The sequence below is a fragment of the Alosa alosa genome, chromosome 20 (genome assembly GCF_017589495.1).
Source record: "Alosa alosa isolate M-15738 ecotype Scorff River chromosome 20, AALO_Geno_1.1, whole genome shotgun sequence".
In the NCBI taxonomy this organism is placed as follows: Eukaryota; Metazoa; Chordata; class Actinopteri; order Clupeiformes; family Clupeidae; genus Alosa; species Alosa alosa.
The window spans coordinates 19,289,545-19,430,152 of NC_063208.1; the positions used below are offsets into that span (position 1 = coordinate 19,289,545).

Consider the following 140,608-nt stretch of genomic DNA (forward strand, 5'->3'; position numbering starts at 1 on the left):
GCATCTCTCCTCCTGCCGTGTCCTTCTCCACCGCAGGCTCCGGATGACAACACCAGAGATGCACCCTGACCCCCCCGCAGAGAGGCGAGCACCGCGTCGATCTGCGTGGAACTAGCTGTTCGCTTCACGTGTCACTGCACCCAGCAATCTCAAGGCAAATCAGCATCTCCTGTCTCTTCATAAGCATATTTTTCACTCCAAATGTGCTGAGGAGCAGCACAATCAGTGCAAAAGGTGCATCAAGGTGACACGTCCAGCGCACAGACTATATGGTACTGATTACAGAAGCTACTTTGCCTCGTTTGGAACAGCTGTTAAAGCTTTAATGATATCCATATCAAAGTTGTTTGCCGGTCACTGTATTTTCACATAGGTCACCTTTCCCCATCTATAGTGGTTGTGGCTAGTAGACATGATTATGATACGACTATACACCACCTCAGTCACTAATATTAAAACCGGCTTACTATTTATGACCGCCGCTAGCGAAGCGGTCATATAATGATTGTCAAAGTTTTTTTTTTTTTTCTTTTTTTCGTCATCTACTTCCTGAATTTTTGGTCAACGATACCCGGGACACCGAAACACCAGTGCACATGAAATTTGGTGGGTATGTAGCCCCACTAGACTTTTACGGAATATTTTCGTTTCGTCCCCGGGGGCCACTCCCCCCCCCCCGTGCTGGGCTAAATAACTACCTGAACTGGCACTGAGGATGAAGAATCTTTTATGGTATGTTGGTCTCAAGGGCCCACATCAACCTGGCCCATAATCACTCATTTGTGATTTGCACCCATGAAAATGCAATATCATTCTGCTTTAATCGCCCCTATCTTCAGTTAAGATGTTCAGAACTGCACCAAATTTTATGTGTATGATTGACCTGGCATTCTCTGGGGGTATGCCAAGTTTCGTAGAATTTCATCCATGGGGGGGTCTAAAGAGATTTAGGTTATGTGTACATTTAGTGACTGTACACTCATTGGCCTGTAGATGGCGGTGCACACATATACTGCACACACACACAGGTACGCACATACTATCGGTATTAGATCGGCCGATACATAATTACAAATTCAGTAGGATTAAAAGAAAGCCAAATATTCATCATCATCATGGCTGCATTTCCAGTATTGGCGATAAGCAGTCGTTTGTCCACTAGATGGCGCATCGTTGCAGTGAGACGTAATTTTGTTGGAAGTTAAAAGTTGGTAGGAAAAACAATGGATGCAATGGACAATGGAAGGATAGGACGATGTTCACATGAAATGTAATTCCCATTTCTTCTTGAAGCCGAAATAAATCTGAGAATGTTTATCGGACATGCTTGGTTTTTACTGCAGGTACGTTAATCTTATAATATCAATAAGGACCTAGGTAGAATAATGTTACCGTTAGCTTTGGTTGAGTGATGGAGGCCAATTTGATTGCATTTGTAGAAAACTATAAATGCGGTTATACCAAGCAAATTGATAGCAGCACTGTAATTGTATCTTTCGACTGTCATTTGTTGCAAGTGCTTCAAAAATCATTCTGTGCAATGGAAGATTTACCAACGTTACACCGGTCTGATACAGTTTTGCCTATACATGCGTGAGACGCGGAGACGCCTGTTTATTTGTTTGAAGTGCGTGCAGGGTGTGAGAGGGGAATCGATGTGATTTGATTCCAGCTTGCTAGTTGTAGTCTGTAAGATTAAAAAACACGTGTGTGTGAAGTAGGCTATCCAAACAATTACACCTTCATTTCATTATGGCTGCTTTAGCAACACACCTAATCTACTGTGTAGTGGGTCCCATTTAGAAGTGGCTACTTCATTCGCGCTTTCCTTGACTCATGGAGCTGCGTGAATTTTATTACAACTTTTCGCACGATATGGCAGTTTAAGTCCGCTTGATACTGTAAGGCATAAGCCATTGGATTCCAAAGGAGATTTTATTTGTGTCGCCAGCATAGCCTATTGACAATTTATGTTGTAAATAGGCCTACCTTATAGGCCTACCTGTAGCTTAGGGAAGCTAACAGCTTTCTATTAGGATCTAGTTTGTTAGTTGCAGTTTTGTCATAACTCCCTGATGCATTTTTGCATTTAGAATAACCAAAGCGTGGATGGAAAATAAACAATATCGGGCGCTTATGGGCTAGGCTGGGTGAACCCAGCCTGATCTGCCCGCTATTTATTTTTTGATTTCTTAAAAGATTGAGCTTGGTCTGGTGAAAGCCAGACAAGCCATGGACCTCAGTTACACAATGCAAGGGAACATGAATCATCCTATATTTGCACGAACAACAACGGACAATAGCTCTTCAACTTTGGTCCGTTAAAATGTGTATGAACAGTCTAGCGACGCATTTCATCAAGGCCCATTTGGTTATTTGCACCACTGGTTAGATGTAAAACAGCATTTCGTTTCAGACTACTGTTACTTAATTTGTGCATTGACAATAAAGTATCACATGAACTAAAGATGACTAAAATCTTATGCAGAAGAAGAAACATTCACAAAAAATCCATCTATCCAAAAATGACCTTTGTTTTTGATAGCTGTTGAAACGGCATGGAACTGACAGAGATGTTTTTGTTTATTAATAAATAAATAAATAAATAAATAAATAAATAAACAAAAATATAACATTATGCTGATACCTTTTGCTTTTCCCAAATACAATGTAGCCTACAGGTGTAAGTGACCTTTCATCAATCCAGTTGCAATGGATGAACTGTGATGAACTGCCCTACTTGTGATTGTTTAGAGATTTTAAAGGTTTTATAACAATGCTACAACTTCTTTGGCTATTCTACAATCTATTCACCTTTTCAGCCAGTAGGCTACTTTCTGTGCAGCCGCTTTTACACACACAGGCATGCCAAACAAGCATACACAAAAGTTTCAAGAGTGGGGGATGGAGTAAAAGATGGAGACAAATTGATTAGTGGGATTTATTTTTGCGGAAAGGATGTACAGGACTGAGCGGCGGTCATATTTTGTACCGCTATGCGGTGCATCTAGTATTTTATTACATCTCAAATGCATCATCTCATGCATGAATCTCCACAAAGCCATTTCTTATGATGATGAACATTTGAGTTTGTGATCCTATCTATTGGAGATACATGTGCAGTGGGTGTATTTATGTAGCCTATGTATGGTGTGTCTCATTGTGATTGGAATGAGACGAGATGTTGGGGTGGGGGGTAATCTTTATTTGAAGGATATTTCAAAATCATAACAATATTCAAGTAATACAAGATACTGTACAGGAAGAGGGATCTTTTGTGTGTCTGGACCATGACCATACAATGTCTGAGTGTAACAACTGTCTAAATAAAAAACAAGGCCTAATCAAAAACAAAGACTTCCGATGCTACAGCCTAACCCATCTATAAAAAAACACAACATTCATTTATTCGATACTTGTAAAGGGAAACAGTGGCTGCTCTGCCTCTATTTTATATAAAAACAAACCCTATCATCAATTTGAAACATAGAAATCAGATACATGTCAATGGAAGCAACCTTTGTCTGTTAGTGTTTTTGAAAAGAAAAAATATTTATCCACTCTTTCACTATAATTAGATCAATCAATTAAATCCTTGTATTAACTTGTGGGGGAACCTGTCTAAAAAAAAGACAGAACAGCTATATTGAGTAAAAATGACTGTTTTTACATCAAAACTCAACTTACAGCATTCATCTTGTAAAAACTATGTTTCTGTAATGCCCTTCAGTCTTTTCAGATTAGTTAGTAGGTCACGCTATCATGTAGTAACTCAGAATCATTGTACAAACTAACAGCTATGTACATTAAGAAAATCCTCATAAATTCACTATCACAATGGCTTCAAGTCCTAACATGAGGTCAGACCTTCGCTTCCTCCATGATGAGGTCAGTGTTGGTCCAGTATAGTCCAGTAAACTAAACGCTAACACTGAAAACAAACTCAAAAAAAGGTTTATTAATGAATTGATCCCTGGGACATAGTCAAAAATCAAAACCTTTCGTTTAAAATAACACTCAAAACCCTTTTCATTAGTGCGAGATCATTTCAGATTCCACCACACAACATACCAACGGATGGAGTTACGACACCAGCGTTAGGTAATTCTGAACGAAATTCGGAATGCTTTTACAATCTAGCCAGAGTATATGGTAGTCTTGCTACGTGCGTATAGTATGTAATTGGAGATACTACATATTAACATCAAAGATCAACCAAAATGTTCCACAGATGGACCGAACCTTTGTTAATGAAAATGCAGACTCATTCTCACGAGTCTTGAAACGCATTAGGAATTTCTTTCACGCATTAACAATTAATGCAGGACTTCGTACACACTGGAGTGTAAATTAATTGTTCAAAGAAACCTTCACATGGCCATGGACCGAATGGACTGATCTGAGAAGTACACTCTTATACAGGTTGACTACAAAAGGAGGAAAATGACTAAAGTACAGTCAAGTAACAGCCAGTGTGTGTATCAAAACGTTTAACATTTCTCCGCTTGTTCTCAAGCAGTGTTTTAAGAGTACAGGCTTTGGAATCGTGTTTTACTAATAGAATAATCCTGAGGTTTACAAAGGAGGAAGTCACTAGCTTGTCTTCCCACGCTAGCAAATCTACTCACTCACGCTATGGCTACCATTCGTTTGTTTGTTTGTTTTTTTAAGCTGGGAGTCAACAGTAAGCACTCCAATATTCAAAAAAGTCTACAGATCCACAGTCTTCAAGTCAGAGTCTCTGTAATTCACATCACATGAATTTCCATACACAGGACTCTCCAATCCACCACTATTTTAGCTGTGAATTTAGTTTAGCTGTGAATTGAGTTCTTCATTGTTCTCAAGTATTACATATCCTAGGTAATGGGGAGGGGAGGGTGGGGAATGGTGTGTTTGTTGTGAAAACACCATCAAATCAAATCAGTGAAAGTCAAACAGGAAGAGCATTCACTCAATCCTCTTGTCAGCAGTCCATTCGGCTAGAAGAACCAGTGTGAATCACATCAGTGTCTTTAAGTGTTTGGGAGACATCTTCAAATGTGTAGGTTTTGACTGACATCCAGGAAACACCAGCATAAGAGTTTAGATCTGAAAGGGGAAGGGCAAGGAAGAAGTCTCTCCCATTGGGTGTGTGAAGGCCGCCTCAGCCCAGACCTTCAGAGAGGCCCTCCGAATCGGCAGCCTCTGCCTCCAGGTGGTCCTGGGCAGTGGCGGGTCCGTGGGCGGCGGCGTCCTCCTCGGGCTGAGCCTCCTGTCGAAGCCGGCCTTCGGAGTAGCTGGTGTTGTCGAAAGTCACGCGGTGCACCGTCTGAACGTGTGTCTTCAAGTTCCCCTTCTGCGAGGCGCTGTAGGGGCAGTAGCGGCAGCGGAACGGCCTCTCACCTGCCGCACGCACACACACACACACACACACACACACACACACACACACACACACACACACACACACACACACACACACGATAGACACAAAGACACACACGCATATGCACATTCACATTCATGCAAATAGACAAGGGCAAGAAGAGGTCAGCACCGAGAGAAGTAGAAAGGGAAGGGTGTGTGTGTCTCTGTGTGTGTGTGTGTGTGGGTGGGTGGGTGGTTGGATGTGTGTGGGTGTGTGGTGGGTTGGTTGGTGGAGGTCTGGTTGTCAAAGTCTGAACCTTTCTTTTCTCTTTTTTTCTGTTCATTTTTATGAAGGGGAGAAAACACAGACAGGTTGGGGAGAGCCAGAAGGGGCGGCGGCCATGATTGAAGGGATGATGACAAGCCATATGGAGACAGTTGCCTGTTTACCCAGAGGGGGTGTCAGCCTTTTGTTTTTCATTGTGTTCATTGTGTGTGTGTGTGTGTGTGTGTGTGTGTGTGTGTTTTATTCTGTCAGTTGCTTGTACAAAACGGAGAGGAGTAGCAGGAGACAGGAGTATCACTGTCTCCATTTCCCCCCCGAGTCGCCGAGACGTCACCTGCCAAAAGGATGCCCACCACGGCTGGGCCCATCAGCTCAGCGCGGAGGTGAGCCTGACAATCACACACACACACACACACACACACACACACCCTTATGCATACACAACCACACACACACACACACACACACACACACACACACACACCCCTTATGCATACACAACCACACACACACACACACACACACACAGAAAAACACTAACATATGCACGTAGTTACAAGCTTATGTACCCATACATGCACACAAACACACACACACACACACACACACACACACACACACACACACACACACACACACACACACACACACACACACACACACACACACACACAACACACTCCTCACATGTCCCTGTTTCCTAGCACTCAATGAAATAACTGTGAGTCCCACATTCTGCTTAATTAGACAGTACAGTCGTCTTCTTTGGCGATAGGCAAAAAAAAAAAAAAAAAAAGCACACCTGAACAAAACAAATGAGGCTGCCATTCAATTGCACCGCATTATTATTTTTTGAAAAATGAATGAATTACCGAGCCAGGAGATAATTGTCATTTCCAAACCGCCGGAATAAGGGAAGGATTATCATAAATCACTGTGGCGGGGGAAAAAAAGCAAGACGGACGCAATTAATCACGGGCCAGCCGTGTAGCCCGCCGCAGCTGGGCTGTGGCGAGGGCCCCGCTGCACCAGCGTCCCCTCCAAGGGGCCAGCAACGTTTGTCCTCCCTGGGGGTGCAAGCGCAAAGCAGGCTCTCACTCCTCACTCGGTAAAAATAAAAAAATAAAAAGATAGAAGGGAAAAAAACAACCCACCAAATCACATTAAAGGCTGATTGTCAGAGAGTGACGGCGTAGCTGGTGCATATTTTAATTTGACCTTCCCAACGCATCTGATTATAAGTGGCCTACGTGTAATATGCAAAGAGGCCATTAAGAATAGCCTTCTAAGTAGGGCTCGGGTGGTTTGCGGAGATACAATCCAAATGTCCCTCTGGGTGTGTGTGTGGACGATGGCTCACTTTCAAGTTCACTTTATCCAAGAGAGAATTTGTGACAATAGTATTACGTAATGAAACTGTCGGGTGTGTGTGTGTGTGTGTGTGTGTGTGTGTGTGTGTGTGTGTGTGTGTGGGGTGTGTAGGGGGTTGGGGGGTCAGTTGGTGAGGCATGGCAGAGAGAGATGCATGATGGGAAATGAGGGTTTTCGGTACAAACACAAAAGAGATGAAAAAAGATGTTCACAGCACACATATCACACAAAAAAAAAATGTTCAATAAAAAAACAAGTGGCAAACGGTGACACGTACTTGGACGAGGGGTTTCTGTCTGCTCCTCCGTTGGACTCTAACAGCACTGTGGGAGGACAAAGGCGCCCTGTTACAAAAGAGCATCACAGACACCACTGCTCCTTACCAACCAGTTTCCCTACTGAACACTGACCTGAAGTGACTTAACGTACATCTTCCATATGTAAGTCAAACGTTCAGCTGCTTCCATGATTAGCGCTCGCAAAGCAACAAGGACAGGCTAAAGGAAGGCTGTGTCAAAGCACTCGGCCATCAGAGGCCACCGACACCTCCGACTCTCGCCGGCATTAGCTGCGCCATGCTAACAGATTAGCGTCGGCAGTTAGCGCCGACGTGGCAGCCAGTGAGCTGAACCCACCAATTTAACATGACACGCGGAGTTAGCGCGTATGCTAATGGGGGGCTCGGGGCACCTGCCCAGTTTCATTTGGACATTCAGGCTGAAGAAAGGCAATCACCGACGACGTTGATTATAACTCTGAGCAGCGCGAGAAAAAATGGGGTGGTGGTGGTGGGGGCTCCCTCTGAATAATGTACTTGCTTGGCCTCTTGTCACTTGGGATCATGCCAGCTTCCACGCGCAACCTTCACACACGTTGGCGTTGAAAGAACTTACTTATCGCACTTGTCTGTTTGTCTAAGAGCGGGGCCGCTTGATGGTCCCTCGCTGGCTCGTTTAGGCAATTACTTACGGCACATGCTGTAATTAGCATCTATTAGTTCCATTCCTGGATGACTGTCATTGTCTATTGACTTGTGATGATAAACCATTAAGAGTGGGGGAGGGAAATGTAAGCATTTTGTTTGTTCAGTGTCAGAAAACTGTACCAATGGTGTCTTCCAGGCATGATGAGCGTGATGAGCCATTGTGCCAGATTGGCAGCCAGCAGGGTCATTTGTATGCAGAATTACATCACTGACATCTGATAAATAAATTATATGAGTCTGAACAGGTCATAATAACAAAAAGCAAACACAAATAGTGGATGGCTTGACAATGGTTTAACTCTTTACAAATCAAAGTCATGCACAGGTGTTTGCTTTAGTGAGGTTATTTATAGGATGTGTATGAAGGCTATCACAAATGGAGCACATCTTTGTTAGTATTTTGTTTGGATGTCAATGCCAGCCTATGACTGAGTAGGCGATTGTGCTATTGTACTGTATGTACAAGAGTGTGTCTGAGTGTGAATGGCTATGCGTGTGTCTGTAGTCTGTGTGAGCATGGCTCTCTGAGCGTGTGTGTGTGTGTGTGTGTGTGTGTGTGTGTTGGCGCTTACCTGTGTGGGATCTCATGTGGGTGCGATAGTGGCTGGGTTGGCTGAAGCTCTTCCCACACACAGGGCAAACATACTTCATCTGCTGCAACAGGGACCTTGCCACTCCTACAGTTAGCAAAGACACACAGTACAGTAAATTCACATGCAAGCACTCAAAGCATGTCTGTGTTCGGGAGCCACAACAAAATGAGAGAAAATCAACAGAATTGGAGTTCAGAATTAGACTTAAAAAAGTTAGCATTAATAATTGCATCAGTATCCATTCTTTGTTATTACATGTTACAGCTTGAAGGCATGATATGAACTGTTGACACACAATCATGGCATTTAGGACACGACCACAGAAACTGTATAAATGATCAGATGAGCAAAGCTCATTTCCTCTTCTTTACTTCTTTTGTCTGTCCTTTTTCTCTGCCTTCCTGTGTGTGTGACTCTTCTTACATACAGTATGTTTTCATACAGTATGTCATTCTATGCCCTCTTTTCCACAGTATGTTTTCATACAGTATGTCATTCTATGCCCTCTTTTCCACAGTATGTTTTCATACAGTATGTCATTCTATGCCCTCTTTTCCACAGTATGTTTTCATACAGTATGTTATTCTATGCCCTCTTTTCCACAGTGCACTAAAATATGAATGTGTTTAGATTTGTAACATCAATTGAAAAACGGATCAGACAGATCTAAAAAGGCACCAGATTTAAAAGATGTGTTTAAATCTGACTGAATTACTAAAATCACCTCTGTTGATGGAAAAGGACAATCAAGTGTCATCACTTGAAGATGAACAATGAACAAAAGTTCATCATGAATATTAGTGTTACAGAAAAGAATACATGCATATCAAGCACTATGCGAAAGCACAACATTCATTTTTTTGTGAAAAACTTGGACTGAAACTCCATTGCAAAGGCAAATATATATAATAAATACAGTAGTATGCCCTCAACCTTCCTGCTTTCTTCATTTACATGACATTTAAGATGATATTCATGTAAACAATGCAGGGATGCAACAATCTCAAACAGCCTGTTTGCAAACAGCTACCTGCATTCAAATGTCAGGTGTAAACAAAGACTCCCCTATTTCTCCCCTTCCTCTGTCTACAACCGCCCCCCTCCCCCTCCATCCACTCGCTCTCCTACCCCCACTCTCTGAGCAGACACCAGTCCTCGCTCTGCCAACGACATGTGGAGGGGAGCAGGAAACAGAGGACAGCAGCCAAAATGTGACCATGGCCGAATGTTATCCCTGTAATGTGCTGGATGGGTGTAGAGGAGTTAGGCATGGGGTGTGTGTGTGTGTGTGTGTGGGGGGGGGGGGGGGCTGCAGGAGGTGTGGGGTGGGGTTGACTGACCTGCTCATCGTTGTTGACCCCCCCCAGCAACCAGGCTGGTCAGAAAAAGTCTGACATGACAGTGACTTTGAGTGTCGGAGGCACCAGACATGACACCTGACCCCTACTGGTCCGCCTTGGTAAACACGCCCCCCCCGCCCCCCCATCCCTCCCACCCCCTCTCTTCATTGGCATGCGACGGCTATGTGCCGCATATGCTAGCACGGAAACGGCAGATGGCACTGAAAAATAACAGGCTACCGGGCGGCGGCGCAGGAAAAAGGTCACTTGATTGCATGTGACTAACGGGGGAGCGTGACGCTTCAGGGGAATGACAGTGTGGACCTGAGCACAAGTCAGGTCTCGTAATGTGCCGAGGCCCCAGCGAGACAGGAGCGACAGGGGAGAAAGATAATGCTGCTTTCTTCTGAAGAGGAAAAAAAATCAAGGGAAATTGCTTTTTTTTCAAAATACAAAAAAGTACCCCTCCCCCGCACGCACCCCCTTATGCCTATAGCTGCCCTTGAACCTGACCCCTTTTACCCTGTCTTAAGAGAGAGCTAGGGAGAGAGAGAGGGAGAGTTTTCATCTTTGACAAAAGGCTGTACATACACTGACCTGCACTTCATTCTGTTCACCTAATTGCTCCCCGATCTTATATGCTTCCAATGATTACATACATAAATGAAGTAGTACATGTGAACAAAAAGGATCAACAATATTTTAAGATGCCTACTACACACACTTGCCAAACTGAAGAGAGAGCAGTGTTTGAATACAGGTGTTCTGCCCCAATGGAACTGTAGGAAGTAAACCAAAGCAAGGCCCCATCTAACACTCGTGGACTTGTCCAAGCGAGCCTAGCAGCACAATGCCACCTTCACTCACCCGCTTGATCCAGCATGGCGGTGGTGCCAAGGCCCCAGTGGTGGTAAAGGGCAGCCAGCTCAGTTGGGCTGCAGTTCTTCAGGAAGCTCAGGACGTCCAGCTGAGAGGCGTCTCCTGGGTAACCACCGAGGGTGTCTGGTGCCCTCCCGGACGAGTTCTGGAGGGATGAGTCCGCTGCCGAGGTCGGTGCCGTGGCCGGAGAGTCGTCCCTGCACTGCGTGGAGGGGGCCTTGCCCTGATCCTCATGCCCGTGCTGGCTGGCCAGGACAAAGTGCAGGCCCTCTTGGGGCAGAAGGCTGCTGGCAGCAGCCCTGCTTGATGTCTTTGGGCTGGGCGCGTGGGCCGAGGGCTTCTTGGGGGTCCCTGAGGGGTTGGAGGCTGCAGAAGCATCAGCGGGTCGCTTTCGGCTACCGGTGCTGCCACTCGTTTTGGGTTTGGAAGAAGGAGTGGACGCTGATGTGGAGGTGGAGGATGATGAGGAGGCTTTGTGGGGGTGTCCCCTGCTCCGGGAGGGGCTGGATTCACTAGTGCTGGTGCGGTCAGTCTTGGACCCGCTGGCCGCAGCAGGGCTCTGGGGCTGCGGGGGCTGGGTGCGCGGCTTGCGGGTCTCGGTCAGCGCCGGGCAGTCCTTGCCCTCCAGGAAAGGTGGTGGTCCGGTGCGCCGGCGGAACTCCAGGGTCGAGCGCGGGCCCTTGAAGCCGTTCCGCAGAGCCCACTTGGGGGCCAGCGTGCTGCTGCTGTTCACCTTGTGCGCCACACGCTGATGGATCCACAGCACTTCCGGGTAGAGCGTGCTGTGGGTGCAGAATGGGCATCGATGCCGGACCAGGCCGTCCGGCTGCTTGACGGGGTCCAGGACCGAGGAGCCCTCAGTGCTCTCCCCAGCCAGGATGAGGCTGGCAGCGCCAGGCTCGCTACTGTCGCTTTGCGATGCTGACCCCTGCTGGTGGGACGAGGAAGAGCCTGCGCTGTGCTTGAAGGCTGAGTGCCGATCACTCGATGGCTTTTTGTCTGCTGAAAGAAAAAGAAAAACAAGTGTTAATACTAGTTTCTTTTCACAAACTATATTGGGCAGATGATACATTTTATATTCCCTGCCTAATGTGTAAGGTATTCCTGAAGCAGGTATCCCTTTAGACTGGTCATTCTTCTGGTATTACTAAATAAAACCAATAAACCCAAAACTAAGACTTTATTACAGTAATAGAATGCATTTTAAGGTTGATTACACATTCCAAATATATCAACAAAAAAATTCAATATCACACACATTTTAGAATTAGTGCCACACACTATTAAAAATACTGATAGTGGTGAGAACATCCTTTGGTCACTAGATGGCAGATATGTAACATTTTTCCAGAGCTTCCGCAACATTTGTGAATTTACTTACTGTCTTGCAGTCTTAATTTCAAATCTAATACACACAGACCAAAACAAATACAAAAAAAAGAATTCAACTTTCGTGAAACAACAAATAAATAATACAAAAGTTGATCATTCATTCAGTCATGATTATTATGGCTCTCTTGGTCTGTTTTCTGATATCACTCAGCATCAGATGACACAGTGTGTGCAGTGTACTCATCTCGTCCCCTACTTCTCTGCCTTCCCTGTCATTAAGAGACTGCAGTCACAGAACTGGCTTTGGTTGTGTAATATCTAGTCAGCTTTGACACCAACAGTAGCACTAAACATATGCAATGACAAAAGATTATGGCCACCCTGTGGTGAGAGAAATCCATCCCTTTAGTCAAGATACCTATATCTGCTAAGCCTCACAGTTAGCAGACACATTTTGTGGACTGTTCTAGTTCTAGTTATTTTGTGTCTTGGATTCTGGTCTCGGTATAGCTGCACTGAAATCCGTTTACAATGACAGAAGCTTATGGCGAGCATGTGGTGAGAGAAATTCATCCCTTTAGTCAAGACACCTGCATGTGCTAAGCCTCACAGTTAGCAGGCACAAGAGTTAGGCTACCAAGAAAAGGCTAGCATACACAAACTGCAGCACCAATCAATCTATGATCCATGATCTGTAATGGGACATATAAATGTGTACAATGATTTTAAACATTTCCAGATTAAAGATTTAACATGTTGCTCTGCTTATGCAACCATTGTATTGTTTTCCTTAGTACTGGCAACCATATGACCATAAGGCCACATGTGACAGCCAAGAGATCCCAAGTTGATAACACTGTGAACTCTAAACTTCCATGATCTAATGACTTTACATTACATTACATTACATTTTACATTACATTTGGCTGACGCATTTTTAGCCAAAGCGACTAACAACATGGTAAACAGTTTAAGTTTTAAAGCAACTCTACTTCAGTGTTTAGAGTCTGTTTGCTATTTTGGTTTTGTTCAAATATATATTTTCCATGCACGTGGAATTACAACAGAAACAAGATCTCATCAAAGAAGACAACTTTGTTATTTACGTAACTGATTTCCTTCTTTGGCCACTTGCCAGCTCTGGCCAGTTTGGATCACATGATCACAACAGTAAACCAGCGCAGCAAGTGAGGACGGTGAGCTATGGAGCTCTCTGGTAAGCCCCGCCACAGCCATATGTAAGGGTGGAGGATGAAGAATGACGGCTGGTGGAGCTAGTTTTGTCAAGGGAGGCAAAGGAATTTGAGAGAAGCCAGAGGAGAATGGAGAGAGAGCTTGGGGGATGGGGGATCAGTGGTGAACAAAGGGCCATGACACCAGAGGAACCTACGAGAGGAAAACATTTGGGGGTGGGGGAGTGGATAGCGATGGCCAGGATGGGATGGGATGGAATACAAAAATTACTGGTGGAGAAATTGAAAGCTGATACACAGTTGTGGCTTCCAGTAGTAAAGGGTCTGTATAGGTTTAGAAGGGGAAGAGATAAGGAGTTGGAGACATGAGGTATGAAAACGTGACGCCAGGCTAGGAGAGTATTGTTTTCAGTGGCCGAAAACTGTGATGAAGGCTTGGGTTGTTCTTTCTGATCTTGGACCAGGAGCCATACTACCCTGAAGGAAATGCTGAAGAGCGTAGCTGAATAAACTCTTAAAACCAACCAGTGACTTGAAACACCTGCAGGGGTAATAAGAAACCAAAGAGGGCTATCAGTGTGCTGTGCTTTATTCACGTCCATTTGTGTTTCCCAGAACCAGACAGATGTACCTACGGAGAGAGCCAGCTAATTAGGACAGATTTGGTAAGGCCAGTGGGGTGGGGGGGGGGCAGGGGGCAGGGGGAGGGAGGAGAATCAGTGAGTGGAACAGCAACAACATTAGGAGCATTTGGACACAGCTCAAGAGATCACAATGGTCATCTGCAGTCTGAACTAGCCTACTTCAGTAGACAAGTACAAAGTAAAAAGACACATGGAGATAGGTATATTCAAAGAGACAGAGGTGGAGGGAACAGCAACTGGCTACGTAAATAATAAATCAATTGGTGAATAAATGTATTCTACTGATGTTGAAGTAGAAAAAATGTCATATGGCAAATACCACATACAGAGTCAGGACTACAGTGCATGAAAATACAGTTTACATAATATACATCTCCACAAGGTGTCTCCCTCATCCATGATTTCAACCTAAATGCAAAGTTGAATCCCTATTTTTGGAGGAGGGCTGCATATGTCAATATGTTTTGTGTATGTACCACAATGACCGTCTGAAAACAAATGCAGCCAATGCCTACAAAGCTGATTGGTTGTATTACTTGCATTGTTCCATCTTCAGGGTCACAACTGAAAATTAAAGTAATGTCTAGGGGATGAGTTTGGCCTTCGTTAAGACCAGTGTAGGATTGTACACAGTTTTTGGAGTGTGTATGAATGGGTCCATTCAACTCACAGCTAGTATTTCCAGGAGCATAATGTCTTATTATGGCTAACCCATCACTCTTAATGTCTACTACTTTTGTCCCTAGCCTCTCCTTCATCTGCTAACAACTAATGTGGACGACCATCAACTTGTCAATGTAAAGAACCCTATCTAGATCCTGATATAAGGATTAAAAAATGCAAAAACAGATGCCAAGTGTCCCTCATACTATTTGTAAATATTTACTGAATGGGCTTTAATAAAATATGTAACTCAATGCTTCATTTACATCAATATCTAGGCTTAACACAACAGATAAAACATATCTATTATCCATAACTAATCCCAAACCGAAGTGTCTTTTCTCTACAATAATCCACCACCTCAAACCCACTGACCCGAAAACCGCAAAATCTGATTGGCCACCATCTTCTATAAAGCCAAATCAGGCAAACACAGCACTTAGTCCTTACAATCAACTCCCTTCATTATGCGGTTATCTGTGTCTTATAGAATATCCAACTCTCAATTTTGGCATAATGAAGACATCTGTGTATATGTCTAGGGTACTGCACGGCAATTAACTAGCAAAGAGCATCCCATAATAATAGAGATGAGTAATGGGTAAACATCAATACACAAAACCTTAAGCCTTCAATCCTGTCACATTATGTGATACTCAATAGAAAATATTTCCGGATTGTAGGCGCAACCAAATTATTTGAATAATTATTTCAATGTCTTCAGTCATTCTTTCTGCCAACTCTGTGATAAGAACAGACATACTGTGTGCTGTGCACACATAATACAATCCTCACACTAATCCTAACCCCAACCTAAGCCTAAAAAGCCTAAAATAATAGATATGATAATGTTAGAATTACGAAAGGTAAACACCTATGACAAAATCTCTTCTGTCATAATATAATAGCTCAAAAGGTTGAGAATATTTCCCCACTTAAGGCACAACCAAATAAGCATGGAAAATCTGTCTTCAGTCATTTTCTCTGCCAACTCAGTGTTAAGAACACACATAATACAGGCCTCACACTAATCCTAACCCTAACCTAAATCTTTAGAAATTAGAATCACTTATGTATGAAGTTTAACTGTATCAAGCAATTAATAGCAACAGCTGTTTATCAAAGCAACGATTATTTGGTTGAATTTTGGAATTATGTTATCCACTTCTTGACATACAAAAAGCCTACCTGAGTCTTTGGTTTGTCCAGCCGGCTTCTGATCCCTAAACGCAGCGTTTGTTAAGAAAGAGAGTGCTGCTGCGTCCCTGAATATTGGGGCGGATGACTCCATCCCAGCTCCGAAACCGCTGCCCCCTCCGTGCCGTATCAGCATGTGGATGACCATCTGCTGCTGCGAGCGGAAACCTTTGCCGCACTCCAGGCACTCAGAGGTCTTGTTCTGGGAAGGCCGGCGACTGTTTGTGGTGGTTGGGCGGTATTCCGAGTCGGAATGGCTCTCTGGGCTAACGTCTCCGGAGGAGCCATGTTCGTTTTCCTCCGCCCCAGTGGCGCCGTTATTTGACGTTCGTTTTTTCTTGGCAGCGCTCGGAGTGTTCGAAGTGCTCGGAGCGACAAGCTGTTGCTTCTTCCGCTTCTCCTGCTTTAGGAGGACGTACTCACCCTTCTCCCGGTCGTAGGCCACGTCGGCATCCGCCAGCCTCTCCTCCCAGCCCAGGCTGTGCTCGGAGGCCTCCACCACCCTGCCCCTGGTGGCCAGCTGCCAGGCTTGGTAGCTGCTTATTGGGTCGAGCTCGGGGATTCGGCTCACTTGGGACTCCTCTGGAGGTTTCTCTGTGGAGCCTGCTTCTCTGAGGTTCAGGAACTCCAGGAAAGCTTTCTTCGACGTGGGAGTCTTGGAGTCGCTAGTGTTGTTCGGCAGAGGCTCGTTTTCTTTCTCTGCGTCACGACGGCCACCACTGACGCGCTCGTGGACCTGCTCGTGCAACCACAAGCTCTGGCGGTCCTGGAAGAAGTTGCCGCATTTGGCGCAAAGTTCGTAGAGACACACGTCGTTCACCAGCGCCGTCTCGTCCTGGGCCACCCCGTTGATGGTCGCCGGGACTTCGGGGTTTCCCGCCTTGGGCTTGGCCCGGATGACGTGCGTCTTCATGTGGCTGCGCAGGAACCATGGCTCGCGGAAACGCCGGCCGCAGATCCGGCAGCCGTGGTCGAGGGGGCCCTGGTGCTTCTTCATGTGCGACTTGAGGAACCAGGCCTGGGTGAAGACCTGGTCGCACTGCCCGCAGGGGTACTCCCCCGCTGGAGGGAGATCCCCGTCCGCTGGGGCCCCCTCGTCTGGGGAGCCCTCCCCACTGGCAAGGGCATCCGAGGGGAGGTGTACCTTCTCCTCGTGGCTGAGCAGCTGCTCCTTGCTGGAGGCCTTGAAGCCGCACAGCTGGCAGGCGAGCGGAGCCTCCTCCTCGGGAGGCACGGCCGAGCCCCGGTCCTGCTCCGTCTGGCTGCGGAGTGTCCTCTGTCGCAGAGGGCAGGGATTCCCCTCACTCCTATCCTTCCTCCCCGGTCCCTTCCTCTGGGACTTGACAGCGTCCTTCTCTCCTCCTCCGCCGTTGACCACTCGGTTGCATGCCGAGGTGCTTTCCGTGGGGCTGGAGCAACCCTCCTGCTCCTCCGGCACCCCTCCTTCCTTCTCCTCCTCCTCGCCTTCCATCACCTCCTCCTCTTTCTTCTTCACCTCCTCCTCCCGCTGCCCTTCCTTCTCTTCCTGTTCTTGGATCTCCATGGAGGTCTGACCCAAGCTGCTCTCAAGCTTGACCGCGTCCGTCGAGCCCTTCACAGGCTTGTCCTTGGCGTGTTTCAGCATGTGCTTGGTGAGGGCGCTAAGGAAAGGGAACGTTCGGCCGCAGAGGTCACAGGCGTGCGTCGAGGGCTTGGCCTGGCTATCGTTGGTCGTCAGGTGTCCTTCCACCTCCATTGTCGGTCTCCCACACGTGTGCCTTAAAGTTTTTCGCTATCTGTTGTGTGCGGTGGTGTGTCCCTGCCACACCTCTGTCATACGGATCTGCGTGAGGTTCTGTCGCCGTGGGAGGACGTCATGACTGGCCGCTGGGTCTCGAAGGTGCTGCTTTTGGGCGTCTGGGAGGCGCTGCTTCTGGTTTGCAGTGTGAGGGCCACTCCCCGAGAGTTGTCATATCACTATGGTGTCTATGGTGTCTACTTCATTCTGTTACCTGAAGGGGATACAAGACATCAGAAAACAAATGTGAGCATTGGATTCATGTGAGCAGTAATGCATGGGGTTTAGAAGGTACAGGTGATGGATGCTTGATAAGGCTTAAATTCATTAATTCATTTTACACAGTTTTATTCAAAACGATATCTATGTGTGGTAGAAAGCAATCCTGTAATACAGTTAACAATAAAAAAGTACATGATAGTTACTGGAAATAAAAGATGTAACTACAACTACTAGCAAATATTGAAACTTCCATGACCAATCAGCAGTGATGTGAAAAATGTCACAGACCAATCTCCAATTGCTGAATGATAACAGGAAAACACATAATTAAAGTGCAAGTTTAAAGTGCAATAATATTTTTGCCCAATTAACTTACAAAGAGTTTGCCATATTTCTACACGCATATAATACACTATACAGTGTTTCACACAGCAATCCTGGATACAGTAACTTTACTCCTACGTGAGATTCACTATGGCATTGCACCATATCATGTCTTACAGAGAGAGTCAGTGTATTGTCTCAATGGCATTCAGAAGCAGGATTCAGACTGAACCCACTCTCTAGGTTATGAAACTGCTTCCGTAACATTCATTTATATAAGCCAGTGCCCTTCAAGGGCAAGTCTTTTCAGTGAGAAGTAAGCTCCATGCTGCTGCACTTCATTCAGATAAAGACATGTATGGAACCATACCGTATCTAGAGAGGGGAAGCTTTTGATATCTACTCAAAACAGTCAAAACAACAGGGACTTATCAAGCAATTACTTTTGAGGTGAACTTCAACAGACGTCATTGATGCCCGAAGGACGTACTGTATGTATTATTGTAACAGATGGCATTATTGAACTATATAAAACAACAAAGAATCCCATGTGAAACAAAGCACACCGTACAGTGTATCCACAGAGTCATATCACAGAGTCCTGAACCAAAATAGAGAGCACACACCCCTGGAATCAGGATATCCTGGAATTTTGTCTTGTTTTCCATCACTTCAACACATTCCAAACCTGGGTGATTTTTTAAGTTGCAATCATCTTTAACCTCTAGGTTTTCTGCAAATTACAGTAATGCATTTATTTATAAATATGTATATTTTGAAGTGTTATTGTGTATTTGTAAACAAGTGTGTGTGTGTGGGTGTGTGGGTGTTCGCTCATGCACAGTTGATATGTGTATTTTGGGCATAATCATTATAGTAGGTGTGTACCGGAGGTGCTTGTGCATAATTATTGTGGCAAATGTACTGCCTGCATGAGTGCTGTGTGTGTGTGTGTGTGTTTGTGTGTGTGCACATTCCTGTATGTGTGTTTGTGTTTGTGACTGTGTGTGTATGTGTGTGTGCGTGTGCTCATCATTGTTGTTGTGCAAGTTTTGTGTATGACAGAATGCATTTGTGTGTGTGTGTGTGTGTGTGTGTGTGTGTGTGTGTGTGTGTGTGTGTGTGTGTGTGTGTGTGTGTGTGAATCTGTCTTAAAGACAGTGGTGCCAGGCGCAGGCCAACTCCAGTCCCTTGTAGAGAGTGAGCGATGGCCGTCTGCTCCACAGCCTAAATTGAGTGTGTGTGGTGAGGCATGAAGAATGGATGCATTTAGTACCAGAGTGGAAAGAGAGAGAGAGAGAGAGAGAGAGAGAGAGAGAGAAAGCAATGGGCCTTAGGGCTGAGTCCTATCACAGCAATCAATATTCCATTATGAACCTCCAACATTTCATGAGATATGCACAAAGAGGACCTCGACAGGCCGCTCCCACAACCTTCACAGAGAAACACAGGGAAAAAGAGAGAGAGAGCTGGACTGGACAACCGCACGGTACATCGCCTCTACTACAGAATACAGGGCGGCTTATGTAGGACAAGCTGTTCACAGTGAGGGAAGGGGGGGGCAGGGAGAGGTAATCATTGATTTGATACTAAAAGAAGGAAATGTAAAAAAAGGAATGTGCTAAACTGGTGATAAAATAGTGAACTGTACTATATTTACTCTATCTGCTTTGTTTATTTTCTTCTTGAGACAACAAACATGGCAGTCAAGTAGCATTTGTGTGTACGTTTTTGAAAGTGTGTTTCATCCCATTTAACTCGAAGAATCCACTGTAATGGCACTTGAAGTGAAGACAAACAGCAACTTCCCACTGTCTCCTGTCCCACTTTCTTCCCTTATTGTTAAGGATGTCTCAAACAGACAGACACACACACACACACACACACACACACACACACACACATACACACACACACTACACACTAGACACACGCGTCAGGAGTAAGGGCTTCATCACTGGAGCAGGCTTGTTCTCGGCAGGGCTTACCTCAGCGCTGCTGACCTAGTTATCCGCAGACAGTTAAGCTCATCTTGGGCGAGCATCATGCAGGATGCACTGCGAGCGATCTGTGGGTGGGCCGGCCCAAAAACTACACGTCCCAGTCACCCCCAGCCTAGGCCAGCGCCCACCCCGATGAGCTCACGCACAACAGTGCTCACGTTGTTGTGAGTGATTAGATGTATCATGACTGCTTGTCCCCATGATAAACACCAGTTGTTTGCACACAGGATTCCCAACAGTCAGTTATATTTATAACAATGACAGGCTAATTTGCACCCATATGTAATGGGATAGTTCATGTTACCAATCACTCATTTTTTCCCCCTTGTTTCACGGCAGTGGTGTTGGGACATGTAGCATTGAGACAAATAAGCGATGGGTACATAATCAATGCTAACATGCTGAACTGGCCAATACACAATTAGGCATTTCCCATAAGGCAGTTTATACAAGCTGGCTCTCATTTGCACAGAATGTGAGAACTTATGTGATACATTCAAAACTATGATGAGATGTAGGATGATTATCTAAAAGTTCCTCTGCCAGTACCCACCCCCAACACACACACACACACACACACACACACACACACACACACACACACACACACACACACACACACACACACACACTCCCCACTTCAAAAAATCTGCATTGTGTGCCTTGCACAACAGCTGTCACAATAACTCACGTCCATACCTACTCAAATCACCAGGGGGTCGTGGGAGGTCATTGTTGGAGAGGGGAGTCTGCCTAGGCTGTGTCCCAGCCTGAAGCCTGTCTGGGCTTTTGAGACACTGCGGGGTGGGGGTTGGGATTGGGGCACAGACACCACCCACAAAAGGCCAGTCCACGGCTGGTTGAGGACCTCAAATCATGCCGTAGTCACGTTGCGAAGAAAGACTACTCCCATGCTCCCGAGAGCCATCAACAAAGTGTCTGCCATTAAGTAGATTTCACACAACACTGGGACATCACCACACATGAAAAAACAATCTCCAGAGGTTTAAAACTAAGAATTACAGAATAGCTTATACATTGTTGAGAAAGTTTATAAAGTGCACATCCACTTCAAAAGTATTTTTTTTTTCAAAACTCAAAACGTTTTCTTTCTCTGGTATGCTGTCTGCACCAAGAGAACTGAATATGACAGGAAGTGATGTCACAGAAGCTTCCAAATTTGGGCTGATATGGTACAGCACAGCATTGGCACCTAACAAAACTGCAAGACAGCAACTGAGAGTGTAAGCAATCATCAGTAAAAAACAACAACTACCAGATAATGTGAGGCTGAGGAGAATATAAACCACCATACTGAGGGTGGAGTTAGCTAAGCTGATTTACCAAATCTGACAGAAAACCACCACTGGCAGGAGATGTTCTAGGAGCTTTTCCCTGTTCTCTGATCAGACTTTTAAGTGAGTTGATTAATACTATCCGCCATTACACCTTACCCTTGTGCATAACGACGCAATTTGAAATATCCGAGTGAAACACTGTGCAAACCAATTATGGGGGACATCACACCTTGTAAGTTTGAAGTTGAATCCATATCATGTCTGATTTCCTGTCAATGTCAATGTTACACACAGGTCATCATTCAAGCCTTATGAAATGGGTGGACAGTGCATATGTAATTGTGCCCTCGGGCTGTTTGCGTGTGTGTGTATGTGTGTGTGTGTATGTGAAAGAGAAAGAGAGAGAGAGACTGAAATCTGAGATCTATAAGAAGAAGCAAGCCGCCTGTAAAAAAGCAATGAATACAGATGAACTGGCAAGACACCAAATCTTTAAATGAGGGATTCCAGCAGGGTATTAAAAAACATAATTCAAAGTAGACTACCCAGGACCAAGAGCGAAGGGAAGCAAAATATTGTCCCATGGAGAGAGTGAGGTGATTTGTAGAGGTCAAGACAAGGGAGCAATGTGAGACGAGCAAGGTTGGGTGGATTCCGAGAGTTCACAGGCATAGATTAACTTTATTTTGTGACAAAAGAAGATTATTGTCTTGGGGCGTTTTTTTTTCCACCCTCCTCAAAATATCTTCTGACTCCCAATGTCATTGGCTACATAGAGAAACCGGGAGGGGCCAGGGCATGTCGCACCTGATTGGCTCCCGGATGAATGGGGCAGAGAAGAGATCTGCAGCATAGCAGTCATCGTTGGAAAAAAAAGAAAAGAACGGAGAGAGAACAAAAAACGTGCTGCTGAATGTGTGCTAGCTCAGGAGATTAAGTAAACGGCTGTGGCACACACAGCTGGCTAATGGGTACCTAGCCAGAATCATACATAACATTCAATGGTCCCAATAGCAGGCCCATGCGCTGTACTGGAAGCTACACATCACTTTGAAGTGTCTATAATTTGCCCTCACTTAAATGGTCCTACAAATGGGACTTATTGTTTAGTGTTTTTGAAGTGTTTTTTTTTTTTTTTTTTTTTTTTAAATCACCTCCAAGATCTAGGTCAGTAAAGGAATTCTATCCAAGCAAATACTCAAATTAAAACTTAATCCTCCTCTCCACTGGATGTGTAAGTATGTTATGTGAATAGCTACCTGTTCTGACAAAATCATTTTGGTCAGAAAACAAAACTAGAGTGGTGTGTGATTTATCTAAGAAGGAGGAGGGATAAATGCTGTCTGATGCTACTTGTTCAAATATTCAGATTAAAAAAAACACTGACGACAACTGGAAGAGCTTTCTCCCTGACACACACAGAGACATTCATGAACACACAGATTAACAAGCAAATGACGACATCACTAAACACACTCTCTCTCTCCTACACACACACTCACACACACACACACACACACACACACACACACACAAACACACACACACAGACATCCGCAACACACACCCCAGAGGCAGAGCTCTATTCTTCCGCAGCCTCTTCCTTTCTTTAGCAGATGAATAGCCATGTCCAGTCAGCTGTCCGCACATTCATTCAACCTGACGGCCGGACAAGCTCAGCACAAACGCCCTCGCGCTCTGGACTCTGCTAGTGCTGAGAGCTGCGCCAGTGTGTGTGTGTGTGTGTGTGTGTGTGTGTGTGTAAGTGTATGTGTGTGTGTGTGTGTGTGTGTGTGTGTGTGTGTGTGAAGGGGCTATGTGCATGTGTGCACATATGTGTATCTCACATTATGCTGTCTATGAAGCCATGAATAGAAACAAGAATCTGTATGCTCTATGTGCATGTTTCTTTGAGTGTTTGTGAGTTTGTAGCTGTGTGTGTGTTTGTGTGTGTGTGTGAGAGAGAGGGAAAGAGAGAGAGAGAGAGAGAGAGAGAGAGAGAGAGAGATGGGGTGGTAGTAGTAGTAGTAGTTTCCTGTTTTGGCATATGCTGCTGATGATTCAAAGTAAAACAAGCAGCTGACTTCTGTCAAATCAGCCAAAACAGAACTCACAAAAAAACAGAACCCTCAATTCACATGCATGACCCCAAAAAAACATGAAATGGTTTACATGATGAAAACCTTTCCTCTATAGTCACTCACTGCCACTAAACTACACACAGAAGCACTGTTTGAATAACACTGGAACCTTTAGCCAACCAAAAGGCTGTCATCGGGCTGTCATCGGTCTGGGTGTGTTAGGACAAGTTACAACTCCGAGTCTGGTGTCCCCCAGCTTAGCCATGAGGGGTCTCTGTCCTCAGCCACACACTAAGAGCAGAGAGGATCGTTTCTTCAGGGACAATGTGATCCAGACTCTGCTAACAGGCACTGACATCTTTCTGACAAGTTATTAACAGACATTCACGGGCCAAAGTCTTTGGCTAAGATGTCAGTCCATGAAGAGGCGTAATTCATAATCAGTGAACAAATGTGACCATGCTTATTTGACATTTATGCTTTAACATGCATGGTAAAGATAACTCAAACTTGACCCCTCTTAAAGCCAAATAGGGTTAGCCACCACCAACCAATGAACGTTTCATATAGTGATTTATTTTTGCTTTGTGTTTTGTGTCTTACTAAAAATATCTCTGCAACTGCACCCAGATAGGCTTTTGTAACAATTTAACAGTCTAGAGAGACACTGGACCCCAGAGTTGTATTAGCAGTATGCTGATGCATAGGCATACTCACTACCATTGTATTTACCAACCCCTGAAATGAAAATCTGACTGAATCTTACTATTACATACTGGTTTGTGGTTGGTGAGTAAGAAGGTTCGTTATTCAACACTGCACGCATTTTGCATACACACCTCTGAAAACTGGTGTTTAGGACACAAAGTGTAAGGAATGTCCTTCAATGAGACAAAGATTACAGTTCCCCGCCAGTTATACGCTAACCTTCAACCTCTTTTCCTCTCTCTATTTCTCTCTTTCTCTGCTCTCTCCCTCTCTCTTCCTCTCCCCTCTGTGTCAACCCTTAACTCCATTGCACAACGCCTAAGTAAGGATTACACTGTGTTCTGCGTCACTTTGAGCTACGGCGTAGATGTTTGGCTCCTGGAGCTCTGGTCATCAGGCTCCAGTCAAAAGCTAATCTTGGTAATGGCCTCTTGCATACATCTGGACAGGCAGTGGGCATTGATTACAGTAATGATTGTGGTGACACTGGAGACAGACCAGAATACTCTGACCAGAAAAAAAATTGTTTATCAGTCATTCCCTTTAATTAAATAATCAATGTATAATACTGTGTAGGCTAAGTTCTGATTGTTCCATGCCTTATTGCTCTTGGTTTACTCAAATCAAAATCTTTGGATCGAAAGCTCCAGTGTGATTATCCGATTGAGCTTAACCATTTCAAGCAATCTTGCTCAAATGTCCACAACCTGTTTGAATCTTTTACATACTACAGTGAAAATGTTTTGTTTTCTAATGTCTAACCCACTATCATTGCCAGTGCTGCTAGCTCCCTCATCTCCCACTGCAGCCAAGCATCCTCTATCCTGGGGTCTTCTCTTCACAGCATGCTCGCTTGCCAGAGGCATGAACTCCTCTGCTCAACGCTTGTCCTTCAACTCTCCAATCACAAATCCTACTTCACCAGACATGCAAACTACTGCTACCCAAGCAACACATTTTAAATTCCATTGCGCTCCCATTATCTCAGATGTCCGTTGAAGTTTATTACTACGTAATACAATATCATCGTTCCTCAATTGACAATGTACACATTTTACCGTTTTAAACAATAAAAATGCCCCTTGACCTGTGTTTTACATAAATAAATAAATAACACTAATATACCGTCATCCATGTATTAGCCAAATTTATTTTGCACACAAGGCATAATGGAATACGTTAGTTAGGAAGCACCTACAGATGGTCAGCCATGTTTTAATAATGACCCATCTGATTGATGTGGAGACAGAGATAGTGTGTGCACTGTGCAGTGATAGCTAATCTTTCCTCCTCATTCTGACTGAGGAAGAGCAGAAGCACACACATGGCGGCCTTCAATTACTCCTCTGATAACAGGCTAAATGATTGAATGGCTATGTCAGCTAAGACCTTGCTTTCTTTGACATCAATAAAAACAGACATTATTGACAAATCCTTGCTGTGGTTGTCTGATGAGGTCTATCGGAGGCCATATTACGTAAAAGGTATTAGCTCTTTCTGCCCTTTTCCATAAACTTAGAGAGAGCACTGAAACGCCACCTATCTACTTAGTGAACAAAATCACATTTACGTAAATCATTCACCTTTCCAACCTCTTCTCCTTCCACATCATCATCTGTTCTATAATCTATATGTTACAAGATTGCCTGCTGTCGACACAAAGACTATGAGGCTCACAGGACTGTCTTTACAGGTTTGTTTTAATTGCGTCATCATGGCACTAAGGAAATGTGACAATTGCAATTCTTTCATGTCTGAATATGGGCTTTGGCCCCGAAAAATCACATGAAAGCAAAATTTGGTGTGCAGGCTCTATGCCTATTTTACAGACTTTTGCTCTGTCCAGCACTTAGATTTTACCTGTTTCACTGGTGTGTGCCCCTGGTTGACTTTTACAACTGCATAATCTAACATACAATGTTGTACAGGAAATGATGACCTCTCAACACTATAAGGTAATATGAGCATCTACTGCTATGACCAGTGTTATCTGTGGTGGCGTTAAAACTGGACTGGAGAGTGGAAGAGAGAGATTTATAGGGAATCTGACAGCACTGACTGCAGAGAGAGAGAGAGAGAGAGAGAGAGAAATAGAGACACACCACCACCAGAAGAATACCTTATGTAAGACATGAACAAGCCACTGCAGTGTGTGTGTGTGTGTGAGTGTGTGTGTGTGTCTGTGTGTGAGTGTGTGTGTGTGTGTGTGTGTGTGTGTGAGAGAGAGTGTGTGTGTGTGTGTGTGTGTGTGTGTGTGAGTGTGTGTGTGTGTGTGTGTGACTGGTGGCAATGTGACATAACACCGGTGCGGTCCTCAGGACAGGGAGTGACACATCCACTCTCCCTTTAATGCACACTAATGCTAATGCTGCTGCTCTCTCTCTCTCTCTCTCTCTCTCTCTCTCTTTCTCTCTTTCTCTTAAACACACTCACTCACACATACACACAGATATATAGAGAGACATGGACGGCAGAAAACCAAAACATAAAACCCAACCAAAACCAAAACCAAACCTTCATCAGGTTACTGCACACCAGACTGCACAAAAACATGTTTGCTTGATTACTGTTTAACTTTACTACTATTTTTACCATGCTTGATTAATATTCCTGAACAGTCATTTGCTTATTCTGGCTTACCACTCCTGCCGCTGTTGCCTGGATGAGAGATGGCACCAAGACCATGTCGATTTGGTGGGTATGGTGCGGGTGCATAATCTGGTTGCATTAAGTTGCTCTCTAAAAAAAGCACTCTCAACGGATAGGATTAGCATGGTAAGGTCAGTCCAGACGCTCTCTCTCTCCGTCTCCATCTCTTTCTCCCTCTCTCTCTTTCCACAACTGCTACAGTCAGAAAAGACAGATTGCCTCACAGCCGAGCAACATAATGTGATGTTCAGAGTCTTGCTCCAGGACTCGCTCAGGTGTTTACTTCAAAGAAAGGAAAAAATGTAGATAGAAAGATAGATAGATAGATAGATCGATAGATATATAGATAGATAAATAGATAGATAGAGATGGATGACTGGAGAATATAGTTAGCTGTTTTTGTTGTAACTGATAGGTAACAGACAACTGATTACATAAATTGAGAAAGCAATGTTCCCTCTTATTTCTCCAACACAGAACCCCATATCTCACTTAGAACAGGGCGGCAGCCGTGGCCTACTGGTTAGCACTTCGGACCTGTAACCGGAGGGTTGCCAAACCCCGACCAGTAGGCACGGCTGAAGTGCCCTTGAGCAAGGCACCTAACCCCTCACTTCTTCCCGAGCGCCGCTGTTGATGCAGGCAGCTCACTGCACTGGGATTAGTGTGTGCTTCCCCTCACTGTGTGTACACTGTGTGCTGTGTGTGTTTCACTAATTCACAGATTGGGATAAATGCAGAGACCAAATTTCCCTCACGGGATCAAAAGAGTATATATACTATAATATACTACTATACTAACTGTCATCGATGTCTGCAGCACAGTTTTTGGAGTCTTCTGGGCCTGCCCTGTTTCAGCACTGCAAATCGATACACTACATCTACCATACCATAACATTTGGGTAATGTATCACAACAACAATGTGTCACACCATTACAATGACTATAAGTAGCAAAAAAAAGTAACTTCTACCTCATGTATACTGTACATGTGTTCACTGGACACTGTTGTAAATAGCCTACAGGTCTACTACAGCACAGCATCGACAATGACTACATTAGTGTTCACAAGGCATGTGTGTGGAGGCAGTTTGCACTGATCTTCATCACTGTCCTCCTCTGCTGTGCACACTCGTTCCCTCTCTGCAGCTGATCTCCTCCTCCTCCTCCTCCTCCAGCCTCCCCTAGGACTGCTATCATGGCTGTGCCTGCGTGACTGACTGACTGACTGATTCACAGATGTTCGACCCTTCCTCTCTCCCTCTCTCTTATGTTCTCTCGGATGCTTTGACTCTCCTCCAGCAAATTGCATGGATCACTTATAAGGGTCAAAAAAAGGTCTTGCACATTCAAAGCAAAATGTTAATAGATTATTGCTGTCCTTTCCTGCCTCGTATCCTGCACATCTGCAAGAACACAATAATAATGCATGCACATATAAGATAGAGATAGATAAATAGATAGATACTTTATTTGTCCCGAGTGAAATGTAGGAATTTAGGGATTTAGCAATAATGTGTTCTCGAAGGCATATGGGTAAATCTCTGATTCCTTCTGATTCCACCTCAGGATTGACACTTCTCTCTCATCTTCTCAATGCAAAGGCAGTGATAACTGGCGATCCCCATAAGCACTGGGTTTAGTATCACCCAAGTATCAATGGACTCTGAGCGAGAGACAGAGGCATTTGTTCACTTCCTCATACAGGACGAGATTAGTCGCCCATAATCCAACTGATTTGTGCAGCAAACAGCCAGCTGGACAGACCTCAAATCCCAGGGGCTCCACAGCACAGCCAGAGCAAGGCAGGCTGTGTTTTATTTTAGTCAAGGATAGGTCAGGGATGATTCTAACCTTGTCTTGTAGCTAAAGCTGAGTGGAAATAGCAGATCTCATCCCAAAGGGACGAAAATGTTTTACCTAAATATGCACATTATTCGTAAACAAACAGCATTGTTATTACTGTGTATTGTACTGAAAGTCCACTTTCTATGTGTGTATGTGTGTGTGTGTGTGTGTGTGTGTGTGCTTATGGGTTACTGTAAATCACTGGTGTGTAATGGCTCGAAAAGAAATCAAACATCCGCCTCAAGGACATGTTTTATACTGGCCTCTCCCTTTCTGTGTGCAGATCACCCCCTTACATCCCATTGTTACACCACAGTGGCTGCTCTATAAACAGGAAGCCAAACATCACATCAGAGCCAAGACTTCCTGTTGTTCCAGGAACAGTCGGGAAAACACACTCCAGGACGAATAAATCTCTGCCCAGTACTGACCTGGATCAGATTTAACTGGCAACCCCACCCCCATTCCGCTACTCCGCCGCTACACACTCATTGGGCAAGGTCTTTGCTCAGAGTGGAAAATGATACTGGTACGACAGCAGAGTGTGATACAGAAAACTGGATGGTTGCATGTCCTCAATGTCATGATATACCAGTGCAGATTAACTCAAAAACCCATAATACATTTCCTAATAGGGAGTGCTCTACATTTATGGTTGTAAAAAGCCAGGATTTGGTGATTTTGAATAGTTGAATAGACTCTCTCAAGCTGAATGTTTCCATTTCTGACACAACGTCCTGGTTTGACACAATTAGATGTCAACTGAATGCTAGTATCACTTTACCCTCTAAAATGTGCACGGATACATAAATAAATCAAATCAGTTACTGAAAGAAAAGAATGATTTTAAGCACAAAAAAATCATTAATTTGCAGCGGTTCCATCTGAGATGCTGAATCACTGTCCTGCCATGACAGTGGGTCTGAATCATGTTGGCATCTCTTCTGAAACGCAATGAATCGCACCGTGGCATGTTCATCAATCCCCAAACTTCTCATCGACGCTCGTTTGATCTTCATTCTGTCTTGTTCAGACAATGTCTCCCCCCACTGCGTAGGATAAGCCTGAAGGGCATATGCATCATGTCAAATATGAGGGAGTGGCACGGCTGCCAACACCACGCCAGGCTAAAACAGACTCCTCTGCCCACTCTGCCTGGTGAGCGCCCACTGCCCACTGCCCGAGTGCCAGCTGACCAGCGCCAAGCTCACAGCACTAGACACCAGCCTGTGTGGGCACAAAACAGCTGACACTCTCACTCTCCCTCCCATCTCCTCTCTCCTCTCCCTCTACACAGCGTGCAGTCTTTTACCCAGACATATGCACCATATCAGCCTTACACAGGCATACCTACACAAGCACATGCAACGGGGAATGCATTTTTACAGCTCGCTTTGATTCAACTGGCTGTATTGAATAGCAGAGAGCTTCACAGGAAGAACTGTGGGGCTTTTTTTTTATCCACCTTGCAATGATCAAGGCTTCTAAGATACCACTGAGGAGCAGCAGGGCCAGATGGCAGAAGACTCAGTGTTCTAGAGAAATGTGCTGATGAATGAAGTCCAATATTTCAACACAGAGTTCCAATGTCCCCATCCTCTCCTCATCTATTGTCCCATTAGCTGAGAATAATGTGCTGCATCGTACAACCACCCCCCCCAACCACACACACACACACACACACATATAAAAGCTACAGAGTCACTAAAGGCCTTTTGGGGGTGTTGTGTTGAAATACACATGGAGGTGAGTGATCTGCTGGATTCTTGCCAGTAATGCTTCCCATCTATAGTGAGGGAAGATGTTGCTAATTTGGTCCCTGCATGAGATTCATGATTCTGATGTTAGACATCAACTTCAATAGTTATGACCCAGATCATTCAAAACACTGTGCTAGTCTGTGACCTTGTAAAGAACCACAAAGGGGGAGACAAAAGATCTTCAAACTTCCATCACATTATTTTGATAACGTTGATAATCTCTACCTTTATTTTAAAGCTGGTGAATAACAGCTATTCATTTTCCTATATTTCATACATAGCTATAACAGTAACTGTCCCAATTCCTTATCTGTCTGCTGAAAACCACTGGCATTCATCTTCTGTTGTTAATGATAAATGGCAATCTTGTTCAATTACATTTGTCCCCTAACTCTCATAGCTATTTTTTGTCGACGGAGAGGTTCCAATTCCTCTACTAATATGCAGCCATTAGTTCCACCAGTTTACCCCTTGTGTATCACTTATTCTCTTCAGATAAGTTATCCAGGAATAACACAAGCTCTCGCCTATGTGTCGAGTCAGTGTGGTACCATGTACCATGTGTCACGCTCTGACAACCAGTACAGGTAGCATATAATGGTGATGACTAATGACGAGAGTTGAATATGGCAATGTCCCGTCTAACAACGTTAGCACACGTTTCTCTCCTCTGTGAGAAGTGTGTGATAAACGATGTCTTCTTCAGTTACACTCGTTTACCTCCGCTCGTTCTGTGACCGGTTCGAGCTGTCAAGCTGTATGCTGCTAATTGAATGCAACCAGTCTTAAAAAGCAACAGATGTGCGGAGGGAAAACCTTTTGTTTTGGCGCACCCTAACCTCAGGGCCACATGACCCAAAGATCTTAGAGGCGCAGGCAGAGCAGGCATGTTTTTAAAAAGCAGCTTAAAACATAAATAATCTCAGCCCCCATCTGTTTATATTGTACACATTTAGCATAAGTGATTTTTAATTTGGATTTCATTGATTTTCAGTATTCTAATAGTCCTATTGTTCTTATTGTATGTATAAAGAATATATATATATATATATATATATATATATATATATATATATGTTTACTTATGGTTGTTGCTCTTATTCATATTGACCTACACTTAATTAATTTTATATCTATATTGAATCATCACTGATACCTCTACATCCTTGCACTTTCTGCAGTTAGTAATACAGTAATTGCATTGTCATATAATATCTGGGTTATCATGTTTCTTAAGAATTTGGTGACTTAATTCAATTGTATTCATGTGTACATAGTAACAGACCTGCACCTGTCCCATTTTCTATGTTACAGGGAAGCTTTAGTAGAAACTTTGCATTTAATGCAATTAAATTGTGAGCGCAAAATGGACAGATCCCGTGAAGAGAGAAGACAGGCAAGGACAACTACTCCACCTGTAATCTGTTAACAGAATCCACACCCCACACAGCCCAAACCAATGAAACCACTCACTGACCAAACCAATCAGGCTCCACCAAACAGCTGACCAGGAACACCACTACCCAGCCCAAAGTCTGTCGGAGCAAGATCTGTCCACCCCTTCCATTTTTCGCCTCCATCCCTTCCTCAACCCTTATTCCTCCTTAATCCGACTGATTAAATCATTTTTCTTTGGCCCTAATTTTGCCCCTAATTCCTCTGCCGACTGGGGGCCCTGGGTGCACTCTTCATCGATTGCCATTCTGAGCAGATTACCCTAATAGCAGGATTATCTTTCCCATGTTGGCCACACGTGGAGTGTGCCCCCCCCCAAATCAACCCCCAGAGTAACACAGCCAAGGGACTGTGTCAGACCCATAAGAGGGCAAAAATGGTGAAGAACAAGGACATATTGTTCCAGGCATGTGTGGCGTCTGTGCTTGAGATGGAACGCTGCCACTTATGATAAGTCTGTCTTAATTGGCTAAAATCAATAAAATAAACACTGGTAAAACCTTTAGGGAAGGGGGTGGTTCTTTAGAAAGCACAACACTAGAGTGTCTACATGCCACCTCCAGGTTTATGATACTCTTTAGTGACTAAACTCCATTACTTTAGGCAGTCTATAATGGACATGTTAGCTTTATGTAGCTAAAAGCTACTTTAGGGGTGCATTGAGAACTTGCACTGTGTGAAAGCCTGTGTGAAAGACAGACGTCTGAGTGAGTACAGCAAGGATGACCTCCATCCAGGACACAGGTAAAGTCAGTGATCACACTAGATGTCAATCATCTAGTATTACAATTGAACTGGAGTTAACCACAACACGAGTGAACTAGTAGCTTATGGAGTTAACTGGTGAAATATGCAGCTGGATAATGACAGACTTTTTAGAATGAAAAGTTAATCTATTGTGACAGAGCCATTACCCTCCCTTATCTAGTGTTGTTAAACTATCAGTACTTTGGTTATCTTACAAAATCTCTGACTCAATTAAATCACTGAGCAAGCCACAGAGGAGGACCAAGGGAATACATTGATGTTAAAATAATGAGAACAAGCAGGCGAGCAAGCAGGTGATCCTAAACTTCCGTTTTACTACAAACACAAATGTTGTACAATATATTGAATTGGTGAGAAAGGATCAGCAACCGGGAATGACTTGCACTCCTCTAGCCTTGATAAACAGATGTTTTATATCTTACAGAATATAATTTCCGAAAACAAAAAAAGACATTTAAATATTTTGTGTTGTGTCAAAATATAAGCACACTACTTGATTTCCTGGTGCCTCATCTTCTACTGTAACTTCTAACAGCAACAGTAGGTGGCCTTCCTCTGAGACTGGTAGCAAACTGGTAAACTGGTAATTAATGAATTCATTAACAACTGGTTAAGACTGTTACAGGTTATTTATATTTTAATCAACTTTAGCCGGCTGAACCATCTTCTACCTGCACTGTTTAACCCATGATTGGAAAACAAGTCTTCGGGGAAAATAGCAGTGGACCCAATAGCTTGAGGACAACAAAGATATTAAAATATTAAACTTGCAGATGTAAGATTTTTGTTGGTCCAGATGGAAGGGACTGAGAGCCCATTTAGCCGGTGGCAACAAAAAAAGGAATTCCAGTAATCTGCTGTTGATCCTTCACAATGGCACCCTTGTAGCCATTGTTGGAGGCTAATCACCAGTGCAACTCTATGAGTGCTCACAGATAGGAAGATGGGGAATGAGCAATTCAGTTAAAAATGTTTTGCTTTGACTCAACAAACCAAACTGCACATGGTTCCATATTCAAGCAGATGAAATTTGCAGAACAAACTGCTTAGGCAGAAAGCCAATCCCTGTTGAAAGACTAACACTCTATCAGCTGTTGATTGCACTGCCTGCAACTGTTGTCTTCAACAGTGTGCACATTTGTTTTAAGAAGTTACCTGTTACTGCTGTCTGTCAAGACTAGCCTTCTTCCTAGAGCAGTTTTTAAAACATCATATTGTTTATGGTTCAGCAGCTGCTAGTTTCGCCTTTCTTCTGGGGTTAAAACAAATTGGTTATCCTAGACCCAGTCAGATTATCTAAGTGTAGGCTACTGAGGCTTTATAAATGCAGACAACACAGTACTCACATACACTTTCTTGATGGTGATGGAAGTGAATTTTAACTGAGCAAGCTTTATACAAACAACCAAGCATATTCACCAAGTAATGGCTCCTCCTGCCTTAATGGACAATGTGCCAAGGACAGTCTCCCATGCTAAAAGTGTCCATTACCATATCAGAAGATGAGTATTTTATTTCACCATGGCTTCCTAAAGAGATTGCCCAGTGTTAAAGCACTGTTTCACAAAGGATGTTGTCAGCAACAGTGGCGAAATATATCCTAAGACACTATGTAGAGGCACTTGTAGGCTGTGCCTATAGGCTACTTTTAACGAAGCTCCTTAAAAATATCACAGATTAAACAGCTTTCTGGGACTTGTGAGTCGATATCCGCATCAATCATATTTAGAGCAGAACAAAAAACGACTCGTAATGACCAGAAACTCACTGATTGACACTTTGATAAATAAACAAAAAATATATCTTGCATTGGATGTTGTGTGTTCTATGTGCATCAATAAGAACGTGTGAGATTTTGCTGTAATTACGCACTACTCACTGGTCAGTAGTCTACCTGGACAAAAACGCGGCATGCGAACAATGTCATGAGAAGATGCACGGAGGCACAAATATAATTAGAAGCACCGCTTCAGAGGTTGCCACTTCTAAAGCTAAATCTATAACGTAGGCTATGAAGCTTAATCTAAGCTCACGCAACAACTATAAAGTGCCTTACCGTCATGCTTCGTAAAGTATCCGCGAGAGAAAAAATAGGGTCTTCGTTTTAGTCTTACAGCTGCTATGCAATCCCCCTCTGTCTCTCAATCTTCAAATCTCCGCTTGTTTCGTCCCTCGTCGCGCAAATTACTGGTGTGCTTGCTTCTTTAGCCCTGTGTGGCGAAGGTTTTTGGGTCCTACTATTGGATTGAACCGTTATAGGCTAGTTCCAGCCAGTGAGAACGCTGTCTACTCGATCTCGTTTGGACCATCTCCAACAGGACACAGGCTGCCTTGATATCAGCAAATACGATCTGACAAGCAAGGGAGCACAAGAGAGGGAAACTTAGCAAAACAGAAAAAGTATGGATCAAGCCCCGCCCTGAGACAAGAATAGATGCCCCAGTGAGACATCAACCTTACAAATGATCGATTAAAAATGGATCTGGACGATTTGTCCCGAATAACCAGGGGTGAGTTAGAGTCACACTAGATGTAGGCCTATTCAATAAAACAAAGATCAACAACAAACACAATTAATTCAGCTTTAAAACGAAATGTAACCTAACATTAGGCTACTGACCTATCAACCTCTCATTATTATATAACAGCCTGTAGTGTGTCGACCACGTAGGCTGCAGTGGCTTATCTGCCAGTCTAACACTTTGAATTTGTTTACTTGTGTCATTTGGGGTTAGCTATATAAACATCCATCCAAACTCAACTGCACAGTGAGTTAGGGTACTTGTGGACAGAGGCAGAAAGGGGGATAACCCTCTTTGATGCGGTGTTGTACACTCCAGAGACTTGGCTACTTTTCTGTCGTAGCCTATTTAGGGATGGAAATTTGCCTGTGCCATCAGAAGGAAGCGTAGTGTGTTAAATTGTAACATGCGGCAATTTCAGATTCAAACTAGTTAGTCTAAATTGCCACAATTAGTTACTCGTTAATTTAAAAAAAGAGAAAGATATCGTTCGTTCGGTCAGCGGCCCATGGCTGATAGTTTACCCGCTATCAAACAAATCAATGCTGTCTCAGACTTCCTGTCTGTCTCAAAACACGCAGGTCCTCGGATGATGTAAAAGTCCATTGTTATTTTATTTCACAGGAGGCTCGCTGAACCATGAAAGAAAAATCACCATTACATTTTAACTCAGGAATCAGGATGTCCTGTTATCAATGCCCCCTAATATTCGGATATAATATTTCAAGCCCCAAAACTGACATATTTAATTGGCTGTAATGATAACTTAACATGACATATTGAACCAACTTACCGGCCAGCAGCAGCTGTTTTGTAGAAATGACTGTGGGCTGTCAGTGCCATTCGCTTTACCAAAAGCGTCTTAGCCTCAGTTCAATTTAATCACTCTCGTTGCCGAGTAGGCTAACCTTGTTGCGGTCTTTCCTCCTTTTTTCTGTGAGGTATTTCAATGAAGTTGCTTAAGGAACTCCACACTATAAAGTGACGAGTCTGAACTCTGGATTGCTTATGAATTACCACTATTTGGCGCAAAGGACCGAACAGGTGAACCAATAAATTAGGTCTGCTCGAATCCCTAATTTTTAAAGCTGCCTGTTGCTGTCTCCATTCTCTCTGTCTCTCCCGTCCGTTCCCTCTGGACGTGAAACAAGGTCTATTTTTAGCGTAAGCTGCTAGTAAGGAGACTGCTTTAGATAACCAAACAAAGATTGTTATTGTCTGTTGATTTATGCAGCCTTATAGCACAGGGCCCTATTTTGGTTGATTGGGCAGCCACATAAAGTATCACCATAGTATGGCAGAGGCTTAGGTTAAATAGGCTATTGCTAAATTACTCATGTTACTTTGATATCATAGGCATGTAGGCTATTAGACCAGGGTACTTCTGTAGTTGAAAGAATAGAAGCAGTGCTTGAGGCAGATGCACCTATGTTATTTACATCATAAGCTTCAATCTGAAACATGGCACTTTTCTGTTCTTACAGATATAGTCCTAAACATAGCCTAAACATTGGCTGAAAATAGCTCCACAATAATTTAATATATCCACAGTAGGCTGGCCACAGGTAGTACCATCTCACAGTAGTTCACAGAATTCTCTCATGATGAGTATGCAGTGCACAGCATGCAAATTAAGCTAATATTTAATCAAAATGTGGTGGTGGTTGAAATCATTAAAAAGCTTCTCATGCAAGCAGGTTCTGTTTGACATTTTGTTGCGATCACATAGAGCACATGCTGAACACAACCCTCCCTTGTCAATTAAGTGTAGAAATCATATTTCCCCAGCGACATATCATCCATCAAATCAGACCCTCACTTTTATCTCACAGCCTGTCATTGCCTGTAATTAGCACTAGGACAGGATGCAAACTTCATTAGGCACTCTAAGAGGAGCAAAACATGTTTGCAGCATTGTCTAAATGGTTCCTAATTTATTTGCACTGTCAGGAGACAGTGAAAAGCTGGCCTGTGTTGTTGGTGGATGTGTCGTCATCATTGGTTAGGTCTCTGGCTGTTTAAGCCATGCAGGGCTTAACAACTCAGAGGTGGTAAGTTATGCAAGCACTGTGCATTCACAATCACATTCCAAAGAGCACTATTCATAGTAGGAAATTATGTATTGCTATATGTGGCCCAAATGATTATTGGATTACTGGATGTGCAACACAAACCATCTCTCTAGACCTTTGTAAACTGAAGCTGTTTCCTGCAGCTCCAAACCTCCAAACCAAAGGAATTCAGAGTGTTCACACAAGCTCCTGTCCAACATTTACTGCTTGGACGTACCATTCCGAGCAGCAGCTGATAACATTGATTACCTCATAAGGTTCTTCAGCCATCTGCTGCCGAGATAACTAGGATGTCTTGCCCTACAGGGGCAAGTTAAACATATTTTGGCTTTGATTGGAACAATCTGCATGCTTTCCATAAATTATATAAATGTTCTTACACTGAAATCTGGGAAGTTCATAACACAGCATAAAGTAGTTTGCCTTCGAGTAGCTGCCTTGGGTAGAAACTAATCAATGAAACCTCGGTTAATAGGTGGGGTTACTTTTTTAAACAATAACTGAGTGATAGAAAGAGTCACACAATCCCTTGGAACCATCATTTGGTTGTGAATTATAGAAAATTCATGACCACTAGCTGTGACAAAAGACACTGCAGGAGAATTTTCAGATTGCTGATTTCTGGTCTTGTGTGTCAATCTTGCTCAACATATTCTCTTCACTCAGTGGTGTCCCCTGTTGGTGGGAGACACTACTTGAATGGATTTAGGTGCCAGTCACTGTGGCCTATGCCATTATGATGAAGTATTTTTGCATAACCTATAGGTGTCTTAAATAAAATACATCATTAGCCCATCTCAGACTTGTCGCATCATTTCCAAACTCATAACATAAAGGCGTTGATAAGAGTATGTTCCAAATATTTATTTCAAGTTAAGCAGACCATTAGGTATTGGTTGAAGTTGTAACACTATGAAATGTACAGAATAATATAGACACTGCGATAACTAATTTTGCATTTTTGTATGCTGCATCGCTAGCACCATGTTTATGACAGATTTGACACCAACATATATAACAATTTAGATTTTTAACACTACTCAACTTGTTCAAAACGACTACATGCACAGATACATGGAAATTAAAAACCGAACAACAGCCACAGGACAGAATAATAATAATAATAATAATAATAATATAATAATAATAATAACAATAATACATGCAAGGATAAATAGATAATCTTAAAAATTGCAAAAAGAACCTCAGAGATGTATGCTGTCACTCTTCACCAACACAAAACCTTTTCTTTCATCGTCATGAACCTCTCGACAACTTTCATTTACTTTCCCCTTCTCTGGCTTTTTGGTGCCACCATTCAACTCACAGATTTTTACTTCCAAATGGAAACACTAATAAAGAGTAGTTAGGCAATGTAAAACAATTCCACGTCCCATATAGAGGTGCTATATAGCTACTGTAGGTCTGAAGTGGTTATGTGAATTAAATTGACGGAATTCAACTGAAACATTTAAACCATCTGACCATGTTTGATGGTGGTTTAATGGTGTGGTTGAATTCCTACAGATAACCTGTACATTTTAAACGTGTACAGACGCCATTTAGTGCACTGTGCAGGCTTTTGTATCAGCAGTTCAATGAAAGGGCACATTTCATGCAGTGTTATTCGGAACACTCTATATGGATAGGGATTTAAGTATTGCAATTAGGCACGATACATTTCAATTTGTTAAGTAAAAAGAATGGCAAATTCTAGATTTTAAAGAAACTCACTGCTCTCTCCTTGTATTTTTAAAGAAAGCCCACACAAGCCCTTATACAAAAAGAACTTTTTGAAGACCACATTCACACGCACACACACAAAGACACAGAGACACCCACAAACAAAAATCAAGATCCTCCAGATTGAGCAGGTTCTGCAGAGTGAGGCATATTCACACATATCAACAGTCACTTCACATACTTAGTCTGGGAAGAATTTTAAATGAGATATATTAGCTACTCATATTGGCATCTATGTATGTATGGTGATCAGATTCCAGGTGTGGCCTTACTGAGTTGTTCTAAAATAAGATGAAGGGTCAACCAGATGATTCTAAAGCCTTCCACAGTTGTCAGTTTAGTGATGGAATAATTAAAATGGACTGCTAGGCTGTAGGCTAATGCTGACCTGAAAGGTATTCAGTAGATTTTTCCTTATTTTTGCATTTCAATACTTTAAACATCACTAATCTATCACAGCAAACTTGGAGGCCTTTTGTGAAAATAAATATACGGTTACACCTTATGAATGAATGAAGTGATACTAGAAGTGTACCTCTAGCATGGACAAACAGCTGCATTTGTTTTCTTGTCACTCAGTAATACACACATGTGAATTAACTGCTTAGATTGTGTCCTACAGAAGCAATGGTGGCAGGCGTTAGTCTGTTAATCTGTTCAAAACTTGAGTCAGTCAAACAGCCGTCTCCTTTCTCCTCCTCCTTCTTCTTCTTCTTCTCTTCATCATCGTCATACTCTTCACCGCCTCTGCACTCTCTCACACGTTCGTCCGTGTTCCTGTCGTTCACTGGGGGCTCAGAAGATGGTGCTCCAGCGTTTGGGGAGCGGGATCGGCTCTCTCCCTGCAGGTGAAGCAACGTACTCAGTCTCACTCACAGAGAGATAGTGGGGGTGGGGGTGCATTCAGCTCACTTAAGACACTCAAATAAGCACTTAGATGGAACTCATGTAATTCATGTCTTGTTTGAATTCCCACGTAGGAGTCCAGAGTAAAGAGAGAGCACATAAAAGAGATTTCAGACATGAGGGGAAAGGAAAGATGTTATATTGCACTCTTATATAAGGATTGTCATACTGTCAGTTATGAGGGATGTTTTACTCATTTCCATTTTGGCAATTTGTGTGCAAAGTGTCAAGCTCTTCGCTAGCCCTTCAAGTTCTTCTCTGAGTGAGACAGGTAACTATATGAGATTTTAGAGAAGAAAACTGATTGTTATTGTCAGCTTATGTCCATAGTAATGTTGTAACACCTGTAAATGTAGAAGTAGGTTAAGAAAGCACCACTGATTTAAAGCAGCTGCAGGAAATGGCTTTAACCACAATAATGGTGTTATAAAATGGCATGAAATGTGCAGAATCACTATTTCAATATATTTTCACCAATGGATAATACAATATGATTTACTAGTTTATTTTGCTCACCAATTAGCACTATTGGCAACATAGTTAGATATTAACCTGTGAGACAGTAGTACTAGGCTAGTGCTGTCTTTGATAATTATGTCTTTGGTGAGAGATTACACGGATTAGATTCAATTTATACTATAAATACACCATTTCTGAAGTAGAGTGATTCAGTTATGCACTGATATTGCAAAAATTCTGACGCATGATTCGTGTCAGGATTTGTGAAGTTACATGTTACAAGTCACAGAGAATGGGTAAAGTTATACAATGGCAATGCCCATCACCACAGCCAAGACCCAGGTAGGACTAGCGGAGACTGCCAGATGGCCAGCAGTGTGAACTAAGGGCAGGGCTTTGGGGTCCCATGGCCTGACAGCCTGTAAGTCTCACCAGGTTGAAGATTCGGGAGAGTGTGTTGCTCTGGTCTCGGCGTCGTCTGCGTGGCGATCGTAGGCTCTCTGCAGCACGTGACGTCGAGGACTTAGGGCCCCCCTGAAGAAATAGCCCCTTATCAGAACCCAAACTGTGTGTGAGTGTGTGTGTGTGTGTGTGTGTGTGTGTGTGTGTGTGTGTGTGTGTGCATAAATACTAATGTGCTTGTCCAGAATGGACTACATTTCCAAGCAAAAAACAAAAGGATTATTCAATAAAGTCAAATAATTTTGGATGATTTATCATCTTTTACAGTGGATGGTGGAAGTTTGTGTTGTAATTACATGTAATAGCATGTAAACAAGCAGACCTCACCCATACCCAACTATTTGATTTAGTAAATTGAACAGAGTTCAACAAAAAGAATAAGTTTCTGCTATAATGACCAAGGCAGAACATTCAATGCTGTTACAATAGTTCTCATCTGGTTAACCAGCAATAGAAATAATGCAATATCACAATTGTATACTATATCAATATTTTTGTTTTCCCTAATCCAAAACAACATCTAGAATTCTATTTAATTATAAAATAAATTACTATAGTACCATGAGAACATCCATTTTTTTTTGGTCATTGTTCATGTATTACTTTTTACATTGTTCATGTATTATGTATGTGCTACTGAAATGACTGCATTGAGAGTTGACAATCAATGCTGGATTGGAATCTGTATTATTATGATCAAAGAGGGAAGAGAGGAAGACCTCTTCTCCAATGGGACTGTTAATGCATGCAGGTAAAACAGACCAAGTTTGTACATAGCTCAAGGGTAGCTATGTCCAGCCACAAGAAGATGATGGTGATTAGGACAGAGATACATCAGTCAACATTAAGGACTCCATTTCAACACAAGACACCGACACACTAAACAAACAACAAACTGAGGGGTTACCCATGTAATTAACACATAGGCCCTCACTATTTAATAATGCTTTCTCATTTCTAATGTGGTCAAGGACCATTTTAGCTTGCAGCATTTGTCAATCTAGCATCCTTGACCACTTTCAGTGTGTCTGAGACATATGTTCTTACTGTTGAAATGAAGTCTGACGGACCAAGGAGAGGAGGCTGTTAGGGTGTAGGGAGGGAGGGACAGAGGAGTCAGGAACCCCTAAGAGAGAAAATGCTTTACCGGGTGCGGTGCATAAAAAGTTCCGCTGTGTCAAAGCCATCCAGAAGCACACACTCGTTCTGGACCGCCGTGCCAGAAAAAAAGACAGACAACTGTTCTGGTTTCATAGTATCAGGGCTTCAATTCCAGGGGGGCAATTTCTTAGCTAGCTGTGACAACAAAGCAGTGAAGTTCAATGGGATGTCTGCCATCTATATCTTATATGTATTCAACTTTTTGTAGCAAATGCTGGTGATGTATTCCTAAGGCAACATCCTACCATGAATATTCTAACATGATACCTAATGGATAGGGATGATATTTCTGGCAATAGCACACTATTTTTTCAAGTGTCACTATTGAACATTAATGTATGTTCTCTTTGGGGAAAAAACTGAGTCACAATCATACTAAGTCTCCTGTTGAGAAGATGCATTGATATATACTGATATCGGACTATATGCAAATTCAAATTTGCTAACAGGTTTGTCTGGGTTCATCTAGGCTAATAATTCCCCTAACCTGGTTGAGTAGAACAAGAGAAATCAGATGGAGATGGCACACAAGCAGTGAATAAGACAGGAGGGGAAGCAACATCAAAGGTCATTAAAGGAGAAGACAACACCATCATTAGAGACAAGACAAAGAGGCAGGGGGTCTTGTCAGAAACCGGTCACACTCAGGGCTGTGAATGGAATAAGGTTTTTAGTCCAAATCACACTTGACATACCAAACTCAGGAACTCTCTCCACTAAGGAGAAAAGAGATAAGAACATGATGCGTCAAGTCACCTCAGCAATGAAGAACTGCAATGAAGAACTGAGCCATGAAGTTTAACAGGATGAAGCTCACAGGATTACACCACCATATCTTTGACAGGATTCTGCCTAAATCTTGGTTCAATGCTAGAACCATTTTTGTGTGTGAGAGCCGACCTTCAACAGTATAGTCTACTACTTTTTAGTCAGATGCACATTTTTTGTCCACCTATCAAACATCCATGAAAAAAAGTTTAACAAATGGATGAATACAACACCCTGCAGGATTGAACACAGCTGGAAGGATCATTGGTGCTATCCCCTTGACAGGACATTTATGCACCTCACCCATAGCGAGTAGATGCAAGTCACCCCGCTCAGTGCCTTTTAACATCTTGGTTCAATTGGCACGCCCAACATCTAGAACCATTTTTGTGTGGGATGCTGAACTCTCTCCCTCCTCTCCCCCTCCACCCTCAGCTACATAACATCCTGGACATTGGACCCACAATTCAACAGTATAGTCTAACTTGTACACTTTTTTGTTGTCCTAGTTGTTGTCCTGAAACACAACACTTCTGCTGCACAAATCTATGCCACTTTTTTTATTACTTAGGTCATTTTTATAGTATTTTTTACAGTAACTAGTTTTTTATTGACCTATGCTTTTCAACAAAATTTTGCTGCTCTTATTTTTTCATTATTATTATATGTCCCTCTTATTTACTTATTTACTTACCTTTTTTGTTTTACTTGAACTGTTTTAAAATTGGTCAAATATGTCTTGTCTTCACATCATAGTGAGAAACACTCTTTGTATGTCTGGAAATGTGAAGAAATTGACAATAAAGTAATTTGAAACTTTGAAAAATGATCAGATAAAAAAAGTTATGTTCTTAATAGGCTGCTCACCTTTAGACGCATGCTTTAGACTTATCACAGAGAGAATCACAATTTGAGTGTGCATATTATGCAGTACTCTCTGATTGGTGGCCATGTTAAACTATCAAATGGTGCCAATTTTTGTTTGGGGAAATGTTTCAAAATGTAGAAGGTGCAATTCTTAAGAAAAGTGGAAAGATTGTGTCCACTGGTATTATTGTACATTATTAAAATCACACAACATTACAAAAATGTAAAACACCCAGAGCAACCAGATGACTGGAACACATGTATCCCGAGATCTCTATATTTCAGTCCAGCCATTTCAGCTAGCTAGCGTGGAGAAAAATATATTTTTACATTCTAATTATTTAATTAGAAATCTACAAACCACACCTTTTAATCAGTGACATTATATCACAATTGGATGTTGGCTGCTCTTCAATGTCAACAGTGTATGAGTATTTGTGAGGGACACATTACTTACCCTTGACCTTGGACGGGGGGATGAAGACACCTAAAAAGAGAAACAAATCCATGAAATACCATCTAACAACATCATCCTCAATCTCTCACTTCTCATTTGTTCATGTTCACAAGCTAGAGTAGGGTGCAAATACACATATCATGCTTAAAACTAAAGTAACTGAATATGACTTTGAGGTCTACTGATACTGGGTCATTATGTAATATATATTAAATGTATATCCTTATTCATTTATATATTAAATTAGTCAAATATTTATATCATATACTCATTACACAGTAAAACATGTATGCCCTTTTAAGCCATTTTAGCAGCATCAGTAAACACAGAAATCATTGGATTTATTGTACAGAGTACATGGTATAGGTTCACTCACAAAGCTCCTGAAAAAGTGTACCACCACATTTTCATCTCCACGGCGACGAGATGAGGAGTGCTGAGGCCTCTGGGGTGAGGATGACAGGTGACCACGGAAAGATCCCTTAAAGTAAAATAGTATCACTTAAAACCCCTAAAAGGTAAGATTGTCTTGCGTACAGACTCCTAGAAGACATGCCAATGTCACATTATGCTCCTGTAAAACATGTAGATTAATTTCAGTCACAGTTGCATGGTTATACACATTATGAGCACTTCACTCTATGTCAATAAATGTAATGATTACACTTTTTTAAAAAAACGTTTAAGGGTAGGTGGTCATTTAAAGACACAGTATGCCCCATGAGTAGTTGTCACATAATCTCATCATGGCAAAGCTTCTGAACAAAGTTTACAATTTAGTCAATACATCTATGTGCATTTGGTTATAGTTGGACATCCACTAACACTAATGGCGCCCCCTAGTGCTCATGCCATAAAAAGTCATGGATAGAGAGGCAATGAGGGAGAATTTTTTGAGTGGGAAGCTAGGTGTAGGTTCATGGGTGGGGTTCTTCCATAGAAAGAAGATTTATTCGGAAGCTGCAGCACCCACTTGCATTTTTGATGACGTGCACAGAAACTCAGCACCCACCAGAGGTGATCATGAGATCATCGGTTGCATCTCACTGCAAAATGATGAGGATTCTTCAATTTACACTACATGTTGCAGTTATAGGGAAAACAAACTATCTTAACTCATATGATGATGATAGGGAAAAGGATGTTTTAAAGGGGTCATCCTCAGTATGTATATTAAAATATCTGAAAATAGTTTACATTCTTTTGTACACATTAGCTATATGCATTGACCATTACTCTAGTTATAGGACTCAAGGTTTCATGAAGCTTTGCAGAATTATGGTAGTTAGCAGTTTTGTTCCTTTTAAATCAGCACTTCATCTGCATTCATTAAAAAAAAGGGACTATTTAAAGCACCACTTAGAGGACAATCACTTTTGTTATACATGGTCAAAAACACAAATAGAGCAGATAAATGCATCCACACTCATTACACTATCTATGTCATTCTCCAGTCCTCACATAAACCCCTTGGCCCTGTGGCAACAGGTTGGGCAAACAGCCCAGCACTGTGGACGAGGCTCTCCCTATGCTGTCATGTCTTACCCTAGAGGGGACCCTCCCAATGTCTCAGATGTCACATACACCCATCAATGCTCCTCATGGACACCAAGTCCATTGGCAAACAAGTGCAAGCATTGATGCTAGATATGACCTCCATGTTGATCATAGTCCAAGTGACGCATATAGTCCAGCATTAGTTCTGTTTGCTGTTCTCCCATCCCAAAATAAACCTATGAATCTAGACAACAATAGGGTAGTGTGGAAGTAAAGGTACTGCTATGTTTTGGCCACAACCATGAACACAACTAGTTTGACACACTAGTGGGCTTCATAGGCTGGTCCTAAGTTTGCTCACATAGGAAATTCCCAAAAGAGAAATTCCTAAAGAGAAATTAAGATGTATGTAGCATGCGTGAAATATGTACATACTCTTTGCAAGGCTCTCTCTTTCTCATCCATGACATATTGTTGAGCATGATAAGGTCAACTATGCAGAATAGTTGAATTATAACAAAGCTTAAAATAACCAATAAACTGAGTTGAGTTTATTCTGTTCCTGTCACTGAAACATGATTGATGTGTGTGCTCGTAGCCACTCTCCTCTCTGTAATGCATAACTTTCCTCCCACACGCTAAAACATTTTTGCACATGACACACTGGTTCTACCAACAGAGAAATAATGGATTGATAATACACCCACAGCCTACAACAATTATTCTGCACATACAAATCATGTCTAAAAATGTCCTTTCAAAGAGATACACCACTACTTTTCAAGCATTTACCAAAAGCTTTAGGAGTAATGTAATGCTTTATTGCTTGCTTTATTAGGTGGAAAACAAATAGCTGGCACCTTATTCAGTTTACACCAAATGTGGGGTTTTCTCTAACCAAGTAGTTACCCTACCCAGTTACTCCAGCTGGCTTTGATGTCTGATATGGCAGCTACTCTGACAAACACTCCAGGGAAGGTCTGACAGACCTAAACATCACTGTATTAAATAAATCTGATGCCGTTCCTTAAGTGAGCAGTATTGCGCTATTTTTGTATCAATGTAGCAAGTACAATATACATGCCATGGAAAGTTTTGTTCATTATAATCTAACAGAGCTTCTCTTTTCCCTGACCCCAGGGCAACCACAGATCACCAGTCCACATCCACCATGTCCTCATTTTATGTCTCTCTCTACACATTTTGATTAAGTCACTAAAACGGGTGTCATCATCCACTTAGTGACACACTGAACACACTGGAGGGACACATTGGGCTGATGACGTTTAAAAGAGGTTAGCTCATCTATTTTGACTGCGACATGAACTCATAGTTCATGTACAATAGCTTTTCTGCCATGTCTGCATTACCACACACAGGCCAATTAAGGCACAGCCGTCCACTGTCTCAAACAGAAATGCATGTGGCTTTTAAAATGGCATGTCACTTTGCATGTCGTCCACACACAAGGCAGCAATTATTCCTTTTTTGGTTGTATAAGGCATTTTGAACTCATAAGAACCTTTCTTGAAATTCAGCCAATTTAAAACTTAAATGAGTGCAATTATAGCATCCTCGGAATCTTTTTTCAGAATTTAAATAATACATACTTTAAACTCAGTTAATGCATTGCTAATGCATTGCAAATATGGAGTAGCATATGAATACCATCCTCTCCACATAACACAAAGACCCTTTGAGACTCACCTTGCCTCTTTTCTTCTTGTCTATTCCAAAGAATTTGCCAATCTGGTCCAGGAGCCCGGGAGCCTTCTTTTTCCTGCCCAGTCCGAAGGCACTCTGACCTGAGGTGCTTGCAGTGGCCATGCTGACTTTGTTTCTCTGGCTTGGATGGCTACAGGTCTTCTAACAGCTGGAGTTACTTGGAGCCCTGAGTACGATCCACACTACCACACCAGTCCTGCCTATAAATCCTCCACAGTCCTCTGTCGCTTCAACTTCAACTCACCCAGGGCTGAGAGTTGGTCTTTGAAGATATGCCCCCCCATCACCCCCCGTCTCCCCCAACACACACACACCCCACAGTTGCAAAGCATCATGGGAGATGAGGTGGGTCCACGGGGCTACATCAGTAGTGGGCGTGGCCCTATTGTGCCAAGCAGTCTTTGGACCCTCCGTGCCTGTGACCTCTCGAGTCTGTCACTGCCGTCCGTTGAGGGGAAGCCATTGTTCGATGGGTCTGCATCTGCTTCAAATAAACAAGGCCTGTCTATGCACAAGAACCTGGCCACAATGCAAAACAGTCCCATGGCACAAAAGAGCCATTGTTAACGGATGGTTTCTACCTATTTCACAAAAAGATTACATTTTGATATGTCTTATAGATGTTTCATGCTTTAAATTCAGTACAAAGTCAATTCCTTTGAGTATATAAAAGAATATATGGACCTATACAGTGCAGATATATGATGCGTTGAATACAGAGAGATTCTGTCATGGGGTTGTCCAAAAATGACAATGGCCGAGGTCTTTCAAGGTCACAATCTATTTAATTAATACATTTATTTTGAATTGAGGAAGACTTATAACAGTCATTATTTATCAAACTATTACTACTATTATTGCTTTGTGACAATATCCTCAAATACAATGTTATGCCACTGAAAGAAAATTGTGATGTTTAAAAATTAACGTGAAGGCTTTTTGAAAGGGGACCAGTGGGAACAAAGAACAAAGTGACTTCTGTGGTGTGTTATGTTGCATGAAGTCTAATAGCATAGCATACAAATATTTTCAACTCAGTTGGCTTTTGTAGTGTGGTTATTTTGGCCTGTTGCTCGAATATGAACGGAGTTCCCCCTGAAAGATGGATTCCATTTGTCGAAAGCAAACCTGAGGGCCACAAATGAGTCATTTCCTGATGTATCTCAGAATCGTCTTTTGCGAATAACTGACATGAAAAATAATACCCCAACATGTGAAAGGGAAGTTATTTAGACTTCTTCCAGGTCTTGCAATGGAGTCAATTATTCTCTATTGCCATTATGATCTGAAACAAAAGTTTATAAGGTTTTGTAATAGGCGGAGTGACTGAGACACCCATTTAAAACAGATTTTTTATTAAGAATTTTATGTCAACTTGCAACTTAAAAAAAGATGGATTTTCAGTATTGTTGTTTGTTTATCAGTCTACTTCTTGTTGCAGGACTTGGGCTCCAGTGACAATTCAGGTAATTACTGGTAAGTCCTCCAGTGTTGCATGAAATGGCATCCTGAAATACTGGAGACCCAATTTAGGTCAATAGCTACCTGCCAATGACAGAAAAGTCACCTTAAGTCCACCAGTACTGTATGTTTGCACTGATTAAATGTATCCACAAGAGCATGGGCAATCTATCCTTTGCTTGCTTTCCTTTTTGCATGGGTATGCCTCAGCGGATGCATTCATTACATGTGCCATACCATATGGCAGCATGGGCGAACCCCAACAACTGCGGTTCATTCTGAAGCCCGTTGCTGGAATCCGGGCCGTTGTTTGTCCATCACGCCGCATCCACAGAGGCTGGTCTGTCAGCCCTGCCGTGCCTCTGGTGTGCGCCCACTGGCAGCGCGGAGATAGCCGGCAGGAATGCAGGGAGTAGGCAGGTCACACTGTTCGTGCCCTTGTGCTCAGAAGACGCGGGGCTTTGTTGTCTTGGCAGGGGTCAAGGAGGAGCACAGCGAAAGACAATGGCAGCCATGGAGCTAAGCTGTATAGCCCCCCACTTTGAGAGGCATGCAGCGTTTGGGCCAAATCACCCACACTGCAGCTGGAAGCGATTCTTCTAGCAATTGTAGCAATGGGAGAGTCACAGTGCAAGGTAGAGGGCTATGTTATTCTGCATGATGGGTCAATGTACAAGAACTTTACTTGGTTGGCATGACCTCTCCATTGCCTTCCTCCTCAAAAACAGCCAAAGTTACAAAAAAAGAGTGCTTCCAAACAAAGGTCTATTCATTGACAACAATTTGGGCTGAACTGATTTTTTGGAAAAGATCATCTATTTTTGGAATATTGTAGATAAAACTAACAGATACTGCACACCTGCAAGCCAATAATAGCATTAGGTCACTACATCTTTTTTTTTAACAAGAGCAATTGGTAAACGACCTGTTTAAATTCCAACTTTACTGTGTGTAGAAAATAGTTTATTGATATGAAACACTGATACTGATAAGGAACTGCAGATGCTATTGATATTTAAATTAAGCTGCATACTCTACACTGTTGGCCAAGTTAACAGCGTCACATTTTCATTCTGTGTGAAAAGGACATTGTTGCAGCTGATGAAAAAGATACACACATTCTGCCGCTATGGTAAACATTCCATTGTAAATATCTATCGTATTTGACATCATGAAATTCTTTGCCTATGGCCGGCAGAAGGCGAGGGAGTTTTATTGTTGTAAAGCAACACAAACGGTTGCATTATATGTATCTCTAGTAGAGGAAAAAGATTTGCCAAGTGTTGATGGAATCATTGGCTAGCTACCATGGTGGAATTAGCATAGATTTGTTTGTCCGCCAAAGGGGACAATGTAAGGACAGGCCTTTGGCTCACTGAGCTAATGTGTCACAAAAGCTCTGTGTGTGGCCTTGCTTAAAAGGGGGCTGATTTGTTACTAGATCAATTTGAAGTTACTTTTCATTCAGATTACCTTTAAATGAATTTACATGCTAATGATTTTAACTAGATTTGTTGTGATATTATGTTCCCAAATGTGGACAAATGCATCTGTGATGCCACACACAAACACAACACCTTGCTTCAAACTGCTTGAGCATCAAGTCAAGACAACTGGGAATTTAGTCACTAATAAATATAACACATAATTTACTAGCACAAAGCCAAGGGAATGGCTATATGAAATCCATTTTTGAAAATGCTTTTCAGTAGATTAATGTAGGTTTCTTGTGTTTTGAGCCAATAACTTTAGGGTCTGGGCCATCTCCTTCATTTACACAACACCTTGCTTCAAACTGCTTGAGCATCAAGTCAAGACGACTGGGAATTTAGTCACTAATAAATATAACACATAATTTACTAGCACAAAGCCAAGGGAATGGCTATATGAAATCCATTTTTGAAAATGCTTTTCAGTAGATTAATGTAGGTTTCTTGTGTTTTGAGCCAATAACTTCAGGGTCTGGGCCATCTCCTTCATTTAGTGCATGCAATGGCTATGAGGTCAAGGGATGAACAGCCAATAAAACACACAGAGAAGTAATGGGTGTCTGTATTTCAAAGGAACTTACAAATGAAGATGTGGGGAGAAATACAAATTTGCTTGCATTAAGGCTCTGAGTCATGATGAGCATTACTGGTCACCTCTAATTCTGATGGAGTGAGGGAAAGGCTTTGTAAGATGTCTTTGAATGGGCAGGGAATTCAAGTGATTTTATTTTATTATTTCACGTTTCTTTATCTAAGGACACATTAACAGGGCAGGGCAGCTTTTGCTTTTCAAGCAGTGTCTACATACACACTTCTTTAAGTCAGGGAAGTGATACTGCTGGCCTTCATTGCATCAGTTGCAGACCAAAGTATAACACCCTTACAACTACTTGTACACACACACACACGTACACACACACACACACACACACACACATACACACACACACACACACACACACACACACACACACACAGAATTCAATATTATTAAAAGCTGCTCAAATGGTGGCTCTAGGTTAACAAGCCCTAAATGTGATGGACTGAAGAGTGAGGATACATACCGCGAGTTCTTAGCCAAATAGTAGGGAAATACATAAACTGGTCCATTTTGCCTGTGGAGGTGTTAAAATGATACTTGGAAATAAAGTACTTCTTGTGGTGACAGGTTGAGCAAGATGCTGACAAATCCATTTGGTTCCAGGACCTATGGTAACAGTGATCAAGGAAATTGATGGTGCAAGTATGATTATGGTTTGGTTTTGTAGTCTGAGCTTCAGCACTTGGGAACAACAATTAGTGCTAAAATGGGTTAGCTATAAAAACATATAGCAATGTTTGTCTTCTTGTCACAAGATATTGGAATTGGTATGGATTGCCCCTTGACCTTTGATTGGACACAAGTTGCAAGGTCTAATGAGGGGAGGGAGTAACTGCATGGTGAAAATATGTTATTCGGCACAAAGGAAATGACATCATACCTTGGTTTAATGTTCATTCTTATGTACATAGGTGACGTTTATATGTCAATTACAAGGACTGGGGAAAAAAAGGTGTTTCATCTTTGAAATATGCCATTAATTCACAGTCAACGACTTCTCGGAAGAGATGATTATGCACGAACCAAGTGAAAACTGACCTCATTGCGTATTCACAATAGCTCCTTGGCTGGGGAGATGGACACACAGTACACACTGAAGAACAGTTCCAAAAGGACAAACCCAGGGAGTGGAAGTAATTCAAAATGGACTGAAACTAACCACATACAAACAGTGCATGCCTCCACTAGCCTGCACAGTGCCCCGCTGTGTGGAGTGATAGAGAGTGGAGCTGTTTGAGCTATACAGGGAAGTACAGGATGCTGCGGCTGCCGCCCTCAACAGCCTCAGAAGCCATATTTAGCTTGCGTCTGCCTGCGGGTGAGCTTGTTGTCTGCCCAGTTGTTCTTCAGTTCCAACTCCCGCTCCTTGGCCTGAGATTGACGCAGGAATATAAATAATGACAATTATTAGGTGCGGACAGGGAAAATAGTAATGGAAAGTTTTGGGTTTACTACTTGAAGTCAATCTAAATAGATGAATTTTCACATGTACTCCAAATGACTCCAGATCTAGATGAAACTAAGATGGAATAGTCTGAAAATACTATAACTCTTTAACTCCTTATGCATATTTACATCATTTCATCATTTAAATTCTGTCATACAAACCAGCTAAATTGTTTTGCAAAGGTGAGCTTGCTAGCTCTATAACATAACTAACACCACAACTCTGAGTGGATTCAAACAAGAGCTCCAGAACTATTTTTCCTTTCCTTCATTGAGCATATGAGCATCACAGACATGGTTATGAACTCACCTGGTGGATCAGATATGTTATCTGGTGTTTGCGCCTCTGCTGTCCAGTAGGTTGTCCGCCCTTTTTCTATGAAGCACACAATGGAGACAGTGTTTGATTTTAACTTTGTCAAGAAGGAAGTTTGTAATCATCAACATAATGCTGTGTATTGCAGTCTCATAGAACCATATGTATAAGTGTCTAGGAGCAACAAATCTAATGTTTGGTCATCCTATTAAACATTTCACATTGTCTCCAGACATGCACTCCCATTACAAGGTCATGTTTGGCTCCATGAGAATGTCCCTATGCTTATTGAGGAGACTTTGCTCATCTTCACCTTTATTCTCAGAAGGCAATTATTTATAATTTACCAGCATCTTACCAGAGCCCCAGTATCTCAACAACAATGCACTACTTGCTCATCTGGTGATTTCGAACTGTAGGATAAGAGACCAATTCTCCAGAGTGAAAATACCAATTGTACGGAGTCTGAAAACGCATCCTACCATTTATCAAGGACATTATAGGGAGAGTAGGGTCATTATGACTTCTCCTCCTCACCTTGCTGAAGGACGTGCGCTGCTCTTTCTCCTCCGACAGGTTCTTCGTCAGCCACTGCTGAGTCCCACTGAGCTGGTCATCCCCTCGAATTTCCAGGAACTTCACCTCCTCTTTGCCCTGATTCCTTTTGCCCTGCAACCGCCGGAACTACAACGGCAAGAGCACAGGAGCCAGGAGTTCAGGGTGGGCGAGTCATTCAGGAATACAGAGGCAAAACCTGACCCAATTATCTGTGAAATCTGTGTGAAATAATACATCTACAAAATAGCACAGGTATAATATGTTTTTAATGATCTTCTATGGTGAAAATACTGTGTGTGTGTTTGCACTAAAGTTATTAGATAACTCTACTAATATTATCATGTTTTAATGATATAATGCAAAGGTCAGTGCTGTACTTTAAATCTAAAATCCCCCCAAAAAAAAAACATTTTAAATTTGCCAGCAGGAACATTTTCCAACATATTTGTAATGATGGTGTTTTTATTCTAATTGACAACATTGAGAAGTAATATTTGTCCTTACTGCCTCATCATCAAACAGCGAGGATGATCCAGCCTGTTCAGTGTCTGCTTCAGGATAGTACCCACCAGCATAGTAGCCCTGCAGGTAGCACATCACATCATCATGACGCTATACTACAACAGAAAACTATCAGGCCTGAAAAATGAATTCTCATGTAAGCTGTACACATACAGAAGCCTTTTTTCACTAACATATGGGCAAACTGTTCTTCAAGCCACTCTGGGTGTGCACACATTTGAGTATGTATAATGGCATGGGGGATGGTGACAACAGTCTAATCCCAGGCTTAAGAAGGCCTACGATACATGCCATCTGCTGGCAGTTCAAATGATAGCAGCAACCCCACCCATCTCATCAGGCAAGGAAATGTAATGAAACAATATTTAATGTGTTATCTCTGATCCAACTACACAAGCTGAATGTGTCACAAATACACTTATAGCCCACTCTGCACGTCAGGTAAGTGTATAATTATACAAATTATGCTAAGGAGCTCATCTGATACCTACCTCACTGGCGGGTTCCACGCCTGGCTCGCCAGACGCATCCTGGAACTGCTGGTAGCCTGCCTGCTGTTGCTGCTGGACATCAAAGTCAGCACCTTCGCCCACGTAACCCGGCAGGCGGGCGCCAAACTGCAGCGGGGCGTTCTCCGTGCCGGGGGGCGGGGGGAGTCCGGAGGGCAGCGTGTCGTCCTTGGGGACCAGCAGGGGGGGCTGCGCGCTCTCGCCCAGGGAGAAGTAGTTCTCGGGGGTCAGCTCCTCGTCACTGGCCTCCTCGTCAGCGGCCATCTGTCTTGCGAGCTGCATAGCAGCGGACTTGGCCGCGGCCTTGATGGCTGAGGGGGAGGCATTGGTGGAGCTGGACAGGCTCTTGGGGGTGGTTGTCTGAGTCCGTGAGGCCGGGGCCGCGTGCTTGGTGAGGGAATGTGGCACTAACGAACGGTTGGTCTCTTTCACGACCAGGTTTTTGGGTTGTGGAAGCAAAGCGGATAGTCCACTGCCCTGGAAGGAAGAGAACAAATAGATACAGACTTTAACTCAAATCAACAATACATCTAGGCCTAGGAAATACAGTGTACATTGACATGTTGACATACGTTCACATTAATTATGACAACTACAGGGCTTAAAGTATGGAACATAGCTGTGCCTGAAGTTATCGGAAACTTCTGAAGTCATATATAAAAACCTCAGACCACCTGCCCATGCCTGATTTAGGAATAGCGCATGAGAACTGCAGAAGAACATGAGAAGGCCCTGAAATTGTTGCCATGCTGTCTCTGATGTTACCACTGCAGTGTTTCCCATACATTGACTTATTTGTGGCGGCCCACCACAATATTAACATTGACCACCACACAATGATTTTCCAGGTTGTACTAAAATCTGGTTAGTCATCATAACCACGCTGTGCTAATTTGTCAAAAACTGTTGCATTTAAGTTAATTCTGCAAACCAACCACCACAAATGGAATTCAATTATCTGGGAAACACTGCACTGTGCACAACAACCAATCTATATAACAACCAGTCAACCCCATGGTTCATGATATATAAACATTAATTTAATGCCACAAAGCCATACTTAATGGTACATCAATTCTATGACAAAACCTAACTATATCTGCAACAGTATGACTGAACAAGCTGCATTTAACTCCACTTGACTTACCTGAGGAATTTTCTTCTTTTTCACAGGTTTATCCTCGTCAGAGTCGGACTGTCAAAAAACAAATACTGCATAAGAATACTGCAAGAACAAAGCAAGTACGCCTAACAGTCTATTCCCCGTGAGGAATGCTGCCCCAGTACTCACGTCAGCATTCTTTAAGTCTGGAATGGTGATTTTTACTGGCTCTGTCCTCTTCTTGGGTTTGGGCAAATCAAATAATAAACCTTTCGCTTCCACATTGCTTTGAGGTTTCTTGATAAAACCTGGCGCTACAGTGTCCGACCCGTTGTCTGTTGTAGAAAAGTTACTTCCTCTAGTGACACTCTGCTGAAGAGCATTCTTCGGCGGTGGCAGGGTTGAAAACAGACCCCCTCCAATTTTGCTTACTGTTGGGCGACTAACGGGCTTGTCGTCTGAATCGCTGTCAGAATCGCTACTTCCATATGCTACTAAAGACATTGTGGGGGTTAGGGTAATTCTAACGGTTACAAAAACATATATTTAATGCACCTAAAAGGTTTTACCTTACCAAGGAGCACGTTTACCCTATCAGATATCCCCGTGCTTGACCTAAATACAACAGGGGAAGTTAGACTTAACGCTACTGTACAAGCATCATGTGCTCATAACCAATCCGATAATAATATGCGTGACAGAAGATAGGCTGACCTCACCTGTATACTGCAAGTTAACGTTACCTAGATCGATGTGATAACTGGACGCCTAATTAGCAACTGATGCAACTAAAGAAGCATACCAATACACACCACTAAAATATTGCATAAAACGTTACCTGTACAAAACTATACAGTGATTAAATTACTTTATACGACCGTAGGTAGTTAGCTGGATAGCCGAAATAACTAACTTGAAACAAGCTTAGCTAGCGCGCTTGTTAGGAAAACATTAGCGAGTCAAGTCAGTCATGCTAATTCTAAAGCTGACAAAAACATATTACAGCGTTTGCCACGTCTACTGTTGTTAACGCCTAGTTCACGCAGAATTACCTTGGCTTAAATATACTTTATAAAGAATGCCCTCTTAGTTAAGAATCAAAATTCCTTCTTTAGGCCATTCGAGTTTCAGGGACAAGACTAAAATGGTACGCTGCTTACAACAAGCAATACAAACATTTCACATCCGGAGGAGAGTTATAGTAAAAAAGTAAAAGTGCAATCAAAGACAATGAACTCACTACATAAGATCTATTTATATAGAGCATCTTCACATTTCATTTTCAAAAATCACACAAATGAATATTGGGTTTGTTCAAAATGGTCTGATAATTTTTTCCTCCATCTTCGAGTTTGTTGCAACTTTTATGTTTCAATAGACAATTTCACCCGGATATAATATCTAGTACACGCTCTTAGCTGACATTGAAATGCATCTTTCTGAACTGGACTGGTTACATCTGTAAAATAAACCAGTAAGTGTAATAAATTATTAACTATTCTGTAATTTCAAGGCATTTAGGATAAATGATTAAATTCAATAATATGGTTATGTGACGGTGTAATGACGTTGGTCTTACTTTAAGCAAAGGCTAATTGGAAAATTAGCACACCTCAAGATTGAACTGAATGCATTCTGCTGCACTCACATCCTGTGGTATTCTAATTTGGGTATTACGATGGGTCAGTTTGTCTATTAAGTTACTTGAGTAACTAACGCAGCTCTCCATAGATTGATTTTGTCAACATTTTGGCTGCGTTTTACATCAGGGGTACACCGCCACCGATGATGACAAGCTTTGCAGTTCAGTGAGAACCATGACTTCTTCTGAAAGTATTGTTTTGTAACGCTAACGTCAGTACCGTCAGGTGTTATATTGGGGCTGTGGAATTGTCTGCTGTCACATAATAGGGCACTGTGTACAGCATACATATGAGGATGACATATTACTTAGGTCCGTTTAATCAGAGAGGGTTCAAGCTAGTAATCAAGGATCTTTGGTTTAATAGCCATTGAAAGTAGGACTACTTGGCTGTAGGGTTGTGTGAATGTAAATATTTAGCCTTTGGGGCTTTCAAGAGTCCTGTGTGCACTCAAAGAGTATATGTGCACTAAAACACGTAGTAATGTAGTGATCTCACATACATGCTTTGTTTGAGATATGGAGTAGCATTCATGTGTTAATCCCCAAAGTGGAAACTAATTTATGGTAACTTATTACCATAAACAACATGGAGCAACAGGAGAACAAAAAAAGACAAGAACATTACAAAGTACAGCATACACAGCAATAATAAATAATGGCACCAGGTCAGTGACAGAGCACAACAGTCCACTACAACATCAATGATGTTGGGGTTGTCAATCAAGTTGGGCTTGTTCTCTTAAAACACAGACCAGTCTGTGCTCTCAAAGCAGGCCATTCAATTCTTAAATTCTTATATGCCTCCTCAAATCACACTTGCACTGATTTAGTCAAGATGGGCTGTTTTACGAGTCAGTGTGGTGAATTTGGTTGAAAGCAGCACCAAGGATGGTCCGAGAAGAGTAGCAGAAGAGTAACTGTCTTTGATCTTGGCATAGAACAAGAAAATAGTTCTGTTACATCTTATAGAGCAGGTAAGAAGCTACTTAAACAAAGGCAATCAGGGAAGAGGGAGCAATGGTTAAAGTCACCATTAATAATCTCCAGAGAGTACAGTATGTGACTTTGAAGGGTATGAGTTGCTCTAACTACTCAAACTTTGTTTTCTATCATGTTTGTTCCTAAATAATGTATTATTGTTGTACTCTTAAGGACAGATACAATGAGGCTTACAGCCTTGTTGTCAATGGCCGCGAAAGTGGCCTTCCCTCGCAACTATCGTCATGGAACAAGTAGGCCCTGGACCTTTGCTGCAAAGAGACGAAACCCACCTGGGCTACAAAGAAGAAAGGTTTTTGTGGACAAAATTCCAGAAGAGCAGTGGGCGGTGTTCAAGGGTGACACGGTATGTTTCGCATCAGGTCGCAATCCCATTCAACAGCACTGACGGCAAAGTCTGATCTGACTGATCTGTCTTTGGTGTGTCGTCCAGGTGGAGGTTGTAGCTGGAAAAGACAAAGGAAAGCAGGGCAAAGTGGTCGAGGTGTTCAGACATCGCAACTGGGTTATTTTGGAGGGACTCAATGTGGTATGTAAACCAGTAAAGTATCATGTGAAATGTGTAAGTTCATTTCTGTGCTGCAAGATCAATATGTTTGTTTGTTTCTGTTCTGTAAGGTCCATATCTTTTTTCGTTTCTGTACTGTAAGGTCGATATCTTTGTAAGGTAAACCATTCAGAAACAGATTATGTAGACAGCTGTCCAGCTCCATATGCCAGGAGTTTTTAAAAAATCAGGTCAAGTGTTTGTGAATGATAAATCTTTGAATTATATTACAACTTAGCAGTGTATACATGGACTTGTGAACATGCTTTCTTGAGAACTTCCACACTTTTTATGACAATTTGAATTGAATGAAATGTGAGTATATTGTAGAGAGTTTTCTTTTCCAAATAACATCTCTTTGTGTGGTTCCCTACAGCATTACAGATTCATTGGAAAGACTGGAGATTACCGAGGTACCTACATAGCCAGTGAGGCTCCCTTATTACTAAGTGAGATCTCCCTCATTGACCCCACTGACAGGTAATGTTTTTACCAGTTTCCAAGTCTCTTTGGTATCTGAACCAGAAATAGGATTTGTACCTAATGATTGCTGTGGTGCTTTGATCCTCAGTCCCCATCTGGGAACTCCAATACTGTTTTCATACCCAGTTTAGAATTATGATGGATAGTGATGTGGAATGATGCAGTAGAAGTTGTAACAAGCCTACTGTCTCTCACAATTTCCCATAAGAAGTTTAACACTTGATGTTGGTTCTATTTCTCTGGTCTGTCCCCACTCAATAGAAAACCAACAGAGGTAGACTGGAGGTTCACAGAAGAGGGTGAGAAGGTCCGAGTGTCCATCAGAACAGGACGAATCATTCCCAAGCCCCCTTACCAACGGAAGGATGGGATCATCCCCGAGCAATGGAAGGGTAAGCCCAAAGTGTTTTAGGAAGACTGCCTTTTCCTCTTGTTTTTGTCTAACGAACAGCAATGAGGACTTGATTCCATCAGCAACTACTACTAAGCAGAATGCAGTTGCCATGTCTTAAAATCCACTAAGGCTGATGCACAGGGAGAGCGTATTAGCGATGCAGTGCTGATGTGGAGCCTCTCCTCCCTACCTTTTCCTTCAGATGGACCTAAAGACACATCTACTGAAGACGCACTGATGAAGACCTACTCCCCATCTTTGAAGACCCTTGAGGAGGAGGTCATGGATGCAATGGGAATCACAGAGAAAAGAAGACCCCGCACGTCGTACTGGTATTGAGGAAACTCAAAATTGGACTGGCACCAGTATGCATCATCAACTCCATCAGGACAACCAGTTGGATTATGTGTTTAACATCTTGTGTATTTTTTTTCACACATCCTTGTTCATAGGTATGTTTGTTTGTATAGTGTTTATCAGCTGGCTGTGTATAGTCAAAAAGCCGGTCATGATGGGTACCTGTTATACTGTACCATAAATGACTGCAGCAATAACATTAAATCTGTGATGAGACCCCAGATCCAGTGAATGATTTAAGATTATTACTCATTGCATTGTCTGTTTTGACTAATTCCAATCCTTTGTTTACAATTAGCAAAGAAAATGGTCAGGGTTTGTATAAACACCTGGTCAACCATCTCTGTTGCTAATCACAATAAAGCCCATTTCATGTCTTACAATTTGATTTGTGCATGGAGGGCTCTTTAGCCAGCTTATTTAGGAGCATCAGGAGTGTTGTAGCAGCTATTGTTTTTGTTTGTTTGTTTGTTTAAAGTATATTTCTTGGGCTTTTACATTTTTCAGATAGGAAAGTGAAGAGTGGCAGGAAGAAAGTGGGTGAGAGAGATGGGGGGGGGGGGAGGTCAGATTTGAACCTGCGTCCCCGTGGGTACTTTTTACATTACTGATGTACCTGTACATGGTATGGGCGCTGTAGCCTGTTGCGCCGCCCTGGCTATTGTTTAAGTGCACTTGTTAACACGGACCCGGTTGGATGTTGCAACTAGTGATTGTGCATGTTACGAGGCTGAAGGATTAATGTGTGTGTCAAAGTTGAATAGAATTGGGAAAGAGTTGATCTGTTGAACATAAACTATAAGAGTGAACACGGAACAATAAGAGTGAACACGGAAGAAGTGTAATATAACAGAAGATGCCATTACAACACAGCGGATGCTTCACCGGAAATTTATGATCTGGTTTAAGAGCCCTCTGTGCATAATCGTAAGCTTATATCTTTGAACTGGTTATACATCTGTATATGGACTTAATGAACTCCTCCCCTCCTGCCCCCTTGACAAATAGGGATCTTTTAGGTGCTTGGACACTATCCAACATTGCAACAATTACAATATACTGTAGGTGTCAAATTATATACAAATTATAAGACGTGTATAGCATAGAATCACATCTAACTTTCAGCTCCCTCTCAGTATGTCAAGATTATGGAGATTTCTGGATTTATTTTACTGCTGTTGCTTATCATTACTGCTAATAGAAAAAATAGACATGAAAAATAATTCAATATCTGGACAGCAGGATATATAAAAAATGTAAAAGGATTCCAACAGTGGTAGTAAAACCTTTTATTCTCTGTCCATTCATAAGATGAACAGTGACGACAAAACAAAGTCAGATACAAAATAACAGAAAAGTCATTTGTGAAAATAATCCTAGGAATGAAAATAAAAACATGATGCGCCTGGCGATTGAGGTCTAAGGCGGCATTGGTCTCATGGGGCCCCGGGGCGGTGCTGGTGGCCGTGGGGGCATCGGTGGACCCCTCTGGAAGCCGAATGGAGGAGGCCGGGGAGGGCCGCCAGCATAGCCGGGTGGGGGCATAGGGGGAGGGGGGCCTCTCATGCCCGGAGGCATCCCTACAAGAGACAAAATGCACATAATTTAGTATAAATGCAAACAACTTCACTTAAATGACATTCCATGAAACTAAGTTCAGTAATCAAATGCATAGAGCAATGTGCATGTGTGCTGGCTGTTGGACAGCAAATTAAAAGCTATGCACATGACATTAATATATCGTTTTAAGGCTCTAACTAACATTTTTGTCAAAACTTGAGTTATTCTGTGACAACTTCACAAGGTGAGGTGTATGCATTTTTGTACATTATATCTAAAGAGTCTTGTTACACTTGGAATTCCAAAACTTTGAAGCTCAATATCTCAGAACTACTCAGAATGCAGATAGAACCTTATAATTCCAAGGGGATGAGTTGTTTCAGGATGTTTCGCACATCCAATACAGTAGTAGTAGCTTAATTTGAAGTAGAAATCCTTTCTGGCTGCTGCACTTACCCATATGGGGGCCGAATGGCCCTCTGGGTGGCATGCCCATGTGTGGAGGGGGCATCCCGGGTGGAGGAGCCCTGTGCTGGTTGGCGCCTGGAGGACCCGGTGGAGGAGGCACCATGCCTGGGGGAGCAGGCGGAGGCATGGGCATCTGGGGCATGGCTGCAACAGAGGGTGGTGGACCACAAAGGTGTTAACTTTTCTTGAATGACTTAGACAAAGTGCATTTGGTTTGTTGTACACAGCTAGAAGTACACTACTGGTTAAAATGTTAGCAATACCAAAATGACAGACAGTAGACTGACAGACAGCGAAAGCACTGAGACTGCATCAATAGTACCATGTGTTGCTCTGCAGTTGGTGCCACGATGATAGCCCATCATTGCCACATTTTATTACGAAATCATTGTGAGCCATCATAAACCTTTAGCAAAAAACAGACACAGCTCATGACCCATCTTGAACCCATGACTACAAAGCACACATATCTTACCTGGTGGCTGCATACCATGGAAGGGTGGCGGGCCAGGGGGAGGTCCTCCACCTCCTCCCTGTGCAGCGCTGCCAGGGCCGTGGGGCATGGACATGCCGGGTGGCATCCCAGGGGGCATGGAGACGGGTGGAGGAACAGGTGGGAAGGCACCTGGCGGAGGCATACCTGCAGAAACAAATGAGATCACAGACTTTCCTCAATATTAGTGGTTCACCGAGAAATGTGACCAGCAAAAAGTCTAAATATTTCAAATAATGTTACAAGCAGAATGTCTAATGGATTATTAATATGAACTTCATGGAAACTACTGTGCAGAGGATGCTATACAGACTTGACTATTTGTAGTGGAAATAAATGTAAAACAGACATGTTTAACACAGATCTACCAAATTCATCTGTTACTACTTGCTTAGCTTCAAAAGCTGAAACACAGAGGACTCAGAACAAAAAGTGAAATAGAAAACAAAAGCGACCCAACCTACCAAACTTACCAGGCATGGGCATGCCTGATCCGAGAGTAGTCATGACTGGCGTCGGCACCGATGGCGGTGGTGGTGCATCTGCGAAAAGCTGATGCGGCCGGTCAGCCTGCGAGAGTGGGTTCTGGGCGGCCAGCAACCTCTCGGCGGCCGAGCCGTGCCTTTCACCCTTGGAGTCCTTCTTGAATGCGTAGGAGACCGTGATGGGCCTGTTGCATAGGTACTGGCCGTTCATGGCCTCGATGGCTGCGTCCGAGGCATCAAAGCTGGCGAAGTTGATGAATGCGTAGCCCTTGGAGTTGCCAGTGTCGGGGTCGCGCATGATCTTGGGCGTCTGAAGGATGACACCGAAGGCGCTGAAGGTGTCATATAGTAGCTTCTCATCGATCTCTGGATCTAAGTTACCGATGAAGATGTTGGCGCCCACATCCAGGTTCTTGTTGTGAGCCGAGGCTTTATTGACACGTATAGGCTTTCCATAAAGTTTTATCATGTTCATGATTTTTATAGCGTAATCTGCATCCTCTTCGCTCAGAAACTCGACGAAGCCATAACCTTAGGGAAAATGAATATAAGAATAACTTTTAAACCAGACTAAAAATAATAACAGGCCGACACATATGACTGACTTAAATAGCATAGTCACAATCTCAACCAAGGAACTACACTAGCATTACATCAGTGAGATGATCGTGTGTACTGTTCCAATATGCACTAATGAAATGGGTAGGGTAAAATGACATTATCTCAAACTAAACATTTCTTAATTCTTCTGTGCGGTAATAATGATGTATGTGATGTGTACTGTAAGTACCTTGGTGCTGTCCTGTGACTCTGTCTTTGGGCATGTGTGTGTTCACGACGGGTCCAGCTTGCAGAAAAAGCTCCCACAGGAGAGGCTCGGACACCTTCTCGTCCAGACCTCCCACGTACACAGTGGCATCTAGAAGATGATGGAGACCAAACAAAGTTAGGCAACAACAGCCACAACAATGTTTCAATTTAATTATTTTCAAAACGTTTCACTGGCAAATTAAGAAGATATTTACACTGGAAGTATAACTCTTTGCTAATGTATAGGGTGCATATGCTGCACAAAAGTTTACAGTCTTTGAGATCACAGTGAATGCATAAATGTCACATAGCAATTAGACAGTTCTAGGTGCGTTCAATCAAATGTTTAGCTAGCATCACGTAACGTCCAATTTCTTCTTTAAGACATTCACAACAGGCTCTATTGTTAAACGGACCCTCTTCTCAAAATGTCTAAAACAGAGCCTTATAGATAGATAGGGCTCTGGTCTAAACTAACCATCAAGAGTGGCTATTCAGTTAACGTTTGACTAACGTAACTCCGCAGATGTGCTGCAGTTTCATGCTGCCGTAAGGTAACGTTGCTTTCCGACGGTCATGTGCACGAGGACTGTGCTGGACACTTTAAAAAATACAATATTCATAACTGTAATGAAACGAGCGATTGAATAGAGTGAAAAATGCATGACAAAAAAACAATGCAAAAAATAGAAAACGTCACCGTTGCCGCCAAAGTAGCAAAAGATGCATTGTGTGAAATGAATGAATGTGACTTCCTAGCTAGCTAGCTACGTAGTGAGGTGGATAATCTCGCATTGAATTCAGCTATTTGTTTTCAGCTCCGCTTCGTACATGTCACAGTTATGTCATACTGTATAGTAACAGCCACACCAATACAACAAACAACTCACATGGTTAAAAATAAGTTTGAGAAAGTAGTTACCTTGATTACGTTCCGAAATTGGCCCTGCCGCCATGTTTGCGACGGCTTGTTAACAGCGGAAGTAATTTCGTCTTTGTCTTCTTTTTCGGTGGATAAGACCAAAACAATGCTATTCAAACAGTCGCCACCTAGCGGAGAGGAGTGGATTAAAACGCTAACAATTTCTTTAACGAGGCGACGGAGGATGTTTTTATAAAGACTTGGGACATATCAGTGGAAACATTAGTAGTATCTGAATATTTAAAATCCCAAATTTAATACACTCCATGTGAGAAGTTCGTTAACACATGCAACACCTATCGAACAAATACTATTATTTTGTATATTTGTGACCCGGAAGTTAAGACAAAGTTCTTGCAAAAGGAAATAAGAGGACGGATTTATGTCCACTGTGCAGTTTACAGGTTAGTTTATTTTGACAGTTTTCCGCTGGTTGGATTTAACATAGCAGTAATTACAGATAATGTAATGAAACTAAGCATTAAGCATTATTTGTAATGGCCAGAGCCTTATAGATATCTCTAGGGTCTGGTAAAGGCCATTCAACTTGTCAGGGTAGGTTAAGTAAGTCAGGTATCTTTCCTAACAGTACACGCTAATCCCTATTTCTTCAGTGACTTGGAAAAATATTACTGAAAAACCAATATGTGTGATTTGACCTAATCTAAAAAAAAAAAAAAACGTACGCATCAAGTTTCATAGGGCTTTAGGGTTAAACAAACCTTTGGGAAGCATACAGTCAGTGAGGGTTGAAGCAGATAGAGTGTTTACAAAAGTTTGAGAGGACAAATTCATGTCTTGTGGTTTATTATTTTAAATAATAATAATAATAATAAATATATTATTTATTTCCACGTCTGATGTGTTTCTAGGTGTGAAGACCAAGTGGATGTTTAGGCTCCGTACCCTATTTGGAATTGGGTTCCTTGTGTCAGCACAAGGAGGCAAAGTCTTATCCCAGAGGGCATGCTCCCTCTCCCAGAGTCTCACACGCGCAGAGTCGTCCTGTAGAGCACTGCACAGCATGTCACACCCAGTGAAGTATCTCGGGTAGGAATCAAACAAAGGAACACAAAGCCTGTATTTCCTTTTGTGAGTTTAAGAAACTAGTCATAGTTATGTGGGGGAACAAATCCAGACCAATCATAGTTATGTGGGGCAACAGATCCTGATGTGGTCCTTTTTCAGTGCCAACAGGGTGGAGTGCATGAAGCTCCCATCTATGATCAGCCACAAAAGGCTCCTACCTATTCTCTTTTATGGTGTTCAGAGTCCAAAACACAGTATAAATGGTTGTATTGTGTTGTGTGGTAGATGGCAAGTTAATAACAAGTAGATAATTTGTCAGCAGTGTGCTTGGTACACTCTTTGTGAAATGGAAACTTTTATTAATGTCATACTGTGTGTAGTCACCTGACACTGACTTTCTGCAATGAGGATAAGTGGAACCAAAGTCAAGTTATGTGTGTAATTTCAAGCACAAAAGCTAACCAGAATAAACTCAAAATGAGCCACATAGCCAGAAGGGCAGATTGTCATTAGTCTGTCCTCTGTTCACAGACAGAAAGAAGCTCAGGGCATCGACGAGGAGCTCTTCTCCGACTACAGTTTCAGTGTGGACCAGCTCATGGAGCTGGCTGGACTTAGCTGTGCAACAGCAGTGGCAAAGGTGAGACACACATCTCAGCTCAGAAAACAGGGAAATATTATTGCAAGGAAAGTCCTGTCTAACGACATGATATAAAATATATATATATAGATATATACAGTATTTATTATTATTATTATTATTTATTTATTTATTTATTTCGCTCTACAGGCCTATCCTGCTGAGTCTATGGTTAAGGCAAGTCCCACTGTTCTGATTATCTGTGGCCCTGGGAACAACGGTGGAGATGGCCTTGTCTGTGCAAGACACCTTAAACTGTTTGTGAGTAGTGATTTGCTTGATGGATTCTTGCAAGACTGACTTGTTTGTTTTAAGAGTTTTCAAGATTTTGAGTATTTTGTATTTAATGTGACTTGGAACAGAGTTCTTTTAAGTTTGTCTCTATTAAAATAAACTCTTGCGCATCCTACAGGGTTATGAGCCCACTATACTGTACCCAAAGAGGCCAAACAAACCCCTGTTCAACAGCTTGACCATCCAGTGTGAGAAGATGGGCATCTCCTTCCTTACTGAGATGCCTGAGGTATTATTCTCTATTCAAACACACACTTGTGGGCGGAATGTGCCTCTGGAAATGTTTGTGATGAATGAATGAGATGGTTTAATTGGTTATTATACTTTTCTCATAATATCTTTAACTGACTCTTTCCAATTGGTCAAAACGTCAACACAGTTCATCAAACCTACTATCAAATGTACCTGATATGATCTGAATAGATTTGTGGCCATGTGATGTGTTTGGCTCTCTCTGATCAAATTCCTCCCATACCCCAGGATGAGGTGATCGAGGAGGCCTACAACCTGGTAGTGGACGCCATCTTTGGTTTCAGCTTTCAGGGTGCAGTACGTGAACCATTTGGTGCCATCCTGTCCACACTGAAGAAGATCACTGTGCCCATTGCCAGTATCGACATCCCTTCAGGTAAGACCAGTATGTGTGTGAATAAACCATAAATAGAATAGACACATTGCATTATAGAAGAGTTATGTTTAGTTAAATCTTAAACATTAGCTATTGAATTAAGAATGTGTAAGTGCTTAATCAAGTTATTATCAGGCAGTGATAGTTGACCAGACATAACTTGCAATGGTGTTCAGATGAGATGATATACTCCTTTTGGCACATTATGTGCGTCATTTAAGAAAATGTGTACATATTCAGTATTGGAATACTAATAAGTCTTAAAAAAAACAATACATACCTGTAGGTTGAATAAAGATGCACTTGTCATCGCAGATTTAAAAAAAAAAAAAAAAAAAAAAAAAAAAAAAAAATCACCTGTCTCTCTGCTTTTCTCCCTTCCTGATTGACAGGCTGGGACGTGGAGAAGGGAAGCCCAGACGGAATCCAGCCTGACATGCTCATCTCCCTCACCGCCCCCAAACAAGCCGCCACCCAGTTCAGGGGACGCTACCACTTCCTGGGGGGCCGCTTTGTTCCCCCCGCCCTTGAGCAGAAGTACCAGCTCAACCTGCCTAAGTACCCCTCCACTGACTGTGTTTACCAGCTCAACTGAACTGACAGGGACTGTAAACAGGGTCATTCAAGTCCCCATGTTCCCCTGGGGAACATGTTCTACTCCATGGTGTAGGAATAAATCATCAAAGAGTTATCCTAAATGAGTATGAAGAGTGGTAATTCTAATGGATTATGTAATTATAATGTATGAAACTTTTTTCTCTCTCCCAGGTGTTTGGTTTGTGGTAGTTTTCAATGTAGTTCGTTGACACTGGTCTTCATGTTGCATTCTGTGACTTCTTACAGAAGGCATATGCCAAAAATAAAATGAAATACATCTGCAAGACATGACCGATTATTGAGACTACAGGTATTGCTCCAGGGGTGGATTTTCTTTGATCAGAATAAAAACTGACACAATTAGAAGTATTTGAATTTGAACCAGTATGTCTGCTTGTTCATGAGCTCCCTTATCAATCATTTTCACTTGTACGCTGGAGTGGCGTTGGGCCGCTCACTTGCTATCCGATTTGTTAAGTATATAAGTATAAGTATATATACTCTTTTGATCCCGTGAGGGAAATTTGGTCTCTGCATTTATCCCAATCCGTGAATTAGTGAAACACACTCAGCACACAGTGAGGTGAAGCACACACTAATCTCGGCGCAGTGAGCTCCCTGCAACAACAGTGGCGCTCGGGGAGCAGTGAGGGGTTAGGTGCCTTGCTCAAGGGCACTGGTCGGGGTTCGAACCGGCAACAAGTCTGAAGCGCTAACCAGTAGGCCACGGCTACCTATGTTCAATACCTCCTTTCTAAAAGCATAACTTAAAAAGGAGAACTCTGGCTAATTTTCACATAGATTTCGGTTTCCTTCCTTCTGTTTCTGTACTGTCGGTATGAAAAGTGAGTTGCTGCAGCCAACAGCTAGAGCAGGCAGGCAGCTACAGTGCTACACTCTGGGGGCATTTTCCTTTAGCATTTCCCCCCGTATCGACAGTACTCTGCCCTCGAGAAACAGATTTATGTGAAAACTTCGGCAATTTTTTCTTTTAACACTTAATACAGGGTCGCCAAAGTCATGGGATATCTGGAATATCCTGGCATTTCAAAGTCCAGACATGGAAAATTAGAGGATCTTTGGGCCAAGTCATGTAATATCTAGGAATTTTGTTGGTAGCATTTGTCAAATGCATTCAGTATTTTTCTCTTCAGGCAAGATACATATGGGCATAGAGGTGAATAATTGTGCACTATATTTAAGCAGTGCAAGATTAAATGTGTGTAAAACAAGGTGGCTGGTGTCTGCTGGACGCAAAAGCAATTGTAGACGTAGACTGTGAAGGTAGGCACAGACCGGTGATTGTCTGAAACAGACAGACCACAACTTGTCTTTATCTGATGCAAACCACAGCTTGTTACCATAGAGACACTTGTTTTTTTGGCTGGTCTTTGCCAATGGTCAGATTTCCCCTGTGGCACCTCACATGCTGTCTGGGCCACCACAATGTTGTCAGAACTGAACTTCAGAAACATCTGAAGTCAACTTAGAAAACAAAGGAACAGAGAACTTTATTGAATTTTTATTTTAGGTCCCAAAAAACCATAATAACATTATATCAATAATATTAATAAAGAAAAATCAAAAAGAAATAAAAACAAACAAAAAAATAAAATTAGCTTAGTTTCCTCAGCCTTTTGTTTAAAGCCAATAGAAACGCTGCATGTCCATATATAGGTAAAGGGGTGTGGCTTCAAGCTAAGGCGAGATGTCCTCTGAGGTGCCAATCAGGAATGTTGAGGTGGTGGGCGGTGCTTGGTGGCAGGGGAGGTCAAGGGTGAGCCTTACAGGCTACTGTTGCGATACCTGAGTAGAACACAGAGCACAAGTTACATTCACGTCATTAACTTCTACTGAAGCCTTACTTTTACCACAGAATAGTTTCAGCCAAGTCAACACCTACAACCTGCCTATTGAGGCAAATTATTTACTTTTGATCATTTCTGTGCTCAGATAAGAGTGGATACTCGCATCACACATACACACGGTCCTACACACCTGCTGCGACTGTGTCTCGGGGCCCCTGCTAGCCAGACGGCTGAGAATGTTCCTCTCAGACATCTGCAATCTCACAGCGACAGGAGGTATCCGGGCAATGGTTGCCGGGAGACGGGTGACATCCGCCTTCATGTCACTAAGCAGCTCCTCCAACTGTTTCAGCACTGACATAGACACGAGAGAGGGTGAGTGAACAAGTCATTACAAAGTGAGAAAACCAAAAAAAAAAAAGTTCTGTTTGGTATTTAATGTTCCCAAATTAATAACATCCTGGTCAACATAAAGTTTGGTTTTACATCACGACCCACCTCAATCAATCACCGTCACGTCAGAGACGACTTTAAGTAGGTGACGTCTCACCTTTGTGCAGGACGGCGTTGGCCGGCTTATTCCCGGACATGGACTCTTTGCTGAGGTGCTGGTGCGACTCGGCCAGGCACTCCACCTCGCTGAAGCGTGTGTTGAGGGCCATGCTGGGGTGGGACGGGTCCTCCGTCATGTTCAGGTAGGCCGCCCGGCGCAGCTGCTCTTCAATCACCAGAGCCTGTTCCAACAGCTGCAGAGAGGCAGAGAGAGAGAGAGAGGGAGGCAGAGAGAGAGAGAGAGAGAGATGTTGTTTAGTCAGCTAGGCTGAGAACTCGGAAGGTGTGTCTTCAAGGTTCTTCAAGCCGTTGTCCCACTAACTCAAGTCATCCACAAAGAAAGCGTACCTTAAACCTCCTGGCCAGGAACTTGTTCTTGATCTCCAGGAAGTTACCGCGGTTCATCTCGCCCTTGAAAGGCTCATTGAGGATGGCGAACCTCACATCATTCTGGATATCCTGCCAGCGGGCATAGCCATGTCTAAGGAGCAATGAGGTTAAGGGGCATCTCCAAAAATGCTTTTACTGTGTAGAACAGAGACACACACACACACACACACACACTATGACCTTCACACACAACAAAGCTTAAAGGATACTGAATGATCCCGGCCAGAAGCCAGTAGTCATGACGACGATGCCAGATCTCATTGGTCTTCTTTGTAACTGTGGCCGCCCGCTCCTCATTCTGCCACAAGGAATGCAGCTCTGCAGAGAGACAGACAGACAGAGACAGAATTTGAGCAGATGATTACGAGCAAAAGGTTGGGACTGTGGACCCAATCTCAACAGGCCAGCAAAGAATGCCAAGAACAGCATTATCCAGTTATCCACAAGACAGATAAACGTGAACTCGGAGCACTCTGAGCAAAGAAAACCCTTCTCCTCCTTCTCTTTTTCCTTCTCCTCCTTCTCTTTTTCCTTCTCCTCCTTCTCTTTTCCTTCTCCTCCTTCTCTTTTCCTTCTCCTCCTTCTCTTTTTCCTTCTCCTCCTTCTCTTTTCCTTCTCCTCCTTCTCTTTTCCTTCTCCTCCTTCTCTTTTTCCTTCTCCTCCTTCTCTTTTCCTTCTCCTCCTTCTCTTTTTCCTTCTCCTCCTTCTCTTTTTCCTTCTCCTCCTTCTCTTTTCCTTCTCCTCCTTCTCTTTTTCCTTCTCCTCCTTCTCTTTTTCCTTCTCCTCCTTCTCTTTTCCTTCTCCTCCTTCTCTTTTCCTTCTCCTCCTTCTCTTTTCCTTCTCCTCCTTCTCTTTTCCTTCTCCTCCTTCTCTTTTTCCTTCTCCTCCTTCTCTTTTCCTTCTCCTCCTTCTCTTTTCCTTCTCCTCCTTCTCTTTTCCTTCTCCTCCTTCTCTTTTCCTTCTCCTCCTTCTCTTTTTCCTTCTCCTCCTTTTTCTTCACCAGCCTCTCCGCTCTTCTCTACTTTCTCGCCCTCCTCCTTCTCTTTTTCCTTCTCCTCCTTCTCTTTTTCCTTCTCCTCCTTCTCTTCTCCGTTGTCGGCTTTGTCGGTTTCCGTGGTGCCGTCAGCCTCCTTCTTCTCAGACTCTTTGTCCTTCTGTTCAGCTGAAGGTTTCTCCTCCTCGTCAGGGATGGCAATGACCTGAGGTCAATAGAGTGGTAATAATTGTTAACAGTTCTTTCAATTGTTAAGGCACTAGGTACTGGATGTGGCTACACTTAAATAAGTCAACAATAATGATACTTTTGAGGAGCTTGCACACTGCTCCAACAAATACCAAACAAACAAACAAACATTCATTCCAAAGTTGGCAGCTGTTGGAAATGGTCAGTTGTTGGAAATTGTCAGGTAGTCTTTAGAATGTTCATAAAACCAACCGTCATGTCAAACTCTAACGACTCCATCCAACAAATGCCAACAAACACAGACGGCCAGCCCACACTGACCCAGCTGTTGGTGTTTGTTGGAGCAATGTGCAATCTACCCAAGGGGATTCACTGCTAGAGAAGCTATGTGGACAAACTCCTTTGAAAGGTCAAATTTTTTGAATGTGAAGGCTCACCTCTGACTCTTCTCCCTTTGTCTCTTTCCCGTTCTTTTCTACCTCTCCCTCCTTCTTCTGCTCCTTCTCTTTGTCGGCGGCGTCCTTGTTGGCATCCTCAGTTTTGGAGGCATCCTCTGCACCAACAGTTGATAAAGGACAAAACCGCAGAGGTGAGCAACTCATTTAGGAACACAGGAACAATTTGTATAACACACCAACAGAAGAATTGGGATTCCCTCATTGAGGAAAAAGGGGAGCTAAAGAAGTAAACAGTGGCCAACCTGGGGCAGGGGTATTGGGCTGGGTGTCTGCGGGGGTTCCAGTGGAGGGGGTCTTGCCTGGGGACTCTGGCTGAGCAGCAGCAGCCGCGGCCGCTGCCTTCTTGCTCTCTTCCAGTTCCATCATCCAGGGCATGGACCACTGGCCATTCACCTCCTCAAACTCCTGAACCTGTAGGGTCACAGACCAAAGAGTAAGGTCAAAGCAGGGTCATCAAAACTGTAGGTCATCATAGACAAGTGCACTTAACATCTTTATTGAAATTTGCCATTAAGGCAACTGAGACATACCTTTTTGCGGATCAGTGACATCACACCAATCCGTGTCAGAACATGTTGCCGTGACAACCCTTCCCTTGGAACACCGTCGGCAAAAGTCTCTGCACCATCAGCACCGGGCTCACACAAGTGCCTCATGAAGAGCGACACATATGCCCTAAGCAAAGAAACATCATACATTCAATTGGGTGGGAAAAAAGTCCAGGTCTAACTATGAAGCCTTGCGGTACTCCATGAAAAAGCCAAGATAGCGGCACAGTCACTCACTTGAACTCCTTCTCAGACTTCCCTCGCAGGTCCCTGACCAACCACTGGGTGGTGAAGGCATCCTGGGGTGGCATTCCGTAACGCATCACAGCATTCAGGAAAGCCTTCCTCTGCCTGGCATTGAAACCAAGCACCTGAGGGGAAAGCAAAAGGTGTCAATCCAATCACGCATCACTACAGCAGCACATTCATACATACAGTTTCAGAGAAAAGCAGAGTTCCAAAGTACTTTATTGTCATTGTCACAAGAGCAACGAGACAGATAAGGCAGTACCAGACTGCAAAAAATAAAATTACTGTACCCAAAACACACAGTTACAGCAATAATAAACAGCAAATATAATAAATAGCAAGTTCTAAAAAACAATACACATTTCAATAATAGACAGCGTAAAGTGCAAGAGTTCTGTCCAGGTTCATATTATGCTTGTGTGTGTGTGTGTGTGTGTGTGTGTGTGTGTGTGTGTGCTTGTGTGTGGGAGGGAGGGCTGTCGTTGTCATGAGTTAGTGATTATGTGTGACTGGGGGGGTTGAGCTGTTGATAAGTCTTATTGCATGTGGCTAAAAACTCTGCTATTCTGGAAGAGTGTGGTGCTCCAGTTGAATCGAACCTCAATGTTGCCTCCAACTCTGGCCAGCAGAGGGGGCAGTGGCTTGTCTTTGTCATTCCTCAGGCCCTTCCTGTTGGGTCGTCGCGAGTTAGCTGCAGGAGGAAGGAGATAACAGTTTTACAGAGGCTACATTAAAAAGCTTTTGTACTCTTACAGTTGCAACCCGATAAATGATGTTAACACAGGTCCTGAATCAGAGACTTAGGGAGTACTACAAGTCCACCCTATACACAGTAGCAGCAGGTTAAGGTGGTGTACCTTCGATACGCTCATCAAAGTCTTCATCACCCTCCTCAGACGCCACTGAGTAATCAGACTGGTTGTCAGACTGGTCATCCTGCCAATCTGTAGAGAATGGGGAAGGAAAAAAACAATAAGACAAGAGCACAGAATGTTATACATGTATAAAAAAAGTAGAATTGTAAAGTCGGTCTACTAGTATCTACACAAACATTTCTACTTTCTAATAGTGATTGAGTGTTCACCCACCAACACAAACAAGTACCCATAAAGAATCATGAGGGAGTTTATAGCTAAGGTGCTTGTAAGTAAATAAATGCAAGTAAAAGCAATAAAAAAAAAAAATAAAACAGCCACAGCCGACCAATTTAATAGGCAACAAAGGCATGTTTTTGTCTGAGTGAGCAATTCCTGTGTGCCCGCAGGTTACTGCAGTAAAAGGTCTGAAAGGGTTTTCTTAAGGCATGTGTGAGCACTCGCCGTGACACTAACCATGCAATCATCCTCAGATCATGCATGCAATGAGGTTAAGCCAACTAAACTGAAAAATGCAAAAAAAAAAAAAAAAAAAAAAAAAAAAAAAAAAAAAAAAAAAAGAAAGAAAAAGTCCTAAACCCAAATCACACATGGACCACTTCTCTACATACCTACATGCTTCTACTCAATGATAAACACAAAGACAAACACAAAGGGGGATGGTTAGAAGGTAGTAATGCCGCGCAGAGCCGTTTGTTACCCCGTCTACTACCTCGGTCCTCCTGGGAGCCATCGTTGTAGTTGACCTGCTTGCGGATACGTTTGCCTTTGCCCAAATTGCGGGCCAGGTCTTCCTGCTGCTGCTCGTAGTGGTGCCTCAGCAGCTTCTCCCAGTAGTCTGGGTCCACACTCTCCTCCTGCTTAATAATCTCACGCTGCACCTCTTCTTCCTGGGAGAACAAACGTTGGAAAAAAATAAATAAAAAAATGATGGGGACTGCCTGGTCACAAGTATGATATTGCATTCCCAAAGACATTTGTTGATCTCTTATTCCTTAGATTTTCTAACCCAACTAAATGCTTAAAAACCCGCAAAAACATGCAAGATATTCAACTTCTCTTGTGTAACCTTTCTGGACTTGTTTAGAGTTGGAAGGGTCGAATGCTAATTTAAAGTACTGACCTCCTCATCCTCATCCTTCACCACGTACTGGGCCACCTTGAAGGAGCTCAGGTATTCGTTCATGCTCTGGATCTCAGTATCATCATCAGTGGCGTCCTGGTTGCGGTCCAGGAGCCGGTCAATGGCCTTTTCATCATAGTGGATGACACTGCTGTCCTCCTCTTTGTTCTCTCCTGCAGAGAAAGAAATAGTTACGTTTGTTGTTTGTGACGGATAACATTTCATTTTTCTATATTACAGTCTTTGTGCTTCAAGCTGGGTGATGATGGATTTCTAACCATCTAGCTCATCCTTGAAAAGTTCCTCTGTTCCGAACTTCAGAATGTCATCCAGCTCCTGCTTGGACATGGACCCCGTTTTGGAGCCAAGACCTGGACGCACCACCAAATGGGTCAACATCATCTTTTTCTTTGCCACCTGAAATAGACAGAAAAAAAAAAAAAAAAAAAAAAACACAGATCAGAGGTATTGCCAGGTATCATGGAGGTGTTGCTATATCATGGTATTCCATTTTTGGGCGCAACACAGTATCTGAGAATTGTGAGTTGTGAATTCCATGTACCTGAGTAATTCGCTCCTCCACAGAGGCCTTGGTGACAAAACGGTAGATCATCACCTTCTTGTTTTGGCCAATACGGTGAGCTCTGCTGAAAGCCTGGTGAGGAGGGTGAGAATAGAGCAGAAAAGATTAGAATCATAAACGTTTTTTGCCTTTTGCCTCATCATTTCAGAGGGGATCAACATCAACGTGAACCTAAAAAAAGCTCTGAAAAATCAGCCTAAGGTGCAGTCACTGACCTGAATGTCATTGTGAGGGTTCCAGTCGGAGTCATAGATGATGACTGTGTCAGCTGTGGCCAGGTTGATACCCAGACCACCAGCCCTGGTAGACAGCAGGAAGGCAAACTGGATCGCACCCGGTGCTGAAGGAGAACACAGAATGTTACTAAAGCACATGAGTCAGACTGAACTCTGATAACTGGATAAACCAGGTGTAAACCAAGCTTTACAATGTCTGGTAATGCAGTTGGAGAGTGTTAATTCACCCAGTTTTAAATACGAGGGGGTTAGACAGCTAAGAGATAATGAGGAATTCTTACAGTTGAAGCGGTCAATGGCTTCCTGTCTCATGCCTCCAGTGACGCTTCCATCGATACGCTCGTACTTGTAGCCTTCATTTTCCAGGAAGTCTTCCAGCAGGTCCAACATTTTGGTCATCTGGGAAGAACATACCAACAGGTTAGTGCCTTTGCTGAACAAAACTGTTACAAAAATTTTAACAAAAATGTACATAACATAATATTATAGAAAAGCAAATATGTTTTGTTTTGTAAATATAAGTAAATTACAAAAACACATGTTACACACAGTCATACCTGAGAGAAAATAAGCACCCTGTGTCCCCCGTCCTTGAGTTTTCTAAGCATCTTTTGCAGCAGGAACAGCTTTCCAGCAGCTTTGGTCAAGGCATTACCTTCGTACATGCCATTGGGCATCTTTGGAGCTTCCTGTTTGAGAACATCAATCACATGTTTAACACTGCGTCTTAATTTGTAGCACACGTTCATTCAAATATTCCTATGTAAATATCCATGGTATGTTCACAAGACAATAGTTCACATAATTATGGATCATACCATTGCGGCCGCGGGAAACAGGTAGGGGTGGTTGCAGCATTTCTTTAGGTCCATCACCACGTTGAGCAGGGATACCTGATTACCACCTCCACGGGTGTTCAAGGCCTCAAAGTTGCGAGTCAAGATGAACTTGTAGTATTTCCTGTAGAGACACGACACATTTTAAACCACTTCAAATAAACCATATAGTCTCCACTAATGTGGAGATCTTGACTGGATATTTTGATTGGTGTGAATATTTTCTATTCCGTGTTCTATTCAACACCCTCCCATCCATCCTCCTTCACGTACTTTTGCATTGGGCTCAGCTCAACTCGGACGATGAGCTCCGTCTTTGAGGGCATGTGTTTGAAGACGTCCGCCTTCAACCTACGCAACATGTGCGGACCAAGCATGTCGTGCAGCTTCTTGATCTGGTCTTCCTTGGCAATGTCGGCAAACTCTTCCAAGAAGCCCTCAAGGTTACTGAGATACAAAGAGGGCCAGCAGTTAAGATATTGTTTCTGTACAGTTTAAGATTTCTGTACAATACACCTCTAGGGTTTTTGGCAAAGCCATAATACAGATTAAAGGCAGCACGCTCACACTCACACACCACACACACACACACACTTACTGGAATCTCTCAGGCGTGAGGAAGTTAAGCAGATGGAAGAGCTCTTCCAGGTTATTCTGCAGAGGTGTTCCGGTCAACAGCAGCTTGTGTTGGAGAGGGTAGTTATTCAGCACCCTGAAGAACTAGAGGAGAGAGGAGCACAACAGAGTTAATTCAGTTCATTCAAGGATCATACGTGTAGCTGATGATTTTGAAATGCCCCCTTTGGAGGTCTTAAGATTTATTCATGCCAATTCATAAGCTTGCTTTTATTATGCTCATTATTTGGATCAGGAGTCCCCATTCTTTTTCATTAAACTCTCACATAAAGAGGACCAGCTGTATTACATTGTCGTATGAACTCACCTTGGACTGGTTGTTCTTCAGCCTATGGGCTTCGTCCACTACCAGGCAAGCCCATTCGATGGAGCCCAGGATGGCCATGTCGATGGTAATCAGCTCGTACGACGTCAGCAGGACATGGAACTTCACCTGTGCCTCTTTCTAAAGTAAAAAGGAAAAAAAAAAAGTTAGGGGAACCATTCAAACTCAAATCGACAGGCAAGACAAGGAACGAGACTCACCAAGGAGAACCGCACCCACAACCATGCCATCCTAGTTATTCTATAGACCCTTCTAATCTGTTCCTAGAGGATTTCCGATTTATTTAAAACGTTCAAAATCAACATAGAAGTATTTCATACTTTGAAATGAAAATGAAACGGACTTTAGTGTAATGCTCTACAAAATATCGATTTTTAACACTTGAGACCAAGTTATCATGAGTTGCCTTATGAATGTAGTTGAAAGAGTCTATCAATTAGTATTAGTCTGACACACTGAAATCCTCCCTTCATCCTTGCCCTCCTCACCTTCATTCGAGAGGCCTTCTTGCCGGTGCGGATAGCGTTGTCCTCGAAGGAGAACTCATTCTCACGGATGACAGCCCTGCTGTCTTTGTCACCCACATAGGTAACCACGTACATGTCTGGGGCCCACAGCTCAAACTCACGCTCCCAGTTTATGATCGTGGACAAGGGGGCGCTCACCAGGAACGGTCCCTTAGAGTGACCCTGGAGGTGGAAAAAAAAGGAGAAAAGGTCATTCTCAGGGATAACTCCAGGATCCCTTAAAATTGACCAAAAGTGATAAGGCTTGTGTTTTTAACAAAACTGAACAGCATCATTTGACAGACAGACACAGCCAAAAAGCTTCGTCCTGTCTCAAGTTTCACCAGTAGGTGGCAGAAGTATCTCCATGCTGGCTCAGGGCCAGACCCATTCAAGCTTGACAAACTAAATGTGGCCACTGATTTTCTGGATTACGCTCTTATGCAGCCCATAGCATTAGGATAATGCCAAATTCATCAACATCGTATCAAATGAAAGGGTACCGATATTGTAATATGGCCATATACAATTCCCCACAATGTTGGCTCAGATAACATGGATGTTTGCCGAGGATAACGTTGCGTGAAAAGCTGGGCACAGCTGGCATTATAATAACCACAGAGATTTCAGCAAGAAGACAGCTGATTAAAACCTGGATTATAATGGGAGAACTGAAGTGGAATTGTGGTCTCATAGAGCCATGGGCTTGTCATGTTGCATGACAACCTGACAAACATTTGAGGAACTCCGGCTTTCATTTTGAGACCGAAATGAAAATAAAACGGAGCATACAAGATGCAGGTTACAAAGTTTCCCATTTTTTTATGGCAAAAGCTTTTACAAAACTGCAACAGCTGTACGTGGATAGATCAGTCAGCATCTTCATCGATCATCCTCTTAAATAGACAGATATCTTCCAAATTTAGAAGAGCTCTTAGCGTATGCTTGCTTTAATTATTCAGTACTCTGCTTGTAAATACAAACAGAAATAAAAAAAAAGACAAATCTATTAAGGAGCACTACATGTTTCTAACCCCCAAAGAAATAATGAGTTGTCTGACTACAATATCAGTTTAGACCTACAATGCATCAGATCACCTTGACATCTACATGTTTTTCTACCTCACATTCACCTTCTCCATATCTCACACACACACACACACACACACACCTCCTTATAGAGAGAGTAGAGGAACACAGCGGTCTGCACGGTCTTTCCCAGACCCATCTCGTCGGCCAGGATGGTGTCTGTGCCCTGTGCCCAGGAGAAGCGAAGCCAGTTGAGACCCTCCAGCTGGTACGGGTGGAGGGTACCACCTGTGGAGTCCAGGTACTCGGGCTGGCGTTCAAACTTGATGGTGGGCTTTAAGGGACAAACAGGGAAAAAAAAAAGTGTAAGCACTTCTAGGACAAGTTGCACATTGTGCAGCAATATTTGGATGGACTATTTTGCGCCTGTATCTTCTCTCTCTCACACACACACACACACACACTTACATCCACCACTGGGTTCTCAGGAGGTCTGTCGAGCCTCTTCATTTTGCCCTTAATCTTCAGCTTCTTGCCAGGCCTTCCTTCATCTCCCATCATCAGTTCCCTAATACACAATCACAGACCATTAGACCAGACCATTCTTTTATGTTTTTTGATAATGCTATTTTACCTACGGTCCTTTCTTCTAAACATTATCTGTTGTTTACATATTATCTATGTAAAGCACGTTGAACTGCCTCTGTGTATCAGATGTGATGTATAAACTAACCTGTAAAGTCAATGCATACCTGTGGTGCCAGTACTGCAGTTTATAAGTGTCGAACTCGGGGACCTCCATGTCCTCAGCCTCCCAGGTGGCCTGGTCATAGGGCAGGTCTTTCCACTTAATCAGGTAGTGCACGTTGTTCTTTTTGTCCACACTGCACACACAGGTAAAGGATGGAGGAGAATTGCGGGTAAACAAAAGGTGAGATTAATTATTAGTCAACCTTGTCATCTCACCTTTCCCTAGTTATCTTTCTACTGAGCTAACCAGCTGCTGCTTCACAGAGTGTGTGTGTGTGTGTGTTCGCTCACCTGTGGTTGAGAATGCGGTGGAGCATCATCCACTCCATCTTGATGCCGTAGCGGTAGTATTTCTCCTCCATCTGTGCATAGACGGGGTCTTTGTTCTTGCGTTTGTCACTCTTATCCTCATCGCCCTCAACACCAAAGTCAATGGACGGGGGCTCGTCCATGTCGTTCTTGCGCTGGTAGTTACGGAACATCACCTGACAGTGCAGCTCCAGCTAGATGGGGAGAGGGAGAGCAAATGGATTCAATTTCAAACGTTTCAAACTCTTCAAACTTACTGAAGAGAAATATTTACTAATTATAAACCACTAAGATGAATTAAACTGTGTCCCATGGAAGTGTTTTGTCATGCATTTACTGAAGACTGGTACAATATGGATGCATAGATTACTTGTAGGCCAGCCAAAAGAGAGCATGATCAACAACAGGATTATGTGTGGAAATATGCAAGTTGTGTCTACACACATCCAGGTGGGCTTACCTGTAGCTCCGATACCCAGGAGCAATGCCAGTAGGACATGTTGTGCCACTTGGCGAAGAACTCTCTCTCTGCGCGGCCAGCCAGTGGGGGAGGGTCTGGCTGGTCAGCAGGGAGATCAGGAGGACGGGCCACGGGGGTCGGGGGTGGAGGGTCACCCCAGCGCCATGTAAGGATCTTCTGCACCTTACCCTTCAGGGCCGGACACTGGAAACACAACGACACAATCCAGTTTTATGGCCACACCGAAAACATCGTTTGAAGTTCGTTCAGTTGCTTGTCAATCTAACTTGTATCAGATTGTGTAATTGACTGGCTCACCAAGCAGCGTGGGCAGATCCATTCTCCGTTGGGGATCTCGGGCAGGGGCGGGTTGAGGCAGTGGATGTGGTACGACGAGGGGCAGGAGTCGCAGCAGAGCAGCTCGCCGCCATCCTTACATACGCGGCAGTACTCCATGTGGTGGTCATCCTCCTCGGCGGCCGCCTCAATCTCCTCCTCAGCCTCCGAGCCCTCCTCACGCGCCTCCCACTGGATGCCCTCCTTCTCCTGAGAGGAGATCAAATACAGCGGAAAGGATGAGAGGGTGACAGAGCTAGTCATCCTTCAACTCTCCTCTGAGAATGACCCATTATCCCTTCATATTGGCACAGAAACTATGGGAGAAGATGGATCAACTGCGTGGAGTGATGTGTGGCTGTTATGATTTTAAAAACTCCAGTGAGGGCATAAACCACCAGGGGGTGTTCCGTGGTGTTTGTGATGTTCCCTTTTCAGTGTGGGGGGTTCCCGTTGTGTGTGTGTGTGTGTGTGTGTGTGTGTGTGTGTGTGTGAGAGACTCACGCAGTGCGGGCAGCTCCAGGTGCCCTCAGGGGCTTTCTCCATATCAGGGTCCAGACACACCATGTGGTACGCTCTTGGGCATGTGTCGCAGAGGATGATCTCCCCACCCTGTTGACACACCTCGCAGTAGTCCTGGTGATCAGTCTCGTAGCCATCGCCATCCTCCTCCACTAAGGCAAGGAAAAGGACAAGTGTGAAAATGAACTTCAAAAACCTGACGATCCCTAAACATAATTACATTCACTAGTTCGCCCGTCGGCATGATTGCTATACTGAGTGTATAAGCTAAGCGCATGTTTGGCATGGTAGCTGGCCGTGGTCATGGAATGCCTGAAGCAGAGATCGCGATAGAGCGATGGCCGCTTGCACCCCCCCAGTGTAAGGAGGATGCGTAACTGGGCTATCAGTGAAATGGAGAAGTAAGGGGAGGAGGAGGGATAATTTTGCGAGCGCCACGGCGTGTGACGTATGGATAAGGAGGCCGGCTTAAATACCCTGGCAGCGGAAGACAGGTGAGTTAATTGCTGTCAATCATCCCTAAGGGCTCCTCCCGAACTTTGTTTAGAAAACATCATTATGAGTCAAGTCGCAAGAAAGATGTGAAGGGTTTGGTTCCAAAACACTATATATCCGGTTTTAAAAAACATTAGTCATGCTATTTAATTGTGTATACCAGGAAGTAATCAATCAAATTGCAAATTGTGTTGTTTTGATTAAGTAAAGACAAATCAAATAACAATACCCAAAAATATTTCTACTGAAATCACTTGGAAAACATTAATGAAGGAAAAAAAAAAAAAAAAAAAAAAGGTTTATGAAAATGCATTTAAATGGTGAATATGGCGTTTTGGAACCAAACTCTTCATGGGCTAAACTACAAGCGGCCACTCACCCTTCTTCTTCTTTTTGGTGGGCTTGGGCTTCTTCTTGGAGCGGCTGCTGCGGCTGTTGGAGCTGTCCGACACTGACACGCTGTTCATGCTGCCGTCATCAAAGTCACTGTCCACGTCCACGTCATCCTCTTCGCTCTGAGTCAGGACACAAGGTGACAGACTGGGTATGAGTAACCAGTTAATAATACCATATTTCTCTGACAGGAAGAGATCAGACTGACAAGAGTGTGAGTCAGAAAAGGTGAGAAACACAAAGTGATGTGATACAGGGTAGAAAGGAGTGTTATCCATCCAAAGAAAAGCAGGAAACAAGCCCTAAACACTCACCGAGGAACGCTTCCTCTTGCTGTTGAAGCCTCCCAGCTTGATCTTCAGTGGAGCCACCTTCTTAGCCTTTACATTCTTTGGGGTTGGGGGTTTGGGGGCTGGCTTGGACTTCTTGCGAGCATTAGGTCCTGTTGAGAAAATGATGGGATGTTTACAACTCTATACAAGGTTCAAGCCCACAGAACTCAGATATGATCCGTCAAACGGAACACATCTTCTGAATATTACAACTGAGCCGAATCAGATTGATACTAAAGTTACTGGTGCCTGAGCAGACAGGTTTAGGTCCCCTCATGAACCTCAAGGGTCTCGGGTCATCTCACCTTTGCCCTCCTTTGTCTTTGCTTTGCGGAGTGGTGGGGCTGGAGGTGGCTGCGGTTCGGGGGGTGGTGGGGGTGCGAGGGTGGCTGCCGGTCCTTCAGTCACCATGCTCTCCACGGCGGCGGCTACGTTCGCAGCTGCCAGTGCGGCAGTGGCTGTGGCCGAGCCTCGCAGGGGGTTCTTGGTGCTGAACTCACGCCATTTGGCGCCAAGCACCATCATCATCTTGGACACGGCAATCTTGGGGTTCTTCGCTGCTATGAGGGGCCTGTGAGGGGGGGGGCATAGAGATGAGGTCAGGACAGAGTCAGAAGATGTGTCCACTTATGTGGAGTATTACACTAGCTTCTCTAAAAAATAATAACTTATCACTAATAGTGATACACACAAAAGCTGTGTAAAGACGCGAAAGCTTCCATACCTGACAAACTGGCTGAAGGCTTTGTAATTAGTGAGAGATCGGTAGTCCTCTTCACTGAAGACATGGTCAATATCCTCCATACCCCAGTCATCCAGAAGCTGAGATGAAGTCTTAGGCTCCTGAAGGGACAAGTCCAGATTTAATTCAAATGACTTACTAGGCCTAAGTGTCAGGGCACTGATGAAATTATAAACTTTAAAATTTGGACAATGTGGCATGCTTTCATGCGGGGAAATCTTTCAGATTTCATTCAACCTTTTCAAGAGAGGATTCTTTGCAGAACAATAAAAAGCAAGTCTTACATTTTAAAGTTGGAATGGAATTAATGCTTTAAATGCCAAATGCTTTCTGCTAAAGGGGGTTGAACTACATTTACAGCAAAGTTGCTTTCACTAAGGAACACATTTTGAAAAATTGCTGCACCTTCAAGGATGGTTCAAGAGCAGCCAACCAGCACTCACCGAGCTATCATCATCGTCTTCCTCCTCCTCTTCCTCCTCCGCAGGCTCTTTCCTCTTGGCACTGGAAGACCCTCCGCTGCGCTCCGTGGCACCACTGCTCCTCTTTTTCTCTTTGGCGGAGCTACCGCGCTTCTTCTTCTTGCGGCCAGGTGTGTAGTCACTGCCCTCGCTGTCCGAGCGGACGCCGCCACCAACAGCCTCCTCCTCGACCTCCTCCCGCTCAGGACCTTCGATGGGCTCTGGCGAGCTAACCGGCGGGTCCTGCAGGACACACGTGGGACATTAGAAATGCAAGCGCTCATAAACATGTGCATTACAGGTTTGCACACAAACACAAATGGAATGAAAAAAATTCCACTCTCATATAGATGTAGACATATGCTCAGATAGAAATTTGCATTGATCAATACACTTATTACATGCATAAACACATCAACACAAGCATAGGTCGACAAACGTTCACATCACAAGCCCTAGGTGGTTTGTGTGGCTGTGACCACTACAAAGCTATAGGTGAAAGAAAAAGCCATAAAGGGAACAGTAGGGAAATTGGGTTTAGATATGGGTAGTACAGCAGAATGGTGCTTGACTACTCTCAATGCTGCTCAGTACTGTTGCAGCTGTAATTTATCTTTGTAAAGGGCAAATACCATTTTCCCCATTTAGGATGAGCTAGTGGAATAAAACCTAAAATTACTGCTAGGTGACATTCCTACATCAGAGATGAATTATATATGAGTCAATCTCAAGAATTCATGTGAGAAATGGGGCAGAAAATGGGCCTTTATAGGAGATGTCCAGCAAACAAGGGCCCAATGCAAGTTAAATTTAGAAGACAGGAATACTGTGTTAATTCTGCTCCCTTGAGATGTGGCAGCTCTTGCCAAGAATTTGTCAGACTGCAGCCATGAGAATGACTGGGCCTAAACAAAGCTGCAATTTTCAGTATGGTGTTAAGACAATCTCAAACTTAAAGACTGTACAAGTAAACAGAGCAGGACCATTAAATCGGTATGGAGGGAATGGGTCCAAAACTCATAATTGTGCATAGGGCACAGATATTCACAAACACACACACACGCACCTCGCGTCGTGGTCGTTGCCTCTTGCTGCTCTTGCTCTCTTTGCTCTTCTTAGCCTTTTTCTTCTTCTTCACCTTGGGGGCTTCGCCCTCTGACATGTCCTCCTCCAGCTCCTCCTCATCTGGAAAGAAGCCAGACACACAAAGCCTGTCAGCCCAGCCCCACACCACCTCACTCCCGACCGACCTCTGGGGCCGGCAGCACACTGCTAAGTTGTCTATTGATGAAGGCGTAGAGTAGCTCTCAATAAAAAAAAGGATTCACTTTTATAATATAACTTTGTGACTGAAAAAGTGAAACATGTGAAATATGCAAAAACTAGTGTGATAAATGATGCACTTGAGTTTGAAGCACTTCTGCAAATCATATGTACCATGCAATAAAAGAACAAATAAAGAACTCGGTGCAACCTTGACAACCATGTCAGGCCCAAATCCTCTAATGTGAGGAATGCAGAGGAATATCAGGACAGGTCAAACTGTGGCACCTTCTGTAGGTTAGTGAATAGTAGTAGGTTGTTTATGTCTAAGATCTGTCGCTCAAGTCTGTGAGTGCAAAACTGGCTGGCAATGTTACTGACAATGTCATTCGGCTCTTGCGATAGGATCTGATAGAACATGACCTCCACCACAGTGACATGTCCCTAACAAGAGTTTCGGGAATGTCACAAGAGCAACAACAATTGTTCGAAATCATGAAAACAGTTCAAACCAGGAGAACTTTAAGCAATGAACGGCAGTAAATTCTTAGTTGATCGAGAACTAAAAACGACATCAAGCACCTGGACACGGAAAGACAAATGCTTGAATGACACATAAAATGATATCCAAAAACAATAGACGCGCTGTATTGGATAATTAAGGTTAAGACTACCCGTCCTAACTCCTCTTGCATAATCGGTTACCGATTTATAACGTTAACCATGTTGGTTAGCTAACGTTAGCGTTACGCTTGCTGGTGAAGAAAAATCCAAGGCTGAAGTCAGAAGGAGCGACCAACTCTTAAGTACTTAGCGCCATAGTATTAATGTTACTTATCCTGACAAATGCACGCTTAACAACGAACAAATCAGCTCGACACATTTGAAAACATTCAATGAAACACGATTTCTGTTTGTATCATGAAGAATAAAACTATTGTAGCGGTTGTGACAATGTTGTCAATTTAGGGAAAGCCCCTCGCGGCATTTTCCGGTTACCGTCGTCACATAACCTACTACCTTGGAAACAGCTAGTGGTCTTGCAAGCAAAATTGCAAAACGAAGATTTTTCTCTGCTCTGGTTTAAACAACTGTTTAAATTAGTAGAAAATGACTTCCAGAGTCAAGTCTACCGCTTTCTGTCACCCGGCGTACATACACGCCAAACACCAACGTCATCAGCGTGCTAACCAACTAGCTACCAATCCAACAGAGCTCGCGGCGGTCCACCATCTGCACGCGAAAATACCGGTAGGCCGCAGTTCGGGAACACGGTGTGAAATAAGCATCTCTGTTACGTTAAGGTCATACACCAAAATGACCAATTCCCTTTTCGTGTGCTACAAATGTCAACAGCACGACTCGGAACATCACAGAGGCATTGCCAACATGGATGGATGTCGAAATGCGATGTTATGACACGGAGCTAACAAGTGAGCTAACTAGCGGATAACAAGCGATAGCCTAGCTCGCAAATGGATGAATCCGCATCACTGGTCCGCATAGTTGCAGTTTGCCATCTTCGCTAACTGCTTGCAGCGATTGACTATCGCACAGTAAGTGCATGGCGTTGAGAAGTACTATAGTAATTCTCAAATTACGGATTAGTTGCACATATTTCAGTCTTCTTAACTCCGACGAACTTTTACAAGCTTTTTCAGCCAAACCAGAATCTAGAGAGTTATGTTAACATATACATTAAGTACATAATCACAATGTTAACGTAACCAACATGACCCAGAACGATGAAGGCTTCAAACACACATATTCGTCCGTCTACTGACTTAAATAACAAGCACAAACAAAAGTTTGAGATACTAACGTTATCAATGTAACAGGGAACTCTAACTGGTAAGCCGTAACGTTAGCCATGGACATGTCTAATACAGGCGTTGATACAACTTAAAACTTGGTTGCAGTTGCAGCATATATTGATGGATGCAGTGTGATTGTTTCAACCTAACCCAAGTTAGCCAGCTAGCCATCACACTTGTGTATGTTGTGCCAGCTAATTCAAATTACATTACCTTGAATCATGCTTCGTTTTTCAGTATGTCCAAAATCATCCCTCTCGTCTTCACTCCCCGACATTATGACTGTATTTTCACCTCACAGTGTGGGAAAATGTAGTTTGAGTAGTTTTTCCTCTTCGGCTTTCACCCAATCTTGCGTCTATCCAAGTCGACGCGGGAGGAGGGAAAGCCGGTGGCGAGGGGGTGAAATCAAAAAGAACAAAAAGCAAACGGAAGTTAATGTTGAGTAGGTTGAGCTCCAGGTGGACCTAGAATCTCGACCTACGATATTCCTTATTAAAGTAGTTAACAAAGTAACTACAAAAAGATCTAAAGTATCTAACATTAACGAGATAAACGCTAAGGAATGACACGAAGATGACAAGATATAGGCTACTTAATGCATCCTTTGCTTTAGCGGCCAAGCTCCTAGCGGTTAGCTAACTAACATTACCATACTGGCTAGCTACTAGATATATACCTCTGGCAAGCAGGCGACAGCTTTGTATGCTTGCTAACTCGCCTGTTAGCTTTACCGGCTAAATTCGGAGGCACGAATATGTCGTCCCGCCATGAATTCATTTTTTGTCTTTTGGACACGGGACACTAAAGTGTTCTAATGTCCGTAGTTTTACACATGTGATTCTAACATACTCGTTGAAACAGTAGTCAAAATTTGCAACAATGTACAGTTACTCACAGAACTTGAATGATCCCGTTGTTTCCGAAAAAAATGGATTACCTTATTTTGTAATTAACTCTTTACACACTAAAATATGTCGTATTCCTCTTACAGTTGTACTTAAGACTAAATGTATTTCCAATCAATTAAGCCGTATTCTAATGTTGGATGTTGTCCGGCATTTCATACGACGTCGCCGTCTCTAGCTCACTCACTAACACCCCTTGCATACACACAAAGAGATCAGGGGCCAGACATCCCATAATAACCCCCCCACATACACTTACCCCTCCCCCACTCTGCATAGTTACCTTGCAACGTACAGACCATAATAATCCCCCACATACACTTTCTTCCCCATTCCTCCGTGCCCCCCTAGCAACCAACGTTACCATAGAAACACTCACCCCCTCCCACCCCCACCCAACATCCCATAATAATAATGAGCACAGTCACTGACATCCCACAATAAGCATAACTCCAAAAAGAGAGAGCAAGAGGAAAAAAAGCTGTCACATGGCAACACCATGCCACATGACTACAAGATTTCACCTCCAATTTACTGTACATGTATGCAGACATACAGCACCATGCATTTCAAAATGACATAGTCTTAACAACACATGACATATGCACACATAAATATAGACAATGTGCATGGGGTGGGGGAGGGGGGTATTCATGCACAACAAAAAAATGGTTAAAGAGGGGTCATTGTGGTATCAGTCATTCCCTCTGAATATTTGTCTAAGTCTAACAACATCAACATGAACTTAGAGGTGTAGGCTACATATCTTGAGGGACTTTGCTGGCACATAACAAATGTACAATTACAGTCCTCTGAAAAGTGTTAACCCAAACATGTGCCCAAAGGACACTTCTGATACCATGTGCATCCACCTGGTACATAACCACGGACATTGATATAGTGAGACATTGCACCTTACTGTGAAGGCACCTGTTTGGGAATATATGGGAACACATAGCACTCTTATCCCTGCCTAGTAGCCTGTAATGCTTAAATGGCATTCATTCTGCATCTCTTCACCAACCAGTATGTTTCTCTCCCTCTCACTGTCCACTTGGGCCTGTCCAAAGGTCAGACCCAGCAGTTTCACTATGAAGTTGGGATTCTCAATAGCAATGCCACAAGGAGTAGAGTAGCTGGATGGCCCATGTAATGGCACACATAAGACAAACTCCCTTAACATGACTGTGGTTACACAAAGACCAAGAGCACACAATGGCCAAGTGTATGCTGTATCAGATACATGTCATGTGGATAGACATGGATCAGGTCACATTGCAGCTGGCTGAGTCAGAATGCCTACAACCTGGTTGAGGAATAGATACAGTGGGATACTTCATTTAGAGACAGCTTGATGCAAAATGCATTTTTTACATTTTAAAAGACATGACAAGGAAGAAACATGTTAGCAGACTTTCAATGTCCTCTTCTTCTCCCTGTCTTCCGTTTCTAGACCTCTCTGTCTATTCATCAGCTAGTCCACCATTCTCTCTGACTCAGCAAGCTCTCATTTTGACACTACTTAGTTTGTCACTCTCAACGTCCTCCCCTTTGTCTCCACCCTCCCTCTGGTCCTGCCTTTGTCCATCACACACACACTCTTCCTGGGTTTCTGTCCATTTCATACACACACACACACACACACACACACACACACACACACACACACAGAGAGAGAGAAACAAACAAACACATGGTACAAAGAACAACAGATATATTACATAGGCTACTACACAAATACCCACACACATTTTTCAGACACGTTGTTCCACCACTACTCCCACACGGCATATCTCTCAATGTGTGTGTTTGTCTGTGTGTTCTGTGCGTGTAATATGTGTGTGTGGAGATGGGTGTGGGGGTGTGAGTAACATCCTTTACCCACCAATCAAAGGAATATGGGGGTGGTTTCCATGGATACCAAATCACACGCCCCCCCACCCCCCACCCCCGGCCAGGCCTCTGCAAACATCCCATAATACATTTTCAAAAGAAATGTACAGACCATAATATCCTTCCTGTGGTAGGTGTCGCTATGGAGATAAGCATAAGGGGCGGGTGTGTGGGGGTGGGGTGGAGGGGGTCAGATTACCATGCAAGCCAAAATGCAGACCATAATACTCCTTCCGCTGCACCCCCCCCCAACACACACACACATACATATCACACCCTTGCCATTCCTTAATGTTGAACGGTCTCCAAGCAAGACAAGCACATATGGCGTTGATCTTGCAAATTCCCTGATATATCGGCAGGAAGATAGCCAGACGGGGAAAGAGAGAGATGGGCAGACAGATAGAACGTCTGAGTGTTATGTATCTGGAATGGCAGAGATGTACAGAGCAGAGCAGAGCTGTATTATGAAGTCGTGTCAGACACCCAGATTAATTGAAATTAATTTGCTCAGACATACATGCCCCCTTTTGTCTGAAAAAGATTGGTGCGACAGACAACAGACAGACACACTATGAAAATTCAAACCGTTAAATTACTCACTTGCATGACGTTTATTATCTCTCCATGTGAAGAAAGACTACACATTCTGCCTCCTGTCTTAACTCTTGTACTCAAGTCAGAGAGCCTGGTCATTTTCAGGCCTTTGTTGGTACCCCCAACAACAGTCAGGCAGGGCATTGTAGTGTTCATTGTTCTGACACACATTTCTCACTCTCTGTAGGCCTGACTGTAACTCTGACTGTATTTTATATCAGCAATGCCCTACTGAAATTCCTGTTTTTGATTCTTGTCTTTGTTGTCTGGGTTCATGTTTCTTTTTCATTTTCTGTTGTACCTTAAGAGGAAGTGTGCAATACACTGGCACATTCTCACACTGTCGTTTCACATCAGCCTTGATGCTAATTCAGGGATCTGCGACACTGGAGACTTTTCTTGTAAGCAGACAAGCAATGGTGTAAAGGAAATGAAAAAAAAAGACACAGAAACAGGCCTAAGCCAGACCATAATACTCAACTTCACCCCTCCCCCCTCCCCCCACGCCTGGCTACCATGCCTCCACCCCTCCCCCCGCCTAACAACGTAGACATCCCATAATAAGCAGAGCAACTAGCACCCCCTCCCCCACTGCCAGTCCATAATAATCGGAGAGTGCTCCTGAGTGCTAATTCACACTACATGTTTGAACTGTACATTGCGCCATCTCAGACCTGCTGCTGTGGCCTCACAAAGCAAGACAGTTCATACCAGAGAGGGGTGATTGACTGCAAAAAGACCTCTTCCAGTTGATTTACCAAGGAGAGAGAACCCCCGTCAATGCTGCTCATCTGTTTGTCGACAATTATAGGATAAATCTGGTCAAATCCAAACAACACATTCAAAGTATAGCTCCACTGTGTTACAATGGTAAAAATATGAGACATTAGTGCAATATATTGACTTTTGTAGCGATGTGTAATCATGGACCTGAACATGAAATGCTTAAGGTGACTAAATTAGTAGAAAGCTCTGTGTCAAAAATGTCACTGTAGTGTATATGCACTATGCCAAAAAGAGAACAGGGAAGCTGTTTCCATCATTTCTCATGCATAGGCTACACATTTATTGGTGCCCCCCCCTTCCCATTCCATACAAGGACACGTTGTGACAAAACAAAGAACATCCCATAATATGCCTTGCCAGTGACGCATAGCAACCAGTCAAAGGTGTAGTGGAAGCATATGCATCTATAGTGCAGATACACTGATTCAGTATATCACTGTAGAGATGCCATGCTGACTTCTATTTTGGATTATTTGTAATGTCAGTGCTTTCAGCAGTTTATGTAGCTTTAAGGTATGTTTTGTAGCCTATGTGATGGACTATGTGATGTACAGCAGACAACACATATCACACATCATGTTAAAAAGTGAGGGGGGGGAAAAAACAAGGGAGAAAAAATGTGATTTTGGGTTGCTATCTACACCCTACACCCCCACCCCCACCCTGTTACCAATGGCAACCTACATATAATGAGGTCAGATGGCCATCCAATAATAATCAGTACACAGTGTGACTCAGGCATGTGTGGGCCACTAAGCCATGTCTACAACACCATCTCTGGCCACCCGCTTCTTATATTAATACCTCCGCTGAAGTTTGCAAGCTTGCAAAGCTCCAGCCAAGTTCTGGACAAACAGACAGGACAGGCTCTATTGAAAACCCAATTTAGTCTGGAACTGTTGTATTCCTTTTCCAAGAACATAGTGTTTGGTATGTACCACTTACATGAGTGTGGGTAACAGGGTGCAGGCAAGGGCACCAATGTAAAATGAATGACGTACAGATTATGCTTGATTTACAGACCATATCCTTTAGTATAGAGAAACACACATTATTTGAATACGTATATGTATCTGTTACATTTAGGAGGTATTCTGTACCTACAACAAAGTCAAGAGGTACAAAGATGAAGTTATATAGAATGTTGGGGTGAGGAACAGTGACAGTAACTGCTTTCCCCCCCTTTTTAGTTCATATTCAGTTCAGTAGCAAATTTTCAGCTCTAAAAGCATTTCATAATAAACCAGAACTCTCTCTTTCTGGCCCATAACTACAATATATTTTCTAAAACTCTTGTCAGGTCTCTTTTGCCATCTTAGTCTTTCTGTAATACTTATTTATTTACTACAGCACCCCCAATACTCAAGACCTCCTGAGAATTGAAGAGCAAAAGCAAAAAGGAAAAACTCATAACACATTTGTTTAAGCAAACCCATTACACAGATATTACAATCCAACTGAAGCATAACTATAAACCTTAATGTCCATCAAACGTCATTGACGAGTATTGATGATATTGGGAGTAATGGTAGATAATTACATATGCCTGTTATAAAATGGATCCATGTCCACATAAAAACAATATTTATAAGCATTCTGGTTCTGAAATAAATGAGTGGCATTTTCTGTCAAATGCACCAATACATTTTTTTTATCTGAGGACACAAGAATCAACCTGTGCAAATAATGAAAACAATCTCTTTCCTTTGTCCTTTTCATTATGAACCCAGCAACAATAACAATCCGCAATGCAGTGTTATCACATTCTATTAAGAACAATAATTTAAAGGCAGCATGATTTTTTCAGAAACAAAAAAAAAAAAAATCCCTCTGCACTGCAGTTAAGCAAGCAACCATTTAACATGAATATAGGTCAATGGATTATGGACTGTCTGAAACCCAATAAAAGAGCCCCCTCTGCTGGTGAAATCGTGGAATGGCAGTGAGAAGGAACAAGCTGATAACCCTGGCAGCAGCTGAGCATACTCAATATGGACGCAAGTGCAAGTCCGATCACACCCGTTTTCCAGATGAGCTGCCCATCTGACCTGATTGAGCTCTCGACAGAGCAGCGGGTAGCATCGCTACAGCACAGTAGCAGGGTGGCAGGGTCAAACCTTATTCATGGTTAAGAGGCCCTGGAGAACTAAGATTCATTTGATTGCCCCTTACATAAGCTATAATCAAGTTGGGTCAAGTTACAATGGCCAGTGATTAAAATAAGCCTTTTTGTATTGACATAAAATCATACAAAAATAATTTCATAATCTAAGCTTTGCAGGAATTATAACTTAAATTTGCAGTTTTATTCATTATTTAATTTATTACTTTTACTTTGGTTCTGCCATTTTAAGGATGAAGTCAACTTCAGGCAGCCACTTAACATGCTGATATTTTGCAGGGATGTTCCAAAAACTGAGAAACTGTACAGTATGGCAGTGTATTTACTGTAATTCAAAATAATTTGGAAGAAGACTTTTCATGGAGAATGGTTCAGTTAACAGTCTTTTATTATACATTCCACCATTTCAAACACCTCCTGAAAGATTCATCATTGTCACATGGAGTCATTATTGCATTCTCATTAATCATAACAACAAAAACCTATTAGATGACTGGAGTAGAACAGTTTGTTATGAAAAAAAAAAAAAAAAAAAAAAAACTCAGCAATGGAGTGGCACCCAAAATGTTGGCACAATATGAAGCAATTCAGTAATATTAAAAATAACAATAAAAAAAACTCAGGTTTGAAAATAAAATTGCAAAAAACATCCCCGCTGTTTAAAAACAATACTCAAGTTATTATTAATACACGATAATTCTCCACAGCGATCGTAAGAATGTAGAGGTTCAGTTCATTCTCTCGCCTGCAGGAGGCAGAGGAGGTAAGAAGCACTTTTGAGTTCCAGTTTTTGTTGCAGCTGACACACAAGTGAAAAAATGGCCACTTTATTGATCATCTTTTCATTTTGTTTCTTTTTGCTTGTTTCTCTTCGTTCACCATGCCAGTTAGGCCTAGTTAAGGGATGCTGGTGTGTGTGTGTGTGTGTGTGTGTGAGTGTGTGTGTGTGTGTGTGTGTGTGTGTGTGTGTGTATGTGTGTGCGCTCATGATGTGCATTTGAACGGCTGACTGTATCCTGATTAAGTTAGTAATAGCAAAAAACGACAAAGAAGCGACGCATCCATGCCTAGTGCTTTTATGCCCTTTTGTGGAGAAGCTTCCATCTCTGATGCAGTATATTTAAGGCTATCTCTGAAAAAACGACTAGGCAGTTAGTGACAAAGAGAGTAAACCAGGTAGCTGGCACACACCCCACTCTCTTAGTTCGGTTACTGAAGGCACTGGATGGAAAAAAAGAGTGTCTCATTCCCTCCCTCTTATGTTACCCTCCTCTTTTCTACATGGTCTACCTGTTCCAATGGTCCACATTCTTGTCCCTGTTTTGTATTTTTTGTCTCTCTCCCTCTCCCTGGCTCTGTCTACAACAGTGAGCAGCGCTTCTTGGGCTTGGTTTCTGGGGGCTCCAGTGCAGCCAGGATGGCCTCATCAAACACATTCTTCAGACCTCTCTGAAAAGGGGGGAAAAAAGATAATAGGAAATATGAGAATAAGAGAATAAAAGACAAAAAAAACAAAAAAAAAGACAAAAAAAACAAAACAAGAAATAAGAAAAACTCGTAACAGGAGGGAAACAAAGGGAATTTACAGCTGTTATCTACACACATCTACACTATGCAAAAGTTATTAAGAACTTTTCTGGCATGAAGTATGACCTTCTATAATCATGACCCGTGAATGTTCTTTCATTGTACTGCTGCACTATAGATGTCTGCTAACAAGACATTTTTTTTCAAGGTAGGAATGAGGGTTTTATATAAAGTTTTTTCCTGCATGGCTGAGAACAAAGTCTCAGACGGACACAGCCAGTGAGTGGTACGCAAAGACTCTTCTCACTGATTGGTGGTTACCTGGGTGAGGGCAGAGCACTCCACGTATTTGACTGCCCGCAGGTCTCGCGCCAGCTTGTCTCCGCTCTCGGGTGATATGGGCCGCTGCTTGTTCTTAGCCAGTTTCTCCACCGTGTTGCTGTCGTCTCTCAAGTCCACCTGGGTACCGACCAGCAGGAACGGAGTCCGGGGACAGTGGTGCGAGATTTCTGGTACCCACTGCAGAACAGAAGAGGACAAACAAGTGCACTGGGGTGAGACGAGAGAGCGACAAAGAATCGTGATGACTGCATGCAAAATACCGCGCCTTTTAGTTTTTAAGCCCCCAACATCATATTCGAGGCAGCGTTGCATTGAAGGCACTAGGGTTAGGTAAGGGTTAGGGTTAGGTGCCTTGAAGCCGACGATCGCAGCGCTGCCTTGAAGTCAACAGTGGGGGCTTAAAACACCATCGAGCAAATACTGCAGACAGTGCATATGTGAGAAAATAAACCGTCTCTGAGAAATGTCAAAAGGTGGGAGAATTTACCCTTCCCCATATTCTTCCTTTAGCATCATATGACTTAACTTTAGACACACACACACACAGTTCTGTGTTTACACAGAAACACAGAGGCATGAAAAGACAGTTATGTGTATTCATAGCTGTCTGGATGTGCGGTCCAGACTGCCAACCAATTAGAACAAAAAATGTGACCTTCAGGCCTGGGCTACTCCAGGTCCACAAGTGAAGCGCTTCGTTTGCAGAGCGTAAAAATAGTTTTAGAAGACTGGTCTAATGTTTTTGAACGTACGCACCGCTATCACGTCTAGTGTAACCAGTTTCATTGACTACAGAGCTAATTGTTGCAGCAGACGCTCCGTGAACGGAATACTTCAGTGACGTGCTTGGGTGTAACCTCCCTGTCAGACTTCTTCACCATAGTGTGATCAAACTCATCTCAAGCCAACCATCTGTACACTACACACATGCACACAGCCTTATTGGGGGACCAACCTTCTCCCGGACGTTTTCGAAGGACGAGGGTGACACACTGGAGAAGCAGACGAGGAAGACGTCGGTCTGGGGGTAGCTGAGGGGTCGCAGCCTGTCGTAGTCCTCTTGACCTAAGGGGTGGTGAGATGGTAGACACTAATGACACACAACTCACCCAAAGGGTCAAAACCTCACAGGAAAAGAACATTGTCAACCTCTGTTTCTGACACGTCAAACATCCCATCTACTGGCCCCAGTTACAGTAAATGATAAGATATAGTTATTCAGAGAGCATGACAAACATGACTGCGTATCTAAAATGAAAATGCTGGCGAATGGTAAGTGACAGCTGACATTTAATATGTGAAGCCAAAGGCTCCATTTTCTCCTGTCAGGCAGTGGATAAGGGAGATGGGAGTGCCAGTTTAAGGGTTCACGTAGTAACCAGTAAACAGACCTCAGCTCAAGGAAGTTGGACTTAGACCAGTAAAGTGGTTGAGGACTCTATATATATATATATATATATATATATATATATATATATATATATATATATATATATATATATATATATATATATATATATATATATACATATATATATATAATATATCTTAGGAAAACAGTACTTAGTATTCAGCATACTTAAAACCACCATGTCAAACACGTTTAACAAGTTGTAGATTTGAACTTGTTAACCCTGAAACAACTGAGCACTTAACAGAAAGCATTAAACACAGATTCTGTACTGACAGTGACATGTCCAATATTTCTGTATTATAATAACAAGAGGCCACTAGGTAGAAGGGGTTGAAATGGGTTGGCTTTACCTGCAGTATCAAACAGACCCAGAGTGTACGGCTCCCCACCAATCATTACAGTCACTGCATAGTTATCGAATACCTACAGAGAGAAAGGAGGAGAAAGACATGTTATTCTATACGTTATTCAATATGTTATTCAATATGGAAAGTTCCTCCTGCCCACAATAGAGCAGACAAAAATAAAAGATGCACAACAGGTCTGTCAGACCGGCCAGGGTGTAACGTGACACTCCTGGCCTCGGGAGTCCTCACTTTCACCCCACCCACCCACCCCACCCACCCCACCTCTTCCTCCACTACTGCCTTTGCTCTTTTCCTCCCTTCCTCTGTAAGTCACTCTTCCTCTCCCCATAGAGCTTTTGGGACCACTCATCCCCACTTATTTCTCCTCCCTTTAGTCTCTTGATGCAAGTGTGAAGAGACGACTCCTCTGGCTTTTTCAGAGAACCACCCAGTTTCTCAGTGTTCACATGTGAACAGCTGCCTGTGAAAAAGACCCTGAGGTGTTCGATGTGTCATGTTTTTTTTTTTTCTCTTCTTTCTTTTCTTCTTTCTAAAGAAACCTAACAGGGCTGAAATGTTTTACAGTGTCATGGTGGCTCATAGGATGTAACAGGGTGGCGGAATGCTGAAATTGCTGGAATGGTTTGATTTTTAACCTCCTCCAAGATGGCCACTTGTGGCATGGGCCCTGTGTGGTGCTTAATTCATCGAAAGCGTGAGGGACAGAGAGAATCCCTGAATCAGCCGGTTCACCGCCCAGCATCGGTTTGTGATGATGCAGGCCAACTTGTCCTCTCAAGTCACACACTTTAATTTACCTTTCCAACGCAACTGCACCCAACGGCACACAGGGGATCCATCTCCCCCGACTGGACACAGGCCAGCTCTGCTCTCAACATTATTGGGGGGAGCAAACCTTTAGTGCACACCACAGCTATTTGGTGGGGGGCTGCAAAAAAAGGTGGCAAAAAGGAAAATTTACTCCGTCTCAGCCATCATAGGAAGCAAGCAGATATGGAAACGGAGATTTTTTTTTTTATCCTTAAGCGTTGACTGTTATAAATGGAAGGACTTCAATTGTAAATCTATGTGAGCCATGTAGGCCTGTCACCTTCGTCTGTCACCAATGACTCTCCCTAAAGTATTTGGATCTTGTTTTCCTTGCTTGCCTTTCAGATCCAAATAAAAGCATTTAAATGTGCATGCATACCGTGTTTAATAGAAAACAATCTGCGAGTAGTCAGCCTATGTGTCAGAAAAAGACTACTATACAGTGAAGTAAGAGCAGGCAGCGCAGCGGAAATATCAACACACCACCTCCATGACTCTACCTTGTCCTCACGTTTAACATAGCCTACACTCAGTAAATAAACAACAGCAGTCAGCAGATTCCACAACATTATTCAGTGTGTCTTTGCTGTGCTGTGCACATCCTCGCTCACATTAAAAGTTAAAGTTAAGTTGGGACTCTGACGGTCAACTCGAGTATCCAATAGGAGTTCTGTCAAAGCCTGACCAGCCTCTCCCAGGATCAGTCTGCTTGGCTGAATCCTGACGTAAAGAAGGCTGTAACATGTCAAGACATGGAGGAAGGCAGAGACCTACCTCCACCTGTGCCTCAGTACACGTGGGAACACATATCTGTCCTCCCCATACTAAACCACAACACAGAAAGCCAGAAAGCCTAAGGATATCTCCTTAGCTATGAAATTGGCATAAGATTCTTACATGACTAGCTATCAACTAAAACAACAGAGTGGAGAATCAAGCTAATTAATATTTTTTCTCTCGTCAAATCCAATTGGTCCAGTTGCATCTTGCCTTTTGCGTCAGTTAGCATTGACAAACACCTAGACAAAACACGGCAAAAATACTGTAGGTAAGAGTGCCTTCAGGGTAGCTTTACATTTTTTGTAGTTCTGCCTTCATACACATTGTCCCTCACAAAACCACAAACTGTGCCCTCCCTCTCCATCCTGTTCTCCTTGCCCTGTCCACCCTGTTCCCTTTCTTTCAAAGCCATGGCTCTCCTCTAACCTTTCCTCCTTCCTTCCTCCTTAACCCCAGCCCTGCCTGAACATGTTCGGCCTTTGGCTTACCGTGGGCACATATTCTGAGGGGAACTTGTTGGTTGTGTAGGAGATCAGCAGACATGTCTTTCCCACAGCACCATCGCCCACCACCACGCACTTTATGGTCTGCATCTGGATCACAGAGAGGGACAGAGAGAGAGAGAGAGAGAGAGAGAGAGAGAGATAGGGACCAGGGAGAGACAGGGAGTGAGATGCAAGGCCTTAAGTGCAATGTTAATACAACACAAACAGATTGTTGGCGCATAACACGCAGGAAGAATGCCATGCATCTTGATATGTGAATGATGGCAGTGTAGACAATGAGCCGTCAGACAGCCTAAACAGGGAGGCAGTGTGAGGTGGTGTTTACTCCACAACACTCACGATTGGCCGTGTGACCAGCTAGTTGCTCTGCTAAACAAAATACCTGTTCACAGATTAGGGGGTGGGGTTGGGGTTCACATGACTAATCCAAGGGTTTTTCCGAGTTATGGTATTCAGGAGACGAGATATCCACTTCCACTGAAACCACAGTCGTTGTATAGAGCAATACTGTAGAGAATTACATAACCTATACCTGAGTCACCTCAATGACACCAACCCTACTTAAATATATGCATGTATAACATGTTGCAAATACAAGACATCATATACGTGTACTGTAAACAGCTCTCTAGTTAGCTGACGTTAATCTACCACAACACAACTTTCCAAGAGAAACGTTAGCTAATGTTAATTGTTAGCTTGTGTTAGCTAGCGAGCTATCCCTAGTTTTGATGTTTCAAAACAAAAGATCAGTCTCACTGCGATACCTCAATCAACACCACAGCGGTCCTTATACCGCTGCCACAAATTGCACGGTTTTACTATCAAAGGTGTTTAAATATGAATGAAAGTTATTATGTTGCTCACCAGCTAATGTTGACGTTACATTCCCTCTAAAATAACGTTAACGTTAATTTCAATCTTAACGTTAGCTAACACTGAGTAAACGGAAACGTAAACTAAGTTAGCACTTATGTTAGCCTTTGTTGTAATCTATGTTACACAGCGCAGCCGCTTCTTTTCCTCGATTCCTGTATATGACATTATCCAGAAGAATATGAAAATATGGGATGACAACAAAGTGAATTTAACTGAGATTCGTAAAATGCACTACTCTCACCGGGCGGCTTTGCTAACATTCCGTCACTTAGCCTCTAGCGTTAGCGTTACCTGCTAGCAAGCAACGGTTAGCATTATTTAAGACAATACCACCTAGAAACAAAAGTAGAATATATTCAGAAGAATCCCTGTTGTAGACCGGATAATACTGTAAATGTCATTCATATTTATAAAATCATACAAACACTACCGTTTCGGCCTTTACAATTAGTAAAAAACAGCACCATAAAAATCACAACCACTCACCGTTTCTGTCAAAAGAGAGGCGTTGTTACATCCGGGAGTTGTGTCGGTAAGAGCTCATTACGGAGTAGGCGTGTCTTATTGTCATCTTAGGAAATCTTAGGAATTTTACCAGCCTGTTATCTGACAGCATAAAATGAGACTTCATGTGTCTAAATCACTGCCCACGCGTCGTCTGCTTACTTAATACAAACATGTGAACTGAATTTCACCACGACATGAAGCTGTCAAAATGAAAATTCTGAACTGTTTACCATTCTGTATGTTAAACCTGCAGGCCTTTAAAACAAAGTTTCAATTAGGCCTACTTGGCCATTGCTTGTATTTCATATTCCCTGAAAGTATGAACTTGGGGAAATTAGGCCTCAGGGCAAGCACAACTTTGTAGTCTATGCCATTTAAATTCTATATATATATATATATATATATATATATATATAAAAAGCGGCTGGGCTATGACAGTTTAACTGAGGGTTTACCTATGTGTTAAGGGCTTTCCCCGAAAACACTGCCCACTCGACACTCAGCCAACACAAGCTACTGTGTGTGGGCCACAGCTGGGCCAAGAGAAACAATAAGAGTCATTTTACTGTGTGTGTGCCACACCTGAGCCAGAGCAAATTCTTTGTGTCAGTTATCAGTGACTGGGCCATTTTTGGGCCGGGGATCAAGCCAAGAAGTGGGCCAACACTGAGGCAACCCTGTGGCAAGGTAGTGGTCCAGAGGCGGGCCAGACAAATTTTGCTATGTGGGTCTGAATGGTGCTGTTGTAGACCTATGCTTAGAGCAACATCTAAACCATACATCCTCAAGATGCCAGAGGTGTTAGTACATGTTAAAAAAAAAAAACATGTTCATTGACGTTCTGGGCATGTCAAGACAAGGTGGATCAACGGAAAGTCAGAAGCTGCAAGAGAATGTGTGTGTGTGTGTGTGTGTACAACGGAAAGTCAGAAGCTGCAAGAGAATTTGTGTGTGTGTGTGTGTACAACGGAAGGTCAGAAGCTGCAAGAGAATGTGTGTGTGTGTGTGTACATCTTTCTATCAGTGTGTGTGTGTGTGTGTGTGTGTGTGTGTGTGTGTGTGTGTGTTCATGTGTCCTTGCCCTGCCCTCTGGGCCTTGGAACTACAGAACTCTTTGGACTAGATCTCCACTCAAGAGAACTGTCAGATGTGATATGCCATCACGGCAGGAGCTCTCTAGGAATGTACACATCGTGACACATCCAAAGCCAGTATCACTCAGTGCCCTGGAATTCCAGAAACAACAAATTTGTAACGCCTCCAATTACCACAACTTTCGTTCGAAAATTCTAAAACAATTATGTTTTTTAATACTTAAAAATAACATTTGATAAATTAACCTTACATTTTTCACTAGCCATAGGTGTGTATTTGAACCAAATCTGGTTTGGTTCTTACCGGGGCTTTTACTGCCTAAAATATCCGATTTTGTTTGCCACGCTCTGAGGTTAGTGCTGGCCTGGTGGGTTGCCTATTTACGCCATTTCAATGGCACATGAATAGTTAGACCCAGAATTCTCGTCATGAAATAAAAATTCCACTGGAGCTCCAAGCGGATTTGTACACGCAGCCTTATAACACTGTTTACAGCTCTTTGAGTCATGGTAAAATTTAATTTTTGGTACATAGCTAATTTAGATACACCTATTGCGTTTTTTTAGGAATCCACCGTCTTGGTTTGTATAGAAATGGATATTTAGTAACACATACACGCAAGACGGCGGAAATACGGGACCGGCGGTAATGGTGGGAGTTCCGATATTGTGCTAAAATTGTTGTTTGTTTGTTTAATGTTTTTCAAATTCACAATATTCTTTTTTTAAACACTGAAATTCAATTAGAGACAATATTTGCTATTGATGGGTGAAATTGTTTGCACAGTTCCTTAAAGACAATGTGAAAGATTAACCTTATTTCCATCACCTATGAGAATATAATTATGCAAATGTAGAATTATTGAATTGTTAGATATTATAAAATATGTTTGGATTTCCCTTGCACACCCACTTCACATAAAACTGAAGGGCTGATTTACAACCCTTCTCCCTTTCTTCCCCCTCCAACTGCCCTATCATTTCTCATGTGTGTTTTCATCATCTCACACTGTCTGAAGCCTACAGCTCTCTCTCTTTCTCTCTCTCTCTCTCTCTCTCTCTCTCTCACACACACACACACACAATAACACACTCTCTCTCTTTCTCTCTCTCTCACACACACACACACACACACACACACACACACACACACACACACAATCAACCATACTCTCTCTCTCTCTCTCTCTCTCTCTCTCTCACACACACACACACACACACACACATGCATACAGCCCTGGGACAGAGGGCTCCCCTGCCTGTCAGGCTGGCTCTGTGTTGCTTGCTTTCCCCATCGAATGAACCTACACTGATTCCATCCTCTTTTCTGTCTCTGAGGTACGCTGTGAGCTGTGTATGCTTGTGTTTTTGCGTGTGTGTGTGTGTGTGTGTGTGTGTGTGTGTGTGTGTGTGTGTGTGTGTGTGTGTGTATGTGTGAAAACTGACCTAATGTTACACTATAGTGTACACTACAGTAAAAGAAGAAAAACAGACAAGCATAATCAACAACAGTTCCAGGTAAGCAACATTGAGAGATAAGTGAATTCAGAGGAGGAAGTTTTTCAAAGAGGCCATGGACACAGATGGTGGTCAAACGCAGTCTCCCTGTCAATCATCCGTGACAAAAATACCACCCTTCTATCAGTCCCATCAGGCTTTGCATGGAGGCAGCCAAGTGCTGGGCACAACATGCAATTCAGCTTGCCTCTTTCTGCCTGGGAGGCAGACCCGTCCTTCAACATTGACAATGCCTGTTGAATGATTGGGATTAGCTGACCTCCAGATGTTCATGAACCAATATTCTCTCTCTTCTTCTTCTTCTCTCTCTCTCCTCCACTATATGAATGAATGCATATCTCTCTTTCATGGTGTCAAGGTCAGGGCCAACCTGTATTGTAATCCCATCAAATCAGCCCTTTAATTATAGATTATCTCTTGCCTCTCTCGCTCTCTCTCTTGTGATGGATCTTTTTTTAAGGTATGCTTAAATCCACAAACATGACACAGACTGCTTGTGCAATTGATAGTTGTGTGAAAAGTAGCCTGTAATGGCCCCTGGTATTAGTAGCACTATACACAAAGTGTATTGTGACATATGTTCCCCATAGTGCCATAGATCATGTGAACCATAGCAATACACCTATTGTCCTTATGATGCTATGTCAGTGAGGGAATGTCTACATGTGCGTTGGCCCTGCTGTTGTGCACATGCACATTTCCATAGAGGAGGTTATGTAACAGTCTATAGTGTGTGCTTTGATACTCTGGTCTGAGGGGCTACATGGACCCATTTTCCCTCAGCCCTCCCCTCCTCAGCTATTTTTACTCAGCATTCACCCTGGAGAGGAGTGCAGCACCCTCTCTTTTTCTCCTTCCATCAATCCTCCTGCATCTCACAGCTCCTTCTCATTAATCAGCTCTCTTGACCTACTCCTCCTCCCACCCTCCTGTTTGCTTGTCCCTCCATCTCCCTCTCTATCCTCTCTCTTCATCTCACACTCCATTGCTCTCTCCCTTACTCTCTTTCTCCATCTCCCTCCTCCTGCTATCCTCTCTTCACTGCACTCCCTCCTCCCTCCCTCCCTCCTCTCTCTCTCTCTCTTCTCAGCATCTTCCTCTGACTCATCCCTTCATTCCCTCCCCCTTCTGTCACGTTTTACTCCCCCCTTCTCCATTTTGCTCCCCTCTGCTCTCTCTCTGCCTCCCTCCCTCTCTTTCTCTCTCTCTCCCTCTCTCTCTTACACTCACTTTGTGTTTCACTCCCTCCTCTCTCTATTTCTCCTCCTCCTCTATTGCTCTCATTCCCTCCATCCTCTCCGGCAGTCAGAGGCTACGCAGACGCGCGCACGGACAGCAGGTAACGGCACTTGGTTTTCTCCCTCTGCTTCCTCCCTCTCTCCTCGGCATGCTATTTATCCTCCTCACCCTGGTCTCGCTGTCTCTCTGGCTTGCCTTGTTTGTACATGTGTGTGTGTGTCTGTGTATGTGTGTGTGTGTGTGTGTGTGTGTGTGTGTGTGTGCGTGTGTATGTGCATGTATGTGAGTGCGCGCGCGTTATTTCTGGGTTATTTCCCTGCTGCCAGTGCTGCTGCTGCTGCTGCCAGTGAGGTGGAAAGGGGGAGGGGGAGATTGGGCGAGTGCTGTAGGCGTGGGTGGAGGTGATGCTACAGAATGTGAGGCTGTCATGGTGCAGGTTCTTGTTTGTGTGTGTGTTTGTGTGTGTGTGTGTGTGTGTGTGTGTGTGTGTGTGTGTGTGTGTGTGTGTGTGTGTGTGTGTGTGTAGGACTGGGTCTGGCTATGTGTTTAGCAGTCTGTCAGCACCTGCTTCTGTCATTACAAATCGGAGTAGGAAATGATGGTGCATAAACCATGGTGTGTGCATGTTGTGTGTGTTTCTTGACAACAGAAGAGGGAGACGGAGGGATACCAGGGGTTCTGCTGTGAGCATATGCTGTCATGTGAATGTGTATCTGTGTGTGAGAGAGAGTATGGCATAGAGACAGAGAAAAAGGCTGGATAGGGAGAGAATGCAGTTGTCTGCATTGGGACATTTTCTTGTATACTGTAGGTGTGTGTGTGTGTGTGTGTGTGTGTGTGTGTGTGTGTGTGTGTGTGTGTGTGTGTGTGCTTGTGTTTGTGTGTGTGTGTGTGTGTGTGCATGTGTGTTTGTGTGTGTGTGCGTGCACTGTAGGGCTCAGTGTTCGTGTCAGACAATGTGAATGTGTGTGTGCATGTGTGTGTGTACGTGTTGGTGTTTGTACGTGTGTGTGTATGTGTTTTAGGTGTGTGTGCATCTGTGCTTGTGTGTGTGTTTTCATGTTCATGAGAGTGTGTGAGGCAATGCCAGCGTGTGTCCAATCTGTGCTCCTTTCTTGCAAAAAACACCCTTCTGTTTGACTGTCTGTCAAACAGTCTTGCTCTGCATTTTCCCCCCAACATGGTTCTCTTTCTCCCTGTTGTTCAGCAGCATCACGCCATCTCAGAATTTCTCTCACTTCTTCTGCTGAAAGAGGGGTTCAATAATTGATCTGTCTCTCGTCCCTCAGCACTCTCTACCCTTACCCCCCTCCTCTCTCTCCCTCTCTCCTCCCCTCTCCCTTCCCTTGTTTCTGCTGACGATGCGGTGCGGCTGCAGTCCCACATAGGTAGAGAGGAAATGTGCTCTTCACTGTATTACGTAACCCATGGCCACATTCATAAATGCACCAAGTTGTGGGGTAGAATGTAAACTAGCTTCTGCTCCACAAATACCCCCGTCCTCCTCTCCCCTCTCTCTCTCTCTCTCACACACACACACACACACACACACACACACACACATACACACACAAATATATTCACTATGCTGTCCACACTAATGTCCGCCCAACCTTTTGAGGCAACCATGAAAGCGCGGCTGACAGCCCACTTCTGGTTGATGTGTCTTAAAAAAACACAGCCATGGTTTATGGGCTCGGGCTGTTAGCCTCCTGCCATGAGACAGTTTCACGGCCCCCCTGGCACACCGCGCACAGCTGGGAGTGGAATTATGGGGTAGCGGTCACCATGGTCGGTTGCTTGATGGCTGATAGGGTCTTGATGATGCCTCTTTCAGTGTCTTAATCACACACAAATGCACACACACACACCACTACACACACACACACAGACACACAGACGCACACACACAGACACACACACGCACATGCACACACACACTCAAATGTGGAAAAAAAAAATTACACTACACATAACACTTTAGGTTGTTCTTGAGAGGTTGATCATCTCTGACACTTTGTGGATCTGTGTTTTGGGCCCATTTGTGTCAGGGATCTCTATTCTCATGTATAGCTGAAGCGCACTAACAAAAAATAGCCACACAGTGTTGTTTCCTTGGGAGGAAATACTGCTGGGAGCAGAGCAGTGCGCCATCAGCCTCACCACACCCTTGAGCCAGGTCTGGCTCCCCTTGGAAAGAGCACTGGTTTGATGCCAGCCAGGTCGATGTGCATTGCATTATAGAGCCGTCCAAATTGCAAATCTCCCCGAAAGCATCCCCGGATGAGACACCGCTTGAAACGGCAGTTATTCATTTGTCTACTTACCATAAATCCAGTCCCGGGCTTTCTGGGGGACCTTTTATTTGATTGGCCTGAGCTTGGTTCAATAGACGCAATCTCAAAGAAAAGGGCCTTTTCACATCATGAAGGGCAAGGCTGATAGCATCTCATCTGAGAGAGAAGCACTCCTGTGTCAAATGCCCCCCTCGCCTCAGAGCCTGCTGGAGAGAAAATGAATAAAGAAAAAAAAGAAAAACGGCACAAAAAAAAAAGCTTTGTGTCTAGACAGAGCCCAAGAGAGCCTGCAAAGTCTGATCCAGGATCTGTTCATTTTCGCTGATGGATCAGGACTTATAATTCTAACTCTCTTTATCAAAGGACCAAAGAGATTCATTGTACAGCACAAAGCAAGACTTTAATTTACAAAAAAAGAACCCACAATCTGCTCTCTGATTGGCTTGCTGTACTCTTTTCTTTTCTTTAACACAGGATGTCCATTGTGAGTATCGTTGCCAGGGAGATCCTGGACTCCCGGGGAAACCCCACAGTTGAGGTGGACCTGAGGACTGAAAAAGGTAACTTGAGAGGGGCCTGAAAAAGCCTCCCTGAACAGACTGAGACTGTGAACCAGATAAAACGAACCTAAGACAAACTATCCCCAAAATGTAACTGCAGATCTGTATCATATTTCTCTGAGCTTCAGCTACAACACAATTTGAAAATAGACCAAGATGATTAGGCATTATTTTGAGACGAACAGACCCAAAATGCATAAATTCATTGTATGCCATTTAAATGCTCAATTGACTAATTTAATTTCATTGCCGATGTAGCATGCACGCCTGCAGACTGCAGTCTCTTACAGAAAAGAATAAACTAAGATTGCACAAAGTACTCCTGTCCAAAGTACGCCTGTCCTTCTCAGTCTTTCTGTCTGTCTCTCTCTGTCAGGTGTTTTCAGGGCCGCAGTGCCCAGTGGAGCGTCCACAGGGATCTACGAGGCGCTGGAACTCCGAGATGGGGACAAAAGCCGTTACAAGGGGAAAGGTGATTACCTGCGGGCCAACCTGACCAGTCTTTACATGGCCTGAACAAGGTGTCCATTTTCCAACCAAGGGTTGATGCAGAATCAAAACATGCAAAGGTCCCTGAGGGATGAAATTGGTAGTTAGGGATGATATTGGTTACTGTTAGACTGTTAGAGTACTTATCTGTAAAAAGTACTTTAGGCTATGCATTTGCACAGCAACCATAACTAAGCCTATTCTATTTAATTGCAGTGCATTTCCTCAAGTGCATATGACACTAGACTCCTCTTTCTCCCCTTTCCTTAGAAATGATCTCCCTCGTCTCTGTCTCTCTCCATCTCTCTTCCTCTCTCTTGTTTTTTTCCCCTCCCAGGTGTACTGAAGGCTGTCGGTCACATCAATGACACCTTGGGACCTGCACTCATCGCTTCAGTAGGTGTTGAGCTGATGGCTGCTCTTTCATTTGTATCCTGCTGTCCGGTCACGTGCCGATGGCCTCTAGAAACCTCAGACTCAAACACAGAGGCACAGTTTGCTCTGATACCATCTGCCATTGGTCCCTACTGCATATAAAAAAAGAACAGAAGGAACAAACAAGCAAATCCATATGGCACCAAATTAATAAATAGACAAACGTCGAGGGACATGTTGTCAATAACATCTAATAACTCTCATGTGTTAGTCTGCAAGTATGTGCACAGACATGCATGCTCTGTGTGAGACTGGTCAATGCCATGAAAGTAAATCAGTTCACCATCATCATGTCATATTGATTCAAATATTCAGAATCGGTTGTAGCTGTTATCTAACATGACGGTCTGGTTCCTTCTCAGGGTATCAGTGTGGAGGAACAAGAGAAATTGGACAATCTGATGCTTGAGATGGATGGCACTGAAAACAAATGTGAGTGTTAAATCAAGATTTTGAGCTATATTAATGAAAACAATTCTGCATACATAACTGGTTTTGGTTCTTCAACGATAAACTCTGTTATCCTTCTACACCCAAAACAGCTCAGTTTGGCGCTAACGCAATCCTGGGCATCTCGCTCGCCATATGTAAGGCTGGTGCAGCAGAGAAAGAGGTCCCTCTGTATCGCCATATCGCTGACCTGGCAGGAAACACAGAACTAGTGTTGCCAGTACCGGTAAGCATGGCGCCTTCACAAAACATGATACACATTACCATAACTGTATGTCAATTTGAGATACACAGAAATATGCACTTTTCTAGTGTGCCTTATCTACTGAGAAAAAACACAAGGAGTGCATTCACTTCATAACACATCAACTCCTTCTATCTCTCTCTCAAGGCTTTCAATGTAATCAACGGAGGCTCTCATGCCGGGAATAAGCTGGCCATGCAGGAGTTCATGGTCCTTCCAGTTGGTGCCGAGTCATTCCGTGATGCGCTGCGTATCGGCGCAGAGTTGTATCACACCCTGAAGGCTGTCATCAAAGACAAGTATGGCCAGGATGCCATTAATGTGGGTGATGAAGGTGGCTTTGCACCCAACATCCTGGAGAATAGTGAAGGTATAAATGCTTGTTTTGTGTTGGGGATTTGTTCAAGTGGATTAAAAGTTTGCAAAACCTCTCTCTCTCTCTCTCTCAGAAATGGATCATTGCAATTCAAAGTAAAGTAGTTTTAAAAATAGGTGTTAGACTGAAAAGTATGTCTAATTAATTTCATCTGTGTCATCCTCGACAGTTCTAAATGATCTAAAGTTCTGAGCATTTGTCCATCTGATCTGATTCTCTCTCAGCTCTGGAGCTCCTGAAAACAGCCATAGAGAATGCTGGCTTCACGGATAAGATTGTTATTGGAATGGATGTGGCTGCCTCTGAGTTTTATCGTGAGGGAAAGTACGACTTGGACTTCAAATCTCCGCCTGACCCCAGCAGACACATCAGTGCCGACGAACTGTCTGAAATCTACCAGGGCTTCGTTAACGATTACCCAGGTAAGGAGTTCGCCAACGAGCCATAGAATGTGTGTCCAATAGGAATTTGAAGAGTAGCTATGTTAACCTTGGTCAAGGACAAATTCCCACTAGACTATTTATATGGTTCAAAGCGGAACGAGAAAAACTTTAATGACCAAATGTCAAGTTAAATTCACAGCCACAGCCCTGGGATCGTGTTTAGATGCCAAGCAAATTGCAAACATGGCCCCCATGCCAGGGTTGCTAGCTTCTCCTCATCTTCACACCTTTCCTTCACCTCGTCCTCCCAGTGGTGTCCATCGAAGACCCCTTCGACCAGGACGACTGGGCCGCCTGGACACAGCTCACAGCCTCTGTGGGGATCCAGGTTGTTGGGGATGACCTGACAGTAACCAACCCAAAGCGGATAGAAAAGGCTGCAGAGGAGCGCTCCTGCAACTGCCTCCTGCTCAAGGTCAACCAGATTGGCTCCGTGACCGAGGCCATTCAAGCGTAAGGCAGCTTGTGGTCATTCACAAGCCATCCAAAAAGCCATGCACTCATTCATTAATCATTCATTGTTATCCCATACGTTGTAATGCATTATTCATTTTGTGGATTATCTTTTACTTTTAAAAATTAATACATCACAAACTTTCATTTTCTGTTCATCCAGACAGACAATACAGAACACCCATGTGTGTAGACCCAGGGAAAATCTTACAAACTATGCATGATATAAAATGTTTTTTTTGTTTATTCAATATGGCTGGTCTATGAAAAGACATGGTTATATTTGTGCTGTAGTAATTCTAATAACAGTTTTGTGTTTGTGTCTCTACACACTGAGCCAGGAGCTCTCACTTCTGGGTGCCAAATTCAGGCAGTTGGCCAAAATAATAGATTTTTTTGTAAAACATCCTTAATTGGTTTATTCTCTCCTCTCTCTCTCACACACACTCTGCCTTTCTTGTCTCAGGTGTAAGCTTGCTCAAGCCAATGGTTGGGGTGTTATGGTCAGCCATCGCTCTGGAGAGACAGAAGACACTTTCATTGCTGACCTGGTGGTGGGACTCTGCACTGGACAGGTAGATACACAAACAAACACAAACACACACATACACAAACACAGAGTGAGAGAGAGAGAGAGAGAGAGAGAGAGAGAGATAAAACTACCACCACCACCACCAAATAACACACCTATAAGGCAATCTGCAAAATCACTCTTTGTGCATGTGAGAGTAAAACTAATCTCTCTAAAACACACATTATCAAACAGAATATGCTCTTTTATGGATAATTTATCCCCATTTGTTTGTCTTTATCCTTTTATCTCAGATCAAAACTGGTGCTCCTTGTAGATCTGAACGACTGGCCAAGTACAACCAGTTGATGAGGTAAGAGGCTTCCCAAAACATTTAAATATTACATTTCCCATTCAGAGATTGTTATTATTGAAGACTACATAATATTCATGGTCCTGTCTCTAGAATGAAACACAACTAGAAAACAAGGAAAACAATATTTAGAGAAAATGTGATGAGTATGGTAGCCTACCATGCAGAACTTAAATCAGAAAGATTTTTTATATAGAACATCATATGTATTACACAGCAGATTCAGTGCACCTGTTTCAGCAGTAATGATAGAGGCTTTTGGTTTTGCCAGTGCTAACTGGCTTTTATAAATCTGTGGTTAAGTACTACAAGCCAGACCATCCTGTGAAAGGGTAACAAACAGTCTACAGACAAACATTTAATCCATGTTATTGGCTAACGGAATTTCTAGAACCACACAGATTTGCAGGACAACAACCTTCTGAGCGATGCCAGAATAAATGGCCCTGAGTAATTGGCATCACAGAGCCTTTATGGATAGTCACAATGTCACTGTCACCCCACAAGCGGCAGCCAGTGAGATCGCACCTCACGCCGTGATCAGCTAAGGCTAATCCAATAGAGTTCTTAAACCAGCAGGCTATGGAGGGGCCGTAAGCCAATCAGTGCCTCAACCTGTGCCATGCGCGTGCATGTGTAAGGTATATAAACTGTATGGGTGTTTGACATTGACCTGTTCATTGAATGGTCACGGGTTGTTAGCGATAGTCATAGCAAAATAAAACAAACAAATAACTAAATAAATAAATAACTTATTTCTGTTACAGGATTGAGGAGGAACTGGGTGACCAGGCTCGTTTCGCTGGCCACAACTTCAGAAACCCCAGCGCCCTGTGAGACTGACACTGCTGCACAGACCCACAGACAGCCAGACAGGTTGACTGACCGAGAGACAGCCAATATGCACAGGACGACATCACGACAAAAGCGACTGACACCCACCAACAGGACAGAATGCACTAAACAAAATAATACTGGAGACACATAGTGCAGGATGTAGGACTAGAACTGCAAGATCACTCATAAAAAGTAATAACTATGATAAAAGTAATAATAATAATGATAGCCTATATAAAAATAGCATATCAAATCCAACAGATGAATTGTACTGTTGGAGCATAGACACTGAATTAATGAATCTCGTAGAGCACTAGAAAATACTGAGAAAAAAACTGTAGAAACTACCAAGACAACCACCTCAACAGACAGACGGACTGACAGACACACACTGACTGCAACTTGAGACTGACTACTGATGATGCACAAATGAATAGAGGAATACTGTGAATTGAAAAGAATGAAAGGGCACATTGACAACCTATTGTACTGTAGATATAAAGCCTGAAGCACAAAAAAATAAATAAAAGCGAGGATTGAAGGTCTTGTGGTGCAACACATCAAATGACTGGACACGCACGCTTACAGTCTGACACACACACACACACACACACACACACACACACACACACACTAACACACAGCTACAAAACAAGTAGCTCCCAGTCTCACCTTCTGTCACCTGTGAAAAACACACACATATACACACACATTCACAACTGCACTTTTTTCTCCTATTTTCCTCTCTGTCAATTGAAATTGCATCACTGTTTTCCTGTTCTTTTCATGCCCCCCCCCTCCTACCCCCCTCTTCCTCTCTCCCTTGCTGTTACTATGATTGCAGACTTGGCCTGTTCCGTCATGCTTGTTCCACTTTCCTAACACCCCTAACCTCCATTGTTTATCTACCTGTAGGATCACTGTGGTTTGGAAAAAAAGAAAAGATTTTAAGCAAATCATAAATGAAGCGGATATTCAATTATGTCATCAATTAAAATTTTCATCATTTACTTCAACCACACACAATCGCTTGTCTGTGTCTTTGTCTGTGGAAACACTTGTTTGACTGTCTGATCAGCCTTTTTGATGAGAAAGGGAGCAGTTGTTGAGCATATATTGATATTAGTAATAATAGTGTAATAAGACTCAGACTCTATAGGAAGGTCATTTTTGTGGTTTTTAGAAATGATCTGGTGGTTAAATCCACATTTATTAAATCTCTTAAATGAACATTTATTAAATCCTTGGAATGGTAGATGAAATGTGCACTATAACGTTTCTGAAGGGTAAAAGATAGATAGATAGATTGATAGATAGATAGATACTTTATTGATCCCCAAGGGGAAATTCAAGGGTCTCAGTAGCATACAGACATCACACACAACATGCACTTACAGCAGAAATGGTAAACATAAGTATAAACATATAACTAAACTCCACTGTACAATAAAGACAGTAGAAGATAAGAAAGATAAGAAAACTAAATACACTATATAAATTAAATTAAGAAAGTCCAATGTGCTTGAGGGTGATCGAGCATAAGACGCTTGTAGTGACAGGGCCGGGACTGGTGAGGTGCTAAAGGGAGTGAGTGTCATGGTGAAGGTGCAAACAGTAGTCCAACAGTCCTTAGTTATGTGTGCATGGCAAGGTGCTCAAGAGAGTGAGTGTCATGGTGAAGGTGCAAAAAGTAGTCCAACAGTAGTCCAACAGTGCAACAGTGCAAGAGTAAGGTCTAGAGACCAGCATAAATAATATGGACAAATAGGAGAGTAAAGTATAATGTAGACAAGGTAAAATAAAAAAAAACTATTTCAGTGCAAGAACAGGTTGAGATAATAGGGTTATAGCCATTAATTTCAGTATTGTAGCAGAAGCCTGACCGCAGCCATTGATCATGTGTGCTAATATATCATGAAAAACAGTGTAGCAGTAAAACAGTAGTGAAAACATTAGGCTGTGTACATTAGTAAAACAGTGGTAAAACAGTAGTAAACCAGTAGTGGGCAGTCAGTACTCAAACATGGAGAGGGTGGAGAGGCAGACAGACTAAGCAGAGAAGTCTATCTCTCCTCTTCCCTTTAGTGAGGCATTGAACAGTTCAATGGCCCTAGGAACAAAAGACTTCCTCAGCCCTTCAGTTGTGCATGGCAGTGAGCAAAGTCTCCAGCTGATCAAGCTCTTTTGGTTTTTGATAGTGCTGTAGAGCGGATGACATTCATTGTCCAAGATGTTGATTAGTTTGTTTAGGGTCCTTTTGTCAGATATTGAAGTGATGCACTCCAGTTCAGCTCCCACTACAGAGCCAGCCTTCCTTACCAGCCTGTCAAGTCGCCCAGCATCCTTCTTCTTTGTGCTTCCTCCCCAGCATACCACTGCATAGAAGAGGGCGCTGGCCACAACAGACTGATAGAACATCCTGAGGAGCTTGCTGCACACATTGAAGGACCGCAGCCTCCTCAGGAAGTACAGCCTGCTCTGTCCTTTCTTGTAGAGTGCATCAGTGTTGGCTGACCAGTCCAGTTTATTGTCCAGGTGGAGACCCAGATACTTGTAGGTGCTTACCACCTAAAAGCATTGGTATTGGGTCACTAAATACCTGATTCTCTCAAATGGAAGTGCAGTTCTTCATGTTAGTCTCAAGAGGGAGACTACACTAGATAGATTGTGAGCTCTCACTGTATATTTAGATTAGCATAATTAGCATTTTTTGAATGACCGTAGGCCTACTTCTTGTTCTTGCCATGATAATGTGCATGAAAGCAAAAATATGGACAATTCCAGTACACTTAATATAGACATTATTAGTATCTACAATATAATATGAAAGAATAGAATATGATATATTATACAATAGAATAGAATACTATAATGTAATATAATGCAATACAATACAACATAATGTATAATATAATAACCTCTTTAATCTCTATTATTACACGGCTCTTCATAATGCTGCAGAATGCTCCATTCACTTGAATGGGCCTTCCCAACGTTCGGCGGTCTGCTAATTCTGAATAACAGACCGTTGCTAAGTATAACAGACCGCTGTCAAGGAAAATTGGCTTTGTGCTTCTATTTCACGTCTTTCATATTACTGCGCAAGGTCTGGAACTTCATTCAAAAGAGAAAGCAGACGGTTGATCAGCGGTGTTCTAAAGAATGTTTGATTCAAGTTCAGTGTGTGCTGTTGTCGAACTATTTGTTTCTCACCAAAAGCCACGATGAAACAGTAACAAATAGGCTATAGCCTAGGCTATATAGGTGGAGACATCGTGGAGAGTTTATTGTTTCGTTTTGGCAAGTAGCCGTGTAATAAGCGGTATAATGTATAGAAGGCCGGTCATTATTGGAAAAATAAGCCCCTTCAGGGCGGAACAAGACCCCTCCGCTGCGCGTCGGAGTCGGTTCGCCCTGTCGGGACTTATTTTCCCAATAAAGACCGGCGTTCTATACATTATCCCTTACATATAACCTACCAAAGAGGTGGTTCAAAGGCTGAACCACACTATAATATGCAATCACAGAGTTTCAAGAGTTCTCACTTTCAGATGCATGCAAATAAAACAGGGCCACAGCAAAGTGGACTTCACCGTTTATTTTCAAGTAGTTAGTCATGTGAGGTACTCTTTGGCAGCCACTGGCCGGTTAGTAAAGTGACAGACGTGATTTTTTTTAAATAAAGGTGGTTAATGGAATTGCTTGCGTCAGATACATTTCAGCAATTAAACATACAGCAAACTATAGGACACATGGCCATACATACCACCGACACACATGAACACACAGACATGAACTGTGTGAGCAGACCCTGTTCAGCTGCCTAACCCATCATGTCAGGAAATAAATAGTTCACAGATTGTTCAGGTGCAACGAAGTGCTCTTCTTAGTACATCTCATTACAGCTACATACATGTTCCACAATAAAAGTCCCAGACTGTGCTACACATTTACATCTAATTATATTCAGTCAGTAAATGATGTGTGGGGTGGGACTTATATTGCCGAAGAGCCATAGGTCTAAAATGCAGCAATACACACAGGTGTTAAAACTCCAGCTGTCGCATCTAAAAGAGGACAAATTGAAGCACAAACCATCACAGAGACATATAAACACACACTCATGCACACAAACTGCAAGAGACACAGGCAGAAACAAACAGGGCAGTTATATATGTGTGCCAATCATATTGCAGCCTAAATGAACCTCAGCTCGTGGTCCGTGTTTCCTATGCACGCGCATTGATGATGTCGACAAACTCGGGCTTCAAGGAGGCTCCGCCTACAAGAAAGCCATCCACGTCTGGCTGGCCGGCTAGCTCTTTGCAGTTGGCCCCAGTTACAGATCCTGAGGCAATAGCAACACAAAAACAAAGAAAAAGGTTTAATTAGCCTTACAGTGACAATACAACTATCACAGTTCTACACAATCAGATGATTGCTGTAAACAGGTAGATTTAGATTGATTTTTAAGTTAGAAAACAAATTCTAAGCTGTATTCATTCTTCTAAATATATAATTCTAATATATAAAGTAAATGATGAAAATACACAGAGCAGTCAGACGGAGGGAGTGTGTTGTTCGCTCCTGACTGACCTCCGTAAAGAATGCGGACGGAGTCGGCCACATCGTCTGAGATGTTGGCCCTGATCCACGCCCTCAACTTCTCGTGTACCTCCTGAGCCTGAGACAGATCACATGGAGACATCAGGGAGGAGTCTTTTATAACTGAAGATTAATATTACAATTGTTCTAACATAGGTATGTATAATGAGGTTATTGTCTAGCATTGGGGTCAATGACAGTGAGGAAAAGTACTTTGCAACAACAACAAAAAACACTTCCTGTCAAATACATTTAGGGCCCTATTTTCGCAAATAGGCGAATGGCGGAAAGCGGATTATTATCACAGGGCAAAATGTAGGTAGGCCTATGGGCGAGTTGGCTCCTACCTGTTCAGGCGTGGCCGTCTTCCCTGTGCCGATTGCCCATACTGGCTCATAAGCCAGCACTACCTTGCTCCAGTCCTTCACGTTATCTGAAGCACGGCACGAATAAAAAAACAAAGAACCACTTTCATGGCATTGTCTCTTCATTTCTTAGCAGTTACTTGCAATTACTGACCTCCTCTGTAAATATGTTACACAAAATTAACTGCTTGTGCTGAGGTATGGTATTCACCTGCAATGACTTGGGTCTGTGCATAGACAACTTCCTCTGTTGTCCCCGCCTCTCTCTCCTCCAGCTTCTCGCCGATGCAGGCGATCACTCCCAGGTCATTCTCTAGAGCATGAGCCACCTTCTGACCAATCAGCTGGAAGAGTTTGCCAAGATAGCCAATCAAAACAGAAAGAATCACATATAGGTATGACATCACAGAAAAAGGGGTATGCATTTCCTTTAACTAGACATTTCAGAACATAAGGAGGCACAGAGCTCTATACCTCATCACTCTCCCCAAAAACATGGCGCCTCTCTGAGTGGCCCAGAATGACCCAGTCGATACCACAGTCTTTAATCATGGCTGGGCTGAGGGAAGGGGAAAAGACACAGAATATATGAGGGTAATGACATCTGACACAAAGAGTAAGCGAGAGAGTGAATGAATGGAGTGAGAGTGAGAGAGAGCACAAGTGGAGGAGAGTGGAGGAGAGTGAAAGAGTGCAAGAGTGTAATAGGAAGGGGTATAGAATGTCATCACAGAATGTCATGACAGAAGCTGTCAATGTCATTATTAAATAGGAATGGAATGAGCCATTGCTACTGTACCTGATCTCTCCGGTGAAAGCCCCCTTGGCCACCTTGTAACAATTCTGTGCCGCAACTCCAATTCTGGGGTCCAAGTTAGATCTTGCAAAGTCCAAATAAATGGTTGGAGCTCCACATACCACCTCTGTTTAGAAGAACATGGAACGTTTGTACAACTCATGATACTCAGTTCATTGGTAGTGAAAACAATTTCCTTTCTAAACGTGAAAGTGATTTTTTTTACATCGCTGTGCAATAGTAGGCTTCAATAATTGGCATGCATTTTACACCAAACCGCCGAGTTTTTTTTGGTCGGCCCATGTATTCGGACAAGCAGGTGTCCTCAGCAAGCCTAGGCCTACTGCGAAACAGCTTCTAAGTGCGGATGATCAATGTCAAAGGGTCAAAAGCAGGACATAGCCAAACGGGGCCTTCCTTTATTTCAGTAACTTTTCTGTCATTTTTGACTACGGGTGATCATCAAGTGGCTGCTGCCATTCTGTCGTCAGTGCATTTCTGCACGTAGCACCTCCACACGAGGATGGCCCTACCACAGCAGCAGCAGCAGGGATGAGAGAAGCTATATTTAGACCGCAGCGCGAGGCGCAATAACAAGCAAAGTTACCTGTTCCGTCATGAAGCGCAGCCGTGTTGAGCGTGGTAATGAGGTCTCCCAGGCTCTTCTTGTCGCCATTCATCTTCCAGTTTCCCCCCACGAAAAATGTTCTTGCAGCCATTCTTATATATTGAGTATACAGTTCTAACAGAGACAGGCCACAGTCACCCACCAGCAACAGCGTACACAGAGCTTCTATAAATCCGAGTCACGAGATGGGGTAACGCCTACTCAATTCCATCTCTGTAGTTCTATTGGCAGTGGAATGTAGCTATCTTCCTCAGCGGATAGGAAGGACAACGACAGCATCCTTCCGTGCATGAAGGCGGGGTTTGAGGTCTTTCAACCAATTACAGTTAGCAAGTTTGAGTCGTATCCGCTGCTGTGTTCATTTCATTCCACATCATGGAGGTTCTGTAGTTCTGTGCAGGTGAGGTCTGTAGCCTACTGTGTGAGTATGATGAATACATCAGCAATTTACTTTATCCGATTTGTGTTATTTCGTCATAGGCTACATAGAGTTTGAATTTAAGATCAGGGTGTGGAATAACCAAAGATTTAGGATTTCAAATGTCATATTTTGAAGTAGTTAGCATTTTGCAAGCAAATTAAAGTCCTGATTTGTTGTTCATGATTCAGTTTCCCCCAGAGCCTTTTATAGGGAAGGCCCAATAGGTGTGTTCCATCTGTGACTCCATCTGTCAACCATGGTGGCGGGTATTTGATGGTCTGGGTGGTCTTGGTGGTGGTAAAGTGGTACAAGATAAGAAGGAATCTTGATGAAGGAAGGCTCACTCCAGTTTGCAACACCATGCCACACCCTGTGGACAGGGCCCAAAGAATCCAAACTTTGCAAGAATCATGTAGGAAGGAAGTAGTAAACTAATATTGTCAATGGAGTGAAATAGAAATTAGGCTAAGTGACTCCACACTTTTGAATGATAGCTGACTACATCCATTTCATAACAATGATGGTGACAGGTTATTATCTCTCAGGGGAACAGTTGGCTGTGCTTATTATCTTTTCCTATTAAGAGAGGGTTTCATAAAAATGTGTTGGCTCCTTATTTTCGCACCCATCCTTCCTGATGGCCAAAACTGGGCAGTTTTATCCATATATCTGTTACAGACAGAGCCGGACAGTAACGGAGTACATTTACTGGAGTACAGTACTTGAGTACAATTCTGAGCGATCTAACTCGAGTATCATTTTTGGGAGTACCACTTACTCAAGTACATTTGAGAGGCAAATATTGTACTCTTTACTCCACTACATTTCTATCCATAACCGTGAGTACCTGTTACTTCTTATAAAAAAAATGGAAAAAAGAAAAATCTCAGAAACCCTCAATTTGTTGTTTCCCTCTCAAACGTGATTGGATTGTGCAGGCGCCACTGATTGGGACAGTCTATCAGCAATCACCTTCAGCTTTCCGCCAATGTCAACTCCATGGTCAGATTTAGATAAGAGACGAAACCATGGACGAAACAACGGATGAAGACGCAGCAGGTCCATCCCGGAATGTGCCAACCTGTGGTCCCACCTCGCCAGACTATTTAAATTTTCTGAACAAGTTAATTTTTCACTTCAAGTGTTTCAGTTACAAAATATTATTTTGTATTTGAAATACGTATTTAAAATACATGTATTAGAAATACTGCCCATCCCTGGCAACATGGTAAAAAGATGAAAATGACTTGATTTTACTTTCAATTCCTTTTACATTCTCCAAGGTATTAACTTTAACATTTTTTTATGTAGGACCATGTACTCCATGGACTCCATGTAGGACTATTCTGTACATAAATGTAAGCACTGTGGCATGCAATATTTAGAAAATGTAGGCTACTCTTGTACTCTTGATACTCAAGTACTTTTAAAAACAAGTACTTCAGTACTTTTACTTAAGTAGACATCTGACTGTTGTACTTTTACTTGTACTTGAGTAAAATTTAGCAAAGGGTATCTGTACTTTTACTCAAGTAATAAAGCTGTGTACTCTGTCCGCCTCTGGTTACAGATAGTTACTTGAAGATATTCTGGCACCAACTTGTGAAACTCTCATATCTTTCATGTGTTTCAGACTGATATATTGTTCACTTTTGATCGCATGTCCTTGAGTAGAAAATCCTTTAAATGTACAGCTTGTCCCTCTTAGACTTAGATTGGCTTATCTTCTTTATGGTTTTCTTTACTCTAAAGTTACATATACAGTAAGTAATACATTCTGTACATCCTCAAAATATCCACAATGACCATACCATTTGTTTTTGGTGCCTAATTGATACAAAACAACCCCAGTGTAGTGCAGAATTCTACATTTATTAGAAAGTGTTTTAAACATAATTTTACAGATAGACTGCAAATGTAAAAGCAAAACAAAAATGATTTCGAGGGAATGATTTATTGATCACTGATTGTAGCAAATGTTTTCTGTGTTTTACAACATAGAGGGACGGATATATGAAACAAATCCATGCTGACTTTTGTTGATATGTGTCCGGTGTACATGAACATGTCCCTTCTAATGGATGAACCTAAAATGATTCTCATGGAATGGCTTGATGAAAGGCAACAGTAGCCATTTTGGAATTCAAATGAAGCTGGCTTTTAGGTTATTTGCAGATGCACCAGTATAAGTATCAGTACCATCGCAGATCCAAAATGTCAGATGTAATGCTGGAGGTGCAAACATAAACGCAGATGTGTGACAGCAATGCACACAAACACTGCACCTACTGAATTCTCTAAAATGTACAAACAAGGTTTGGTGTCATCTCTCATCTAGCGTGATTGGGTCTTAAATCTCAACCATGAATACAAGAAACAAGAAAAAATAACCTTGGGTCCTATTTCTTTTTATACATTTTCCCCCACAAAATTATTCCACAGGATTTCTCATTTTACTTTCAAAAATCTATTATGTATTTGTCAAATAACTTTAATACAATAAAATATTATTTTACATTTATATTCATTATTTTCAAATATGTCTGACCATAAAATGCTATATTTTTTATTGTTGTCATTTGATATACTGAAACACTCAGCAATATCTTCCATGGTGCATTATGAGGTGGTAGGAATGCCATTTTATACATTCTATGGAGTCTTTGCCTTTGCCTTCAAAGTTTGAACAAAGAAGGAAGAGAGAAGAGAGAATGAACTAGTGAGCGAGTCAAAAAAGAGAAGACTAGTCTGGTACGAAAAAAACAAACCCTCCCATGTCTCTCTCCCTGATAACAAAACGTGCAGTGCCTCCACCACTCTGCTCCCTCCCCCACACATACACCCACCTACCCAACCAGCATCACTGTCATTCATTCATCTTGCTCACTGTCCTCCTACACTAGCTGTGTCCCTGTTTGTCTTCCTCCTCACTCCCTCGTTCTTCCTCCTTCTCGAGCTCCTCCGCGAAAGGCTGAGCGGCCAGCTCAGTTCCAGACCTTCAGGAAGCTGTCCCAGGATCCGGTGCTGACCGCCAGGCCGTCACTTGGGATGCCAACGCAGCTCACTCTGTTGTCATGTCCAGCCAGCACACCTGAGAAGGGCAGACAAGGGGTGAGTTATTCAGCCTAAAGTGTGCAGACTGGGGAGGTGGACAGTCTCCTATACACACACGTTATACAGTATCCCGCTATCCCATACAAAAAAAGTTGCATTGTGAGCCATAGATTTTTTTTTGAGGTCTCTTTGCCTCTCGGTTCATTCAACACTCAAATAGCGTTCTGTCTATTATGTACATCCTGCGCTGCTACCTTCAGGCTGCAGGTACCGGTATCAAGGTATCTCAAGAAACAGGACAAAACAGTAATTTATACCCCAAGTGATTATTTCTTTAAACAAACTCTTGCAAGATAGGATTAAGTCATGACCCTTTTTGTATCTCCGTTCAGCGGGTCTGGATGGTTTCTTTCTTTTTTCTCTGTTTCTTTTTTGGATTTGTACTACTACTGTGGACTGACACTATAATGTTGTATTCACTGGAAAAAAGTTTCCCTACTTGGACAATAAAGTACCTGCTGCCTGATGAAGACCCTGGTGGGTCGAAACATTGCGTTATGTTTTTAACTCATTAAATTTAGTTCTTCTGGGAGATTACAGTGTGTGGACAACTACTCTTCTTTCCTTGACAAGCCTTTTTTGTCCTGCACCAAGCCTCAGTGAGGTGGGATGTGCATACAATCACTTTGAAGACAATAAAGTACCTAACATCCCCTAAACTCACTCTTTAGTCATCTGCTGGCCTTGAAATGTGCTACCCACTGAGTTCATTCCTGTGTCAGACAGTGGGACTCAAAGGGTAAGGTCGGTGTTCTGCAACAACCGTCTCTACTTTCTGTCTTTGTTATTACACCCCTGTTATTACTGCTCTCTCACACTCTTGTCCCTACAAATGATCAATTTGCCCACTTTAGTCATGTCAGCATTTCATTTGTGTTTTTCTTTTCTACCCACCAACTTTCTCGCCCTTGAGAGTATCCCAGATGTTGCAGTTGAAGTCATCGTAGCCTGCAAAGAGGAGACGTCCAGACAGGGACAGGGCGAGTGATGTCACACCGGCAGTTGGCTGGGCGTTCTGGTAGCAGATGACTTCCTGGTCAGAGCGGAGGTCAAACATCCTCAGGGTGCAGTCGTCCGAGCCTGTGATCACAGCGTGTCCATTTGGGAAGAACTGCAGGGCAAGGAGGGCAGGTATGACTGCTTAGGGGTCACTGTCACAGTGTAATTGCAGTGCACACAGAATGTTTTTGTGCTTAATTTCATTTCATTTCATTTATCTATTTAAAGGACAGTGCACATTAATCAACATTTCTGTAAATGTGCCAGTGTTAACCAGCAGGCTAAATTTCAACTGTAGTCCATTGGAAAGATGTTATACTAGACACATGGTGGCTAAAAAAAAGAACATATTAAATCACACAGCAATTGATATACAACAATAAAACATAATGCCATAGGACTGGCTCCATTATGGAAAAGGCAGTGACAGAATGGCTACCATGTTAGGTTAGTTGTAGTAAGGTAAAAGGAGATTTCCTTTCCTGTAGCTCCACTGGAAGTACAATGCAAATGTAGCTCAGGAACAAGCAAACTAATAAGTATCTTTATTTCTTGAGATGTTTTAGACAAATGCAACAATGTGAAACCTAACGACAACATAAAATCATTTCTAAATGTTGAAGCTTGCATAAGCCGATGTAACAATGTGAAACACATTGTACATTTTGAGCTTAACTATCAAGTAGTCACAGTTGCCTATGACCAAAACACCATAATGCAAACGCTCCTTACCGCAATGGTGTTGACGTCACTGGTGTGGCCCTGGAAAGTCTGCCTGCACTGGCCATCCCTGACATCCCAGAGCTTGGCAAGGGAGTCACAGGCCCCAGAGATGAACTGGTTCTGGTCAGGGGAGAGTGCCAGACACATGCAGTCTCCCACATGGTTCAGGAACTGTACCTTCTGTTTGCCAGTCTCCAGATCCCAAAGACCACTGGAAAAGAACAGAGAGAGAGAGAGACAGAGAGGGACAGAGAAAGAGAGAGATGGTGAATGATGGAGGACTTTTCTACTGGATGAAAGATGATAAGATAGTATATGTGCGCAAAATATGACATTCATGAATTAAACATATAAATACAGTATGTTCACAAATGAGAGTGAAAAGATGTTCTCTGAATCATCTTTTCAGATTGTCATACCAGGTCTGGTCACCAGAAGCAGTAAGGATCTCAGTTTCGCTCAAGAAGCGGGCACAGGCCAGATAACCTAAGATGGTTGATAGGCAAAGTCACATCAAGGAGGTGAGTTACTATAGCAACAGAAATGGGGACAGCATGAGAGAGAAGAGCACATTAAGAAAATATGACTTTGCACTGCACATCTCAGAATGACTGAGAGTTAGACATCCTCAAACCATCTTATGCTCATCACTGTGACAATATTTTGCACTACCTGTGGCTATTGTAGACTGTTTTTGTACAGATCAAAGATTTCTGTTATGGCTAATTGGGATCAACTGTCCTTATATGAAATGCAGTGCACCATCAGTGGAGGGAAGTTGGAGATTCTGCATGTGGTATTTTGTGACATAAAATCTGTCTGAAATTCCCACTTATGAATGGAATTTCTTTTGCTGTGAAAAAGTAGCTATTTATCTGCCAACTGGTATCTAGCTAACCTGTAAGACTACTGCCAGATCCTTTGTTTATCGACCTCTTTAGGTTATCAACAAGAGCTCAAAGCCTGTTACGCAGATTCTTACCATCATGACCATCCAATTCCCTCAAGGTTTTTGGCTTTTCCCCTGAGATGTTGTAGATAGTGCACATGTTGTCAAGACCACCACTAGCCACCAGACCCGCAGAGGGGGAGAAGGAGACAGTCATGACCCATGCAGATTTGAGAGGTATGCAGTTAGCCTGGGGATGGAAAGGATAAATTGCAGATACATTTCACAAACTGTACCAACTCATATGGATCACTAACAGTTTGAACACATTATTAACGCTCCGTGTGATAACTTGAAATAATTGAGTTTGGAAATTCTGCATTATAGTATACTGTAGGGTGTTCTCACCAGATTTCCAGCATGGGTGTCCCAAACGATCAGCTTGCCATCCTGTGAGCCACTGATCATCAGCCTACGATACACACGTTAACAAATCAGTGTTATCCCCTAGTAAATGTGGAATATAAACATCTTTTATATCTAAAATGCCATATTGAAGGACATTATAACAGGATATAATAGCCATTGTACTGTGTTTTAGACAATGCATGCATGTAGGTAAATAATTAAAAAAATAATACAATACATAATGTATATAATAATTGTAAATACATTCAATGACATTGAGAGACCCGCATGTGGAAGCTAAATTACTAAATGATTGGTGTCTCGGTCCTCAAGATCATTCATTTCCTGTGAGCTTTCAATATGACAGTACCTGAAGGTGCCACTTGGTGGCGCCTTTGTTCTTTCAAGACTGTGCTGTACCAGCCATGTTCTGACATATTTGAACCCTTTCTGCAAACTCTGACCTTTTTTTTTAGCATGACTGCATTGAGGTTAGATTTATAGTATATGCATCCATCACAATGGTTGACTAGATGACTGAACATTCCTCCTTTTCTCCTTCAAATCAAATAACAGACCATTGAAGCTATTCTCATCCTCTGAGCTCTGTTAATTGATCCAACTAAGCAATAAGGGGATTCACAATGATGAGCACAAGATAACACAAATGCCTGTAAAGCAACTCCAACCAGGCTATAGCAGCTTAGGCGTCTGACTTAAGCACAGAAGACACTTAAACCTTTGTGTGTAATGTAAATGCTTTTCACACTGCTAGAATACAATATGACCTCTACAGTAGAGTCCTGACGTTTTACCCAACGTTTCTACATTTACATGTATTCATTAATCAGACACCAAAGTCCAAAGTGACTTACATATGTCAACAATATAGTACAAGGGATTACATGGTCCCCGGTGCAACTTGGGGTTAAGTGCCTTGCTCAAGGGCACAGCGGTGGAAGCTGGGAATTGAGCCCACAACTTTTCAGGCTACTGCACGCTAGCCCAGCTCCTACCACCGCCCCAATTTTTAAGGCCTATATAACAATATGTGATTGAAGTCATATGTGGATGCAAAATATAATGTGCTCTACACATATTTTACTGTCCTGTCCTATCCTGTCCTATTTTACTGTCCTGTCTGATGTAACTTGAGCCTTAACACTCAGAGTTGTCTACCTTGAATCATTTTTTTGGGAGCCTCTTCAGGAATGTGTGCATTGCTCCAGCAGGTGACTGAATGGAAAACCATTTCACCATAAGATTTTCATTTGGATCAGTTTTTGCCCTGTTTTTCTCTGTTCTGTCACGAGTGGACTCACTTGTTGTCAAGGGCCCAGTACAGGGCGTAGATTTTGGCTGTGTGGCCTTTGAGGGTCCGTCTGGCGCGGGGTTGGATGCGAGGAGCAGGGGCCACCCCAGAGGCGGCCGACTCCATGGTTGTGTCGGCCACTCCTTTGCGGGCGGTCTGTGAGTAGAAAAATGAATCAATACAGCATGTGTTATTCATCTGTGATTTACACTGGAAGGTTGAGGTAGTCACAAGGACAAATCAGTACTGCAAAGACATCCCATTAATGCCTGTCAAGACATTCTATTCTATTTGTGATGTCTGTATGTCTAAATGTCTATATCATGCATACATTATACACTAGTATAATTAACTCAGTGTGTAATGTATGCATGATATATATAGACATTTACAGGTAGATATTTTTGACCTTGTGAAATAAACTTGGGGAATAGGACTTTTCCCACAAGCCAGTAGGTCAGGCATAATGTATGGATGTAATCCCTCCCATTACTGTGGTTGACCCAGTAAGGTTCTGTTCTCCTGTACATGTCACACATTTTGTGTGTTATAAGATGGATTTTCTGTGTCTGTGTGGATCCTATAATAGGTTTAGGCGAGTGACTCAAGGATGGCCAGCGCTTACCTCAATCTGAGCTCTGAGGGCCTCAGCCTCCTTTTTCAATTGTTCCACCTCACCCATGGCGACGGCTTGAAGGGGATGTTACAGACCAGAGGACGACCTGGACAACACAAAGACAAGAGCAGAGGAAGAGGTATGACCACCTGAAATCAGAGCCGAGTATCTCTGCACTTTTGTGGCATGTTGTCATGAATGGGGACAAAGGTGAGTGGTGAAACGTATTACATCCTCCCCTCAAGCAGTGAGGAGATCCACCAAGTGGATTTAACTTAATCGGAGCAGCTTCCTGCTTGCCCAGTGAAAAGGAAGTAAGAGATTGTTAAGTAAACCTGGTGGTAGTAACAGCATTATCGGAAACTAGGCCTCCATGACCACCACTAGTGACGTCATATCCTGGATGAGGAGAACATCTTAGCCCCTTTGAATAATGAGGTGTCATTTCACTGTCTTGTACTCTGGTAAAACTAACACTGGGCCCTATAGTAGTTTAACGCCTTTCCTGACTTTTGAAACTAAATAAAGTCTTGGTAAAGTTTGGTTTTAACCCTCAAATTTTCAGATGTAGGTAGCAATTAGATTGCACACATATAGTACATGGTCTTATGCCATAGAAACAATTACATTCAACCAACATAACTTTGGGTTTTGTGTAACTTTACAAGTTTGGTATCAACAATAAGTTATCATCAGAATTCACATTTTGTTATCCCCACAGTTCTGGCACACTCCCTGTCTTCCATTCTGTAATCAAGGAGCAACTGTTTTCAAACAAGTGACCTTTATAAGTGAGGATCAGAAGGCTTTGTGGAGCTTTGCCCGATCTCACCTGGCCTCTGGGCCACTTGTGGCCAGATATGTGCTCAGAGAGTCAGAGAGACGGAGACATCACATAAAAACACCACACTGGTAAATATGAAGTCTACTACGATTCATCGATCAAGAAACAGATCTGTGGAGGCCTGGAGAAGATAGAGGCGAGAGGAAATAGTCCAGAGGACATGGGGGGGAAAGAGTGGACGCCGGGGAGGGTTAAGCCCCCAGCAGGAGCTTGTAGGGTGGCTTTTCAAGTCAAATCTCCTGTCATCCGATTACTGTCCCATTGGATCAGAGAGCGACCAAGAGGCCAGAGAGAAATGTATGACAAAAAATATACATGGCAAGAGATATGAGAAAATAGCTGTGGACTAGACAGATGAGCATGGTCAAATGTGTTGACCCTTTCTCATGGTCAGTATCCTCACAATGGCTCTTTTCTTAAAAAAAAAAAATCTTATCGTGCAGGTTGATCAAGTAAGATGCCCAAAACACCAATTGTGCATCTGACTAAAATGCAATGTTCAACTTTGGCTGGGCCAACATGTAATAAATGTGTGCCAAGACAAACTACCAAAACCCTGCAGAACTCAAAAGGGTTGTTCTCTGTCGTTGGTTTCTAAACTGTTTAGCATTGCAAGTGAGCTATAGGCTAAATGTACCCTTCAGTAGTATTGTCTCTGATAAAGAGAATCTTCAAAAACAAGAGAAGACGTGGACATTGCCAACCGCCTAGTTGACACGAATGCCTTTGACAGAAGTAGAAGCATCCATCTTGTCCTGCATATCATTATGCAACTATCTATCACCATCTTAATGTCTTAATGATGTGGCATCCCTTGTCTTTTGAAATGTTGCAGTCAATGCACAGATACTTCCATAACTTCCACGAATTGAGGTGTCATCCACTTCTTGCATCTGTGAGTATTCCCAGTCTGGTTGGTGTCAAGTCCTGTGTTTTACGATAAGTGGGCTAACAGAGCCAATTTTGTTGGAGCTGCTCAGATGCCGATGAGTTAAATAATTCTCAAGGCCTGAAGTCCAAATGCACTGTCAGAGTCAACAACAGCACGCAGCATGAGATCAATCTCAAACAATTAGAAGAAAATACTCACCTTGCTTCTCGCTGTGCAGCTTTTCTTTCTCCTCCTTTTCTCCTTTATTCCAAACCTCTCGTTCTCCTCTTCTCCTCGCTGCGTGTCCCTTTTTTCTCTCAGCTGCTTGTGCACTCCTCAATCCACAGGACGGTCCTGCTTCCCCTCTCTCTTTCTCTCTCTTACTCACTCACTCTACTTTGCACGCTTTCTTCCCACCAACTGGCAGGAACTTACCTGTGAAAAACTCTCTCTTTCTCTCCCCCTTCCTCCCCGGGAACAGATGAGGATTGGAGAGGATGAAGGAGATCAGGGATGAAGGGATAAGCCCCAAAGATTGAAATAGAGAGAGGGAGAGAAAGAGACAGAGTGAGAGAGGAGGAGAGAGAGAGAGGAGGGGGGGGCAGAGAGTACGACGAGGAGAGTCAGGTAAACCGATTGCAGCAGGAAAGCAGGTTATGGGGTCAAAAGACAGGAGCAACTGAAGAAACCAAATGACGGGACATACCTGAAGAATCCAGGTTGGAAAGAGAGACCTGGGCCCTTTGGGAGGGCAAAGTGGTGGAGAGATATGCTCAAAGAGATAGGCTAGAGAGGAAACCTGCTCATAATTACTCACTACTCGACCACTAAATCAGTACAAGGTGGTTAAAATGGTGAAAATGATCTGTATTTGTACTTGAAATTATCCTTATAATAAATATTAATTTGTTGTGCCAGACCATAAGAAGTTGTTGTTTGGGTCAGAATGATTTTGACTGATTTCCATTGCACTTTATTATATTAATTTCACTTAACAGTCAAGGTTATGCATACGCACAATATCTGTAGTCCTACATCGTTGCACTGAGTGCAGACAGCATGTCAGTGATCGTTGCACTGACACACCACTTTGGACACATTGATGTTTGTTTGGCCTTGTGATTGTTGAATTTTATTGGGGGTGATTTCATAGGGTTCGGGGGTGAGTATTTGAATTAGTTTGTCAGACCTAATGAGTTGAGCCCAGTTAATCACGATCTAATTGGATATCCGTGGAATCGGCAATCTCGTTAAGGAATTAGAGCAGCCCAATCCGAACATGCGTCACGGGTAACACAGAGAAGAAGAGGGACGGCAAGGAGAGAGGGAACATGGAGGTCGGGAGAGAGAGAGAGGTAGAGGGAGGGGTGTCCAGTTGGTACTTCACCCACTTGCCATTGTCTGGGTGCCACTTGTGCCAAGTGAAAGGAGAAAAGCTCTCACCTCTGCGGGCACCAGCCTGTAGATGGCAGACACCATGTGATCATAATCTTGCTTACAGCTCAAGGTATCATATCTCACAGATCCATGCACCAGGGCGGAGTTTGGTTGGTTGGTTGGTTGGTTGGGTAGAGGGGGCCTTGGGTGGTAAGAGAAGGAGATTGGCGTGGAGGCAAAAGGAGATCCTGTGTGTATACTAGGGAGTGGTGAAAATGGGTGATTCCATTAAACATGCTGTAATATAATAGCTGCCAATCCTATTACAATTGCTAAGTATTTGTAGTAAGAAAACAACCCCCACCTCCCTCCACCCATGTCTACACACACCCAACCACAGATGTGACCTCCACAAACAAACACCCTGTTCAATGAAGTCACTAACAAAAATATTGGCCAACTTGATTAAATATCAGTGAATCATTCCCCCAACAGAGATTGTGAAAACAGTCTAGTACGCATATAAATGACTGTGTTTTGCCATATTATGAATTCTTATTAAATGTAATTAATGCTTGTACCACTACCAACTCAAAATATTTTGTCATATGTTTTATCAGTGCCTGTATTCCAAATACCATTATTTTGGAGGATTTTTTTAAAGATCCTAAATTAATTTTAATGGTAGCTATGATGCATTGTCATGAACTCATCCTACTTATACTGTACATCTGCCATAACATGTTCATGACAAGGTTATGCCTTGTTATGTCAGAGGATTGAAGTAGAGTTGAAACCTAACATAACAGCATGCTCTTCTTTTCAAGGCTGGTTAATCACCATGAGTTATTGTATTGTCTCCTTCGGTGCTTAACAGTATAACAAACAAACACTCTGATTTGTTTTCGCACCCCATCTGGGGGAAACAAAAGCCGCCATTAAACCCCCTCACACCCAAACACCAACTCGGTACACACCCTGTGCCCACAATGTGATCTGTGTTTTACACACGCTCAGTCCCCTTTTTTGAAGGGTTTACAGGACTTGCCTGGGTTCCGCCAGACTCCAGTGATATGCTTCAGTCACAGACACACAGATACAGATTGGCAATACATTTGACAGACATACTGTATGTCTACATACATATGTCTACAGGTCTACAAATGCTAGTATGGGGCTTTTTTCATGGTTTCTTGTATACTGGTAAAAATTCTTTGTTACAGATTTTCATATATTTTTTTCTTAATCTGTATTGTATTAAAATACCAGACTGCATTCTGCAATCTTCAGCAAGGAAGCCTGACATATATCTCCAACTGGAAGATTACTGACCAAAATGCAGAAAAGTGAAAAGACTAAACAAATGCTTTTATTGAGTTTATTACTGACCCTTCTGGAATTTCATATTGAAGTATTCCACAGACTTTCAGAGATCCCATTTAGAAGTCAGTTATTCACCCAGTTCAATTGTGGGTGACATTGACTGCAGTTTGCAAATTGGCCAACTTCTCATATTTTGCTCCACACACATTGAAGAGGAACTACTAAATGTGTATGCCAGGGATGACCACCACGTGAGTGTCATGAGATGGAACAGAAGTGGTCAGAAGTGTGACGTGAAGACATCAAGAAAAAAAGTTTGCAATCATATCTTCTCCTCTTTCCTTAAGACACAGGTCAGACACATCATCAATACCCCTCTGGGTCTGTGAGCAGCCTCTCTTTCTGTGTCTCTCTCCCTACCTCTCTCTCTCTCTCTCTCATCTAAATCCTGCTTAATACAAACTGACAGAAAAGGGCTCCAGACTTACTGATAGTTCCATGGTAACAAGCTCAAGAGGTGAGAGGGTGCAGCTCACTCTTCAACCTCAAACTCATTCACCCTCTTTTTGTCCTCCTCATAACATTCCCCCTTTTCATGACGAGTGTCACAGGACGCACCTTGGTGCCACAGTCAGATGTGGTCTTGAAAAAGATGATCTTTCAACCCATACCCTATTTCTCATGATGATAAACCCTGACTTGCCCCAAGGTTATTAAAGGCTGACAAACACTGACATGTTCATTGTTGATGAAGAACTAGGCAAACTGCTTGTTGAAGAGCTGTCTAGACCGGTTTGCCCTGCTGTGCTGAGCAGACAAAAATATTTCTCACACTGCGAGAGAGTTCACCTTAGTATTTCAATGCAAGATATAATTGAATGCAAATCGAAATAATCAACTATGTATCGTTGCCTTGCGGACATTTGTGGAAGACTGGGTGGGTTTTCTTTTGCCTATTAAGAGAATTCTGAGCTCTTAATTAGGCCACTGGTGCTCATCAAAAGTGGCCTGCCGCAGATGGATCTACAGGGAACTACACGCGCCATTATATAACAGGTGCCCTAGTTCATTTGTTTACACTGGTGGCAGGAACTGTGTCAATTAATGCACAAGTGGATCAGCAGGAGTCAAGGTCACCAATTGGGTGTGAGGGAGCTTAACGAGCCAATTGAGCTGCGCAAAGGACATCTAGCAAGCCGAGCCTGGACAGGGTCCAGCTCTTGAAGGTCTGACGGACGATGTTGTGTGACCGGTGTGAATGACGTGGGTCAATCTTCTAATGGGCCTCCGAGTCGTCACACACACATGCAAAGTAGGAAGAATGAGGCGCACACGGATACCTGGATAGGGATAAGATCATTAGAAAATCAGTGCATTAGAAAACCAACCTAATGATTTTCTTGAGGAAAGAAGAGTTCTTTATCACACCATTGAGTTGATTTTGATTCAATGAGTATACCTCAAAGTGGAGTGCCACTATGACACTGACTGGCTGGTGTCCGTTGAGCTTTTTGGAGACAGATTATTTAACATTTTTTTTCTTGCATGGATGGGACTAACAAGTACAATAAATGACTGTAGCCTTTAATAACGTGACCTATTTTTCTTCACATACTGAAGTGGCCTACTTTACGCTTTCACAGAAAGTCCAGACACCAGAAATGACTTGAACTTTTGGGAAGTTCAATCATGATGGAAGAAACGAGGCCAAGGAATCATTCAAGGAATATCACACGAGTTGTTTTCTTGACATGTTAAAGTCTGGCAAACGCTTAATATATCTATCACCATCACCAGCATACACACTGTCTTCTGAATAAAAAAGGTTTCTGTTTATTGGTGATCCCATACCATTCCATACTCTTGTGTAAGAATAAACAGTCATAATGAGCCATTCTATTTATGTAAGTGATTTATCCAGTGTGAGAGTCACATTCAGAGAGAATAGTTGCCAGTCCACACAAGTGTGCTGCCCTCTGCAGGATAAGGTTTGTCATGTTATCTCAGAGCTACTGTCCTTCAAGATGAAGTTAAACTGCATTTTTAGTTTTAGCAACAACACAGAGATTTTTTCACCATATGCCAAGTTTTATTTTTATATATATCCATAGAACAGGTACAAATGTTTCTATAGCTGGTAATCAAACCCTCTACCTTGCCTTATTCGATTAATATCTCTATAGCTACAGTATCAACACTTTGAATAAGACAATTCATTTTCAACTCTAAACAGCACATCATTTTCCCTTCTGAAATAAATCAATTCCAGTTAACAAAATATCTCATTCCATTTGACATGTCTTTATCAAAACAACAAAAATATTTCTGTACAGGTTATTTACAATTTTTCTCTCTCTCTCTCTCACTCTCGCTCTCTCTTTCTCTCTCTCTCTCTCTCTCAGGGGGTTTATACACTTACAATTTCAGGAAAAGCAAAACAAACTAAGGCAATAGGGGAGTGCTCCTCCCATTTAAAAGAATGTACACTTCTCATTTCATATCCACGTTATTGCATTATTAGTATTTCACAAGCTGCATTTAGGGAGGCCTGTGCACCACATCAGCTTTTCCTCCTCTACACACTCGCTGTTGTGGAGACGGCGGTCAACTCCAGTTCACAGACAAAGCGCCAGTGCATCTCGCACGGTGCGTCGTACCAGCTCTTAGTCGGAACACGACTCCGCACCTGCGTCTTCACAATGTAACCACAGTCCTCGTCAATGTGGTTGTTGGGTTCCCCCTCCTCCCAGAAACTGAGTGGCAAAAGACACTGGTTAACAGAAGTGAAAGAAACAAAAGGTCTGCAACTGACCTTACTTGCTGACTTGGCATCCTGCTTTTGATCTTCACAATTACAGTTTTTCTCAATTGTTAAGATGCACTTAATGCAACTGGGATGTGCTTTAACTTGAGCTTTACCTTCTTTTATGAAGCCTAAAGAGACTTTATAAAGCAAATCTCTCCTATATGTACAAGAGAGCATAATGCTGATGTTTGGAAGAAAACATGTTTGAAGAAGAACCTGCAATTTTTTTTTATAAAAACAAGAATGTCCATATTTTCTAAAAATGGAAGAAGATGTCAACAGAAACAGGATGTCACTCGCGTGGGTACTTTAACAGCGCAGCCTGAAAACAGTTGATCTAGAGTTATGCTCAAAAACACAAGACTACTCCCCCACCTTGCTTTCCTCTTTTCCATTTTCATTTCCGTTTTTTAGTATCACAATTACTTGTTTATCTTTTTTTATTCTATCTGGATTTTTTTGGGGTTTTGTTATATTATTGCTTTCTTTGCGTGTGTGTGTAGGAGAATAGGTGAGACTGAGGATTGGTGTGGATGTATTGGAATGGATGGATAAGGATGGGCAGTGTACAGAGGTGGGGGTGTATGTGGAGATGGCTGGGGGAGGGATGGGCGGATAAACTCTTTCATAATCATATATTTTGTATATATTTGTCCAAGATTTTGGCACCTGTTTTACAAATTCCAATAAAAAAAAAAAAAAAAAATAGGATGTCATAGTCTGTGGCAAACAAAACCAAAGAGTGTAATGAAAGGAGAATGTTTTGGAAAGACAAATATAAACGGATACACATTTAGAATTATCAAGAAACCTTTTTAAAACATGGGCTGCACTCTGCACCCTGGAGTGAGGCCCAGAATTAGCTAAATTACAGCAGTGTATGTCCCTGATATCCCAGTGTGTGTGTGCGTGTGTGTGCGTGAGAGATCTGTGAACCTGTGCATTCCCTTACCTGGAATTCATATTTAGCACTGTCCCATCCACCCAGTGCCAGGTCCCCTCAGCCTTCTCATCGGTGATTCCAAACCAGTAGGCATTCCAGTGTCCCCGAACCAGCTTGTTCCAAATGAACGTCTACGGCCAGGCACACAAAAAGTGATTGAAAGGAAGGTGAATATAATAAAATAATAATAATAATAATATATGTATTCTTCACATTAGTTGGTATTGCTATAGCTTACTGGAATGGGACCGATTGTGAGGGCATTCGTATTTGTGTGTTTATGTGTGCATGTGTGTGCAGCATCACTGACCATTTTTTGGATCAGTGATTTAAAAAGCTGTGGAAAAAACTGTTAGAAGATGACATCCCCACAGAGATGCCTCACTTTCATTTTTACCAAGTAAAGTTCTGCCACTTACAGTAAATTCTTAATGATATGTCAGTATATTCCTGATGATTATATCCTTGCCTAAGTGTTGCAGCGATGCATTGAGTCTTCATTATCAACATTGCCCATGCATATTCAAATAACAATACTCTCCTCATAGCCTTGGTCCAGTAAGTTCACACAAGGTCTGACCCTTGGTTACCTTGTTGGCTTTACGTACATAATATTTCCCCCCTTCTCTCTCCCCTCTCTCTTTTCTCTCTTACCTGTTCTTCTTCCGTATGGATAATGGCCAGGTGTCCCCCTCTCTGTTGACAGAACCGCTGGCTGCCCATCCAGCTCAGTGTGGTGCGGGAGATGTAGTAGCAGCTGTTTTCGAAGCGGAGCCAGTCTGCTGGGCACTTAGGCAGGTCCGGTGGGGACGGGGAGGCTGCCGGGGCCAGAGTGGTCACACGTGCAGGAGGAGGGGTTGAGGGGGTTGCCTCTGGTGGGAGACAGCACAGCTATCAGAAATCTCATTCACCCCCCATCACAGCTAAGCATGCGAGAAAGCCTGGTCTCCGATCAGTGGTCGCAGCAACGTTGTGAGAGATGAAATAAGTATAAGTATACTCTTTTGATCCTGTGAGGGAAATTTGGTCTCTGCATTTATCCCAATCTGTGAATTAGTGAAACACACTCAACACATAGTGAGGTGAAGCACACACTAATCCCAGCGCAGTGAGCTGCCTGCAACAACAGCAGCACTCGGGGAGCAGTGAGGGGTTAGGTGCCTTGCTCAAGGGCACTTCAGCCGTACCTACTGGTCGGGGTTCAAACCGGCAACCCTCCGGTTACAAGTCCGAAGTGCTAACCAGTAGGCCACGGCTGCCCCAAAAATGGGAACGAGGAAGATGACTAACTCACACAGCGCCACTCTCATGAACACAAACATCTCTCCCCTAAGAAATATGCATTATGTAAACGAATAATTAAGCCTATGTAAATATCACAGGGGTAAAATGAGGATAGATTATAAAACCACAATGATGCATACACTAATGCCCAAGCCACATTAAATGCATAACTGAAGTGGAACGACAACAGAGCGTATGCTGCATCAAAACCCTTTTCCACTATAATCAATGGAACTGGCTACACCAGATGTGAGAACTGCAGGCACACAAAAAGGACATTTGAAAAAGAATGGACCACTCTTCTCTCTTTCTATTTTTTGTGCAGCTCATGCGCTCTGTTTCAGCTGCATGTTGAGCCCTAGTAGCCCCACTGTAAGTGTCACTACTGTGGGAAAGAAAGGGGCCTTGCTGACCACTTATGTTCCCAATCACATTCTGTTTACATAGTTTAGCTGGCTACTGGCTTTGCTGGGACATGTTTGTGGGAGGAAATGTTTTTGTCTGAGTAGATTAGGTATAGATGGCTCTTGCATTTTGTCTTAGGAAAGAACTTGGCTGATTTGTGCAGGAGGTCTGGAAGAAATTAATTAAAATCCCACTGCCCAGTTAAAAACATCAGGAAGGCCACACTCGTATGCACACAGGAAATGTGTTCATTCCCTGAGCATTTAAATTTCCGAATATTTAGGAGGGATCAGGAGGAGGATGCTTCTTCTTACAATAGTACTTTCTGTTTGTGATAGTTGCAAAGAAAGACTGCAAGGACCTTAGTAAACAACTGTCAAGCAAAATAAATGTCTACCTTTTTTGTACATAGAAATGTTCAAACTCTTTTCAGATTCTTGTTTGTGTGATAGGTGCAAATATTAAGCTATTTAAAAGGAGCAATTTGTCAAGACTGACCACTGACTGACCACACGTTGCAGTACATTTCACTAAATCTAAATATTACCACTGTTCATGCCTGCCTCACTGACTCTATAAACGCCTTTAATTAATCCTACTCTTTTCCATGTTAGTCATCAACATCTGTGATGAATTTCTCTCTCTCTCTCTCTCTTTCTCTCTCTCTCAGAAACACACACACACACACACACACACACACACATACAGTGTGTGAAAGAGAGAGACAAAGCTCGCCTAACCTATGCCCTACATTGAGGGGAACTGGGAGGACCAAGGACTATAGTCTAAGTTACACCAGGTGGCAGAGTTATTCCACAACGAGTCAGTCCATTTTACTCATTACAGGAAAGGGCATTACACTAGGATTCTCAGAAAATAAAATGAATACTGACGAAAGACATTACTGTATGATGCCATTACCATATGATAGGCTACTAATGATTCCCTGAATATTACATCTGCAATGCAAACCCAAATCATATCAAATCATAGACACGATATGATTTCAAAATCATAATTTAAAGTACCACAGGAATTCCCCTTTTGTACATTTTTCAATTTTTGTCAGTTCTCAGCCAATTGGGCATCCATTTAATGCTAGGGGGCTACCCAATACATTGAGAATTGACAAAAAGGGTCATGTTGGCAATCTGCCAATTATAAGTCTGTGCATCATCAAAATGAGTTTGTAGGCATTGTTTTCAGGTAAAAGTACTACATTGTGTAGCTTCCACAGCATCCCTACCTAAGGCCTTCACCCTCTCCTGCAGGATATCCCTCTCCGTCTCCAGCTCCTTATTCTCCTTCTCCAAGTTCTTCATTTGCTCCATCAGTTCTGTGACGTTCACAGGAAGAGTCTGCTGCTGGGTCTCAGCGGAGGCATCGGCTGTCACCTCAGAGACATTCCTACCTGCAGCGTCAGGCACAAAAAGGGAGGGAAAAAAAGCGCAGCTGTTATACATATAACAACGTTGTGACTGGAGCTGCAGCAGTGTTGGTCCAGGTTTGATTCCTGAACCCACTGTTACAAGTCTATGTTGCTTTTGTTAAAGGTACACTATGCTAAAGATTTTCATCTTAATATAACCTTTACAAAGCCAATTTGATGGTGAACGAATTTGTATTAGGAGTATCGTTCACTTATATAGCCATACAGCACAGCCGTAGCGGGTCGGTAATGACAGAACCAGCCATTCAACTTCAAGAACAGCGACCCGAAAACATCTCGAGAGAATCGTGAAACATTACCTTGTCAGTAGATATAGCTCTCTAGAGATATATTTTCACCTCCACAACAAAAGCATTTTCATTGTTTACAGGGGAACAAGCCACAAGAAGTAGGCTATTTACAACTGCAGTGTGAAAAAATATATCGTGACTCTAGGGGGAGCTCTACAGTCACCAAAAATACCTAAACATGCCTAGTACCTTTAAATATCAGTCACTTTGTCTTTGAGTTTGACATGCTCAGAGCCAAAAACAACAACTTACAACACATAAAGTTTGGTGAATGGAGAATCTGGGCTTGTCGCTACAATCATGAACATTCAAATAACATCCAACACCAGAGGTCCTCTTTCCAATCGCCATGAGGAAAAAAAAACAGCTGACCTCTTTTACCAAGACCTTTCAACAATCTGGATAACATTAGCATTAGTCACCCAATTAGCCCTGTGCGCATTTATAAACAGTACAAAAACATGTTTTTTCTTCGGAGGGAAAGAGAGGGTGGGTAGAGGAGAAAAATAGATGGAATAAGAACTGACTGGAAAAAGATGGTCAAACACAGAAATAAACAAGTCGAGACAGATAGTGGTGCTGTATTTGACCTTCCCCTGACTCTACTTCCACATAGTTAGAGGTCTTGGTAGGGAGCCAAGCACCATGTCCAAGCACCATGTCCAGCCCTATTGGCCTGTGGTCCATGGACAGCCTATCTAGTGTTTACACAGTGTTTACACAGTGTTTACACAGGGCTGAGGTAGTAGTCAAAGCTAAGGCATATTCACAAATTAATTTAAAAAAAAAACACTGAAATCTATATCAGTGGTTGTCAAAGTCTGGGGCGGGCCCCACTAGTGGGGAATAGAAATTGAACATTGGTCTGGGGAGTCCGCTATGTATTTTCTGCTTAACAAGAGGTGTGATCAACAGGTATAGTTCAAATGACTCTGTACGCAATTGGATAGTCATTCACCAACTGACCAACGAACCGGGTGACGTTTGAGAGCGATGCGAAAACTCCAGGCTCTCCCGCTATCGTCATCGTTTTAAACCTGCCAATAGCGCGCCAGGTGGATAAGCCAGCTTGTGATTGGTCCAGGCAAAATTGTAACAGAAGCAGCAGAAAAAGATGCACAGGTTTTCAGCCTGAGCTGCAGGGTGAAAAAGAAATTGCCGTCAGATAGGAAAGGTGAGGGATTGTGAAAAATGTGACATGCCACTAGGCCCTCTACTTGTTTTGTCTGATTGTCTTCAGGTGTCCCAAGATCTAACGGGCTGATGAGCTGCACCTGAGAGCAGGTCGCCAGCTAAAAGGGCTGCTTCCTCTCCCCTTAGGAGAGGGCCATTCTTACTTTGGGTTTTGGACATGCAACACTGCACTCAGACACATTACAAACACACATAACAACATCCATGCATTACAGATTACTGACTGTGACCCTCCACACACTGTTTGTTTGTTTGCTATATGATTAATTTCGTTAATAAATCCATATTTTAGTTAAAGATCCAACCTCTCGACTCCCTCTTTTGTTGTGGCCTTACCCCAAGGTCATAACAAAGATGTGAAGGGTAAGGCAAAGGTGAGGCATAGAGAGGACAGAAAGTAAAAACTGGAGCACTGGCCCCAACACCAATTATGCAGTGGCTGCATCCAGGCTTGGAATTTCACCATTCTGGGGGCAAGGCCACTTGGCCTTCAGTTGGGCATATTTGGTGGGGGGCACAAAGGCCACATGTCAGGGCACCAAGGCCAAAGTTAACTATACAGTAGTAGGCTATAAAAATTATCAAAGTTGTATTTAGCCTATTCACTGCAGTAGACCTGCATCATTGTATGAAACATTACAAAAACATGAAACATGACATATTGCATATAACTGTAAATCATCTGATCATCTAATAAAAACAGATATCTAGGCTATATATAAAATTTATTTTATATTTGGCCTGCTATGAAATCATGTATTGAACAATTTAAATGTAAGCACAGCTCAGCTTTAAGAAACTCAAATAGCCTAGATGCATGCTTGGCATTTTGTGATCATTAAGGCTACTTTCACAAACTCTTAGTCAGTTATCCTCTGATTTATCAATATCTAGGCGATATTTGTAACATTTATTTTGTATTTGGCCCGTTATGAAATCATGTGGAACAATTTAAACACATTGTAAAACTTAAAGCCCAAATTTGGAGACATCCATGCATGTCGAAATTTACTGCAAATTCAAAACTGGATTACTCTGGAACGTCTAACTGTACAGGGGACTGCTTTACACTTTTGTGTTCGGTAAGGTCTGCTGTTTATTCTGATATGTGGTTTGTCATGTGTTAAAAGAAGGGTTCGTGAAGTATTCTACCGAGATGAATGGGTAGGGAGATCATGGACGCAAAACCTTCAGTAGAATGTATTATTAAATTAAATTATATTATTTACTTTTCTCGCGAACCGTTCAACACA

At 42.8% G+C, this 140,608-nt stretch overlaps 12 protein-coding genes across 21 annotated transcripts in view; 3 read left to right on the top strand and 9 right to left on the bottom strand.

The window, feature by feature from the left end:
- Positions 1-3,184: 3,184 nt before the first annotated feature.
- On the bottom strand, positions 3,185-36,342 carry znf516 (zinc finger protein 516). 5 transcript variants are annotated; one of them, XM_048229579.1, is made up of 7 exons: positions 36,041-36,342; positions 34,782-35,076; positions 15,824-17,823; positions 10,792-11,805; positions 8,564-8,668; positions 7,284-7,329; positions 5,255-5,385 (listed from the first exon to the last, which is right to left on the bottom strand). In XM_048229579.1, exons 3-7 carry the CDS (start codon positions 17,565-17,567, stop codon positions 5,382-5,384), a joined length of 2,913 nt encoding a protein of 970 aa, XP_048085536.1. In that variant the 5' UTR covers positions 17,568-17,823; positions 34,782-35,076; positions 36,041-36,342; the 3' UTR covers positions 5,255-5,381. The 5 variants fall into 5 exon arrangements, with proteins under 5 accessions (XP_048085535.1, XP_048085532.1, XP_048085534.1 ...); XM_048229578.1 differs by lacking the exon at positions 7,284-7,329 and having other exon boundaries at positions 3,185-5,385; positions 10,792-11,802; XM_048229575.1 differs by lacking the exon at positions 7,284-7,329 and having other exon boundaries at positions 3,185-5,385.
- A 3,384-nt stretch (positions 36,343-39,726) lies between these two features.
- Positions 39,727-47,620, bottom strand: mbpa (myelin basic protein a). Its single transcript, XM_048230380.1, is given in 7 exon segments — positions 39,727-39,886; positions 39,889-39,904; positions 40,860-40,961; positions 42,746-42,766; positions 44,143-44,172; positions 44,519-44,623; positions 47,347-47,620. Coding segments are annotated over 7 exon segments (423 nt in total). The 5' UTR covers positions 47,467-47,620; the 3' UTR covers positions 39,727-39,857.
- Positions 47,621-51,785: 4,165 nt separating this feature from the next.
- On the bottom strand, positions 51,786-56,550 carry prcc (proline rich mitotic checkpoint control factor). Of its 2 annotated transcripts, XM_048230555.1 has the most exons (8): positions 56,089-56,550; positions 55,559-55,984; positions 55,415-55,462; positions 54,250-54,744; positions 53,741-53,818; positions 53,216-53,362; positions 52,673-52,738; positions 51,786-52,287 (listed from the first exon to the last, which is right to left on the bottom strand). In XM_048230555.1, exons 2-8 carry the CDS (start codon positions 55,871-55,873, stop codon positions 52,201-52,203), a joined length of 1,236 nt encoding a protein of 411 aa, XP_048086512.1. In that variant the 5' UTR covers positions 55,874-55,984; positions 56,089-56,550; the 3' UTR covers positions 51,786-52,200. The 2 variants fall into 2 exon arrangements, with proteins under 2 accessions (XP_048086512.1, XP_048086511.1); XM_048230554.1 differs by having other exon boundaries at positions 55,559-56,550.
- A 207-nt stretch (positions 56,551-56,757) lies between these two features.
- On the top strand, positions 56,758-60,174 carry mrpl24 (mitochondrial ribosomal protein L24). The gene is made up of 6 exons (XM_048230556.1): positions 56,758-56,843; positions 58,167-58,359; positions 58,447-58,542; positions 58,937-59,040; positions 59,305-59,435; positions 59,640-60,174. The coding sequence occupies exons 2-6, from the start codon at positions 58,177-58,179 to the stop codon at positions 59,774-59,776; spliced, it is 651 nt and encodes a 216-aa protein (XP_048086513.1). The 5' UTR covers positions 56,758-56,843; positions 58,167-58,176; the 3' UTR covers positions 59,777-60,174.
- Positions 60,175-61,068: 894 nt separating this feature from the next.
- Positions 61,069-64,639, bottom strand: sf3b4 (splicing factor 3b, subunit 4). 3 transcript variants are annotated; one of them, XM_048230558.1, is made up of 6 exons: positions 64,533-64,639; positions 63,591-63,719; positions 62,789-63,331; positions 62,298-62,462; positions 61,811-61,966; positions 61,069-61,374 (listed from the first exon to the last, which is right to left on the bottom strand). In XM_048230558.1, the coding sequence occupies exons 1-6, from the start codon at positions 64,564-64,566 to the stop codon at positions 61,214-61,216; spliced, it is 1,188 nt and encodes a 395-aa protein (XP_048086515.1). In that variant the 5' UTR covers positions 64,567-64,639; the 3' UTR covers positions 61,069-61,213. The 3 variants fall into 3 exon arrangements, with proteins under 3 accessions (XP_048086515.1, XP_048086514.1, XP_048086516.1); XM_048230557.1 differs by having other exon boundaries at positions 62,780-63,331; XM_048230559.1 differs by lacking the exon at positions 64,533-64,639 and adding an exon at positions 64,089-64,152 and having other exon boundaries at positions 62,780-63,331.
- Positions 64,640-65,404: 765 nt separating this feature from the next.
- On the top strand, positions 65,405-68,004 carry naxe (NAD(P)HX epimerase). Its single transcript, XM_048230560.1, has 6 exons — positions 65,405-65,582; positions 66,093-66,201; positions 66,352-66,462; positions 66,614-66,724; positions 66,976-67,123; positions 67,516-68,004. Exons 1-6 carry the CDS (start codon positions 65,422-65,424, stop codon positions 67,716-67,718), a joined length of 843 nt encoding a protein of 280 aa, XP_048086517.1. The 5' UTR covers positions 65,405-65,421; the 3' UTR covers positions 67,719-68,004.
- A 1,222-nt stretch (positions 68,005-69,226) lies between these two features.
- chd4a (chromodomain helicase DNA binding protein 4a) lies at positions 69,227-88,046 on the bottom strand. The gene is made up of 39 exons (XM_048230226.1): positions 87,833-88,046; positions 87,148-87,292; positions 84,924-85,042; positions 83,840-84,100; positions 83,379-83,497; positions 82,960-83,225; positions 82,637-82,764; positions 82,309-82,444; positions 81,417-81,586; positions 80,895-81,122; positions 80,577-80,780; positions 80,099-80,310; positions 79,810-79,941; positions 79,526-79,625; positions 79,200-79,391; positions 78,011-78,211; positions 77,505-77,642; positions 77,160-77,281; positions 76,835-77,008; positions 76,544-76,685; positions 76,283-76,414; positions 76,007-76,124; positions 75,705-75,829; positions 75,469-75,561; positions 75,185-75,323; positions 74,907-75,079; positions 74,496-74,673; positions 73,766-73,852; positions 73,508-73,599; positions 72,897-73,030; positions 72,642-72,786; positions 72,354-72,522; positions 72,091-72,206; positions 71,460-71,669; positions 70,680-70,828; positions 70,429-70,561; positions 70,079-70,274; positions 69,719-69,882; positions 69,227-69,526 (listed from the first exon to the last, which is right to left on the bottom strand). Exons 2-39 carry the CDS (start codon positions 87,209-87,211, stop codon positions 69,512-69,514), a joined length of 5,676 nt encoding a protein of 1,891 aa, XP_048086183.1. The 5' UTR covers positions 87,212-87,292; positions 87,833-88,046; the 3' UTR covers positions 69,227-69,511.
- Positions 88,047-93,610: 5,564 nt separating this feature from the next.
- Positions 93,611-100,439, bottom strand: LOC125285243 (cell division control protein 42 homolog). 2 transcript variants are annotated; one of them, XM_048229588.1, is made up of 6 exons: positions 100,353-100,439; positions 98,970-99,074; positions 96,874-96,946; positions 96,065-96,174; positions 95,089-95,286; positions 93,611-94,689 (listed from the first exon to the last, which is right to left on the bottom strand). In XM_048229588.1, exons 2-6 carry the CDS (start codon positions 99,072-99,074, stop codon positions 94,600-94,602), a joined length of 576 nt encoding a protein of 191 aa, XP_048085545.1. In that variant the 5' UTR covers positions 100,353-100,439; the 3' UTR covers positions 93,611-94,599. The 2 variants fall into 2 exon arrangements, with proteins under 2 accessions (XP_048085545.1, XP_048085546.1); XM_048229589.1 differs by lacking the exon at positions 100,353-100,439 and adding an exon at positions 99,370-99,803.
- Positions 100,440-104,177: 3,738 nt separating this feature from the next.
- Positions 104,178-112,718, top strand: eno2 (enolase 2). The gene is made up of 12 exons (XM_048230344.1): positions 104,178-104,324; positions 106,996-107,081; positions 107,458-107,553; positions 107,908-107,966; positions 108,368-108,437; positions 108,548-108,681; positions 108,847-109,069; positions 109,300-109,497; positions 109,770-109,971; positions 110,438-110,546; positions 110,797-110,855; positions 111,623-112,718. Exons 2-12 carry the CDS (start codon positions 106,997-106,999, stop codon positions 111,690-111,692), a joined length of 1,305 nt encoding a protein of 434 aa, XP_048086301.1. The 5' UTR covers positions 104,178-104,324; position 106,996; the 3' UTR covers positions 111,693-112,718.
- Positions 112,719-115,275: 2,557 nt separating this feature from the next.
- On the bottom strand, positions 115,276-118,262 carry tpi1a (triosephosphate isomerase 1a). Its single transcript, XM_048229564.1, has 7 exons — positions 118,066-118,262; positions 117,462-117,585; positions 117,137-117,221; positions 116,874-117,006; positions 116,645-116,730; positions 116,289-116,376; positions 115,276-116,040 (listed from the first exon to the last, which is right to left on the bottom strand). The coding sequence occupies exons 1-7, from the start codon at positions 118,175-118,177 to the stop codon at positions 115,922-115,924; spliced, it is 747 nt and encodes a 248-aa protein (XP_048085521.1). The 5' UTR covers positions 118,178-118,262; the 3' UTR covers positions 115,276-115,921.
- A 2,098-nt stretch (positions 118,263-120,360) lies between these two features.
- On the bottom strand, positions 120,361-128,805 carry gnb3b (guanine nucleotide binding protein (G protein), beta polypeptide 3b). The gene is made up of 9 exons (XM_048230377.1): positions 128,503-128,805; positions 126,578-126,674; positions 125,963-126,108; positions 124,641-124,704; positions 124,326-124,482; positions 123,763-123,829; positions 123,353-123,554; positions 122,516-122,732; positions 120,361-121,598 (listed from the first exon to the last, which is right to left on the bottom strand). The coding sequence occupies exons 2-9, from the start codon at positions 126,632-126,634 to the stop codon at positions 121,492-121,494; spliced, it is 1,017 nt and encodes a 338-aa protein (XP_048086334.1). The 5' UTR covers positions 126,635-126,674; positions 128,503-128,805; the 3' UTR covers positions 120,361-121,491.
- A 4,156-nt stretch (positions 128,806-132,961) lies between these two features.
- Positions 132,962-140,608, bottom strand: part of zgc:174904 (uncharacterized protein LOC564690 homolog) — a 9,103-nt gene continuing 1,456 nt past the window's right edge. The window contains exons 1-5 of one of the 2 annotated variants that reach the window (XM_048229827.1): positions 139,128-139,325; positions 137,668-137,832; positions 135,387-135,604; positions 134,742-134,863; positions 132,962-133,736 (exon numbers count right to left, since the gene is read on the bottom strand). In XM_048229827.1, coding sequence (XP_048085784.1) covers positions 133,559-133,736; positions 134,742-134,863; positions 135,387-135,604; positions 137,668-137,832; positions 139,128-139,188 — 744 coding nt within the window. In that variant the 5' untranslated portion in view covers positions 139,189-139,325 and the 3' untranslated portion in view covers positions 132,962-133,558. Of the gene's footprint in view, positions 133,737-134,741; positions 134,864-135,386; positions 135,605-137,667; positions 137,833-139,127; positions 139,326-140,608 lie in introns of those variants that run through there. The other variant, XM_048229825.1, reaches the window with a different exon arrangement.

Excerpts from the sequence above, each read along its gene's own strand:
- prcc (XM_048230555.1), bottom strand. The coding sequence starts at position 55,873 with ATGTCTTTAGTAGCATATGGAAGTAGCGATTCTGACAGCGATTCAGAC. Across the intron at positions 55,463-55,558 it reads CAGACTTAAAGAATGCTGAC|TCCGACTCTGACGAGGATAA; the intron begins GTGAGTACTGGG and ends GTTTTTTGACAG. Across the intron at positions 53,363-53,740 it reads CGCTGTTTGATGATGAGGCA|TTCCGGCGGTTGCAGGGCAA; the intron begins GTAAGGACAAAT and ends TTGCCGTTGTAG.
- eno2 (XM_048230344.1), top strand. The coding sequence starts at position 106,997 with ATGTCCATTGTGAGTATCGTTGCCAGGGAGATCCTGGACTCCCGGGGA. Across the intron at positions 107,082-107,457 it reads GGACCTGAGGACTGAAAAAG|GTGTTTTCAGGGCCGCAGTG; the intron begins GTAACTTGAGAG and ends TCTCTCTGTCAG. Across the intron at positions 110,547-110,796 it reads TGGGACTCTGCACTGGACAG|ATCAAAACTGGTGCTCCTTG; the intron begins GTAGATACACAA and ends CTTTTATCTCAG.
- naxe (XM_048230560.1), top strand. The coding sequence starts at position 65,422 with ATGTTTAGGCTCCGTACCCTATTTGGAATTGGGTTCCTTGTGTCAGCA. Across the intron at positions 66,725-66,975 it reads TCCTTACTGAGATGCCTGAG|GATGAGGTGATCGAGGAGGC; the intron begins GTATTATTCTCT and ends CCCATACCCCAG. Across the intron at positions 67,124-67,515 it reads CAGTATCGACATCCCTTCAG|GCTGGGACGTGGAGAAGGGA; the intron begins GTAAGACCAGTA and ends CCTGATTGACAG.
- chd4a (XM_048230226.1), bottom strand. The coding sequence starts at position 87,211 with ATGTCGGGGAGTGAAGACGAGAGGGATGATTTTGGACATACTGAAAAA. Across the intron at positions 75,830-76,006 it reads AGCCATTGACCGCTTCAACT|CACCGGGTGCGATCCAGTTT; the intron begins GTAAGAATTCCT and ends GTTCTCCTTCAG. Across the intron at positions 73,853-74,495 it reads TGGCTCCCAGGAGGACCGAG|ATTGGCAGGATGACCAGTCT; the intron begins GTAGTAGACGGG and ends CATTCTCTACAG.
- LOC125285243 (XM_048229588.1), bottom strand. The coding sequence starts at position 99,074 with ATGCAGACCATAAAGTGCGTGGTGGTGGGCGATGGTGCTGTGGGAAAG. Across the intron at positions 96,947-98,969 it reads CCTCAGAATATGTGCCCACG|GTATTCGATAACTATGCAGT; the intron begins GTAAGCCAAAGG and ends TTCTCTCTGTAG. Across the intron at positions 95,287-96,064 it reads TCGAAAACGTCCGGGAGAAG|TGGGTACCAGAAATCTCGCA; the intron begins GTTGGTCCCCCA and ends TCTGTTCTGCAG.
- tpi1a (XM_048229564.1), bottom strand. The coding sequence starts at position 118,177 with ATGGCTGCAAGAACATTTTTCGTGGGGGGAAACTGGAAGATGAATGGC. Across the intron at positions 117,586-118,065 it reads TGCGCTTCATGACGGAACAG|AGGTGGTATGTGGAGCTCCA; the intron begins GTAACTTTGCTT and ends TCTTCTAAACAG. Across the intron at positions 117,222-117,461 it reads GCTTTCACCGGAGAGATCAG|CCCAGCCATGATTAAAGACT; the intron begins GTACAGTAGCAA and ends CCCTTCCCTCAG.
- mrpl24 (XM_048230556.1), top strand. The coding sequence starts at position 58,177 with ATGAGGCTTACAGCCTTGTTGTCAATGGCCGCGAAAGTGGCCTTCCCT. Across the intron at positions 58,543-58,936 it reads TTTTGGAGGGACTCAATGTG|CATTACAGATTCATTGGAAA; the intron begins GTATGTAAACCA and ends GGTTCCCTACAG. Across the intron at positions 59,041-59,304 it reads CTCATTGACCCCACTGACAG|AAAACCAACAGAGGTAGACT; the intron begins GTAATGTTTTTA and ends CCCACTCAATAG.
- znf516 (XM_048229577.1), bottom strand. The coding sequence starts at position 17,567 with ATGGAGGTGGAAGGACACCTGACGACCAACGATAGCCAGGCCAAGCCC. Across the intron at positions 11,806-15,823 it reads TGGACAAACCAAAGACTCAG|CAGACAAAAAGCCATCGAGT; the intron begins GTAGGCTTTTTG and ends TTTTTCTTTCAG. Across the intron at positions 5,386-8,563 it reads CCACATGAGATCCCACACAG|GTGAGAGGCCGTTCCGCTGC; the intron begins GTAAGCGCCAAC and ends TGCGTGCGGCAG.
- gnb3b (XM_048230377.1), bottom strand. The coding sequence starts at position 126,634 with ATGGGTGAGGTGGAACAATTGAAAAAGGAGGCTGAGGCCCTCAGAGCT. Across the intron at positions 122,733-123,352 it reads GTGACGTCAACACCATTGCG|TTCTTCCCAAATGGACACGC; the intron begins GTAAGGAGCGTT and ends CTTGCCCTGCAG. Across the intron at positions 121,599-122,515 it reads TCTCAAGGGCGAGAAAGTTG|GTGTGCTGGCTGGACATGAC; the intron begins GTGGGTAGAAAA and ends TGCCCTTCTCAG.
- sf3b4 (XM_048230557.1), bottom strand. The coding sequence starts at position 64,566 with ATGGCGGCAGGGCCAATTTCGGAACGTAATCAAG. Across the intron at positions 63,720-64,532 it reads AATTTCGGAACGTAATCAAG|ATGCCACTGTGTACGTGGGA; the intron begins GTAACTACTTTC and ends ATCATCTTCTAG. Across the intron at positions 61,375-61,810 it reads GCCATTCGGCCCCCATATGG|GGATGCCTCCGGGCATGAGA; the intron begins GTAAGTGCAGCA and ends TGTCTCTTGTAG.